This window comes from Polyodon spathula, chromosome 7, assembly GCF_017654505.1.
Source record: "Polyodon spathula isolate WHYD16114869_AA chromosome 7, ASM1765450v1, whole genome shotgun sequence".
NCBI lineage: Eukaryota > Metazoa > Chordata > Actinopteri > Acipenseriformes > Polyodontidae > Polyodon > Polyodon spathula.
This window is the reverse complement of record NC_054540.1, coordinates 55,367,537-55,511,715: the sequence shown is the minus strand read 5'-3', so window position 1 is coordinate 55,511,715 and position 144,179 is coordinate 55,367,537. Positions and strand designations below refer to the sequence as shown.

The window sequence follows — 144,179 nt, the reverse complement described above, 5'->3', positions numbered from 1 at the left end:
TCAACTAGACTTAACTTCACCTCCCTATGCACTTCATTATTATGGTCTACCACTGCAGCCTTTTATGAGGGAAAGCTCACAGTTAGAATGACTAAGTACCTGTTTTTGGGTACAGGGACTAACTTGCAGAAGTCCTATGCATGTGAACATATGGTTGTGTTTATGTATATCACAGACAGGTGTTAAATGGTTATTAGCCAAACAGAAATATTTTCTGCTACTTTACTCTACTTTGCCCCCCACACCTGTTATTCTGCTATCAGCTTTAAGTTAATGCTCGCACTGTTTTCTATGATTAATGATGGACGTGCTTTGGAAAGTAGCAGTAAATAGACAGCCACTGTCTGCCTGTACCACCCTGCTGATGCGGAGCTTCTCCTGGGCAGCAGGGAAGAGAGGTCACTGGGGATCCGTAATAAGAAACAGAAAAAGGAAAACGAAATATTAAAAGGGCGGGGGAAAAAAAAGCGACATGGTACCTTTTGATGATGTCTGCTGAAAAGATGTAAGAGAGAAGTACTTGTGTACATGAAAGTGAATAAGGGTGCTTAATGCATTTAAAAGCACACCATCTTCAAGAGAAGCTCTAATTCAGTGAGGGATGGGGCAGCAGCACTGCTAGGACGTGACGGTGCTCTTACCAATAATAAGCAGGATAGCACTATGGACAAAAAATAAAGGGCAATTCATGGTAACTTGCTTTAATTTGTTCTTATCCTATCCTTAGAGTGGTAAGTGAGGGTATTTAGAACAGAATAATGCTGAAGGAATAGTATCTAATAGTCAATAGCTTATCAATAGCTGGTTCCATAGATAGATAGAGAGACAGATAGATAGATAGATATTAAATAAATCTGCATGGAATTTTTTTCACTGGTTGTCATTTAATTTATTACGTTTCTATTAAATTTTCTAAAAATAACAGCGCACCCGGGCGTGAATTAGGAAGAGTCACTGTCATTTGGAAATGATGACAGCACAGTGTGAGGAGCTCAGGAGAGCCTGTTCTTCTGTCTGTGCGAATGCAGAGAATCTGAGGCTTGAAGCACTACAGCACCTTGTAAAGGTGGGTAGGTGGAGCACCATTACTGTCCCTGGCACTCTTCCACTTTTATTTTTTTTATATAAAAGAAAATATTCCCGTTGAGAAGCAGGCCACAAAAGTGTTGGGCAAAACACATTTCTGCCGTGGAACTCTCATTAAAGAGAGATAAACCCCCACACCATTTCAAAGGCTGCGGGCTCAAATGAGTCGAGAAGTCATTTCTCTTGAAAAAAGGTTTTTATAAAAATGAAAAAAACAAGTCGCAGTACACAAACACTAAAGCAAGTAAATAACACTACAAAATAATGGCAACAATTACCGGGAATGACCGATATGACTGGACGATACTGACAAGTAATTTCACATTTATTGTACTTTTTTTCAGTAGCCCTAGCTGTAACATAATTATTATTAATAGTTATTACTGTGTAAAATTAATTGGCTCATGAATTACTCTGTTATTCCTCAGTTAATACAAAGTGTGGCCATTATACTGGTAGCACCAAAATAAATGAATAGTATAATATCATTTAAACAAATAGTGCAGCTTAAAGACCTAAGCTATTACTACCTGTGCTTTAAGAGTTTCAGCAAAAGAGGGCAGAACATGGCAGCTGCACACCTTGTGTGATCATACTGCAAACCCCAGCACTTCACAAATGCAGCTTTTACAAAAGGCTTGACTTTTATTTCTGTTGCAATAGTTAGTAAACCTAATACTGACCTAAGCAGAAACAACAATAGAGAACGACGTTGTTAGCATTGAAATATTAACAATATGCATGAATTATACACTTTAAAACAGAATATATATATATATATACACAACAAGAAACTAGTCTTTGTGAAATGCCACCCCTGTGCTCTTATTTAACTTGTCTTTCAGCCAATGGCCACGGTACAGCAGGCAATTAATGCAGACAGTCAGACAGAGGGATAATTAATAGACAAACCAACTCCTGCTGTCCTCCCTTACTGCAGTATACAGTACTTGCATTGGTCGTTAATCCTCTAAACTGTCAGGATAATTCTAGTTAAAATATTTGTTCATTTCCCCAAGCCGTGTGTATAAATTGCACCTTTTTTTTTTTACTTAAAACAAAAAATAAAAACAAACTGCCAATGATATAGATCTGCCATGCCCTGAATGTTTGAAGTGAAGTCTGTCTGAAAACATTTTTTTTTTGCCACTGTATAAACAGAGAAGGACCCTCTGAATTGTGTAAGGCCTGCAGGCTTGCTGTTCTGACAGCTGGTAAAGTATCAGGTCCCAACAAAATCAACAACCTTTTTATTAGTGTTAAAAAATAAAGCATTGTTACCAAATACAACAGCTACCACCCCCTGTTCACACCTAAACACAGCCCCTGTGTAAATTCCCATTACTCCCAGTCCCTGGTGTTTTTACTGCCTTCACTGCATCCACAACGTGCGAATACAGGCAGCAGCACCAATACCAGCTCAACCATAGGTGAACCAAGCCCAGGACATGCAATTAAACACCATCTCACCCATAGGTGAACCAAGCCCAGGACATGCAATTAAACACCATCTCACCCATAGGTGAACCAAGCCCAGGACATGCAATTAAACAACATCTCAACCATAGGTGAACCAAGCCCAGGACATGCAATTAAACAACATCTCAACCATAGGTGAACCAAGCCCAGGACATGCAATTAAACACCATCTCACCCATAGGTGAACCAAGCCCAGGACATGCAATTAAACACCATCTCACCCATAGGTGAACCAAGCCCAGGACATGCAATTCAACACCATCTCAACCATAGGTGAACCAAGCCCAGGACATGCAATTAAACACCATCTCACCCATAGGTGAACCAAGCCCAGGACATGCAATTAAACACCATCTCACCCATAGGTGAACCAAGCCCAGGACATGCAATTCAACACCATCTCAACCATAGGTGAACCAAGCCCAGGACATGCAATTAAACACCATCTCAACCATAGGTGAACCAAGCCCAGGACATGCAATTAAACCACTGCAGCCTTTCTACTCACTGCTGTATCCTTGGTTATGTACCTGAGTAAGCACTGTGTTATCAAATGTACAGTGCTTATGAAGGACCGACTGATATATCCCTTTGACATCAGTACTGTCTCGTGAAAGTAATTCTGCAAAAAAAAGGCAGGCAGAAACCAGACAAAACTTACCGTGCATGCATATTATTATTATTATTATTATTATTATTATTATTATTATTATTATTATTATTATTATTATTAATAATAATAATAATAATAATAATAATAATAATAATAATAATAATAATAATAATAATAATTGTAAAAATGGAAACAATTCATGAAAACAGTAGAAGAGTTTATCTTCGGTTAGCGAATACAATGTGTATGACACGGCACACAAGCGTACAAAACATCAGTTATTTTCTTAAGAAAATATATAAAATCAAACAAAAACCAAAAAAGCCTCCATATAGCTTAGTAATAATAATAACGGGTTCGGAAGATCGAATCATTGATTATTATTTCTTCTTAGTTTAAAAAACTTCCCTCAAGTGTGTAGAAGTTAACACATCACTAATATCTTGTAATTTTTGTGAAACAGATTCTCTAAAACATTTTAGTTGTAAAATAGTCCGAAAATTTTTACCATGAAGACTTCTAAAATGTCATTTGTACATATATATTATATATATATATATATATCTATGATATATATATAGTAGATATATATATATATATATATAGTATATATATATATATATATATATAGCTCGAAGACGTCCAATTTGATATTTTTCTTTATTTTTGTGCGGAACTTTAAGCAGGACTTCAAAAGAGAGGAGCTTCATTAGAACGATTACACCTGAAAGCTGATTGTGCTTGTGAACGTCACCATACACATACAGTACACTTCTTCAAGGATCTAAATCTGTATGAATGTATAAACTAATACTGTATACTAGTGTTAATGTGTTACAAACAAGGCTTCTGTAATATCAAGATTTTTTCCCTCTTTCATTTTTTAATTTTTTTAATGTGGGCCAATATTTTGTGCTTAATTAAGGCTCTAATTTTTTTCTGAAAAGTGAACCGACTGTTTCTCTCTGCTACTGCCCAAAAACACCGTTCTGGAGTTCTGATGCACTGAAGCATAGAGACCCGCTCAAATCAAATAACAGCACAGATGGGATTCCCAGTGTGCTGCAACTCCATCGTTATAAAATACAACAAACTGCACCATGAAAGTGCAAAGTGAAAATCACTTCTGGTGTTTTGTCACGGTTTATCAGATAAACGCTGGTTTTTATTTTAATTGTGTTTGTAAACTCATTTGTATAATAATATTAGTTTAATATATGAACAAAATAGAACTATTGACACACATGCTAAATCCTCTGGACAACTTATATCTAAAAAATTAAAATTAAAACAAAAAACATGGGAAACTTTCTGTAACAGTGCTTAGGAATAAATATTTTATTTTCCTTAAATTTGAATAGCTTTCCATCTAAAAAAAAAAAAAAAAAAATCTCCTGAACCTTTAACTATCGCACCCATCCCTTTCAGCAGCATGAAAAATAAACTTGAGAAAATGAGTCGCGTTACAAGCTGCACCTTGGCTTCAAGCTGGCCTTCACTGTTCAAAATATAAAAGTGTATTTTTTGTTTGTATCAGTATTTGTATTATTATTTTGTAACCTGTAAGCAGCTTGTGAAATAAATCTTGCAAAAAGGGGTATTAACAGACCACGATTTCCAGAAATTAATACTTACAAGAGTTAAACAAATCTAGTACATATCAGAATTACAGCCACCTGAAACACTAATCAGTAAACCTGTATATTATATTAGATATGTCCACACAAGTGAATGAAAGAGGCATATCCATCGATCAGTTGCAAATATCGCAGACTCTATGATGAGTACTGCATTCGGTTTTTTACAGACAGAAAAACACAGGCAGACACCCAAACAGGTACAACTATTTTCAAAAGCTGACAACGTCAATAAGTGTAGTATTAAAAATAATAATTATAAAACAATAATCCATTCCTATTCTCACAAGAACACACAAATGGAAAAGAAAAAAAAAAAGCCTACTGCTTATTATGTTTATGATTCCTCCAAGGCTTTCCGCGGAGATCTTTCATTTAATGAGATCTCGGAAAGTAAGACACAATAACTGAAGCAGTAGAGCACACTAACTCAGTTTATGAATTGTGCGGCATTGCAGCTCTGCATTTACAAATGCTTAGGGGAATCGAGAGTAAGGATTTAGAAATGCTGTTCTTGCTCCTATGCACAAGCAAGGATCCAAAAGATTAGCACATGTTATTCGTGAGAAGTACAGTATGTGTGAGCATTACACTTGAAGGTAAAGACAGAGAGCTGCTTTTTTTCCTCGCTGCAATGTAAAGGGCATCAAGTCCGATAGGTTTTCAAGGTACATTTCTGGAAGAGCAGAACATTGTCTTATTCAAAATTTGCAATGCTCGAAAATCTGAAGTTACATGCTTTTTGTTAGAAAGCTGTTCTTAGTACCATTTTTGAAAGCATTATCTTTTAAGTGTTAAGTGTTTTTGCAATATTTCATAATGTTATTTCTTGTCATCTTCTCTTAGGAGGACCCCCGTGTAAATTAAATGTCTATCTCAAGGTTTCTATCCTGGTTGAATGAATGCATCTGAAATGTGATTTTTTTTAAATAAAGTTTTTCTGGATCTAAATTAGTACAGTAAAAAAAAACAAAAAAAAAAAAAAAACAGGTAGTGCAAAAACAAGTGTTTCTGTTGTTGTGTGTATGATGTGCTTTACAGCATATAATTCTGTTTCTAGTGATTTCCAAATATGGAGAGAAGCCACTGAGTGTTACCTCTTAAAATAACAACAACAAACCAAAGCTTTTGAAAATAAGCAGGCCTTGTAGTCTTTTACAGCAGTGTGTATTTTGAAGTCCTTTTTCCTAGATTCTTCTGTTTCTTTTTCTGAAAGTTACACACTAGTCTGTGATATATTTTCACCCCATGTGTTTGCACACAGGAAGCTGCCTTTGTTTACAAGAAGCAGCTAAATTACAGCTTTGCCAGTGACACAACCGCCTGAGTCAAAGACTGCTTATTTTACAAAAACACGCAGCGTTTCAAAAACCTCTTTTCAAAACTGCCTGCGCTCTCCCTGCTTGTTGATTTTATATTATTTTTTTAAGCAAGACTCAACATTAGCAAAGCCTTTAGTTTGCAGTGAAGTCTTGTCATATGAAATGTTCATTACAAATACTGTTCATAAAATATTCACACCGAAATCTGCGTAAAATGTAATTATTATTGAAATGATGAATGTATGCTTTTGCATTGCACTGATTAGCAGTCATTCAACGCTTACATGTTCATTTTCAATAGCGGGACTGACTGTGGCGGTGTGATACAGGTACATCAGCACACCTATTTGTTTGATAAAACCTTGCTTTACTATAGATGCAGTAAGCAGAGGAATGGCTGAACGCTTAGAGGATGTTAAGGATGAAATATTCCTCTCTAATCTGCAGTTTGTGATTAATCTTTTATATGAGGTTGACCTCATTTCTAGCAGTGCTTCTTCATATATACAGACCATCGAATCTCAATAGCTCTTCAAAGGATGGGATGATATTGGCATTGCATACATGTGCACGAAACAGGTACCTACTGCAGCAGGTAATGTACAATAAGCCCCCACTAGTTTCACATTCATTTTATTTTGGGCATTTTTTGGACATACAACTACAGTACGCAAAGGCAACTAAAACAAAGAAAAAAGTTATAGTTATTTATAAAGACCTTAGAAGACACAAAGAGACATATAGGCAAGCATTGCATGTGTAGATGTTTGGCTTATTGTAGTTAGTAATATCAAACATTGGAGCATATTAACGCCAGTCTTTTTTAAGTCCTGTTTTTTGAATGGAGAAAAATCCATATTAATGTAATATGTGAGAAACATATAACTGCTTTAGCATTGCATTTTATGACTTGGTGGCTTGGCTAGTGTGGCAGGTTATATATATATATATATATATATATATATATATATATATATATATATATATATATATATATATATATATATATATATAAATAAAGAAATAGGAGTTAAAGACTGGAGGAAATGCTTTGAAAATAATATATCTCATTCTGTTCATTCTTCTATTTATTATTATTATCTGCTAGTTATTAGCCATGCATTTGCTGCCCTAAAACAATGGGAAGCATTGCATTAAGCTTGTATTTTGTTTTGTTTTAGGTTAACACTGTTATAATTGGTATAACCCCCATATGCCTGTACTAGATCAGTAGCATTAGCTGATCGACGGAGAATCTGAGCAGCCCAGCAATTCTTTTCTACTCTATTGCAGTCCCACATTGGAACCCAGCGGTGGTGACAGAGTTTGACACACAGATTATTACTCACCTTGCCTAGTCCGCAGCGTGGCTCTGTTCTCTTGCGCTTGTCGCTGTTGTTGTTTTCATCGAACCCAGACTGTGCCAAGAGAAAATGGCTGGCTGAGTGGGGATGGTGGTGGCAGGCTGGCAAGCTAGTGTACAGTACAGGACCCGACTGGTGCATCTCAAAGGAGAAACCCAGCTAGTGCTGCTGCTGCGGCAGCCACACTCAGCGCTCCTGCTCAAATCCTGCAGACTTTGTGTAAGAAGTGGACTTCTATTGTAAATCTTAATACTCCTGGTCTTTCTGAGACATTATATCACATGGGAGTGGCAGGGTTTGTTCATTTTCAGGGTAGGATTAGCAATCTGGGGATAAAATAACCCTCTTTATTAACAGAGAGAGGTTGTGTTACCAGTCGCTTTTTAAAATCTCTTCTGCTTGTATGTCCACCAATTACCTTTTTAAAAAAAATAAATAAAAAAAATAACACACACTGCATTTGGAGAGGAAAGGGGAACAGATGAGAGAATGGAAACTCAATCCACTGTTTGAGCGGATTGAGTTTTTTTACACCTTTAACAGAGAGAACCAAGTGCCCCCTTCTGGATCAACCCACCAGGTTTATATCCAACTCACTGCTTCATTTAAATCCGCCTGCACCCCAGGACTTTCGAAACTCGATTTCTAAAGGACATGTGCAATGCAGTCCAGGGGCCCCTACTTTGAAGCAGGTGCAAAAAACAAGAGCAAAAACAAAATCTCTGAGAGGACAATTTGAATGGGATGAAACTAGCAGGAAGCCTCTTCAGTCACAGGATGGAGCAGTTCATTTATTGCCCCGCTAGTTGTGTTTTGCTGGTTTCGTACAATCTCATTCACAACTTCCCTATTTAAAGTATGGCCCCCTACATCTTAAAGCGTATCTGCTGGCCTCTTGGCATGCTACGTACAGTACCCCCTTGGGATGCCCTTGTATCAAAAGCACATGCATAGGGCACTGTTACTATGGTTAATATTATTATTCTATTGCCGCCTGGGAGAGTTGCCAATTGCCTCCACAACTTTGGAGTACGGTCTATTAGTTCTAGTGCCAGAGGCGGTGTAGGAAAGCTGGTTAATGTTATCCTTTGGCGACCTTTCGACCTCCCTCTTGCCTATAAAAAACTAAATGTTAACAGTCACCCGAGTGCTATTACAGGGCTGTTACACGCTTTACCCAAACAAGTCGCTGGTAAAACATGCTCTGTCACGTGTTAGGAGCAGTTGACTTGCAAAATAAACAATTAAATAAACTTATTCAAAAAAGAAAAGTATTGCTTTTTTGATCTTGATGCGTGTTGTCTTCCTTAAGCAAACGCAGGCATTGTAGCTTCAGAAACATACAGACCGGCCACTTTAAAGGAGACAAAACTGTCAGAACTGGTATTTTTCAAGAGGTAAGAACCGAGTCAGCCTCAGTGTGCCCCCAGCTCGGAGCTGTTAATTATGCCAGGGGAACGCGATTACCCCCTCGATCAGCCGCGCTCTGAGAGGACAGGCTCAGGCTCAGCAGGGAGGGCGAGTCTTGCCATCTGAGCGACCAATCAAGTGTGAAGTGCAGAGCAGTCCCAAGACCAAGTTCAGTGGGAAAAGCTTGGCTGCCGGTTCAGAGCGCTGCAACTTTCACGGATTAGTTGAGACGCTATTCTGCAGCCTGAAAGGGGAACACAGCACGAAGGCAGCTTCAATGCACACAATAACTCCCAACAGCTGGGAGGGAGGCCAGAGCCTTCTCGCTGTTACCATGGCAACAGCATAGCTCACATTTTAGGCAAAATTAAGATACGCTGGCTGGAATTCAGATCTTTATTTTCCCACCTTTAATGTACCAGTGGTTAATAGTTGTTTTATTGGATTTTATTAAACAGAATGTCCACTGCGGATCAGGAAAATGGTCAGTTCTTTGCTTGCTTCATTCTCTTGTTTAAACACTGGTCCTTTTCCAACACAGATTTCTAATACCAAACTGGAAAAAAATAACTAAATAAACCAATGAATACATAAGTAAACTTTTTTTTTTTTTGGTTTGATTTAGTTTAAGGTCTACAAACCTACCAATAAGACACATCAAGCCAACAGACATCTGTGAATCTCTGGGCTGCTTGTTATGAAAAGTGCATCCAGTTAAGTCTATAGATGGAGTAGATTTGCTAAAAAAAATGATTTGGTGTAGCATTTGCTGTTCACCACACATTGCCTGGAGCCAGAAGTGATCTGTTTGTTTAACTGTGTGTGTGCGTGCATGTCTATGTGTGCATTTGTCTGTGCGTGCATGTCTGTGTGTATTTGAATGTGCGTGCATGTCTGTGTGTGTATTTGTGTGTATTTGCGTGTGCGTGCATGTCTTTGTGTGTATTTGTGTGTGCGTGCATGTCTGTGTGTGTATTTGTGTGCGCATGCATGTGTGTGTGTCTGTGTATTTGTGTGTGCATGCATGTCTGTGCATGTATGGATCTTTTGTCAGCAGTTTTTCTGAGGATTGATAAAAGCTGCCCTTCACTTGATTGCTGTTTAATTCTCACATTTTTTTTGATTACATATTTCAGTTTCCTTTTTAAATGCTCTGCAACTCTGAGCTACCATTCTAAAACATAATAAAAGGTATTTTTACATTTCAATTTCCCTTTAAAACCACTTCTCTAACACCTGTCAACTGTTGTTCTGTGTCCAACGGTTACCCACTGGTTTCATTATACTGTTAAACAATGTTAAATTGGGACAGCGTGCAGCAGTGTACAACCACAACAGACAGGATTTATTTCTGCAAAGTCACAGAAAAGCAATTCCACTGCTGTACGTTTAGCGATGGTATTTGTATAAAATAAAATACAGATTTCAAAAAGCCTCAATGCGCTGCACTCCTTCCATCACACTTTCAGTAGAGCAGGCCTCTGTTATATTGTCTTCTTTCTGCCGGATCATTTCAGCTGCCCCTTTCATTATTTTTGTGCTTGGCAATATTGTCAATCGTGTAGTAGAGAGCAATTTGCACCCACTGAAGACTTTGAAGTCATAATAACTTGTAACGTTTTCCTACTGCTTTGAAGGGTTTACATTCTAGGGACAGCAGCTTCAATGCTTTGTACCTTGTGTGTGTGTGTGTGTGTGTGTGTGTATATATATCTATATACACAGCGTATAAAAGGGTGCTTTTGAACTTCCCTTCCAAAAAAGTTGTCAAGTGTCATTTCGCTTGTTTGTGTGGATGTCTCCTACTGAGCAGCCATCGACTGCGGGCACAGAACAGGATCCTGCAATTACCCGTGCCCCAACACAGCTGACAAGCAGAGAGAGAGAGCTGGGGAAACTGCCAGAAAAAAAGAAACTGCGCTCCAGAAAGACAACAGCCTCACCTCAGTTAATGCATACAATGCACATTTATCTCTCACGCGGGGTCAAATACACCAATCTTTTATGCAAGCATGAAGTTGGCACAACTTCCAGCCCAACACGAAGCATAACAAACAAACAAAAATGCCCATGCCTGAAACAGATGAACAGCCAGCACAAAGAAGCGCTGGACGAAACGTTTTGTTCTGGATAATGCTGACCCCTGTGGGTGGGAGGAGGCAATGCTGTTTAATCGTTCACCGTGGAAATGGAGCTGACACTACAGCTGAGACGCTAGCTTGAATGCCAGTTTACGCCAAGCTTTCAGAGTTTACATGGGTGTCATTACTTTGATGCGCATTGACGCTTTTTTTTTTTTAATTAAGCCCCCAAATTATTGATACTGGTGCTGTGCTTTGCAATCAAGCTCACAAGTGAAGTCTTGCAACCATCACCAAAAGGCAAGCTGGGGTGCAAATCGTCTTGAAAATTAGTGCTAAACTGTTTTGAAGTTTAGCACCAGAGAGCCTACCAGGCCCTCCCTGGGAGGAGAGTGGAGGCTGGTGGGGTGTTGCTACCTGACAGAGAAGAGATAAACAGCACTTCTCTAAAAGAGATTCTTATGGTGTCAGTTTAATAATCTATTTTTGATTGCACACAATATTTTAAAGGCTTGTTGAGAAAGGTATTGTTTGTCTCCATCCTCTTCTGTCTGGGCAGACCCCCCTTCATCTTCTTTGAAAAGATGAAGGAATCAACAGGATGTGAACCCAGTCCCCCAAAAAGCTCAGCACCACACACTAGCAAATGAGCCCACTGTGCCATCTCACTTCCATGCAAAAAAAAACATGTTTTTCATTGACCATAAGGTAAATAAAACAGTTCTTTGAAAAAAATGAATCCACTAGATTCAAACCCTGTCCCCCAAGAAGGAGGAGCACTGCATGCTAGTGAATGATTACACTGCACTACTTGGCTTCCTATGAGTCTAGCATTGCATATATACTCTTATATCAAACTCTTTATATTATTACATTTATGCTTAGACCACTGACACCTTGTCCCATTTTGTAAAACAGTAGAAAAAAAAGAGAGTCTTTGAAAATGAAAGGGAAACATATGCCCTTAACATGGGGTCTGCTAACCTGGGATGCAGAGTTCTGTGTTCTACCCACTGAGCTAGCTAGCTAGCCAGCCATTACTATATTTTGTGATGTGAACCTGGACATAAGCTGTGATTCTCAACTTGGTTTAATTTGTGACAAACCGGATTCAAAGTCAAACCTTATAGGTCTGTAAGGCAAATTAACACTTGTGTCTCATGTGGGACTTGAACCAACTACCCTGCAAGTCAGAGTCCAACAGAGCCAGTCAGAGACACAAAAATAATTTCAACACACAAGACAAGGTCAGAAGCACAACTCTGGTGTTTATCAATTTCTTTTTTTCTGTATCTCAAGCAGAGAACACCTTGCTGTGCCTTTGTATTCTGGTTGTCATGGCATTTCTTTTGGCATCATGGCAACCACACTTAGGCAGGGTCCTGTGGGAGGGGCATCTTTTTTGGAGAATAATTATCTTCTGCCTCCAAAAAAACGTGTTCTTCCAATGCAATGAGTTTTAGAAGGGAGCCCTTGCCTGAGGGCGACACCCTTATAGAGAGGTACATAATGAGTCCAGTGGAAGATACAAGGTTTTTTTTTGGGGGTGGAAGGGCTGAATTTTAGTTTTTAAACTGGGCTCAGGGCACCCTTGGCACGGCACTGGCTCTGTGTGGCCCAAACGACATGGACGCGCACCAATGCCACGCAAGTCAAAATGCTGGGATATGTGCTTAATTTAACTGTTTTAAATCTCTGGTACCATTGTTGACTGTATCCCACAGAACACTCACAATGAGGATGAGAGAATAGAGGATATAAAGTGTACCTTTAAGGGATGTAGTAATATTGGTGACACATCAGTTTACCGAAAATAGATCAGAGGTGCGTTTGAAAGATCACATTTACTTAGTGTAGAAAGTATGAGTACAAGCGACTCATCTGTATTTCAAACATGCTTGTGTACTGCTTGACATTCCTGCTGCTTTGTACCACTTCAGATACGCTTGTTCATAATCCTCAAAATGAGGCATTAGCAAAGCTGTGCCACAGCCTGTTACAACAATGCCAGGGGCACATTCTCTGGGAGTTACACTTTTAATGAATCAGATGGAGAGCTAGCAGTGTAAAGGCAGAAATGCTGTAAAATGTGTTCCCCCCCATAAAATATGGATACCAAAGGGAGTCACCTCTGAAACGTTTAAGATCATTCATTGAAACCAACCATGCAACTCAAAAGCATGCATAATAAAGTTATGTTTTTTTTTTCCTCGACATAATGAAACACATAACACAGTAACACAATTGTAAATGGCTTTAATTTCCTTACATTTCATCACCTTTAGACTCAAATTCACACGCCTCCTCGTGTATTTTATAAGATTCTTCCCTGTTATTTTATCTCTGATTTACCTGCATTTAGAACTGCTGTATAACCCTATGCATTACTGTATGTAATTGTGGAGTCCTGCTTCTTTCATTCAGCAGATGTATGACAAAAAGGTCATGTGACCTGTCTTTGCAGAGCAGCCACACCAGGATTACCCCACTCCTGATCTGCAGCTCTGTTGCTACAGACTCTCCAGCTGTGTTTCTGCAGCCCTGCACTCTCCTGCTCTCCCCTGTTCAGATGCATGCTGTGTTGAGCACCATTGTATTTGAGCCAGCAGTTATAAAGTAATAATGCCCATCTCCAAAGTAGTGTAACTGCTTGCGTTGCAAACTCCATCACAACAAAGGGAAAGTACACAAGTACAGGTGCTGTATAGGTGACCCTCTGCTCTAAAGAGCCATGTGCACCCTGTCCGCATCAAGAACGTTCTACAAACCTGCACCTGAGAGAGCCATCATTGGAGCAGCACAATACCTTGAAATAGATTTCCTTCCATACCTTGAAAACGCTCAATCAGCAGACTTGAAGAAGACTCCAGCGCAAACTTTTCTCTAATTGACTGCATGTGCTTTAGTTCTACCTTTCAAACAGACTTACTGAATGGGATATTTGAGCAGAGGGGTAGCAGGTGCATTTTAATGTGTTTATTTAGGGATTGATTGATTTGAAACTCAGATATAATTACCAGTGTTTTGTTCTCCCATGAGAGACAGCAAGTGACTAGGAGCGCTGGTTCAGGAAGGGGGTTAGGGTAAGGCAATGCTCAACTACATGTGTTGTATTGACTGCACGTGTGGATTACATTGCCGAAACCCTTTAAGGATACCAGCACTACAAATGACTAGCAGCTTAATATTTGGAAGATCAAGCAAATCACATTTCTAAAGTCTAGAGGAGTCCAAATAATAACCACCTTCACCTCCCAGCTATTTACGATCATTGTATGGCTAAAACTAAACGCTCGGTCGTTTGGCTAATTAGTGGCTCTAAATAAAGCTACCTCAAAGAGAATTATACACTTCAAATTTTGTGGAAGCTCGTGGGTTCAGGGGTTATTTCATTCAGCACAAAGATACAGGGCCTTCAATGCTGTTGGGACGTCCCAAATTTGGACCTTAGGTTTCAACCCTTAACCCTTTTTAAATAACAAAAAAAACTATTTTTTTTTTTTTAAATCAGTAAGACAGGAGTTTTAAAATGAACTGAGAGATGCAGGAGAGTTTATAGTGCTGCAGTAGGAAATTCCCTTTATTCCCAGTGTTCTGGTTTGTATTTTGGTTTTTGTTGGGATAAATATCATTTATCTTTCCAAGGTGTCACGTGTCTAAAGACCTCCTGCTGTGCAGCAGCCTCCCCCTGGCACTCGAAGAGAATTATGTGATTAAACAGAGACCTGAAAAGGTTTCAACGAGCCTGGGAGAAGAAAAGAATCTCCCCTTAATGAAGTTCCATCATTCCTCCTCCGACATCAGCCGGCCTTGTGTAGTTTGTTTTCAGTCTGGTTATTCACTGACCGAGGCTGCCGAGCGGACCAGCGGTTTCCAATGAACTATAAAAGGCAGATCACAAGCCATTGTTCTCTTGTGTGGGGCTTAGCAGACAACAGCTGAATAAACCTGCTGGAAGTCAGAGCAGCCAGAAGCACAGGCGATGTGCTGCTGCCTTGACCAACACCACCAGCAGCCCTCCAAGACCCAAACCTATTATGACATCATTATACAAGACGTATGTATTAAACGGGAGCTGGCATCTCCAGGAAATGAGCATACAGGGCATTATCAAACACTCCTGAGGGCAGAACTAGCGGTCATAATATATGAAGGGAGGTTTCTGTTAATACACAGTGTCATGGGCATGTTTGTGTGTGTGTGTGTGTGTGTGTGTGTGTGTGTGTGTGTGTGAATCTACTGATTTATATTGATGCATAACAACTGTTTCACTTGATACAAAGTTCTGTCGTATTATTACTTTGAAACATAATGTTTGATAGTCCAGATAGAGGGTATTAGTTTAGGTAATCTTTGATTTATACACTTCTATTGTTTCCAGATCTACAGAGATCAGCTCTGTATGTATCCTGCACTTACATGCCAATGCATTCTCATTTTTTCTAAACTAAACAGCATGGGCAGAGATGTCAAGGTCAGAACATCCATACAAATTCAATGTGTAAATACTCCATTGCAATGCATTGCCATGTCCTTTGTTTTAAGAGCGAGCGTACTGTAGGTTTCCTGGCAAGCGGTAAAACTCTCACCTGCACATTTCCCCGAAGTGAAAGTAAAGAATCTGATTACTTTAATCCTAATGTTTGCAGTGGGAGCCATTCACGAAACTTTCTGGCTGTGTGATTGAAGCCCCAGCCTGGCTCTTTCCTCGTTTTGTTCTCACAAGAAAATCAATTGGCTTGAAGAGCCTCTTAATCCCATCTTTGCAATCAACAATTGCCGCTTGTGTAGCTCTCCAATAGATTGAGAAGCAGGATGATGCGCCTGTCTGGTCTAATTCGCTGCTATTAAGGTAACTGCGACTGGGGGCACTTTGTAGAGCCAAGTGCAAAACTCTACAGGAAGACATTTGCTATCATCATTTCCTGTGGAGCAGTGCGCTGCCCCCACAAAGCCCCCTGGATTACTTTTAATTAGGCCCGACAACCACAGAGAGCAGAAATACAGGCAGCAACAATAACCAGCCCTTTGAACCGGCCATGCACAGGACATGTTTCCCCTCTTTATGCACTCCAAAGACACAGAGAGAGAGAGAGGAGAAAGAAGGAGTGAGAGAGGGGGAATTGTAATAAAAAAAGATATTTCAATGATAGCAAGTTGCCATAAATCACGACTGAAAAAGGCAAAAGGTGGGGAACTGGTTTAAGTGGAGGAGAAGAGACTCTAGTGCTGAAAATGTAGAGGTTCTCCATGAATTATTATTTATAGAAATATTATTATTATTATTATTATTACATATTATTATCATCATCATTAATTACCAAAAGTATAATTACCCATGGTCACGCATAATAGTATGTTTTTTTTTTCACAAACAGGAGAGAGAGAGAGAGAGAGAGAGAGAGAGAGAGAGAGAGAGAGAGAGAGAGAGAGAGAGAGAGAGAGAGAGAGAAGAGGGGACTTCAAAGGAAAGACATTCAAAACATGTCAGCCATATATAATTTCCATGGCAACAAAGATCAGGCAAATGTTAAAGGAGAGCCTCACGTCAATGATCTGATGAACTGAGAAAGAAAGAATGTAAAAAACACTACTTGCTTCCCATTGCACAGACTTGCAGTGAAACTCTGTATAGATTTCCAAATAAGAGCTTCCTGCCATTTATCTTGCCCCCCCCCCCTATGTCCATCACCCCTTATGCTCTTGCACAGCTGGGCTATTGATAGCTCCTAATGTCCATCTAAAATCTCTCAGTGCCAGGACCTTCTGCTGCACTCTGCATACTGCATTGAGAACACAGAGTCCATTTAATGCTTCTATAGGTCACAGTTGAAAAGCCACCTGTTTCAGGAAGGCTTTTCCCAGTAGCATCTATTGAAGTTTCACCTGGTCTGCCAAGTGCTCTGAGTTGTACAGTGGCTCACTGAGGACAGGACAACAAAAATACAATAATAATAATGAATGACAATATGAGAGCACCTTATGATCAGAGTCCCCACAGGATGCGAATGCCTGGCTATAAAGGGCTGCTCTAGAATAGCAAATCCCTTGACTGACTGATTGATTAATTGATTGCTTGATTGATTGGAATGAGGCAGTCAAGTTATTGTAAGTTGTAAATTGTGGCATTTCTGTATTTCAAATGATTTGCCAGCGTAAGAACTTCTTTGAGATCAAAGCCTCTTGTTTCAAAAGTGTCCCAGAAGGTAATGGAGGAGCGGGAAAGATTCAAAGCATTACTGTCACGCTCGCATCCCAACATCTAGGACACAGAGCACCAAAAAATGACAATAAACAAACAAAACAATGAAAGCAATGTTTTTTTTAGCCCTCTGTTACATATTCATGATGTTTGTAATCATGCTGAAGGGTTGCTGGTATCGCTTGTTTTTCTTTTGCCCATTTGAACTGGCTAACTTGTTGAGGTACTCGCTGCCTCCACCTGTTTCTGTGCGGTGCCATGAAGCAAGTACTGTCAACACACTTGAAAGGTCACAATGGCACATGATGGCTCTTTACTAGGAACAAGGCATGGAAGAGTTGCTACAACTGAACATGCACGCCAGAGACAGCTGAAAGCAGTGTACATGAACAACTGAATACAATCAGAGAAATTAGAATCTGTGCAAGTGTTGGGAGTTTGGCGGTGTTGTGGTTTGAATTCATTTTTAATCGATTAAAGGTTAATTTAGCTTGACTTTTTTTTAACTAACAAAGATGTATACCATAGGGCTTAAAAAATCACTTGACTGGGACAGTTTATGGAATTGCCTGAGGAAAAAGCAAGCATTGCAGAGTACCGATACTTGGCAGGACTCTAACAGGATGGGGGATGATGCTGGTATAGAGAATCACTGCATCACACATTTGTATTAGAGTTCTTTATTTTGATATTGTTGCATTGCCTTGACCTGTTGTTTTTCCTCTTTAAGGCTTCCCAGATGATTATGCAAACTCTGTCAAATACAGCATTGAACTGTTCGCTGGTTTTTCATTATGTTTGATTTAATCCCGACAAAACTTTGGAAAAACAAAATGAGAGTGTTTGTTGGTCTACAGGTTGAAATAAAAATCAATGTTAGATAAGAAAGAAGAAGATGCATATTATATATATTTCATGCTTAAACTTCGCACTGCCCACATGTTCTGTGCCTGTTAACCCAAAATGTGCTTTGATGCAATATTCCTACAGCTTTCCTGTCTACACCGAGGCACAGAAACATCACAACCGCAATCCGCTTTAATTACAGTCACTGGTATCACAAGAAAAATAAATGATCAATAATACAAAAGGTCCTGTCTCCAGATGAGTTTCCATCAGCATTGCCTCTCCTTACCTTTCTGTGTTTGGCTAAGAACAGGAACAAAGGGGGAACCCTACCGATTGAAAACTATCACAACAGAGACACAACAGGGCACAACTGTTCTCTCATGCATGGCTGGGATTAGGATAAAAGTATAAAGAAAGAACACAACAAAAGAAACAGGGTACTGACAAACTTTTTTTTTTCTTTTGAGGTGAAAGGAATAAAAAAGGGTCTGATCATAAGAAAAGCTAGATAAAGAGAGATTAACAAACAGAAGCAACGCTTTCTACCTTCTGTACTGCTTCTGCTGGCTATTTTATCAACCAAGGGCGCAAAAACACAAAGACTAGACTACTCTGAAGCCACGGCTCACTCAAACCTAGATCCTAAAAACTCTTTTATTTTTTTAGGAATGATATTCATTTGAAGTTACTCTGGTTACAGCTGGGTTGGAATTAGCAATGGCGGAAGAAAGGAACATTGTAATTCCAGCCAGTAAGTGCCTCGAAAGTCATAAATAACACAGACTTGCTAACAGGACCCCAGCCTTTTCACATCCAGCTAGTGCACATTGGACAGAATCCAAATCTGCACACTCACAGCCTGCTGCTTTAAAAAAAAAGGGGGGGGGGGCGCAAATAAGAAGGTGCATTTAAAGTGCCTTTAGAGGATGCACTTTTGCAGTCTTGGAAGGAAATGTAGTCTATTGATGAGCGCCGAGCACCAGGAGCGAAGAGATCTGACCTCCCGTGGCATTAGGGTCAGCTCGCCGCTTTTGCTCAGCCGTGTTTCGAGATGTATGTTTTGACCTGTTCACAGACAGACACATTGAGAAGTATCTGCAGCAGCACAGGTATCAATAGAAAACCATGTGGATGTTGGGAGTGTTGTTGACCTGTTTCATCGACAGCGCAGAAGCAGATGACAGTGCTGTTTCAGCATTAGACAATAACAACGCAGGCGTGTGTAGGGACACGAGTTAACACTGAGAGATGTGGAGGTCTGGTTCAGACACTTTCAAAGTTTTTCCTTTATTTCACTTGTTTTCTTTTATTGTCTTGGAAAACAGAGCCAATTGTTTCTGTGTGTTTATTCACTAGGTTGATATTCAGTGGATCTTTCCCAAAAGTTTTTCAACACTATGTCCTCTGTGTTGGGAACTTCTGGACCAACGCAGTTTCACTACCATCCAACTGTATCTAAATAAACAAAAAGAATAAACGATTCCTGATGAGTTTAAGCTGGATGTGTCTCTAAATGTGGTTGCCATGGTTGCAGCCAGGATCACTATTATCTCCAGGCTGCACAGCTGGATGCCCAAGTCTTAAATGGTTGAAACCAATTCACTATCACAGGCAACTTGACATTCCCCTGCCTAGCTCATCGAATAACCTTGGCGCATATATATATATATATATATATATATATATATATATATATATATATATATATATATATATATATATATATATATATATATATATATATATATATATATGTATTGTAAAGGGTATGTACTGCTTTTATGTGTGTGTGTGTGTCTGTTGTATATAATTAGAGTTCTAATGTCTGATAATCATGTCTGCATCATCTAAACAGACTGTAGCAGGTTCTACGGCAGGACAGGCTATAGGGTTACATTTTAATTACAGTGATGCTGTAATAGGGAAGCTTTAAAGAATCACATACTAGCAAACACAGTAGGGATTATTACTACAACTGTATCCTGCAAAAACTGCTACAATTGTCAAACGATCTTTCCCACTGGTTTGAGTCCATTCCACAGAGCGCCCCAAGAAGCATCACTGGCTGTGTCATAGATGCTGAACAGGACACTCTGTTGAATCTGACAGCCACACCCAGCCGAGAATCTGCACCACACATCAAAATGATTGGGATTTGCTCCTCTTTGCTTAAAGACATTGCACATCTGAAACCCAGTTATGTCTGTGATGCATAATGTATGGAACACCCTGGTTTTACTGGTCCATTAAGGGTCTATTATACAGTAAATACAACTATTTTTGTAATAATAATAATAATAATAATAATAATAATAATAAGAAGAAGAAGAAGAAGAAGAAGAAGAAGAAGAAGAAGAAGAAGAAGAAGAAGAAGAAGAAGAAGAAGAAGAAGAAGAAGAAGAATGTACAGCACTCTTTTTATATATTTAATGTTTCTTTCTTTCTTAGCTCGCTGGAGCATCTTATTCACAGCAGGACTGCAATGTGTCAGGACTGACCGACCAGGCTCCTTCTGACTGCTGCATTCTAGTGTGGTGTAATGGCCTGAAGCAGCTCTCACCCACACAAAAAAACTAACAGAGAGGTTAAAAAACCAGCTCTGGGCAGATGGGTCACATGCTGTCCACGGCAGGGCTCTCTGTCTTCAGCGTCAGTCACTTACACTATAAAACTGACAGCCGGCTCAAGCATCCGGTATAAATACAAACAAGATAAATAGACATGGTGACTGATGAGCTAGATGATGCCATAGAGACTTGAGCACAGTTAATAACTGAGGGTCCATGACAAAAGAAGGCTGAACAAAAAGAAAAAATAAACTATACATGTCGCCTCCAGCCATGAATTCTTGAGCTTCTTTATGGTAGAGGGGGGTTAGGGGAGTGGAAGCGCTTGTTGGGCGTATTTGCTCTGGTCCCCCTCTTGTATACTCAGGACCCCATGTTGCCTCTTTGTTTATTTACAGAGACAGTGAGGAAAGCCAATGCGGGACGCGCAACGATCAGCAATTACACACATCTGAGTTAGAATGCGTCAAATTTAAATTTAAATATATATATATATTATTCCGTCAACAATTTGTTTTTATCCAGCTAAATCGAGGCGGTACCTACGAGGCTAGAGTACCTTTTTTAATAGAATGTGTTGCCTGTAGAAATTCAAGTCTCCCGTAGCCTCTTGAAATTTAAGAAGCAACTCATAACCTGGCTGTTTAAAAGAGCATTTGAATAAGCGATAACTAAGAGATAACTATAGCTGACTCGTGACTGGACAATCATGTGTAACAATGAGATGTATTGTATTGCTATGTTTTATTTATTTTATGGTGTTTTCTTTTTAATTGTATTACTGCTCTATAGTTTTTAAAGTCTTTATGTTTTGTACAGCGCTCCCTAGTGGCGAGTGACACTATAAGAAAATCCTAAATAAATAAATAAACACAAAACATGGCATAGCCCGTTAAACCAAGCGCAACCCGTGCAGTATTACAACGGTTATCCATATGACATATATATTATGACGGTTTTTTTTTTTTTTTTTTTTTTTTTTTTTTATATTATGAGCTGGAAATCATCGCATGTGTGGACTGGAGTTGTAGACATGCCGGTATCGTGTAAAAGTGTCAGCGTACAGAGGAGGAATACACTCCCAGGACGGGGACAATATGGGAAGAGTCGGGGGTGGGGGGACATCTGGGAAAGCGCTCGGGGCTGGTGCACAGATAATGACCCCGCTGATCGGTCTTTTCGTATGGCCTCCCCAAGGAGAGACCCGAAACGGGCAAAACAAAACATCCAACGACCACCAGCGGTTTTTATAAACCTCCATGTCAATCCATCAATGCCGGGGTCCTCCTACGCGCTATAACGGACTAACTGTACATCCGCGTGACACAGAAAAGGACCAGCCCACGCCACGGACAACAACCAACTCTGCAGACTCACTAAATCAAAGCACCATTGACAGAACGCTGATTAGTACCACCATAAAATGATATCCGCCGGCAGATCCTGTGAATTCCGCGGGCGTTACCGCTGTTAGGGGTTTCTGTTGGAATTCATTCATTATCCTAACCCCCGCTTAGTTTAAAGCTATATAACGGGCCAATTCGCGTAAGAGTTAATGGCTATATATTGCAACGTGGTCTTCAATTCGAAGACATGCACATGTATGACAGTGTGTGTGTGTGTGTGTGTGTGTGTGTGTGTGTGTGTGTGTGTGTGTGTGCGTGCGTGCGTGCGTGCGTTTTATTTGTATTGTGTGTGCTCGAAAATTCTGAGCACCAGCGGTCTTAGTGGTGATGAAAAAATAAATGGCAAAATAAAGGAAAGATCTGTATGTTTTTACTTATTATGATGAATATAATGATGATCTCAGAACAGCTAACGTGTTCGGGAAGCCATACAGTTTGAAACGGTTAGGTTAAAAAGAACAGTAAGCCGTTACTCTGCAACAGCGCATGAAAAAAATAAATATTATGCTGACAGTAGGGTAGAGTTGAAGACAACACTATTCAAAAAACGTGCCCCCCTCATCCACTCCCCGTGTGCAATGCTACTTACATAGGCTACAACAGGCCTACTCTACAGCATAGCCTCATCCGCATGGGCGGCTCCCAACACATTTTGAACCTATTTGTGAAGTCCAAGGAATCGACCCACTCAACCCTGCGCGGTTAACCCTGTCAGCCCCGGTGAGCAGGGGTGTATAGCGCAAAAGCAGTTTATTATCCTGCAGCGTTCTCTCTCTCTCTCTCTCTCTCTCTCTCTCTCTCTCTCTCTCTCTCTCTCTCTCTCTCTCTCTCTCTCTCTGTCTCACACGTCTTCATTTTGTTTGCTGTTAAAATGTTTGCAAATAAGTACATGGTGTAAAATTGTTTTCACAACACTGCCTGTCGGTTATTGTATTGTAACACTTTGTAACACTGCACCAACCTATCGATTTATTCTACATCAACGTATTCCTGCTGCACGGAGCGGCGAGGCAGCGCAATTCAATAATTGCGTCAATGATGTTACACATTGTTCTATTTCAGTGCACAAGTCGTTATTATCTAATGGCACCTGGTCATAGGGTTAGCATGCACTTCAGTTAAGTACAAGATCTCACAGTTGGGCGTAGCTGTGACGTAACACACTGTAACGTAACACAACGACGGTGCTCCTACAATGAAATGCACGAGTGACTGTAGACGGGGCTCGTTGGCTGGGCTTAATCCATTGAGAGTAACCCAGTAGTGTGTAGGCGACTTGACCTGTCTGGCGCGCTTCCAAAGTCATATACTGCATACCGACAAAATACATAAAACCACAGTCTCATAAAGTTAACCTTAAACAAGGCCTCGGGCGCCAAGGTCAGGGAATAGTAACTTTTTTTAAACCCCCTTCCAGGTTTTCCTGCGAGACCCACTTCCCGAAATATTTTACAGCTTAAACATTAAATATAATTTAAACCAGTAATTAACCCCTCCGCGTGTAAGTAACGCTCGTGTATCAATGTGACAGCCCTCTGTACACCCCGACACTACAACGGAGTGGGGTTTCACAACTTCCTGTCATGCTTTGAAAGAAATATTCCCAGTATGAGTTACACTGTAATAACAAATGTAATTGAAAAACAACGCAGGCAATATGGGGGAAACCAAACGCAACGCCAATTGAGGTTTGGCTTGTGGTGTGTACCAATGTGTGGAACACAAATAATGTATCGTTTTTATTGTTGTTTTAAATTGTACAGCCGCAGTATTTTAAGCCTGTTGCAGCCAATTTGGACCTAGAATGCAAAACACGCCCGTCCTCAGGAACGCTGCATTGGTGCTTGTGTATCGCGCTCGCTGTTTCTCTGCAGTGGAACAATGCATTGGTCCTCGACACACAGTCCAATTTATACACAAACAAAATGTGCCTAGAAAGTGAACATGAAACACTCTTGCAGGCTTGCGACGCCCCTCGATTGTTTAAACCTACGTGGATCTCCTGAGAGATGCAGGTGTAATGAATGGGCTGTTTGTTATGATTGTGTTATCGTTTATTCATTCATGTATTTATTTTTAAGGTATATGTCAACATTTTTAAAAAAATATGACAAAGGTAAATCAGGTAAACGGTTTTATTTCTGTAAACAAATGACGACAGCAATCTGTACGGCGTCGCAGCTTCTCTCGTCCCATTCAGTCGCAGACAAAGTCGTACAGTAGCTTATATGTTTAATTAGGCCTACTACTGTACTGTGTTCATTATGTGTTCAAATGAACGCATGATTTGCACTTGTTAATATTAAGTCCAGCGGCTGGCTTGTGTTTAAACTCCCTACTGAAAGTAACCCTGTCTCGCCAGCTCTTTTCCCCTCACATCTTGCGTTGCAACATTCGAGTCAGCAAACCGTTCCCTTACCCATGGGCAGCGCGTTCCAGATGAACCCGATTAGATTGGGATCTGGTGTTATGCCGCCCTCTATTGGTTATCAATGACTCCAGCTCTGTATCTGATTTTCCCTGAATTGGGAACTGCATTGGAACAACACATATCCAGTCTCCACATAAAAAAATAGGCAATACACAGATCCCGTGTATAAATAATAATACTAATAATACACTGCTACTAATAAGCATACACTAAAACAGTATCACGTTCCCACGTAGCACACTCCACGTCCCTTTGCTAACAAGACAGTTAAATAAATCCAATAAACCAGGTTGTGCTGGAGCGGTGACGTTGTGAAAATGTGTTACAATCCCTATGAAAATGTGTGACACATGCTAAAACTCTCTCATGCATGCAGGGAAACACTTGAATGGTTTATTATACTCAGGCTTGGTAATCACGCTTTCGCTGGAGCAGCTAGGGGCTCAGTAAAACGCCACAGCTGTAGCTGCCCCACACACACACTGTTATGCATGCAGATGGATATTGTCATATTTATTTTCATTTTGACACAGCAAGAGTTTAAATTATACGTTCCCCAGCATTTTGACAGTGACCTCTTTGTATTATTGTGCGAGGCTGGGTTGAGAGTATTCCTGGGAATTGTATATAGAACCCGGGTAACGCTTTATTTTAAGGGGCATACTTTAGAAGGTAATGCATCTGCAATGGCCCATTTGCACACGTTGATACACAGTCAATATCTCAATCTGTATTTCTAACACACACGTGTTTTAGTTGTATTTGAAATACTGCGGCGATGCTTCTATATTTATTTAGCGGCTTGCTTTCAGCACTACAGTGTTCCCAACCCATGTGTTATAATGAAAGAAAAAACATTTAAACGCTCAGGGTCTCGACGTCACAAAAACAAACATTCTTAGAACGGCAAAATGTTCGAAAACGGGATGGTAGTTTTATAGACCAATTCACTGGCTCCCTCGTGTGGTTCCGGATAGCAATTACACATTGACCAATTCTAGACCGCCTTTTTGTCCAAAGTGTTTCTCAGAGTGCTTCCTCCTGGTGTAATGTGTTCATGGTGGAGTGATTTTCACAGGCTCTCTTGGTGAGTCTGTAATGTATTACTGACTGCAGAGCACACAGCTCATACCTACTACTGTTTATTATGGGTTCAAAACAGCGTGGCATTCATACAATAGCCTTGTACAGTATAATAACATAGGGGTCCTGTTACAAAATGACAGGCACAGAACCTCACATTTTGTGCATAAACTGTTTGGTTAACCTCCAGCCCTTGTCCCAAAACATTAGACCACTCCAACATTGTAAAAGCTCTTGTCAGATAAACACCTATTTCAAGAGAATGAAAACTCTTGACATAAGCATCTAGAACAGCATTTGATTCTTATTAACTGACTACTATGTACTGCTGGTACTTGGCTTGAAGGGGGTCAGATTAGGGAGGCCTGCCATGACCAACCCCCACCCCACCCCGAAAATATAGCCTACCCTCCCTCAATAGCAGAATGCCTCACTGACAGGCCATGGAGACCCTGGTGCTAGCCTGGTTTAGTAGGAGGTAAAGTAACTGGTTCCCTCTGCCTGTGGTCTGCAATGGCAGCTCGAGTCTCATAACCTGCCTCCCTGGGCACTGATGCAGCTGTTCTTTATGAAGAAATATTCCCCGTAGCACACAGAGGGATTAATCATCTCTGAAAAGGGGAAGTGGAGAAACCTGCACTCCACTCTCCTTGTTTACTGCCTGTAGTGGGGCAGAACCCCAGCACAGAGTGCAGATTGGAATGCAATTACAATTAATTCAGACAGAATGGCTCTGTCGAGAGGCCACGCCCCTTTGTTTTGATTCCTGGTCTCTTCATCTGTTGCAGATGGTCGAGGTTTTGCGGATGTTTATTGTGTATACCTCTTTGCGTTTTGATCATTGTTGACAAAGATTACTAAAGACGGTCAGGTAACACTTTACTCTAAGTGTCTCTAATATCTATGCATTTCCACAGTGGTTCCTTAGTAAATACATGTGCACTTCCACATAATCCCAGTGTTATTTAACCCTAACCCTTTTCTGATACAAAAGCCTGCAAGCTGAGGTCCTCCGACTCTGGCCTATTTGTTATTCCCAAGCAAAAGTGCACCACACTCGGAGAACGCTCATTCAGCTTTATGGCTCCGACTCTTTGAAACTCTCTCCCAGCTTTGGTGCATGATGCTCCCACCGTCGCTCACTTTAAATCAACTCTCAAGACCCACCTGTTCTCTCTTGCTCTCCATGCTCTTTAAGCCTGATATCTGCTGTTAGCAGCTGTGCTGCTGCTACTATTTCATGTATTATGCATGTTCCACTGTATTATGCTTTTTTTTTTTTTTTTTTTTTTTTTTTTACTGTATAGCATGTATTATGCATTTATCTGCATTTAAAGTATTATGGATTTTCTTGTTGTTACTGCATCTTGTAAAGCACTTTGTGATGGTGCTCCACTATAAATGTGCTGTATAAAATAAAGATTGATTGATTGATTGTGTACTTGCATATATCATGCAAAAAGGTTTACATATTAAGTACATTGTAACTATGCATAATAACATTGTAATGATGTGTAAGCACACATGTATTTACTGAGTAACGTCTATGTAAGTACACGGTAATAAGGGTCACTTCATGTGACGTGTGACCGGATGTCATTTGTTTCGTCACTGGGTGATCCTGAAATGAATTCCAAATGCTGAATTTCTGAGGGAGTGACACTGTAATGTTTCAGCCTCTTCTGCCTGGATCCTTTCTCTCTCTGCTAAAACACAGTTACAAAGGGGACAGAATGACACCCTTTTTAAAATACCCCACTCTATAAATTCAGTCTAGAAGCACTTAGACATGTTTAGAGGTTTTGTTGGATTAGTTAGTAAGACTGGTAAAGAATGACAGAATGAAACAGATCATACAATGGAACAGATAAAAAATGAGAGATTCTAAAAAAATATTAATGATACAAAGTATTTCCAGAGAGGAATAAAACAAAAGCAACGATATAAAACCGAATCAAACAACTTCGCTGATAATGATAGTACTGAGCAGTTTCTAACTATTTTGATACTGTCTTAAATATGTATTTGTGATTTATAATTTAGGAACATAAAACTGAGTTAAATTAAAACTAGGGTTATCATATGATTCCATGTTCACGAGACAGTTCAGGCTTTTGAACTGAAACCCCAGTGCATTCTGGTAAGTGTAGCCCTGAGACAGGTAAAATGTACTGGAATACATTGTGATGTGTGAGTTTCAAAGCCTGGACTGTCCCAAACTGTTCCAGTGAGCTTGGCTTCGTATGGCAACCCTAATTAAAATCCTTCATTACATTAAAACAAACCCTTTCATTTATTTTTTTATAGTGCTATCTGATCTTTATTATTTCACAAAACAGACACAGAACTGCCAACAACACAACACTTATCTGTGCATCTGGGTTGAATCCAGGCTCAGTGAGTGGAGCGCTCCCTATTGAGCTAACAGCATCCCTTCATACACATGTGCTGTTGGGAGTCTCCTGTCCTGTTCCTGACCAGTATCCCTGTTTAGCGTCTGAAATCCAACTCAATCACAGTCTCTCGAGTAAAGGAAACGCTGAGGCGGTCAGGCAGAGCATGTCAAAATTAATCTGCATTGCTATTCAAATCATTTAATGTTTCAAAGCTTGATAGCAGCAGCTGGTAAATCATCTCTAAAGTGAATGTGTAACAGTCCAGTATTGAGCCCTGCTGATTGGCTCTCAGTAATGTCTTCTTGTCTGCAGTTAAGCATCAGAGCATTGATGCCAGAACCGCCTCTGCCAAACCCTGTGTGTTGACTGGCTAAAACCCAGCCCAGCAGCTGCCAGTCTTAAAGAACATGCTGTTGTATGTAGTCTAGTAAATCTTAAGCAGTCCATAACGCCACTGCTTTCTTTTAGAGCAGATGGCGCTGTTACACAAGTTAACTGTGATTTACAGCAGAGAGCAACGGTCTGTGCTAGCGATGCTGACGAGAGAGCAGTAAAAAGCCATTAGAAAACAAACGGTGCCTGTAACCTCCATCTTACTGCTGTATCCCTGTGTCACTCCAGGAAGCATCGGATTCTCTCTTTGTTTTAATGTGTTAGTGTCTGATTCTCTCTTTGTTTTATTGTGTTAATGTCTGATTCTCTCTTTGTTTTAATGTGCTAATGTCTGCTTCCCTTTCTTTAATGGACTTTTTTGGTAACTCGGTTAGGGTTTGCATTAAAATTCATGGCACAGTTTCCCATTTGCAGCTCATTTGTTGAAGTTTGTGACCCCTTCCATCTGCACAGAAACCTGCTCCACTGTTTTACCCCTGATGGACTTAATCCTGACTTTAAAGCTACTATCAGATTGAAAAGCTGCTATTCAGTCCCCCAGCAGGTGAAATATCAGGGCCCTAGTGAGACAAGTTCAAGGAGTTTTAAAAACTCATTTTGTTTCAGTTTGTAGTCCAACCTTTTTCTACTGTTTCACACAGAGTTATGAGTTAAACCAGTGGTGGACAAAGCTGAACCTTCCAGTCCAGTTTTTGTTCCAACCCTGTTCGAAATTATTTAACTGAACCAATGTAACCCTCATCCAGACCATCAATTAATGAATGATTTCAGTTGACCTGCTCAACATGGAGCGGACCGTTGTTTTAACCTGGAGCTAATCAGTAACTAAAGTCTAAAGAAGGTTTATGAAGATGGATTCAATCCACTGTTTATTGCTGAGTGTCTGGTCGCAGTCCGGAATGACCATTCCACTCCAGGTTTGACTGGTAAAATGAACAACCCTGGTTTCTTGCAATAACTTTTTTTGACGTCATTTATTAAAATTTTTTTTTTTTTTTAAAAATGAACTGAATTGAATTCTAAAGAACTTTTCACATCTGATGTATTTAATAAATGCATAATAAAAGAAACAAAGCAATGCATAAATAAATCAACTGTCATCCTGATTTGACAAAAAGCGATTGTTTTTCTGCTGAACCAAACTCTGCCAGTTGTCTCAAAAAAGACATGCAGATCCCCAGAGGCTTTGCTTTCAATACTGAGTGTTTGTTCCAGTAGCACACAGGCTCATATAAACCCTGCATTGTAAAGAAAGCACAGCCCCCTGAGAGATCTGCCTGCTGCCACTCCTCTCAACATTAACAAGCAAATCACTTCCCTTTCTATTGAAGCTGGTCTACTTACAGTATGTAACTGATCTATTTACTTCTGTTTGCAGAATACAGATTGCTCCAATGCATTCTCAATCACATACACAATCACTAAAGGTGCTTGATAACAAATAACAACATATAAAACAGTATAAACATGCCTGTGCAAATGGTTACAGCCACACATAAATCTCAGTATCTCCCCCTTTAATAAACGCAATAATTCAGACTGAGCCACCTATTGTGTATAGTCCTGTTTTTTTTTAAATCAGTTTCACTACCTGTTGACAACACCAGATAGCACTGTGGTACATATTTTACTCCAGTGCCCTGCACAGGCAATCCTCTGACTCATATATATATATATATAGTTCGGATTGCATCTTTCTCACAGTTAGGCAGCCTCTAGTCAAAGAATGCAGCATTTCTTCTGCAACTCTTAGCATTTCAAATCAGTTATGTCATGTGTAATTCCACCTTGAATTAGGAATTGCCTTGGCTATCTTTAGACAGCAGGTGTAAATAATGCATGCTGAAATAACTGAGTCAATGTGTTGGAACCACAAATGAATTTCACAATTGATTTTGAATGTGCACTCTGGCGCTGCTCCGGCATTCCTTATTAATTAGCATCTAAGCACTGAAGGTCTATGCTTAGGATGGGTATGCTGCTCTGCACTAGCATGTGATCAGTGTAATAGCTGGGATAACAGCATTAAGGCCATACAGCTTCTTTACTCTAACAGCCTGTCTCTACACAATGCCAGCAAATAAAACCATTGACGGATCTGTATTATCTTTGAGAGACCTCTTCAGGGAAGCCAGGTGGTGCTGTGGGTTTCATATCAAGTTCAAATCCTCTTGGGGTCACAAGTGAAATGGCGTAAAATGGAAAACTTCACCCAGTTTGAACGCAAGCTCGAGAGACCAGCTGGATGTTCCTAGCGGACATACAGGAGCGCTGTATTAGAGTAATTAATAAAATGACAATCTGTAAATCTTCCCAACCCATTTACAGGCCATTAATCACCATTCTGGGCCATTCTGGGTTATCATTTCTGGGCCAGCTCACTGGATAGGTGCTCAGTCTGGGCTGAAAGAAGGGCTGCTGCTGTATTTTCAGCTCTGTGCTTGTGTGCTGGTGTTACAGAACATGGGCTCCCCCCCGAATACTTGTTCTCCCAGGAACAAATATTTATTCACTCTTATTTTTTTTTGTAACAAAGTAATCTTTCTTTGCATATAAGTCTAAATCCATGCACTTGCAACTAAAATTTTCATTTTAAGACCACTTTCCCTAACCCAAACCCTAACCCTAACCCTAACCCTGTACCACCCCAGTCCTCTCTGACAGGCTCAGAGTATCTGGTATCTAACCTACAATAATACAGGATAACCTGCAGATATTCCTCACATTTACTAGTGCTGCACATGCATCATTTATATAAAAATAGAATAATTGGATTTAGCGCCTGTTTGGCAGGTGCTAAATCCAAACCCCACCCCATTCTCTCCTTAATAAAAAATAGTTAGTATTCCACAGGGAGCAAAGTGAGCCTGCTTTATTACGCTGCAATTCTTGTCTGAATACAAGTTGGATGGGAAAGCAAGCTGATGTCACTGATTGCTATTCTTGAGAGCGTTCTCCCTCTCAGTAGTCGTGACTACAACACCTGCCCTGCATTCGAATGCTGGTCGCCTCTGTGCAGTTCAGCTTGGGTCACTCACTGTCAAGATCCTTCTCCATGGGTTTGTCCCAGATATAGAGGTAGACAGTAATAGAAGACATTGACCTGGGCTGTCTCTAATGATACAGGTGGCGGTTCTAGTTTCGACCGTGGCAAGAGACCAGTAAATCGGGGATCTGAGGATGACACTGTAGGTGATTGACTCTTAAAAGAGAAGGGTTTATTTCCCATACACTGACCTTGAGTCCCACCCCCTCCAAGCTTGAGAGTCCTAATGAAGATGAAGAGCTATTGTATTTACCAAATGAAGCTTAATAACAGATTAGAAAGTGAAAACTCATTTCCTCTCCCATCAGCAGTGCAACCCCAGACAGAAGTGCCACTGATGAATGGCCAACGCTGTCACAGACTCCACAGGGATTTATGGGCGCTCCCATTAATCGCCGTCTTCTCAGCCTGCTTTGTGAAACCACAAGGAGAATGAGAGCTGGCAGTACCTTGACGCTGTGCCAGGCCGCGAGCTACAACAATCCAGTATTTTAGTGGACGCTCTATGAGTGGGCAAGTTGCCTTGATTTTGAGGACAATTTATAACCACAAGTCAATCTGTGAACATCGATCTGCCCCCCCCCTTCTCTCTCTCTCTCTCTCTCTCTCTCTCTCTCTCTCTCTCTCTCTCTCTCTCTCTCTCTCTCTCTCTCTCTCAATCCTCCAACCCTTAGAGTCACTATTAGACTGTCAAAATTTCTATTCAGTTACAACAAGCATATTATTGTACAACAGATGCTATTCAAAGTGTGAATGTTCCAGGAGCAGTTAATATCTGAATCTGTAGTTGATCCATAACTAGTGCTTTTGAAAAAAAAAATGTAGTTATTGAACTAGACAAACACTTCAACATCTTTCTTCTTTAGTAACTAAGTTTGTTTTTAGTATGACTAAGAACTAGAAGCTACTGCACGTCAAGCAGACTTTTGAGTAATGCCTTCGACAACTTTATTTTTTGGTCATGTTTTTTACTCTGCTTTCATGCGTCTCTGTCTTGGGTCAAGCCCACTAGAGGAAGTCTACAGTTTCACCATAGAGTTTGCAGGCTATGTTTTGTGTACACTGGGGCTCCCCCGAGTGGCTCATCTGGTAAATGCAGGGCTGTGTGGTGTGCAGGGTGAGTCATACAGTTAGAGGAGAGCAGGTTCGCATCCTGGCTGTGCAAAGTCTCTGGTATTCACTGGGGATTCCCGAGGGATCGTGTCATTGGCTCTGGCACTCTTGCAGGTTAGGGAAGCAAAACCAGCAGGGACTGTTTCTCCTCATCGCTCCAGACGCCTAGTGAGCTTGGGCGGACAGCTGCAGGGCTGGCCTTTGTCCTCCAGAGGTTGGTAACTTGCTGACATCCGCTCTCAATTTCCTGAGTGTAGAGGGGATCAGAGGACACCCACTGAACCTTCAGTTCCCCTAAGCTGTTTAGGGAATTGATGCGTTGTTAGGGAGAATATCAGGGGTAAAACAATTGGGCACGACTAGTAAATGGTACTTTGAAATTGCAGACATCTTAAAGTGGGTGTCAATTTGAAATAGGGCTTTACTTTCCTGTGTCAGTTGAAAGGCTACCCTAAAACCTGCTGACACAAGGGAGCTGTTGTTTCTGTTTAATGGAGCAAACCATATACAACTCTTTCTTTATTAGTATTTTGTTTTGATAGTTCTTTGTTAAAATTTGAACCAATAAAAGATCAATATGTATCTATTGACATATTCCAAAACGCAATACAAAATGAATACATCGTCTATTGGATTCGCCCACTCAAGCTATCCATGATTGCAAATTTAATAAACAGTACGCTGGTTTAAATGTCACGCGATCCACTGGAGTTTTAAGAGACAATCCGTCATTATTACTGAGTGAGCGGGTACTGATTGGGATGGGCTGGATAGCAAACACTCCCTTGAGACAGAGTACAGCACACAGAACCTTCTTCTCATTTATTGTACAAGCAAACTACCTGCAGCCTTCCATGCCCTAATAAAAGTTTACCACGGTGTTGTTGCACAGTACTGTTGCAGCTTTCCCCTGGTGCATTTCCCATAGTTCACCCTGGTTTGCCATGTGTAATAATATGCTTACATATGCTTTACCATGGCTTCATTATCCTTTGTTACACTTTGATTTTACTATGGGAAACACTGATAAGAGGGTGCTGCTGAAAAGTAACTGACGTGGCCCTGTGCAGGTGGAGGGACCTGTAATGACCTAAGGGGATCGATTTCTCTTTTCTTGACAATACAGATCGTGATTTAACTCTTGTTAATGCAAGCAGCTCCTGTTAGATTCATTCTGTAATGTAATCCTATACTGTACTGCATACAAATCAAGCTCAGCGTGTGCTGCATCAGCAAACCACAGAGCCCCAGTTAGAAGGGCTGGGAGAGGCAACACCACACTGGGTAGCAGGCTTTTCTCTCTTGACTGGCTCAGGTCATGGATTACGACTTTGCACTGGGAAAATTCTTTTTTATATAGTGGTGCTTTGCAAAGGCACGCCAGTTTAACCGTGCCAGTCAGCCAGGGTATTTAATCTCGGGGCAGACCGGCTTCTCGGAATGAGACTAACAAAACCAGCCATGCTGTTGAAATGTCATTCTTCACTTTCAATGCAATCAATATTCACCACTGGGGTGCACTCCGGCTTTCCGAGTAGGAAATATTGTTTCGCTCTGGTAAGATAGATAATGCAATGGAGTAATACAATAAGGAAAAGGATTGGTGTGGAGGGGTTATGGATTTTTCCATCAGTGAAGAGAATTATATTTTAGGCAGTGGTCTGCTACACCAGGGGCAAGAGACTGGAGTCTAGTAAGATCCTCACAGCTGCAGTGATGAGGAGAAAATCAACCCTGCAGAACAAATACAATAATAATACTACAAATACATATGTGACTAGAAGTATAGGTTGAGTAGTCAGTATGGTAAATAAGGGTTGCACAATGGATCAAGATGGTCTAATGCCAGTCTACTGGTTCTGTATATGTAGCAGGCTGGTCACAGTGGAGTCTATTGACCTTTGTCATGACTGAGCTCAATATCCCATGGGTTTCGGTCACTACAATAAAACTCTATGTGTACCATGGCACTGCATCTGTGTAAAAACTCATAGAGGGCATTATTCTAGTTAATTAAAGGCAAACAGCATTGAATAAGCCCCTGCAACTTTTGAATACAAAGCTACTGCAAAGGTAGTGCGTTCAGATACCTCAATATTAGTATTAGTCAGCTGCTAATCCCTTGTAGCTGCCCCTGTGGTGACTCCCCTATTGCTTTAATACAGAATGCACCACTTCAAGCAGATCTGCACCAGACTAAATCTTCAAGCTCTACCTCACATCCAGTATTATTTCCTTCAGCACCATAGTAACCACAGCTCTGATGTAAAACCACAGCACAGGAGCTAAGCAGAATCAGATTCACTATTCTGCAGTGACCAGCAGAAGGACTGCACCAGTTCTAGTCGTTTGTAGAGTGTACAGGCATTATTTTTCTTGTTGGTTTGTACAGGTGAAGTTGGTGAAGAATCGTCTTATTTTACAGCTGTCATGCAACAACTCTAACTAATAAGACAGTAAACTCCTGCAGCTTATACAGATATAAACAGTTACTACTAGTTATAGTGTCATTAGTAAAGTGTGATTAATGCCTCACAATTTAGCGTGTTACTCTTTCAATGTCACTCTGTAGAAAAAGGAAATACCAGCACTCATGGCTACTGAAGAGGTTTGTCTGTTTATCCACAACAGCTATTTAAAGTGTGTGTGACTTGCTGTTACCATAGAAACCTGCACACTGGAAAGGCCTTTCCAGTGCCGGGATGCACACATAGGCCGCAGACTTCACTCTGCAGTACGAGATCAGTCATCAGGCTTAGTAATATGAAATGTTATTTTCGAAAACTAACCCTAGTGAATCTTAGGATGTTTCTCTTCAATTTTTAGGGAGTTTGTGGCTCAGAACCAAGCCTCCACAAACCATCGCTTCACTCGCATTCTCAGGTTTTGTGCTTGCCAGTTTTGGAAAAATGGAAAGTTGGCAACCCTAAGTCTAACTCCACAGTTTTGACCACTATGTGGCAACTCTTTGCCAAATGTGCTGAATGTCCTCGATGGCACCAGTACGCAAACATTACTATTGGCTATCAAGTGTCTCATTCATGATTGCCTTTGAGAAGAATTTATCAGCAGGTATTAAATAAATCCATTAATTAATGTGATGATTTAAAAACAAGACAAGCTGTCCTTCCCTAGCAATGGAGTACCAGTCAATCAGAACTTCTGGATTGAGTCTTTTTATAGCCAGTTTGAAGCGGCAATATTCATTCTCAGTTTAGGGTCTCGGTACGGCAATATGGCAGTAAAAATGTCAACGGCCCGGATGAGAGGAAAATGTGTTTAATTACCATTGATTTGTACTCAGTTGTAAAGGTGAGGGAAGGTCAGATTTTCTTATTTTGAAATCAACACATGAATGAATGGATTTATTTAATACCTGCTGATAAATACTTCCTAAAGACAATTAAAGAGTGTAAGTACGTGTGTCAGCACACAACCCTACTGGTTATCAATTAACTGATGTATTCTTTATTAATACAGGGATGAGCCATTGGTACTCAATGAATTGTTTCGGGATGTCTTTGGTTCTGTGTATTTCAATGTCTGGGCGCAGTGAGAATGCTTGGACATAGATAACAATTAGCTGCAGCTTGTCTGCTCTCATTTATAATGCAGAGAAGATCCACAGCATTTGTAATATTTGTTCATTTACTTTACATCACTGCGCAGCTGCCAGGCTCTGAACTGTTTTCACGCTTCACAAAGGCCCTTCACTGAATTAGAAATCTCATACATCTCCTGCAAATCGAGGAGGAGAAACATCAGAAAATGAAGAGCTGCACATTAAAATAATTCATTTTACACAGCGGTGGTGGCGAGCTGAATCGATGGGCTTATTAATAATCTACAAACTCATCACCTTCGGGCAGGGCTGGCTCCAGAAACAGCACTCACCTGACAGAGATGGAAGAGGCTGAAAGTTTTCAAATCAGCCAGAGAATAAAGAGCTGAGCCCATCGCTGCAAAAACATTTACATCACGAGCGTGTGTGCTGTATCTACAGCGGGTATTCGGGTCTATCTGTGGAGTGGCAATAAGCATCCATTTCATTACCGATTAGACCCTGTGAAAGACACTGGGGAGGCCTTTCTGAAATAGAGAAACAGCAAACCTTCAAATAAACCAATGAGGTACTGAACTCAGCAGCTCTCAGGTATTCTCCTAGATTTGTAACTATACTTTCTCCACCAAAATGACTTTCTAAATATCTACAGATCAGTAGTGGGTATAGGAGTGTGCATGGGAAGCTGTATATCGTGGGACTCCACTGTAATACAGCTCCAGAGCAGTAACGCATTTGAAATGTAAACCATCCAATACCTGGTTGACATTGTGAAGGATTAAGACAGGAAGAGACACAATGATTTCTTTAGTTCTTGATTGAATTCAATGAGGTTAGATGTTCAGTTTAGAGGTTAAAAACCTGCTGGCTGCTCACAGCACATAAAGCCCCCAGAACTGCATAAATAGCCATCGGTATTGATCAAAGTGAGCAATGTAAGAGGTATTGACCTCCTGTACTTAATTCCATTATGTTTCAATGAAGCCTGCTTTCTCGGTACAAGGCTACGAGTAGAAATAGCCGTGCATTGATATTTGTGGCTTCACACTGACAGATGATCATGTCAATACAATGTAAATGGCCGCAGTGATGTATTTCCAAGCTGTATTGGGAAGACATGCAAAGTGCAACACCGAAGGTAAGATTCATATTATTGCTATATTTAACTGATATAACTACCGTACACATTGCTCTTTGTAAATCAGGTTGTATCTCTAAGTAAGCCCATGCTGAAAATACAAGCTTGCATGAGTTATTTTATAATCTCCTCCTGCAGCAGGTGTCTGATTGCCTCAAACAGTGAAGTACTAAAGCACCTCTGGGTATATTGAATGGAATGGTATAAAATAAATCATATTGAACAATACACCGGCCTGTAGAACTGCAGCCTATTGATGGCTAACAGGCCTGTCACCATCTTAATCCTCCATGGACTCCCTCACTCACCTACTCATAGTTACCTCAATGCTAAGTGAGCTTAGCATTGTAAAGCCCTCAAGTCTCCTTTAAATCTCTATAAAAACCTCTCTGAAGCTTCTTATCCCATCCCTGCTGCTTTTCAGTGGCTTCTTTAACAAACACTTTGCTGTCCGTTCCAAACACAAAGGACTCTACCTTGCTTTGCAACCCATTTGAATTACATACCAGGTATTGTCAATCCACAATCCAGCCCCTTACCTGCCCGGGAAGCTGGATGAGTTCTGTGTGGAAGCTGGAAATTATTTTCCTTAGAGCTTTTTTTTCCCCTCATCTGTAACATGGCACAGTGAATATTGCAATGAAGCTACACTGCTTGGACAGGCGTGTTGGTTAGCCTGCTACAAGACATCAGCAATGACAAAACGAAGGGAAAGTGGTCACCCAGAGAGACAGCAGTGTCCACAAACAGCTCGAGACAGACACAGAGTAAAGACGACTACAGAGCCTTATCAGGTTTGAAATATTAAAGACTGATGGATTAGCATCCCTTGAGATGACTGGCAGCACCTTGTGGAGTCAATGCCAAGTCCTTGCAAGGCTGTAATTAAGTCAACTCGATAGCACCACCCACTATTAGTACAGTTCCTAATAAAGAGGCCAGAGAGTATATATCCCTTCATTCACTGTGTGCACAACTGTATCATGTTAAGTTTCCTCTCTATGTATTTATTTTAAAACGCACATGTTTTTTTTTTTTTTTTTCAAACTTCTCAAACTCCATAGAGTTCATACAAACTCTTAAAATGTCTAAAAATGTAATACAGAAAAGGTGTGACTGAAGGGGACAAGAAACTGGAGACAAATATTTCTGCAAATGCCTTCCTGTTTCATCCAACTCACGCCTCTGAAATTGCATGGCAGATTTGACTCTTGCCATTTGCTTACTTTTGAACTGTAAACCATAAGTAAGACCTGCATGAATGTTGCAGTCAGGCTGAAGATCTCCCTGAAGATAATCTACATGGGCAACAGTGCCTACATTGCAATCTGTCTTCTGACTACACAGTTCATGCAGACTAAAAGAGATCTCATCAGCACGGGCTAATTTATTAACCACAACTAATAGACTGTAAAAATGCAGCACGATTTGAGACTAACAGGTTTTTCCCCCATATGGTAAGTGCAGAGCAGACATGTCTGCCTTTGTCTCTTGACTTGATTACTGCAATGCCTTGCTTGCTGGTGCTTCAAAACATGCTCTGAATAGGATGCAGTATGTTCAGAACTCAACTGCTCGAGTCCTAACTACATCTAAATCATTTGAAGATATAACATCTGTTTTGGCATCCCTGCATTGGTTACTGGTTAAGTTCAGGATTGATTTTAAAATATTACTCTTTATATATAAGGCCTTGAATGGTTTGACACCAAGTTACATCTCCTATATGTTAATTGAATACACTCCTGTCGAAATCTGCCATCTGCTAATGCTGGGCTCATAAGAGTCCCAAAAACCATGCTCCGGTCTATGGGAGATAGGGCTTTCTGTTGCTATGCACCTAAGCTATGGAATGCTCTTCCACAGATAATTAAGGATTCAAAGAACGTGGATATTTTTAAACGACACCTAAAGACATGATTTTATAAATTGGCATTTCAGCCTGTGTAAGGAACTGGCTTTTATGAGTTTGCACAGTGCTTGTATTTTGATGTACAAACATTGATCATTTTTCCTCTATATGACATAACACCCAAATCAATATGTTTTCCAAAAACAACAGTAAACGATATCATTAGGAATGTCAATACGCATCACAAATGTTTTTTCTTTGTTTTTTTTTTGATGCTCTTATTAAACAGCTTTTAAAACGGTCAGCTTTGAAAAAACACCTTTAATTCACAGTGAGTCTATGTTAAACACACACTGCATTGCAGAGGTTTGAGATGCAAACAAAATGAAGACAAATAAAGTGACCCAACCCTGTAATCTTTTACTTATTATTTATTTAAACTCCTTCGAAGAGAGCAGGGTTTTAACCAAGAACAAGCTGACTGACAGCAAAAGGGTCACGATTTACTTACTTAGAAAAAAAAATAAAAATAAAGGACTCTTACTGCTAAACACTTTTCAGTACAGTTTGCATAAATATATATTGAATTGCAAAGGCACTGTACTTGTTATATGTGTAACTACAAAACTAGCTGGAGAATAAATAAGCCTGAGGTATTATTGTTTTAAAGTCCAATTACATGACCCAATTAGCGTTTTAAAGAAGGACTTTAAAACAATGACGCAATCTCAGCCCTGAGTGGTTTACCACATTCATTTACTGTGAACAGTGTGATCAAATGCTTTGCCAGCTTGCAGTACACTCTAGTGCTGTCCCTCTGCGAGGCGTGTGCTGTATATTTCTTCTTTTTCCTGCAGACATTACTATACGTGTTTTATCTTCTGCCTCTGCTCTAACAGCGGCGGCTCCCATACACTTTGGAAATCAGCTCAGGTTGCAGAAGGCAGCAGAAATCAAATGAGACCTTCACTTTGTTCCAAGTTAATGGGAGCGCTTATGCAATAGAGCTGAGGTTAATCTGTGTCTAAGCTTCGAAATAAATTGCAAAACTTCCTCTTTGTTTAGCAGGCTTTTAGTGCAATGCTGTAATGGGTGATCATTATTTTATTAAAAAAAAAGCAATAGCAATAGGTAACTTTTTCCACTAAGTGTCTACAATTCCACTGTTTTTTAGTATAGTCCATTTCTTAGTAACACAGTAATTACACACATAGTTGTGTAGTTACAATGCAACAGCATGTTCCAAAATAAAATAAATGTGTTAGCTGCTAGCTTCATTGTTAATGGCATTGTATTTATACGTGCTTTTGCATTTACAATGGTACCATAGATGCAATTACAGTGGAATTGCAGAGAAGTTTGAGACACCTTATGTAAAATGCTACCCCAGCGCAACAAGGAATAAATACATTTATCCAGGACAAGTAGCCAGATGGCTGGACTGAATATTCGTTATTGCATAGGTACCCATTAAGCTTGATTAAAAAACATACAAGATTTATCGTACTCAGTGTATTATAGTTATTGTGGACCGAAATGAGCAGTACAGCAATGCAGTGGTTTGTCATGAATATTAATTTGGCACGGGCTGCCCACACACCAGGCTGCAGGGAAAACTGTGTGACAGCAGCCACAGAGCCAGCTGGGTAATCTCCTGCAGGAAACGAGGGCTGGTATTGCTGCCTGTTGACTGGGAACTGTGGGAAGCCTGGTACTCCACCCACGACCAGCGTTGACCATGCCAGCACCTCAACCCAGAGCTTAGTTAGGATTGAAAGCTGGCTCTATCTTAATTGGAACAGCAATTCATTTAAACGTGTAGCTCTCCTGCTACCGTGAAAAAAAGGAGCTTTCAGCTTAGAGAAAGCACACCATAGTCTCCACTCTGCAAATGTGACCGAACATGGCTCCCACTGCTGTTGGCACGTGCCTTACCTGACGCTCAATAAAGAGCGGATGAGAGTTTTAACCCTGAGCATGCTGTTAATCTGTGAAAGAAGACAGTTAATTCCTCCGAGGATTGCACAACTCCAAATGCCAAACTGTTGCTTAGTGCAGTAGACTGCAAAAATGCCAGTCAGCAGAGCCCAGAATACAAATTCCCTCAGACACCATAGCAACCAACACCTATACACTGTGCCTTATACAGTATGCCGCCCACCTCCAGCCTGCCTATGCTGTCTACATTCTGATTATGGTGCATTTATATAGACAGTATATATCATAGAGAGCTGATACAGGCATGCTTAGTTGAGCTACAGCCCCCGCCTATATCCCCCCCCCCCCTCCACTACAGGAAAACCTATCGATCTTACCCCACAGAGCTCAGCACTCAGCTCGGCTCAGCACTCTTCCACATGCGGGGGAATTGGGATTATTAAACCATTTGAGGAGCCTGTCTCCTATCCGGCAGCAGGGGCTGAGACTCGCAGGCTGCTCTGTTTCCCCACACTGGGACTATTCCCTCTAGCCCTAAAGACCCAAACTATAAGCAAAGTCCTCGAGGGCTAGTTCCAGTCCAGATCCTGCATGGTTTTAAGTACAGTGTGCACTGCTTGTCTGTCCGCAGTAGAGCCTGTAAATGCACTGCACCACTGGTCAGTATTACAGGAAGGTCCTTCTCCATTATTCAGGGAGTCTTTTTTATAATGCTGGCTGAACAGAAAACATCTGAAGCAGGCTTTTATACTCCACGCACTGCAGAGGAAACAGATGAGCTCAAAGCAGAGCTAGCCTTTTATACTTCAACCACAACACGTAATATGAAGACGATTTTATACTTTAGCTGAAAAAAAAGCATTAACCATCATATTAACAGCATTTGTACAAGTAGCTGTTAAAGCAACCCCCCCTCCCCCCCTCCCCTCCCCTACTCTCCTCTGCAATGATCCAGCCGTGAAGCTATCAGGAGTTAATCAAGGGGGGACACAGAGGTGACAAGCGAAGAGGTTTGCTAGATACCACTTTGCAACAAAAACCCCCCTGAAAGACAGTTCCAATTCATTACCTGGCCTGTAATGAACTGAAAGCACTTTCCCTGAACAGTTTCATGATGATGAAATTGAAAATCACAGTGAGCTGTAGATCCAATGGTTCAGGCATGGGCTGCAGGCTGAGAGGCTTCCAGCTTTTGCGCGAGTTCGAGTGTGTGGGCGACTTTGGGGGGTCTCATTATAACCAGCATTATAACCAGCATAACCCGCATCTTGTTCTGGATTTCAGGACATAGTTTCGCACAGAGCAATGCAGTTTCAAGAGGCTTTGAGGCTGTTTCACAAACTATACGCTTGGTTACAGCCCACTCACTCAGCTTAGCCAGTGGCAAAACAAGCTGATGCAGATATATTACTGTAGATGTGCCGGCTTAGAAAGGATTTCACAATTCTTCTGCTGGTTACCTCTGACATAGGGTTAAGAGTAAGTGGATTATAATGTCATTTGAATTATTTAAGGCAGAACATGATAAGAACTCAATAATGGAGCGACAGAATACATATCCATTTAGAATGACTGCAAACACCCTAAAATAAAAGTAGGGGGAATTCAACAACATAACAAAAATGCAGGTATGCATGCATTATTATTAATGATCTTCACAGTGTCGGATGTGATCTATCGTTTTAGGGCTGTGGTATTAAGATCTGCCATGGTTTAGATTATTAAAATAGGCCCCGGAGTGTGATGGATAACTTAGTAGTCCAAAATCCTTTTGGCTCCCCATAGGTTTCAAACTTCAGGAGAGGTGAGACGGGGACTGGAGCACATTTGGCACTCTGATTGTACCTGACTCGACTCGACAAGAGAAACAGAGAAACAGAGAAACTGATTGATCGTGTGCCAGTCCTCTGCCCACCTTCTGCTTATTGGCTATGAGCCGCCACTCAAATTAGGATGGAAAGAACAATCACTCTGGACAGTAAAGATCAGAATACAAACTGAATAATAATAATAATAATAATAATAATAATAATAATAATAATAATAATAATAATAATACATTTGGAATAACAAGACACCAAACTAAAATACGCACAGTGAAGCAGGCTGTCTGGAAGAGAGAACACTCTGTAGCAGCTTTGTTAGCGGGATCTGCATTATGAAAGGTGTTGCCACCTGATTCAAGCTACATAATTAGAAGCCTTAAAAACAGAAGATGGGATTCCCTCTTGTGTACTAAACACTGCCTGGGCATGAGAACGGCTCTTGTAATTAAGCTGTGCTGTACGGCAGATACATTTATTGCTCACCTACTTTGCAGTTCTGCCTTTTAGTACAAATAGTGGTTGTGTAACAGCAATTCATGATTCAGGAAAACTATCAGCGCGCCAGCAAGCCTGGGAAGGTTTTCTGTCATCGTCACCCACAGCCTCAATGAGCTGTTTACTCACAAGGAGGTATTTACAGGAATTAATGGAGCTGGACTTTTCATACTCTGAGAAAGCCTGTCCAGGACTCCACAGGACAGATCTAATCCAGTGGGTTGTTCCATTTCTGATTGCTCTCTTCCAGTTTGGGCTCTTTGGAGGCTGGAAAAGGTGGGAACAGGACTGTCATCTCCTAATTAGCAAAGGGTTAGCTGCTGGTTGAAGGCAGTTGCCCCCTTTGGCTGGAGTATATTGAAAGAAAAAAATTGAAAAGAATCTTGTGTAATGAAGAGCCTTGAGTCTTCTGTCCCCTGCTAGCTTTTAAATTGGATGAGTAAATGTATGCACTGCCAGATTTAATGATGCAGAGAGACTGACAATGCTTGTTCTGAGGTCACCTTTAAATGGTCTGTTTGGACTCAGACATGTTCCTTTGTACCGCCTCTTGAGTTTTTAGTGTGGGTGCATTTGTTTGTGTTACTGTTGTTTGACTGTTTTAATTATTCCTACCTACACCCTGCTTGTGGTTGTCCCTAACCTTCAAAAACGTGGCAGGATGAAAAACCGAACCAAGACTGGCAACTTGGTGCAAAAAGGGCAATCAATACTGAATGACTGAACCCAGTCTCCGAACAGCAGGGCATTTACAAGGTGAACCACGGGGCAGCTCGTAGGCTTTGGCAGAAGAATATGGAATAACAGCACCTCCCTCTAGCGTATGAGAAAAAAATCGAAGAGTCTTTGTCACCTTGTCAATACCTGGCATCAGCATGCATCCACTACGCTAATCACTTGGATGGTGCTGTTGTAACACTTTATTTGTTTTATTATATTTAATTTTCTCTGTGGTCTGGATTTGAACTGCCAACCCTGCACTAAAGGCAGACACGTTATAGTTTTGCTAAAGGGGAATCCAAGTGGGGTTTGTAGTCATGTCTTTTATGCACAAATGTGCCTATTTGGCCAGTAGGGGCCATTCATTCCACAGTCATTCCTTGACAGTAAATTATTGAGGCAGCTATAAATGCTCTCCAGGGACCTAATGCAGGGACTCCTCTGCTCCAGAGTGCAAACAGCGATAATCAGCACTGCATGTGCTCTGAGATTGTCAAGATGAATGTTCTCACAAGGAACTGCTTCATCATTTTACCTTTTTGGAAAATTCTTAAAGCTGCAGAGCAGTTCTGATGTAAATAATGTTACAGCGCATTTTAATAAGCCTCCTGGGAGAGGATTTCTGCAGATGAGGACGAAACTGCACTCAACTGCTGTTTTAAGTACAGCTGTGTGTGCATCCACTGTGGGACATAGCATAGCTATTACTTAACTTTCAAGTGGGTAGCTGGAAAACCGGCAGACAAAAAAATAAGTCTGAAATAGGTTTACCTAAGCTGTCAGTTTGAAAAAAAATAGGGTATGAACATGGTTAATGTGGGCAGTCCACTAAGGGGCGCAGCTAAAATATTGCCTTCCTCACCAAAGCGGATAACAGGAACTCCAAATTCCATTACACAGTTTTCTGCACCTGCCACACAAGTGATAAAGTACAGTAAAGATAAGTGAGGGTGGAAGAGACTGAGGCAGAAGATAAGTGAGGGTGGAAGAGACTGAGGCAGACAGAGAGAGGTGCAGAGAGAGAAAGAGAGAGAGAGAGAGAGAGAGAGAGAGAGAGAGAGAGAGAGAGAGAGAGAGAGAGAGAGAGAGAGAGAGAGAGAGAAAGAGAGATCTGGGTACATCACAGGGACTGGATCGCTAATAAAACACTTAAGAAGTGTCACCAGTTAAAAAGCTCAAACAAGATGTATTCCACTCTGAGAGCCACACCATGAGATAGTAATGCGTTTCAGTGGAATACACTGCGAGCCACACGTTGCTACGCATCGCTAGCCTACTGCTCCAAGCTAATTGGCATCTACTATAGGAAGCTAGGCTCATAGAACACTGAGAGCAACAATGTAGTGTGGGCTGCTGTAAAGAACCGAACTTCAGCTGCAGTGCGATTCCTGCCACCTGAACAAATCTCCTTTGTTTCCTGTCTCGGGGGTTGCCAGGCAGCAGTTAGCCCAATAAGAAGTCTTGTTAGGTTGCCATGGTGGAGTGCAGCCCCATCCGCTTAATGGAACTGTGATGTTATGAATTGCTAAATGATATGGAACTGCGATTTTTGGTTTGTGAGAACTAACTAGATGGGAATGGAAGGGAGATATATTTTATTTCATAGTGTGAGGTGATGAAATGTGTTCTGAGTCCTGTAGATTTACTCACCGCAGATCGCCTGGTGTTTTGGGGGATTGTCGAAAACACACAGAACTTCAGATATCAAAAAGCAGGGTTTTAGGAAGATTTTCATTCGCAGAAATGATATTTCGCTTCTGGCAAGACTCTTTTAAAAGAATAATCACCTCAGAGTAGTGCCAGTGTCAGTGCTGTAGGGCTGACCTGTGTTTCTCTAATGAACTTATTAGACCAGCACAGTAAAAGCACACTTTGCACTGACACAAACTCAACGAGCACATTGCATTTGACCCCAAAAGCTACAGCTCACTTAGAATCAGGTATTCTGGCCTGCCGATCTGCAAGTACTGGATTGTGAACATAAAGAAATAGCAAAACGAAACAGGAAGCGACACATCTGAGGGAAAAAGAGTGCTTTAATATGCAACCATCCAATCACTGACTGGGGCTGCCACCTCCGAGGTACAAAATAAAAACAAGCTAGCACCTCCGAACAGATGGGAGGTTATATAGTTTAAACTCTCTTTGGAAATCATATCATTATCCAATGGGAAATATTGGTAATACTGCTACTATAGTATTGACAACCAATTCATATTGTGAGTCTATTGCAGGACTACTGTATCCTGATGCATCTAACTTGTGCACAATTTAGTGTCCCGAGAAGGCATATTGAATTCCCGGGATGGCTTCCTCAAAACCGGGAAATATATATTAATTATTAATTATAAAATACATATTAATATCGGTTGTCTATTTGTTTGAATGCACCAGTATGCTGCCGACAGGCAGCCAACTTTGAAAATGGCTTGTTCCGTCTCAGTGCGCTCCCCAGTGTGGCCAAGATGAAATAAATGAAAAACTCGATCCTTCTGGAAAGAAAACTCCAGGAGGAAAGTTCACAGTGAGCTGTGCTCACACTGGCTGGAAAGTGCTGAGTCACTGCTTCTGCTGCAAAGGCTCCAGTTGTTCTGTAGCTTAGCAACCGCGGAACTTTGTTTGTTTTTACATTTCTCAGTTAGGTGATTGCCCTTATTTTCTCCACAATGTGAAATAACCAATTTCAATTTCACCTCACAAATGTAACCAAAGTGCCAGCCCAGAAAAACTGGAACTTCATTCATCCGGCAAACCTAAAGCTGAGGGAACACGAAGAGTGGCTTAAGACCTAGTTCCAGGAGGCAACTTTGCTGTATCAAACCCCAGTAGCCTGAAACCTAGCCTCCTGAAAGCAAGTTCCAAGACATACAGTGGCTTGGTGTTCCCTCAGCTTAAAGCAGTTGGAGACACAGATAAGTATTTAATTTGGTTCTTTCAATCCCCTAGTCCCGGCTCAGGCATGTCAAGGCAAGTTCAAGTCTAAGCCCATGAACTTCAGTGTTGCACAATGAAAACAGCACCTGCTCGTCCCCATTTCATTATTAGCCAATCAATGTGCACAGTTGCTGACTGACCCAAATGAGAACACTGCTTGCTTAAAATGTTCAGGCTTAAAGCAGAAGATCAATCCTGTTTAATGAATTGGAATGTCTAGTTTCTAATTAAGTAAATTTTGTAGGCAGGCAGAGAGAAAGAAAATGCACGCTTGCCCACATACTATTAATCATGCTTTTAAAGAGGGGATGTTAGCACCACTGCACATCAAGCACAAAGACCAGTGACGTGACAGTATCCTGAAAGCGACCGGATTTGTTTACGTAAATCCAAGGTGCGTCTTTATTAGAGGTGCAACCTACCAATTTCCTAATCAAATATCAGCCAGGCTATAATCACCAAAAATAAAGCAAGAGCAAACAGATGTGTAGACTTCACAAATCACAACCGAAAACATGCTTATGCATATTAATAGTCATAGTTATCTAATATATGCATTGCATTTCGTAGGGTGGCTGGCATGACAGCATTCACCTTGAGACACAAACTCTTATATTGATTCATTATATAAACTGGTTACTCCGAGCAGTATAGGCTATCAAACAGGACATTAGAGAGAGAAGCACTGCAGTGTGGTGCTCAGTCACCTCATGGAGAGGTCTTGTGCTGCGTTCTTCAAGCAGGTCAATACTCACTGACACCATCAAATATCGAACAGCCTCACACAGCCCCCTGCTAGAATAATACAGCGACTCACAGAAACAAGCCTGGGAGTTAAAATGCTAGAACAAAAAAAAAATACCTGACACACTTTAGTTTAAGGATCCCTTAATCTGAAAACATCTGTGTATTATTCAATGCAAAAGAATAAATAATAACTATGATAGTTTGAGTTTGTTATAAAGACTGAGAGAATTCGCTCGATTTTTGGCAATGTTCTAAACTTCATTGTTAAACATACTGAATAAATCAAGCAACTATAAATTGAGGGAACGCTAGTGATTCATGTTGACTGGTGACAGGGACGGTACTCTGGTCTGTGCAGAACCACGAGAGAGCTCAAAGTGAGAGCACTGATCATTCGATTGGAAAATCTGAAACCATCTAAAAGGACAGAAAGGATCAGAAGCACTGCTAACGAGATGTTTGGTTCCTCTTTCTTCCTGTACGCAACAGATTTGCACATACAGCAATACTGGGGGGGAAGGATGGATTTGTTTGATTGAATTGGGTATTACAAAAGCATTTCTGTGGAAGAGAGCAGACAGAAAGAAAAGCCTGGCGTCACAATAAAAGAAGATGATTTACGATAATTGGGATTATCATGACCATTTTGAGACACTCGTCAATAATTTAAGATGTCATTGCTGTCCAGCCCTGCACTAAAGCACTGATTGAAGCTCTCTTTTGTTGTTACTGCAAAATCAGGTCAGAAGGAAAGGAAACAAAATCAATAGGAGAGCTCTTGTTTCTGTCTCATAAAATAACCATTCAGTTCAACAGGGAATAAAGTGGGTTCCAGCCTGACCATCGGACTGTCAGGCTGCAGTATAACGGTTCTACCGAGAATAAGCCTAGAACCCAACTAGCTGAGTAAACCCTGTATGGATTTTATTTTTATTTTCCAGAATATATTATTATTATGAGCATATTTACGATTTGGTAATTGCAGAATACAGCATATGCATTAGTTGTGATTAAATAAATTCCAATCAAATATAGCACATTTAAGTTCTAAGTATACGCTTACTCTTATAAGTACAGTAAATCTAAATACAGTCATTTGATTACTTAAGACTAGTGGTACTCACTTGTGGCTCTTTCCATCAATTCCAGTCCAGGATCTTATTCCAACCATGTCCTTAAATGATTCAACTGAGCAACTCAGAGCCTTACTCCAGCCATGTCTTTAAATGATTTCATTGAACCTGGTTGATGAGGAGTTGGAAGAAAGTCCTGGTTTGGAATGAACTGGAGGAGCCACACATGAGCAGCACTGAGTTAGACAATGAAAAATCAGGACAGGGAAGAGCTTAGTTTTGAGATGCACAGAACTTGCTTTGTATGAACTAGGTGATAATTAACAGGAACTACGCAGTGGTAAGCTAGGCTAATACAACGTGTTTAATATCTTACCAAAATAAGGGATTCATTTGTAAACAAAATTGTACCGGCTCATAATTAGGGAACAGAGACAGCATTTTTGTTTCTAGACCTAATGCACTGACCTTAATTTACAGCAGCTTCCACATTTGCTTCCAGTTCTCATCTGCTTGTTGGTTTCACGCCTTATCGTTTGGTGTCAGTAGCTGCATGCCAACCTTTGCTTAGCCATGCTTTAATATAATCTTCAGGTCTGAACAATACCGGTGGCTGGCCGACTAATCTGATGAACAGGAATGACAGGTTTTTTGGGTTGTGAAAAAAAAACTAGCCTTAGGTCATAGAATCGCATCCTAAAACATACCGATCCGGCACAAATTAACCCCTGCTGGCAATTTGTGGCAATGCTGGCAATGCCACAAAAAAACAACACAGACATAGTAAAAGATGACTCGTAAGAATGTAGGAAGCAACACACTTTTTAAAAGTATATCTTAATATAAATATTTTATTCAGTGCATTTTTTTTTTGTGAGTGAATACAACAAATAATAAACAACTGGATGGTACCCGACAGAAAAGCCTGCCTGGACATAGTGTTTTATCCTTGGACAGATTGAATACATGACCCAACATGGTTTTAAGACACATATCCTATATCATGCAACCCTATTCCATTAGCTCCAGCTTTCTCCCATGCAACAGACATGTTCACCTAAAAAAAATTCTAAATTAGAGTTCACTTTTACAAATGGTATGTTCCTTTTTTGTTTTACTAGAAAATTCAGTCACCACAATTAATTATTTCTACACAAAAAAAAGACAGTGACCTGGACAGGGGATCTCATCATACATACAATAATGGTGACCAATGATCAGCCAATGAGAACACTACAGATCGGGGCTGACGACCACTGGATCGCTTACAGACTAGAGACTGGCCCACTAGAGTAAAACAACATAATGGGAATAATTAGAATTGAGACCTGGCTTGTTTTGATCTTTTTTTTTATTTTCCTTCAAATCACACACACAAACACTTGTTTAACCCGACCCCCCCTCCCCAGCCCGAATGTGAAATGAATTGTAGGAGACCTTCAATACCTGCGCCTCGCTGTTTGCACAACCCACAGCTGTGCGTAAATTCATTCTGTTAGTAGAACAGCGGGGATGAACAGAAAACAAACCTCTCAGCTGCAAATCAACAAGCAGAGGAGAGCCACATGTCTGACCCCTTTTTCAAATCAGCTGAATGTTTCCTTTTCCCCCAATTTTTAGAGACAATGCCCTTGTTTTCCTTTTTGGCTGGACAGTAACTCTTGCCAGCAGGACCTGGACTTTAACACTGGTTAGTTTCGCTTGGCTCCCATAAAAAAAAGCACAGACGACAGACACTATAGCCGGGCACTTCTCCTCTATAACCAGATGGTGCATAGAAGCTTTCTCTGGCTGCCTAGATGTCTTGAGAGAGATGTATATTCTAGATACATCGGGACCTAATAGTCCAAGGGAAATGAAACCCCAGAACAGCTAAATGGTTGGTAATGAGAGTGTGACTTATGCTCTTAAGTTCAGTTTCTAGTTTTGTTTAATTTTCTTTTGATTAGTATTTTGTCCTGAACCGCAGATGATTAGGAGAGAGAGAGAAGGAGAGAGAGAAAGAGAGAGAGAAGTCTATGTAAAGTCAACAGCATCCAGAGGTAAGATTACCAGACATACAAGGCTCTGCCCCAGTGGGGGGGTGGGGGGGGTCCTGGCTACGTCGACTCATTCTGGCTCACTGCTTTGCCCCCGTTCAACACTGCCGACGCGCTTCTGCTCTTGGTGGGAGTGCCGCTGCCTGAGCGAGAGAACTCTGTGAGATCGTGGAGCGAAGGCTCTCTGTACATGGCGACTGCAAGACAGAAGAGGAACAAGGAGGCCGTCAGCCAACACAGGAATAAACCAGCGGAGATACTGAAACCAAGCGGATCACATTGAAACCAAGCGGATCACATTGACTTCAGTTAAGTTAAATATCTGGAAAACAAAACTGGAAAGAGGTTTACATACAATGTAATGTATGTTTTGACTAAATGCACTGAAAGCCATTACAGTGCAGATGAAAATAAATCCCAATAATCCAAGATAATTTAAAAGGCACTTTACATGAACTATTTAGAAACTATGCGTGTACTTACACAATTACAATATTATTGTGCATTGTTACAATATACTTAATGTGTCATTTTTTTTTGCATGATATAAACCCTAACCCTTTTCTAATACAATTGTGTACTCATATAATAACATTGTAATTATGTGGATGCGCACATGTATTTAAGTAACCACTATGTAAATACACAGTAATTAGAGACACTTAATGTAATTACTCTAATTACTCCATATCAGCAAGAACTATTTTTTTTCGCTCCAGACCAATGCTTTTTAATTGCCAAAGCAAAGAGTCTGCTGGAAATCCTTTGCTTATTTCACATGCTGCACTTTTCCACTGCTGCTCTCGCCGCCGCCCTGCCTCTTTGAATGCTAATTCTCTCGCGAGGGGCCCACAAACCGTGCATATAGGACACGGCTGGCTGGATCGTTCTCCTTTTCACTTTCACTGAAGTGCAATTTCAACTGCTTGACTGAAACAAGTGTCTCCTACAGGAACATAGAACTAAACCCAGCATTGTTAATTCACAAACAGAAAGCAATCGCCCGCGTGTATCACAGCAGGCTCTGCTGCTACAGTGTAGCTGGTTTACTGTGACAATAAATAGGCTGATGGGGGACACACTGTAACGATCAGAAGTGTACCAGCCACTGGTTTTACACAGAGATCTTAGAATCTTGCTTGGCAGCCGTACATTTTTTTATGATTTATTGCTTTTGCAAAGCCGAAGAGGCCAGCGGATGCCAGAATAAACAGCAAATAAGAATTCTCCCAGTACTGTATCGATCTGAAAGGTTCTAAACTTTGACATCCCTTCTTGGGAAATCATTAATCACCACATGTTTGGTCAAAAGGATGCTAATGAATCCCTTATTGGATTGAAATATTATTTGTGTAGCCCACTGACTGAGTTCCCTTCCTTTGCACTGGAGCTCTGGAGTCCAGTGAAGATCATTAGCACGTCCGAGCGGCCATGTGACGCAGAGTCAGGCAGAGCCCTGCAGTACATGACTGCAGTATAACATGACTGTTACAGCTCATGACGCTGGGAAAGCTGGGAAAACTAGTCTCAAAATGAAATGACCAAGATTGTTGGCTTCGCACAGACAAGACATGTAGCATTTTACATTATAGGGCATTAATAACAGTGTGATTCCATTGCAATAACTGGGTAACAGACAACCACTATTGCAACTACTGTGTAATTCATAGAAATTGTGACCAGCATTGTGTTACCTGATGTAATTACATGGTAACACCAAGGCACAGTTCCAGGTAATTACACCCTCATCCACATGCAGCTACCAAGCAAGAACACTGGTCATTACCCAGTTATTACAATGGAATGATATGGCTGTGCCCCGTAATGTGAGGGTGCTGCCAGATTGTTTATTTCTGTTTAATAGAAAGTATGAAATTATAACTCTCACCTTTTGCAGTGTGACAGTGTGCCTATCAGCCTGCATCTTCCAGCTCTCACTGGGTGCTATTGTCAATGGATTGGCTTGTGCCAGCATTTCAGTAACAATACCAAACGCAACAGATTAATAAACGAACCAAAGCAAAATTGACCTCTCCCTGGAATGAGTGCATCAGTGACTCTCAGCTCTGCAATACATCTTGATGCTATTTGAACAGCAATATCCTGAACCCGGTTGCAATGCTTTCCTGTTGCAATGAGAATCTCATTCCGAGTGGTAGACACACAAGCATACCTTTCAAGGGTTTGGGAAGGAAGTGGGCGGCTGGCTTGTTTTTCTTCACGTGATTCCCCTTCATGATCTCACCCTCCTTGTTAAGACCCAGGTACCAGCCCCTGCCTGACTGCTGCTGCCTGTATATCATCGAGGAATATGTCACGTAGTAGTTCTCAAACACAGACTCTTTAAACTTGCATTCTGGCGTGAAGTGTTCCTGAAAGAGACAGAGAGGCAGACAGTGAGAGACGCAGAGAGGCAGACTGGCTGCTCCTCCTCGGAGCTCACACAAAGACGTGTCTGTCACAGCCTGGCACCTCACAGCAGCAGCACAGCAAGCGAGAAGACTGAGGAGTGTTTTGTGTTTGTAGGGGTGTCTGAAAACATAAAAATATCACGGTTGAAAAGCTTATCAAAGGCGCATGTACGCAGTGAATGCATTTTTAAACTAGCGATTTACTCCACAGCCATGTTTGTGATTTCCCGTGGTGACAGGGCAGAGGCTGCTTGCCTGAAATATAACATGCTTTCTCTATGCTTTGCTACTCCTAGCTATGCACATATCATGGTACACAACAGGAATCAGAGAAACCTCTTCCTCTTTCACATTTTTATTTTTGCTTATCAAGTTCAAAGTGTCCACTCACATAGGACTCTATTCAGCTGATCTAAATGGAGAGGAATCTGCATACCATTAAATATTAAAAGTGAGCTCCACTGCTATTTTAGATACTTCAATATAAATATACACCAAAGAGTGTGTTCTAAATGTTCTGCTTTTCTTAGCACAAAAGGACCTATTTTGATAAAGGCTGTCTCTTGTGGGTTATTCTTTGCACAGCCCTATTAAAATACTAAATCAGTGCTGTCTTGCATTGTTATGAAGATAGGCCTTACAGAAGTGTATCACACTACAATAGAAACAAGCACAAACTTCTGCAGAACTTTTGCAGGGCGCGCGCTGAAAGCTCTCTCCACTCTTGCAAGAGGTCCCTGGAGACAACAGTGCGAGCTCTGAGCTGACAGCTGGAATCTGATGAAGCCACTACATGAGTGGAACACATGGTTTCCCGTGCTGACTGGTTCACATTCTGATAAGACCTCTTCCCGCTTTCTCCCTAATGATTCTGCACGGATGTAGCACCCACTGATGTTCTTGTCTTTTTAAAGAAATGAACCCTGCACATTAACATAACCTTCCTTTCTTTGACTTTTACTTGGGAAACCTATATTTATCTAATAAGCGTTGATTAAATCTTTATTTGTACAGAACCAGCGATTCCTCAGGCAACACAAGAGAATTGCTCAGTGATTCATTCTGGCGCTCGGTTTCATTATAGGATTTCATCTGAGCACTTACTTTTCCTATTTTCTTAAGCCTGTTTTTCTCCTTCAATTAGCTCCACGGGTCCACGATGCAGATACTGATTTATTAAAAAGGCTAACAACGTGCTTGTGGGGTAATCTTGTGAAATAATACGAGCAGCTGTACGCTCCCTCCATTGTCTCGAGCACAGATGCATTTGAAACAGCTCGATGACTTTTAACCACATCTGCCTGCATGGGAAAGATCAATACAGTCATACCTTGGATTAATGCTCTTAGATGCTGGCCCCAGCTGCAGTTAGGCACATCTTCATTATTCTGGTTTTATAATTCGTTTAACTGTGAAGCAGGACATGTATTTCTTACAAATCGAAGCATGCTTTCACAAAGAAGAAGGATTAGGCAGGGCAGCGCTTTCTGAAGCACAATATGAGACCAAATTTATGACTCCAAATCGAAGAGAAATCACCTCTTGCCAATAAAAACATGCCTGTGTCACTCAACCACTACAGCCATATGAAAGTACACACTGTACACAAAATATTCATTACAAATATATTTACCCTGTCTCATGAACAAATACATTGCCCGCCTTTATGAAAAGGACTAGTAGGTCCTAAAAACACATTGATATTCCAATTATTTTGCTAGGTAAACACATCGCTCTGTCACTGGGACCTATTCACAATGCGTTCAGGATCCTTCATGAATAAAATACAGTTTGATATTCAAACCGTTCTAGACCGCTGCTGGATAAAAGAAGGCTTGATTTGTACTATCTATAATAAAATATCTATGAGCCTAGTATTCATAAAAAAGACTTCAGAGCAGGATGCTTGGGGACTAGTCTTAAATCTATACAGCACCGTATATGACTTTACATATACATTCCCCAGCAGTGCATTTTCTGCGAGACACAGATTACAATGTCAAAACCCAACAAACAAACAAACAAACAAAAAAGCAAGAGAAAGAAAAATGAGTTTACACTACTGCTGTTTCCACTCTCTCACTGTGTCTGGACACAGCAAATGGGCTTCCCCGAGCGAATCACCAGCTCCTATCAATCTCTTTGAAAGCAGAGAGACTTTGCCTCAGGGGAGGGGCGAGGGTATGGATGTGAAGATACCAGAGGCTTTAAACCTGCTATTGCCAGGTTCCAATAACTTCTCTAGTATTCCCATCATCATCACTGATAACATTCATCTGAAATGCTCTGATTATCTATTACATGACCTTCAGCACTGTCAGTTCTGTCCCTCAGGGTGAAGGATTCAGGTATAATGCTTCTTTGTGTGCATTGCCTTTGCTCTGCAGCGCTACTCAGTCAAACTTCCAGCTATGGCAGGATGCCATTTTAAAATTCTAACTGATTGAATGTCACCAAGTTAAAGGGTAAAAATAGGGGGCAGTATTTGAGTCTAACCCTATAAATGGGATCATTGTTTAATGACGTAGACGATTTAAATAGCTTCCTTATCATCCTTCAGAAAGTGTTCCCTTCCTGTTTCTGATACAGAAAAGCAACCTGTCTAAAAATGTACATTTTTAATAAAAAAAAGGAAAAGGTATAGCTGACTCATAAATACTGCAGTACTTTAGAACCAACTGAGGACCAGTGACACTGTCAGGATGAAAGCGATATACTGTACAGCATTCGAGTCCGAGATTCTGAATGGAATTTCTCTGAGATTACATAAACACCCTCCAGCTGCACCAAAAATCCTTACACCAAATGGTCAATAAAAGTCAGGAGGGCAGGAAAAACATGGCCCCGTTTTTTTTTACTGAAACATAAAGAAAATGAGTAAGCAAAAAATAAAACTGTCACTGCAGGCTACAACAAATGTGGCTGCTAAATTTAACTTTTTCAAGCCAATTGTGAATGACAGAACCATAGAATCATAGCGTGCAGTTGCATGCCTCAAACCCTATCATCTCTTTTATTGATGTAGTCAGAGGTTTAAAACAACGTGGCAGTTTATTTTTAGTGGAGAACCTCCAGGAAAGAAACTCCACACACACACAGTCTCCTGCTTGATGCCTTGTGTATAAAGCCCTCTTGTCTGTTCTGTAATGAAAAAAACTGTATTAAGGCTCTAAACTAAAATAATGGGCAATTGAAAGCACACATTAAATTCTAGCGTAGGCTTACAGTACACAGGAGTACTTAATAAAGTATAAATATATGATAAAAAAAATGGCCACTAATGCACAAAGGAAGGATTCTTGCAGTTGCATGATGGGTAACTACAGTATTGCTACTAAATATTGAAATAATTAATTGGCTTGATGACAGGTCTTTAAAATCCAGCAACTTTTGCACTGAGACCAAGTTCCTTGCAGAGGTCGAAAACCAAGAGGAGCTCTTTAATTGAGTTCTTTTCAGAGCAGAGCAGCAGAATAGCTAAAGAGACTGCCATCAACAATATTATTAAAAGCACTATAGGGTACAATTCAACACAAGAAAGACTGCAGTCAAGTCTTCATAAGCCAGTAATGGGAGTTTCCTTGCTATTTTATACATACTGCACACTGCCAGTGTAAATTACAAAGGCTTACTCACCTGTCATCTTCCAGATAGTGAACATTAAAAAAAAAATAGTTTTACCTACCAATTCCCCGTTACATACCAAAATAGTCAATTATATATATATATATATATATATATATATACATATATACACACACACACCATAAAATTGCTACTGATCTGCATTGAAAAAAAAATATTAATAATATCTGCTACAAATCAAGAATTACTGTAGGTACTGGGTTGCGGTGGCCCTGAGACAGCCCTAGGCCAGCACAATTTGAATGGGTGTCGTTGGGAAACAGAGGACCTGACACAGCTACAGGGTCCAGCACCTGGAGGCATGTTAAGGGTTTATTCAAGATATATATTGGCTGCAGTATTTTAGTTTCCGGCCTCATTTGCTACCATGTTACATTGAGCTCAGCTGTATACTATAGATGCATTACTTCATATCTCTTGCTAAAGCAATCTTAATTCAGTTTTTTTTTCATACTTTGGAGTAAGTAACATTGCCCTGCTCTCGAGTTGCATGTGAAGCATATCATTTTATTACAGGGTGGAACAAAACTCAAACATCACTGTTAATATTGCTTGCCTCTATTTTATTGTGTGAAATGCCACAAAGAGGATTGAATCCAGACCATTTCGATGTGTGGTGCAGATAGTCAGCAAGGTGTGGACATCCCATTGAACAGAGACAACCTAAATCTGCATAAGATATGATCTGGCCTCTGATGCAGGAGTTACAGGGCGCCCTGTATTTAAAATAACTGCATTATAATTTACTGCAATGCAGTCAATGCTAGCCCCATAAAAAGGACTGAATAGAACGGAGTAATTAGCAGGCTGGTTTCAATGAGAGCGACATCTTCACTTGGTGAGCTGGTCTTAGCATCAAGCTGGTAACAGAGTGGGAGAGGACTGTTCTTTACAGCTTGTGTTAAGTAGTCATAATATTTCAAGTGGCCTGGTTATATTCAGGGTTCACAGCTCAAATACAGATGAAGACTGAGACCAGCTTTGCAGCACTGGTTCCTCTGTAGACACCTGCATGACTAATCTTGACTCAAACTCACTAGCTTGGTATTTTTCTGCTCATTAGTTTCTTCAAGGGCCTCGGCTCCCCTGATGTCTTTCTCCAGGTTTAGTGCAGTTACCTGGCTATTCATCTCTGACTTGAGCTGCACAAAGTTCACCGTTCCCTCATTGTTATTTCTGGAGAGCTAATGTGCCTTTAGCCACGTTGTGTGTTCTGAGTGTGCGTGGAGCGAGGTTAATAAGATTCACTGTGACAGCGCAGTCCATCAGCAAGCTCCTTCGAGGGATCCTGTTTCTCCAGATTCGTCACTAGAGCCGCACACCTTGGCTCCGAAGAGAGGCCGCCCCCGCACCCCAGAGGAGAGGCACCAGCTCGCTTTACTCTGATCAGGAGGCTAGTTACCTTGCACTGCTGTCACTCGCTGCCTTGAATTACAAATGAGCTCGGATCTGTCTCTGCTGCACGCTGACTCTTACTGCTGCTCTCATCCTCTCTCTCTCTCTCTCTCTCTCTCTCTCTCTCTCTCTCTCTCTCTCTCTCTCTCTCTATATATATATATATATATATATATATATATATATATATATATATATATATATATATATTAAGCTTGACAATAACACCGAGCCGCAAGGCTTTCTGCTACTGTACGAAACTGAAAAAAAGCAAACAACTAGGGAGCTGCTTTGTATCTGCATGTTATCAACAAGGATACATGAGACAGTTCAGAACAACCAACGCCATTGGCTTCTCAACCATGGCTGGAGATTTCACACAGAAGCAAGAAATGTGTTCCCTCGTATCCAGAACATGGGAGACTAGGACTAAACATCAGGGGATTTCTAGAATGCAGCAATGGGTCAAAGTGTCCATTTTAGGAACGTTGAAAAACACGCAACGACTCCCTGTAAAATGAGGACCGGGCTGAGCTGCAATGCAGTGCCACAGAGACGCTGACCCACGTCCTGGCCGGACCCTGCTTCAGAGAGAGCAGAGGCAATTCTGCTTCAAATACAGGTCCAGAAAAACAGGACACATGCAAGGAAATCCAGACCACGGCTAGTCAGGGAACAAACATTGCTGCACACTTTAACAATCAAGAAACACATCTCACAATCCAGCCGGAAAGTGGAACAGACTACCTACTGTAGCTGACAAAACCCCAGTTTATTCAGCTCAACACATTTCAGACTGTGGGGCTTTCTCTTTATTATCTTTTAGTACTGTCACTGCTTAGCCTGGGGTTCTGCCAGAAAAGGTCAAACAGTGAATCGCTCAGCTGCACTTTTAATGAGATCTGTTGCCACAGAGAGAGCTACGGAACACTTTACCAAAACCTGCTGTTCAGCTGCTGCTGTTATTATTATTATTATTATTATTATTATTATTATTATTATTATTATTATTATTACCCTTTCATTCATGACATATTTTTTTAAATAGCTAAACAATTAAATTAAAGTAAAAAATAACAACAACAACACAAGCTTGATCTAGTGACTATTTTCTTTTTTTTATTAAATCATTTTTTTATGATTATTTTTTAAACCCGTTGTGGAATGGGAATCACAGGGAGTAAGTCTTTCCCCTTTTCAAAAACAAGTGCTCAACCCCCTTGCTTTATTGCTTTGTGAAACAAATAAAAACTATCAGCCTTGAACAACAATTTTATGGGCACAACAGGAAAAATAAAGACTTAATTTAACATCATAAAGGGGAAAGTACACACTGACCCTAAAACAAACAAGCTAACATTCTGGACACTGAACACTGCTATCCACAGGCATGTGTGTGTGCGTGTGTGTGTGTGTGCGTGTGTGCGTGTGTGTGTGTGTGCGTGTGTGTGTGTGTGTGTGTATATATATATATATTTTTTTCTTTAGCATAGCACCCTTCATCTTTATTTAGCTGTAAACAGACATTAAGCATTTAGAGTCAGACACAATCTGTTATTAACTCAGGTATGATTATATTTCAGCTAAATAAACACAGCCAAAAACAAATATAGCAATGTCTCTTATTACCTCATTTGCACACGTTTCCTACATCTTCTTGGAAAAACAGGAGCGCTCAGAAGCAATACCAAAGTGGGTGGGAAATTTGCTTTTATTTGTCTCCATAAATAAACATTATTCTCTCAGAAAGCAAGGTGTTTATGTGGCGGAGCTGATGTATAAAACTAATACATATTCACGGGCTGTGAGCTACTCCCCCAGGACTGAGAGGAAAGAAAACACACAGTAAACAGCTTGCACTGATCTCAAGCTGCATTGGATACAATTATCCTGTACCATAGGATCCACTTTTTCAGTTAAACCTGCCAGTTACGCATCCTGTAAATAGAACAACATGTTCTATATGTCAGCAGAATAGAAGCCCAATCAAACCCACTATATACAGCATGATATACATTATTTATAATGCTGATGCATTACAATTCTGAAATATTTATTTAGCCTGTGTGTGAATAAATAAATTCACGGCAATGGCAGCCACAACTTTCAATCGCAACATATGCTTAGAAAGATATGCCCCCTTTTGCATTCTGAACAGGCCGCCGCTATCCTTAAAACAGCTTAAAGAAAGATAAAAAAATGATAAAAAAAATATTGTTTGCAATTCTAAAATGCCAACACTGTATCATATCTACAAGCCTTCAGCTATCAAAGTTGCTGTTTGTTTTGTTACTTGGTAATTGAAGTCTTTCCTTATAACATAAAACGACAATGACAAAAGACTTCTCACAGAAACGAATGTGCCTAACTGCTGACGAGTTTCCATTCAGTACCATAGTATTGCAAGGCATCACATTCCCAGACACATTCATTTTGTTCCGTCTAAAATCAGATGAAAGTCGCGGAAATTAACTGGGGTGCGTTTAAAGCCGTGCCACAGTTACTTAACCTTTTAAATGCAAGGAGAACTGTGGATACAGTAGGTGGACAGGAGGCCGCTACACTTACGAGCAGAATACTAAATGAGTTACAGCATTGAAGCTCACTGGTGTGGGCAGGTCCTCTCGCTCGTTCCCAGGACGACGAGCACCCTTCTGTAAAACCAGCTCCTGACACGTAGCGCCAGCTTCTCTCAGTTACAGAACTGCTTCTTTAGACCAGCACTTGGATTATACGTGAAGCCTCATTAGCCCTGCTTTCTTTCTCAGTACCACGCACAGGTGTGTCTAATTAGGCTCATGATAAAGCTCTGCGGCTCAGAGTGCTACGCAATGGGAGTGTTCATTTTAATCCGCAGTGTACTCCGCTTGCAGTTAGATAGACTCTTGAGCATGCAATCTGAAAACAATGAGTGCTTTCCAATAGCCGTAGGTCTCTGGAGCTGACACTCGTCAACAGGACTGAAAAGCAGGGCACCTGCAAAGATACTGCAGCTAAAAACAGCCTGTGGATTTAATCCTTAGACTGTCTGCATGACAACGGTGTGGTTTCTACCCATACTCCAGTATTTATACATATTCAAGACATGTATAACAAAGCCTTGCTTGAGATACATTGAAATACGTTTATGTCACTGTGTCCAACTGTAGTTCTTCTACTAAGTAATGTTTGCTGCAAACAAACACTCCTCCCAAACTATAATGCACCTATAAATGTTTTATAAAGGATATGTAAACTATATCAAGTTATTATTATTATTATTATTATTATTATTATTATTATTATTATTATTATTAGTAGTAGTAGTAGTAGTAGTAGTAGCATTGAGTGTTATAATATGTATCAAATACAGTTCTACAAAACATTTATAACATATTTATAACATGATATTTACACCAGTGTTGTGTCATTGAAATGGAATACACTTGTATTTATTACACAGTGTTTCAAATGGTTGTTTGATTCCTAGGTGCTTTGTAACTGCATTTTTAAATAAAAGTGCAAGTGATGTTTTCACCTCCAAAGACTTGAGTATGTTTTCTTTTGTTTAATGAATAATAAACAATTGAATAAACAGACTGCTGTCAAGCAGATTGTGGGGTCGGGGGGCTCGTTTCATTAATCAGTTTGTGTTTCACAGCGCTGCAGTGATGAATACATTTCTCCATCACTGCTCCTATCTCTATGGAAACATCCATCTGTTGGAAATACACTTTCTCCCTCTCTCTTTAGCTCTTACTCAGATGCTGCTGCACCCTAACAATGCCTCCAATCCAATTCCAGAGAGCAGATAAAAACAAGAAGATACAGGAGAAAAAATGATTACAATCAAATAGGAAGGAGTCAAAAAGCCACCCCTATGACATTTTGTTGTTTTACAGTAAATCATACACTTCTATTGCAGTGTTTTGGCATTTAAGAGGAGGCAGCATGCATTCCAGATCCCTGCTCCTCTACCCTCTTCCAAAGGCTTTGGCTACTGAAGCAATGTAATAGTGACCCCAGCCCCTGGGCAGCAGCTTCACTTACCGATGTGTACAGGTAGCCTTCACTGTTCATGGCCAGGTAGAGCTTTGTCTGCACACCCTGGATTGCCACCACTCGTAGACCCACGGGGATGAGGTTAAACAGGGCTGGGGAGGCAAACGAAATGACACTGCTCAGTACAGATTGAAATTCAGCGTTCTACTGACTTGACCAGATGCAGAATCTAAAGCCAAGTTTGGAGCTCTCTGCAAAACACATTGATACATAACTCTTAACTGCAAGCTGTGCTACTAGACAGAGCTACAATCTGAAGGGTCTTCTTTGCTATGCTAACTGGTATAAGCCAATGATAGCTGATTTCCATATACAGGGGGTCCATATGTCGGGCATCACAGGCATAACTCTGTAGAACATGAGCATAGTTGAGACCAAAAATAGTCCATCTGTTACAAGCCCTTTAAAAATACCCTTCACTGCATCCACACCTTTAAGTGACTTCTATTTCAGAGCAATCTACCCCTCTTTATAATTCTACAGCTCTGTGCTTCTGTTTTACATGAATTATTTTTTGTCACGCAACTGCGTCAAGCTGCTGACAGGATGTTTCATCTCCACACACGCAGTTCAGACCTCTTGTTCAGGGGCGCTCCAGAGAGGCTGGCGCACAGCAGAGGTCTGTTCTGAACTGATTACATTCTGCGCTTTACAGATCAGAGCGTACCTGAGCCATCAACTTAAACAGCATCTGTAATTAAATGTAACATTATATAGCAAAAGGAGTGCAATTAATGTCCATTTTAAATTCACAATTAAAAACATGACAGTTGTACGCGTGTCCTTAGTGCTTCTCATAAACAGTCTGCATGTGGGAACCAGCAAACTCCATCGTTAGACTTGCATTCCCTTTCCAAAGCCATGTGAAAATCAATCAAAATCAGCATTGTTATTTGACTGCAGTTTGGGTCTTTTGTTTGTAATTAAAAAAGATTTGACCTGTAAGTTTTCCCCTCTGTGTTTCTCTGGGCTTCCTCATATGCGAGGCACACAATTACAATTACCTACTATGTGCAAAGCAGCTCACACTTCTTAGCCATTGCCTTTTCGTTGGGTAACAAGAGGGACAGTGAGAATAACCTGAATCTACACTGCGACACATATAACTGAAACACTGGTGTATGTTAATCTACTGAACTCTAATTAGAAAAACGTCTGTTTAATTGCGAAGGTTACCTGAGCACTCTTCATTGTACAACTTAAGATCCATTCGTTTTATGAAACTGCTTATTCTCATGCAGGGTATAAACAGTTTTTGGTCATCACTCATTTCAGTTTGCAGCAGCTAATGACTGGAATGCGTTTCAACACAAGTTCAAATTAGAACCATTCATATCTGAGGTTGCCTTTAGCTGTAGGGTTGCCTGTAGCTGTTGCTGACTGACATCTGTGCCTGCTAAGTTGCTGCTGAGTTTTATGATTGATTATATATTATATATGTTTTTTTTTTACTTCTTATTTATTGTGTTTCATGTTGTTTGCTGTGGTTGTGTGAGCCTCTTGCCAGGTCGCCACTGGAAATTTGTTCTCAATTGACTCATCTGGATAAAGGTTTTGATTGATCACTTGACTGACAAAGGCAGCGCGGTGCGAAGACATCACACCGTCTTGTTTGTTTCACGCTCCCTCTTTCAACCCTTTCATTGCCGCCCACCCTCCCGCCCCCACAAGCTGTCATTGCATTTTGCTGCCTGCTCCTCTCCGTTACCATGCGCACTTGTGTCCCTCTGATAATGAGCACCAGCATGGAATTCAAGAGACACCGCGACTCAGACACACTCCAGCAGTGGGGCTGGGAGCTCCACTAGAGAGAGAGAGAGAGAGAGAGACAAGCAGCTTGTCTGGGTCGTTTCCAGGTAGCATTGTGTAGAACACTACTTTCATCTTCAGACCACGCTTCACACATTTGGAAAAAGGGCTAAAAAAAAAAAAAAAAAAAAAAAAAAAAAAGCCCATGAGTTGTAAAGTGAGTGCTCGGGTCACATTGACCAAGGCACTGTAGGATTAACGATAAGGGCTGTTTTCTGTTTCAAAAAGCTGGCTGGTAAATCTGCTGCTGTTATTTGTCAGCTATGGCTGAGCTAAGAGGGGTTGTCCTGGCTTGTACTTGCATGAACACCAGCTGTTGCACTTGGTTCAGCAGCAGCAGCAGCGCTTTGGCACAATGCTGTATTTTAAATCGAAGTCTACTTTGCAGACCTCATTAAAGCTCTTATTGTGTGGCTTGCTTTTAGTGCCCCCATATGACTGGGTGTTCAACAGCTTGGCTGATTTTCAGTACATTGCACTGTTTCATTTGAATTTTTTTTTTATATTACCATATTTTAATAATATGGAAATTGCACTAGAAGTTGTGCAAACTAGATATTCTAGTTCTAATTCAATCCCATCCCATAAAGTAAAATAAAAACTGAAATGAACAGCATCAGCTAAGTGCAACTAATAACCTGCAATACCATTATTCTACATGCATAAAGCCAATGCTAGATCTATAATACCAGGATTCATATTTATAAAGTATAACGAGCCCCTCAGCTAATGTTATCCAAACACCTCCATCAAATGGAACTGACCACAAATTTGAGATTAAAGAGCTTCTGAGCATGAAGGACTGCCCTCTCTGTTTTCACAAAGTAGGCAATTAACTGCTCCTTACCTAGACCCACTGGGCTTAAACCCACACTGTGGAGATTGCTCCCCGGAGGATTATTGTGCGGAAAACAGGGCTGTCACGTGATCAGCTCAGCCAGCTAAGATGCAGTCTGACTCAAGCCTACTGTTGTTTGGACAACTTACTGCACTTTTTAAAATTACAATTCTAAAAAAACTATTTTATACATCTATTTTTTTTTTTTTTTTTGTGGAAGTGGCTTGAAACCGAACTTAAACACTGACGTGGCTACAAAGCAAGTAGTTTCTATTTTTTAGCAGTGCCTTCACTGTCAGGGCTGTTATTGAATGCAAATATTTATGGAGCTTGAATATTTAATCACAGCTTTGCTAACGAGAGCAATGGTGATTGCCTTCCATCACTCCCTAACCTGCTGAAATAAAAACTATAAGAGTATTGATGTTGATATTTCCCATTCCCCTAAACATCCCATTCACAGGATAAGCCTGAAAATACATCAGAATGTCTATAAATACTGTATCCACTGTATAAGCCATTATTTCTCAGTGTGTTTATGCTTTTTGGGGTCATCAAAGTAAGAATTCATATTCCTATGGATTCAGCAGGAAACGGTCGCTCTAGTTCATGCACACAGTATCACATTTGGAAATGACTGCAGTGAATATGGTGTAGAGGGAAAGCTTCCCGACTCAGAGTTGGCTCAGTCCCAGGCTCCTCTGAGTCTCTCTGGCTGAGTGGAAAGCGAGTGTTTTTCTTAAGGCACAGCACTGTGTTGGTGTGGACCCTCTCACACGCGCTCACTGAGCACTGAGATGAGCGGGCTGCCTGCCTGTCTGCGTCACCATGGAGACGCAGTAAGGGCTCCACACTATTTTTATGATGCTTCACAGCTTTGAAACTTTTAAAGCCATTTATTGTTAAAAATAAATAAATAAACCAAATGCTGTTTTGCAAGGTAAAAAACTGCAGGAAACCTCTGCCTCCTTTTCTTTATACCTTCATTGAGAAACGCATTTATCTTTATCCTCTTCTAATGTGTGGTATTTGTGAAGGCAGTAGGCAATACTGAGACATGTGAGAACAGCTCAGGAAAGGCAACCAAGGTACCTCTCTTGTATTGAACCCTACCGTGTGCATAGTTCACTGTACATAGTAAAAATGTATACATGCTCAAGAGTGATTGTATCTACAGATAACAGGGCTGCGTTTCTCCAGGGAAGCTCTTAGAAAGGGGGTTCAGGAGGAGGCTTATGAACCTGACAAAAGTACTGTGTTCAGGATCTGACCTGCAGAGCAATGCTTTTACAACAGGATATGGCTTTCTATTTCCATAGTCACTCTGTGCATATCTGTTCACCACACATCTCTGCAGTGAAAAGGTACAGACTCAACACTTTTACCCCTGTAAGTGAATCCTCAATCCACCAGACTGTATGATAGCGTGCCAGTGTGCCAGCATGCCAGCGGGTGGTCAAATGGGAATGGCACCATAACAATGTGAGAAGTTCAGGACTTTCATGTTTCTACTAAATGTTTGTTCACTAATAATAATAATAATAAAAAAACAGACTTGGACCTAGCTGTAGAGATCAAAGGAACCGCTCTGCGAGTCTGTTTGATAATGTTTATAGACAGCTCAGAAGCTTCAGATGTAGAAAAGGTTATTATTAGAACCCAGCTTCTCCTCACTCCTTTAACCAAGGGTAGTTCAATTCTAAAGATTAATGATTAAAGCAGGCACTACACCGAGTGAAAGCAAAGGCAATACACCCAGTGCCAATGCATGCACACTCACACACTTTCTAGAGCAGTGTGATCCTGTTCTGAGCTTCACAGGGAGAAGAAACTAGAGTACTTACTGTATCCATTGTCCTCTTCTTTAGTTCCGTCGATCGTTCCATCTGCTTGTAACTGCAAATGGAACCCTTGCCGGCTGAACAGCTTTGTCACTATGCCTTTCAGCTGGGGCTCTGTGGAGATATGGAAAACAGAATAGGGTCATTTTGTTCTGTTGAAAACCCATTGTCCGTCCATAGGGATTGTCAATGAGCAACCACTTCAGTGAAGACCAGGATTATGTGTCTGGCATTGTCCATGGACTAGTCCTGTTTGACTGCAGTGTGCTTTAGGGTAGGCATTGATCATATTGATCCTGTTAAAGGAGAATCTTCCTAGATTTCATCAGCCATTTATTTTTAGGAGTAACCACAAGATACCCACGGGATAATCCAATGTGATTGAGCAGGACGTGAAGGAAACATTTACTCCCAGAGCCACCGAGGCAAGACATTATCTTTCAAGACTCTGCAGCAGGCTAATATACATTTTATTTTTAACTGGCTTAACTGAATTATTAAAAAATACATATCTATAAATATTAATAACATGCAACGGTGAGTCCTGCAGTGGTCACATTTTTTAATATTTTTTCTGGTCAAATAATTAATAATAACACTGTGTAACAAAAAAAAAAAAAAATTGTTCCTGGGTAGTAAGTGTTATTTCCTTTAGAAGTGAGTAGTTTTTTGAGATTTACAATTATACTGTAAATACAGTATAATTGTAAATCTAGAAAAACTACTCACTTCTAAATCTTTTGTAGTCATCTTTGTATTACTTTATTATAAATACATGTTAATTTGGATTCATATGTTGTTTTTTTCTGACTTTATGTGAACTAAAAGACACACATTTTCCCATTTTCCCATTGGAAATAGTGATATTTTTAAATATCACTGTCCTGGTCACAAAAGCAAAGTTTGTGGGGAATAATAGCCATTTTCTATACTTTTGAGGCATAAGTAATTAGGAAATAACACTTACTACCCAAGAACAAAAAATGTGTTACATAGTGTAATCTGTGAATACGGATAATATATTACACACATAAATAAATAACAAACTATTTGAATATTATAAGAATAAAAAATAAAATCAAATTAAGACGCAAGAATGAATCTATTGAATTCCCGCGGTGTAGTCGAGCTGGAATCATTGTGCAAATACTTGTAGAAATGAGATAAATGTACTGCCTATTATATGTGTAACTAGAAGTTCAGTATAGAAATAAAATGTGAGCCTGTATAGTAATTATTGTTTAAGAAAGTTTTAGTGGCATTGCCTATTTAGAGCTTCACAGCGCACGTTTATATTAAATAACTAAATGCAAGTCTCGGTTGGCTAGTCTTTCTTGTTTTTAATAAGAAAGTTGCCTGTAATATGTGATTATGTGTAATGATATCCACGGCATGTTTTCAGTTTTATTTGAACAGAAAATATCGATTATTATCGATAATTAACTCAATTAGGAAATCGGTTACTGAGCGCACCTCTAAAAATGCCATCAATACAGTGCATATATACGTGTATCTTTAAAAAAAAAAAAAAAAAAAAACATAATATATGAATTTCTTATCTAAATAGTTATACACACACAGAGACACATGACTTAGAATAATCTGGGAAGCAGGGTGCTCAGGTCTCCATAGTGTTTAATATTGTATCTGGGACTAGGGCATAAATAAAAAAGACCAATAAAACAGGACACAATTAACTATGAAATGATATATATATATATATATATATATATATATATATATATATATATATATATATATATATATATATATATATATCTATATATATATATATATACATAGATATATAAGAATATATATTTATCATTTATATATATATAAAGTATGTCTTTTACTATGAAAAAGTAAATATTTATGTATTTATTTTTAAAAGATGTATTTACTGAGCTGACTTTCAAAGCTATAGTTTGTTATCGACACGAGTAAAATCAAACACACCGATTAAAATAAAAGCGTTGTGTTCAAGTGAGAAATTAACCGCATTTTCCAATCTACATCACAGTATGGTCATTCATTATTACAGGCAAACAGATACAGAAACGAATGGCCGTGTTGATGTATTATACCATTAGAAACCTTTACAATTGGTTTGAGAGAGAGAGAGAGAGAGAGAGAGAGAGAGAGAGAGAGAGAGAGAGAGAGAGAGAGAGAGAGAGAGAGAGAGAGAGAGAGAGAGAGAGAGAGAGAGATGTGCAAAACAAGAGTCAGCCTGTCTGGCGCCTCACCATTGCAATAGCGAGAATGGTGAAATGGTTGGTGATGATGGTGATGAAATGAACCGAACACATTGAGATCAGACCTGGTCGCCTCCTCTTGCGCTTCTTGGAGCCGAACAATTTAACCCTGGAAAACACGCTGAGCTTGCTGGTCTTCTCGCACGTCCCCTTGCTTTTAGTGGGACTGCTGACACATTTACAAGCATTGGATTTCTCCCGTTCCCTCGCCTGTCTCTTCTGCCGGATCAAGGCGCTGGCTATAGCCGCAGCCATTTCAACGCACACTGAAACACCCCAAGAACTTAATGCTCTACCCTCCACAGAACAGAAACAAAACAAACGAAACAATAATAATAAAAAAACAAGAATACTAATTTAAATCCGAAACACGAGTCACCATTATTGCGCTGCCAAAGACGTTAGCAAAAACAGAGCAGGTCACCTATTAAGGTTGTTATAAAACACTAAATTAATTATTAGGGCGTATGTAGCCAGCTGTGCATGTCTTGTGCTTTGAAGGCGATTGTACAAACGGAGTTCTGTATCGATGTACCCTGTGGAGCTCCGCGATTAGAAAGCGCTAGAACGAGTGTGAAAATGACAAGCGTCAGTCTGCAAAGTATCATTCACTGTCTGTGCAGCGCAACCGGCAGCCTCCATGTTTCCTACAGATATACGAGACTTTTAAAAAGACCTTCAAAATCCCAACCAGAAAAGAGCGAATCCCGTCGATTCTGATGCAGAGCCAGAAAAACACCTGTTAGGCAGAGAGAGAGAGAGAGAGAGAGAGAGAGAGAGAGAGAGAGAGAGAGAGAGAGAGAGAGAGAGAGAGAGATCTGATGCTACCCTCTGTATTGCTTTTAAAAAAAATTAAACAGTTCTTGCAGCGTGGGTCTTCTCGTGGTTTCTTTCAATCTTTTTTTTAAATTTTTTTTATTTCAAGTCAAGGTGGCAAAATCAAAAAACCTCTAAGTGCGATGCTGCTGTTGAGAATAAAAACGCGTTGCTGTCTGGATAGCAACAATTCAGCTGAGCACAACCCCCTGCGGAATTGACTTCAGCGTCAAAGAGACTCCCCTGGCTGCAGCAACAGGGAGTCTATAGCGATGAGATCTACCTGTCAGTAGGCTGCAGTCGTGGTGGTACTACTTATAATAATGAAACTACAGATACAAATAAAACGAAGCCAGAAAGAATCGGGTGATTGGGCTACAAAGCCCACATATTCTGCAATTGCTGTCAAATACAAATCCCAAAGAGTTGTCAAGTCGCTGGTGTTCTCTCACGGCGGTACAGGTATGAGTCTATTCGTGTTCACATTAATACGTGATGAGTCCCTTTGAAAGGCTCTGGAGGACACAGCTGTGCGCGGGGCTGTCCTGGTGTTGATGCCCGCTGGCTCTCGTTCTCGGGCTCTCTGGCACAGATCAGCTCTAGAATTAAGCCCACGCCTGCTCCCTAGGCTACCCTTGTCTGATTGAGACAGACACCCAAACAAACGTGATTGTGGTCACCAAATACCACTAACTGGGTCACAACCTTGGATCTCTAACAATGGTAAACTCTCAAATCCTTCGGGCAGAGTCGGCTAACAAGAGCACAAATGCAACAGCTGAGCAATAGCAGTGACGCTTAATATTTAGTACAAAGAGTACTGACCCCCCTAAACCAGCAGGTACGGGTTGGAGAATTTAAAGATGAATCGCCCAGCCCAGCTTGTTACACAGCACAGAGGGCTGCTGCATTTGTGTTGCACTGGGAGCTTGTTAAACTGGAATGGAAACGATCATGCCACTGTGTGATGTACTTCACACAGGGTCCTGTGCTTTACGGGTATTCATGTTTACTATATAAGTCTACTGCCTGCTGTTTCTTTCCTAACAAAAGGGTGATGTTAATTAAATTAAACTGTTCTTTTATTCATATGCAGGCCACTCAGCACCTGCTTTAACCAATACGGTTACCAACTTTATCCAAAACACATTTCTAACACATATACAGAACTAACACGCATAGTCATCGTATTCAAACAATGGGTAATCCTTAAACCTCTTTAAATATTTTTTTTTTCTTTATAGAATAAACCTCAATGAGTATTTTAGCTGTATGGAGGAAGGTTTATGTTATTTTGCAGGTTTACTGGCCATATTTACAGCGCTATTGGTATTTTGATCAACCTAAAGAAAAAAGCTGCACAAAGGCGCCATCTAGAGCTCTAAACAAAACATGCACCCCAATTTTAAAAAACAAACAAAACACAATGCTGATGTAATGCCAAATCAAATTGTACTCTGGTCTTTAATTAAATGAATGCCTCATACTCTTTTAGCTTCAGGGCACTCTGAGTGCGCCTGAACAGGTGGTATTTCAGGGAATAATAATAATAATAATAACAATAACAACAATAAACAATAATAATAATAATAATAATAATAATAATAATAATAATAATAATAATAATAATAATAATAATAATAACTACCACGGGTAATTCTTTCTTCCACGAGACAGCGAGTTTGTTAAATATTTGCAAAGGACACTGTTTCAGGGGGAAGGAATTACAGGAACACCCCTGGCGCAACCCGAGTGCTCATGTTTATAGTGGCCTCATTACAGAAATTCCACCGCGCTGACTAAAATATACAGGTGCCTTAATGAAGCAATTGGTGATATCGGCATGAAACACCTACCATAGGGTGATAAACAGATACAAAATAAATATGTAAAGTCATTGTGTGTAAAGTATTAATTTGACTTGCATTTTACACGTTAAATACAATAATGTAAGCTGGACTATTAGTGGATACCTTTCCTTACATATAAAGATATAGACTGAGCAGATGGCTGTCTGATATACGTCAAATATTATTTGTTCATAAACTTTAAATACAGCCACATACCACCCTCCCTCTCCCTTTCAACTCATCTGTCTATGCAGAGAAAGGGGTATATCTGAATACACAATATAGCAAAAGAGTGGCAGGAGCAAGCTAAAATCTCATTGTAACGCCATGAATGTCCAGCTCAAACTCTCAGCCCCAAACCAACAACGACCACCGCACTGTCGGGATTTTCTGGGCGTTGCCCCTATATGTTGGCGAGAACAGCGCTCAAAAAATAGATTGGGTATCTTTTAATAACTCACTCATAATCGGATATTAAAGAAAAAAGCTACAATTGCAATTACGTTTTATTTAAACTGAATTTTTAAAATTATTATTATTATTATTATTATTATATTATTATTATTATTATTATTATATTATTATTATTATTATTATTATTATTGATTCACAAGGGAGCTCTACACGAAAAAAAGGTATTTTAAAACAAGATCGATTAACCTTAAAATAGACATTGAGGGACTTATCACAGTTTGAGACACGCTCTTTTTTTGCGGTAGCCTCCATTAAGTCGACGGGTTAAAACAAGTATGCCAAACTCGATCCAGAATTGAAAGGAATCAAACCAATTAGATTCCTGAAAGAGACACGCGGATTTAACAAAAACAATGTCTCTTTCTGTAGCTGTGAAGTGTTTGTGTCGAACAGCTGCGCTGTGGAAAAAACCTGCTATTTCAGGACCCTGGACAGCTCACACGTAGGGCGTTGCTCTTGCGGTGTTTACAATAGCAAGGCAGCCTTGCAGTAACTTCACATTCGAAGAGTTTACAGACAAAAAAACAAAAACAAAAAAACATACCCACTTTCTAAAAACGACAGAGCAAAACAAACCACACGATTTGCAACAAACAAACGGGTACAAAAGAGTTTACTTTACTGCTTCTACCAGACTCAACAATTTCGATCAAACTAATACAACAAAGAGAGAAAGGAAGAACACAAAGTTATTCTTAAATAAAACAGCACGGTTCAGAAACAGCGCCCGATCCCACCGCATCTTACCTGATGTCGACCTCTTTAAAGGGAAAGCCATGTTCTCTGAGAGCACTGCTAAACCAAGGCGATCGCAGACTGCATTTAGAACAGACAGAGGCGAAGAAAAGAGCTGGTAGAAAGTTTTAAGTCATATTTAAAGTATTCTCCAAGGAACGGGAGCGAACCATCAAGCCCATGCCAGAGCTACAGAGAGATCATTAATGGACCTTAGTGACATGTCATTAGCGGTTCTAAAAGGCTCATCAATGATTCATTACGGAGCATTGTTGATCTGACAACCTCTGTCCCGGAACGCATCTGACAAACTGTCAATACTCGCAAAACAGAATTCGCATTTTCAACCCATTGAAGCCGTCTCGCCGTTTTCTCGGATTACAAAAAAATTACAGTAAAACGATACCCTAATGCACTGTGTAAACTAGTTACACCAAGGGTCGTTTATCCGGGTTAGCATCAATGCAGATGACACCGTAAATTTACAGCACTTAGTACCACGAGCTTAGCTGCTGTATACTTACACGTCCTGCATTATTTATTATACACGCAATGGTTCAGCAGTTAGGAATCTGGATAATGCCAAGCTAACAAAAGTATTGTGCCGTGGTAGAGCAGTTTATCCGATCAAAAACAATTATGCACACAGGAAAAGCACCTAAACTAATGCATATCTTATAATGTAACCGTTTCAGGCATAATGTTATATGACACTTATAAGATGTGCATCGATTACATTCTATAGCTCTGTGCAACTTTCTACTGGCAAACATCAATGCAGGGTGCATGACGTCAAAGTGCCAAAGACGATAAAACGTTTTTAAAAAACTGCGATCTTACCACCAATGTGTGTCTCCTGCAGATTGTAAACACTGTTACTTCACTAAGCTTTTGCTGTAGTACGTTTTTGCTTGTGATAATAAGTAAACAGCTTTTGCAACATCCTTATTATCAGTAGTATTGTTATGACGCAATGTAATCTAAAGTCTATCTGTATTGATGTTTTTTCCCCAGTATCTACAGCATGTAACACTTGTTCTACGCAAACTATAAAAATAACACACGTGTTATGTTACATATTTAATCGGTTGCGTTTATATAATTGGTTTCAAGATGTATGACAGTTCATTAATTTAGTCAAAAACGTGGGTCTGGAATATGAATTCTCGTATTGACGGGATTCAAATATATCAGGTGTCTATCAAAAAGTGAGACCTGCCACCATCTTAAATCATCAATCTATGGTAACATGTGCCTCAGTTATATATTCTTCATTTATCATTTCATACATTTAATTGGTAAACACTTATTAGAAATCACCACAGTAGCCTCTTTCTGTTTAAATAGAATTAAAATCCATCTTAAATGCAAAGCCATTGCTCGTATTCCTCTAAATACAAATTGAAACCGCAAGAGGGCGCCAGTACCCCGCAGAAGAAAGATCCATCCAAGCTGTTTATTTACTTATTTATTTATTTTTACTGTAGCGTTCAATTGGCTTTAATGTGTGTGTGTGTGTGTGTATATATATATATATATATATATATATATATATATATATATATTATAATATATATATAGATATATAGATAGATATATATATCTATATATTAATCCACAGTAGGAAAAAGCCTCCCCCCCCCAGGGGGGGGGTTTTGTGGCCTGGTATTAGCGGATCTAAATCTAATAATTTGTTTCAATTAGCCTTAGTTTTAATTATAACTTTAGTGATTGATGCTGAGCGGACGCTAAGAATGAATACAGCTAGCCCTGGGTTCAGCTGTTACTCTTTGTACTGTGAGTGAGAGTGGTTTTGGTGAGGGTGCCTGCATTCCATTCCTCTCTCAGCTCCACTGTATAAGACCTGACTTATTGCTGACTGTCTGTGTTTTACCAGTGGTGGTACACCTTTGAGACTCTTTGAATGGTCTTACAACCCTTGTGTCGTCCACTGCTCTGTGGTTTAACAACACCTTGTCTGTTTTTGTGAGCTCTATTTACAAAAACAGTTTACATATTGTTTATATTTAGCACCTGAAACGCTGTTTAAAACAAGCAATTATCCCAGCGTTAGTGAGACCTCCCAGGAAGATTTCCATGCATTTCTGTGGCTCTGAAGGAGGAGGAAGGAGCCTGCAGCAGGACTGGCAGCTGTCTAGGGGAGCCTAGCAGTGGGAGTGGACACTTGCCCTGAGCCCAGTCAGTGACCTCCACCTCTTCCAGGTGAGGTGCCCTTGATCGCCAGTAGGGGTGCTACTCCTAAAGGAATAACTGCTCTGGACACTCTCAGTGCTGCTGAACTACATGCATGAAAACATCACTCTGACCATGCAGGGTTTTGTTTTTTTTTTCTGACAGAAGTGCGCTGGGTGGGAGTCCTGGTAGATGCAGCTGTGGTTCCAGGGAACCACATATGGCTCCCCGCCCTCCCTTCACGAAAGAGCAATACAGAATGAATCAAATAAACAAAGGGAGTGGATTACACCCAACCTATCCCTACTAATGGTCTATCAAACACCATGAGCATCAATACAAGCTACATTCTAACACTATACAGTAATGCATTGCATTTCGAGATCCACCCTCATCTACAGGACAGCACCTGCCCTCTCCAGCCACGCATAAAAACATTGGGACTGGGTGCCACGTGGAGTGCGATGTTACTGCACAAAGCGCACACTAGAGGGCAGTGCTGCTGAGCAAGCACAACTGTACAGACACAGCGATGGTATGGTATTTCAATGGGTTGTCAAGGATATATAATATCTTACCGTTTGACGATCATACTGGATTTTATATATATATATATATATATATATATATATATATATATATATATATATATATATATATATATATATAAATAAAATACTTATTTGCATGTGTTACAAACCAGCAAAATATATATCGCCACTGGGAGAGGGACTGAATCTGTAGTTTTCTTTTTCATTTATTTTACTAAGATTTTACAGTGAAAAAAGTAAATGTGTTTTTCAGATACAGAAAAGACACTTTGACGTCTTTTTTTCCTATTGAAACAGCACTGAATCGAAATATACAGCCCTCAAGAAATCAGTTAAACGGGACTGTTCTATATATTCTTTCAACCAGAAACACACCAACTATCATAAGACCCACCCCCACCCCCACCCCCACCCTCTCCCTCTCCCTCCCTCTCCCTCTCCCTCTCTCTCTCTCTCTCTCTCTCTCTCTCTCTCTCTCAGACACAGAACAGTAGTTGAACGACTCTGTATTTTTAACAGACGCTTGCATATCCTCGGGGAATTCTCATCATTGCGTTTTTCCTAAGAAAGGCTGTGCTAAAAAGAAAAAAAAAAAAAACCCAAGGTGACTGAATTTTTGAGAACGAGGCCCCTCAACACACATGAGTGAAACAGCAGGCAACGTCCAGCACCCAAAGGAAGGGAGCTTTAATCCTTTCCAGACTCGAACCTCAGTGATCTACAAGAAATCCCAGCATTTTAAATAAACCCTCTCCAGATCACTTTGAGTAATCACTATTGTAGTTTAGATTGATGCAACAGAGTTTGTTTTCTGGATTATGACTCGCATAGTAAATGTATACTGAAATGAGGACCGGTTTGTTTCCATTAGCGGCAGACTGAGATGAAAAGGGTCTGAACTGGGCCTCTGTGAGCCCCGATCCGGCCTGTGGTCACGAGGGAGTTCCAGCCAGAAGCAGCAGAGCTTTGACAGAAGGGGCAATGGAAGAAAACACTTTCAAAATGAAACCTTTAAAAAATGGAATGAGGTGGCATGATTTAACCCTGAAGCCTAATGGAGGACTACTGTGATAAAGCAGTCGGGCTGCAGGGTAGAGGGTAGAAGGTATGTTCTCGTGATGGGGTCTGGGGTCAAGATTATCATTCATGTACACTGCAGTGCTGGAGCACAGGTACCATGGCAATCGCAGAGGTTGCCATGGTGACCGCTGCCTGCACCAATGACGAGTGGGTTGTGTGTGGGGGGAGGGAACTGTGGCTAAGGTAACCCTTGCGGCCCTTTCCAGAGCTTTCTGTTAAAGCTTGTTATTAAAAACCACATGAGCATGTCTGTGCTGGCATTACATTAACAGCCCTGTCATCTCCAGTCCCTCTGGCTCACTGATTAAAACCGGGGTCCGTGACATCACGATCACCAAGCAGCAGCTTGCTGGCAGTGACAGGTGTGTGTGTGTGTCTGTGATAGCATTAGGCTGGGAAGGGACCTTTCCTACTGGGGCAGCTGTGGGGCCTTAGACTTCCAGAATCCAAGCACATCCTGGGACCAATGTCTGGGCGCCATAGCAACCACATAACTGCACTGCTGTCCCATAAGTACCATGTCAAGGGTATTTTTGTCTAGGAAGTGGCAGTTGGGAAAAGGCCTCCGAATTTATAAATAATAATAATTAAATGAGTCACAAATCCTCCACAATATTGATTTGGGTCAGAGCCATGCTGTGCTTTTAATATCTCGTGTGCAGTCCTTTGAATGGGAGGAGTAGGAGGTAAAGAATTGACTAGACTTATGTGGAGGAGAAGGCCTTGGTAATATGTCAGGATGAGGCTGAGGGTTTTTTAATGAAACAGACAGGAGGTTTATCATGTGCATTCACCAACAACATGAAGCTGGGCAAAGTTTATTTACTGCACTGTCATTAGAAACTCATTCAGCTTGTTAAATGGGGTTTAGAACAAGTGGGTCAAAGGAAGTGAAGTGAAATGGCGGTTTTCATTTCTGAAACAACATCAATATCAAAAAACTAGACAGAAACAACTCAGCTGTTTAACCTTTTCTCCCACTGTGAAACCGGGGCCTCTGCTTTTGTGCTTGCTTTGAATAGCTCCTGATGCTTCATGATTTGAGGGGGTTTCATGAAAAATGAATAAACCGACATGTTTCCCTTTTCTAAACCAACCCAACCCAAGTAATTTCCATGTTCTGAAACCTAACCCCCAATCCTTCAAAGCTGAATTATCAAGGCACTTCCTCACATTAGCGTGACAGCTATTGTTTGCCTCCTGTTCTTTGTTTGGTTCAGGTAAAGCCCATTGCCCCTGTGTCACCAGTAATGGGACTCACCTGAGCTCACATAGCTCCATACGGGCTGTGGCTGGACAGAGGAATGTGTTAGGATGCTGCGACTCTAGCGGGAAGCGAGTAAAAGTGTTTTAAAGCCTTGCTGATTACTCTCTTTATTTACCATTACCTAACAAATGGTCCATAATCTTTGTCAATTCTCTGTGGCAGGTGTTTAAAGACAACAATAAACACAGCCCTCCTGCCTCTCCTGTTCTGACACAGACCATCTCGAGCTGTGACACCTCCAATAGAAAGCTCTCCTCGCTCATCCGGCTTGCTGTTAAAGTACCTGCTGTTTGTCTTCCTCTGCGCTACACTGCGAGAGCTGCCCCCCCCCTGCTCACTGGCTGGCTGACTGCACAGGTTTGAAATAGCTACAGGATACTTTGCATTGGTTACTGCACTGTGTAATCTGGCAAGCTGACTGCATGCTAGGTTACTGCGGGCAGGTGGATCTGCCATTCACTTCATGCAATGGATTGCACAAGCTGTTGTTTCTGCATTAGCTGTAGCAGCAAAACACACACACACACATCTGTGAACACGAGACTGTACATACACACACAGAGTGCCTGAACACTCACATACAGACATGTTTACACACGCCCCATATACTGATCCGTGATTTCAAAACCATGCATGCTGAACTCCTATGAACAGCCACTGTATTGAAAGTGTCATTAACTGCTTTAAATACCGCTATGCATTATACTACAGTACAGCTATATTGTAGCTGTAATCTTGATAATGCTCATTGACAGTTTACCATGTCTTTTAGAGTACAAGACTGCAAAACCAATGGTCTTATACCAAAACTAGGTTCTCTGTGTGTATACATATAGATATATACACACACACACACACACACACACATTGTATATAGGTATCAACTAAGTCGTATTGGTATGGGCATTGTTGAACCATCTCTCATCTCTCCCTTTAAAATGTAACTACCTGTCCACGGAGTTAATAATCAGTACAGCTGAACTGCACTCCTTAAAGTTAAACCTCAGCTCTCTGCGACTGTTTGCAGTTTAATTTTATTCCTCCCAGAGGCTGTCTGCAGGTAACCTGTCCTTTTTGTACATGCAGAATGAAGGTCACCCTACATTCCAGAACACCCGTGATGACGCAAACCTTCCACTGAGCCACATGACATTCTGCTTCTCATCCATTTTTTGCAGGTATAATGAGAATGTGCAGCGGGACTGTGTGTGACTCACGGCTCCCTGGGCAGCCCAGGTGAAGTGGGTTGGGTCACAGTTCCAAGGAGAGAGGGAATTTGACAGGTTCTGCTAATTTAAGCACCCCCAAGATGACATCCTTATCTGTCTAAATATTTCTAAGGCTTCTCTTAATGATTTCCCTTTAATGTCACAAACATCTGTTCAGATTGAGTCATGCAACTGAAACAAGAACTATTTAAAGAGTTCAGATTAGTTATTACAGGCTCAACAAATTAAGGCTGTAAGCAATATAATCGACTCAGTAAGGTTTCACATTATTCTTGCAACACACACACATTTATTGGTGTAATTTATGGAGATTTCCTAAAGGAAGCATTACATGTAATTAGTTACTCAACACTGTACACAACACACATTTCTGCAGACAGTGCATTCAAATGGAATTAACACTCCCATTGCACAGCACTTTGACTTTAATGAGCCACATTTTATCTTAGGATAACCGTGAGCTCAGTTAAGCTCACAGAAAAAAAACGAGACTGGCTCCATCTGCTATGCAATGCCTTTTTGCATTTTCCCACTTCCAAATTTCCATCCCTGTATAAAATAGACACACAAACTCTAATCTGATAAGCTTGGTAAAACATGATCCCACTGAAAATGTGAAATGCACCACCTGGGCAGCTTTAGAAAACAATGAAATAAATCTATACTCTATCCATCAAGTCAAACTGGTCCACTGACAGGAGAGACTGCACGCTGTGTTTACCTCTAAAGCAATCTGATTACCTAGCCAGTTTCAAAGGAAGCAGAGAGGCACACGAATCAGACTGATAGAATGAGAAAGAAATACAGATTTAATAATAATAATAATAATAATAATAATATTAATAATTGAGATTTCTGAACGCCTAAGGGAATTACAGATGATTGCAGTTTAAAGTACAGATTGCTGCACCGGACTAAGTGCACATCAGCCAGCCAGCCAGCCTCCCTCTGTCCCCTCTGTTCAGTGCACTGCCGGGTCCTCGAGGGAGTGTTTCTTCAGCACCCAGTACTCTTACACAACAAGCCTGCACACCAGCTCTGTGCTTCTGCTTCAGAGAGTCTAACAGCTTCTAATCTCGTACTGCAAAGAACAGAGCAACTCTTCAAGAGAGCATGCCCACTTTCCCTTGCCGATGTTTTACTTTTTTCTGTTTTAACCGACATGTAAATTAATTAGAAATTATTTATTATTAATAATAATAATAATAATAATAATAATAATAATAATAATAATAATAATAATAGCATAGAAAGAGCTATTTGGAATACAAAAGGTCAGCTAAGCAGGGAGGGCATGCTCAAATATGAAAAGTTCTTATTCTAATAGATTCTGTCATGGGTTCGAGGTCATTGCTATGGTGAGATAATAAGACAGTCAAGGCTGGTTCAGATCCTACCTGGAGAACATGTTTATAAAAGACATATAAAGCAAACCCAGTAGCAACAATTAGCAACTAGATTCATTTTATCAGTAGGCTTTACTGCAGAGTCATTTCACCATAGATTTGTATTGTGAAAATATGTATGATTCAACACTGACAGCATTCGAACCAGCATGGGAGAGCCAGCGCAGCTACCAGCTCTGACTAGGATAAACCAATGCTGGCCACTGCTGGTAATACAGACAGCGCTGAAGTGGCACGGCCAATCGGATACTCTCAAGCCTTGACCACAGCAGTGCTGGATTGCAACCCCAGAGTTATCCCCTCACCTCCACTGCTAGCCTGCTGGAGCTCCGACAGGCAGGTGCTAGAGCCTGTTGAAAGGAGCTCAGCCCCAGAGCAAGAACGGTTTCTGAGGTCCTACAGTAAACATGGGGGTTTAAGCTCAGCAGACTGAATTCACTGAATAGCGTTGCAACTGGAGCCCTCATTCCAGAAACCCCATTACAGATGCTCTGCCCCTAATGATAGGGCAGTTAGATACACATGGCACAGCATATAGCAAGGTTAGGCTAATCTCATTATTTATGTTGCTAAAAACACATTTCCTACAAGAAGCCTCAAAACTCAAATGACGGAGCTATTGAAATCCATTGCCTTACACTTATTTATCTCCACTACCCACTTCACCGACCCCCTCGTTGTTCAGGTTACCTTTGCTTTTTGAAGCACTTCTGAAAGCACAACACAAGTGAGCGGCCCACTCCAGCAAAGGCTGCTGGGAAACAGGGTTCTTGAAGACTTCCTCTCCTGGGAGCTGTTGCAAGCAACTGACAATAGCCATGTCTCCTTTGAGTCACATTTTTACGTGGATCTCTCCTGATTCTAGCAACCAGCTATTCACCTAGACTTATCTTGGGACAAGATAAAGGTTCTGAAATGAAAGTCTAGGTTTTAAGACTCTCCAACTACTAAAGAAACAATTTCTAATTCCATTTCATGGATTAGAAACGAGCCGCTAAAGATTGACCAGACACCCAGTCCCTCTAATCCTGCGTACAGATGTCATCCCCTGCAGAGAACACAGAACTCTGTTCTAAAGTTTAACAAACGTTCCTTTGTTTAGTTTTTTTGTAATCTGCACACAGCGTACTAACTATTAAAAAGGATTAAGCAATGTGATGGGATTTCATGACATTAATAGTAATCATGGTCTATTCCTATACTGGAATGCTGTGACTGTTTCTATCACACAGTGAGGAACACAAACCCAAGCAGAGCTTTACTGTGCTGGAAAGGGAAAGCAGGGATCTGCGCTTTACAGGTAACTAGTCTTTACAGGACCTTATCCGCCATGCTCTTGGCTGCAGTGAGCATCTCGCATCTAATAAATTAATAAACAACTACAAAAATAACAGCATTGTTTGTCAAAATAAACTTGTTATGTCCTGGCAGCCCGGTGTGCTGTCTACTCGGGTCACTGCCTTGTATTGATCTAATTTGATTCAATTAAGCAGCTAGCAGATGCACAGACAAAGCTTAGCAAACTAATAAAAAATGAAATGCTATACTCAAGAGAGATACTCATTAACATTTTTTGTAATATATTTATAGAACTCAATTATATTCAAATGCATAGTCTACTGCAGCATGTGTCCGGCACATCATCTGTTTGTTTTTCAGAATTAGTCTTGATTATAAGTTGACTTCTCCACCTGCATGCTATGCCGTATATAGGAAGTTGCAGTCTGTGGGGTTCTAATTGCTTAATACATGAAGATGAGACCACCAAACTTATAGTGTTGTGTGAGGTGAAAACAAAGCCTGGAAAACATGGGATTGTTTTATAAAACCTTGGCTTTTACATCAATGTCAACATAGCTTTCTTACACTTTAAAATAATGGCTGCAAATTCCTAACGAATTCAGAATTACCAAGGGATGGTGAGAAGTGTTAATTCAGTCAGAATTCATTAGAAACTTGCGGCCCTTATTTTAAAGTGTTACCTTTGAATTATTACAATGTGTTGTATGTGTACAGTGTAATACTGCACTGCATTTTAAGAAACACTGCTGGAATCAATGCAATAACAAGCACTAAATGTGCCATATTATGTTAATAACGCTTATTAAAAAAAATGGTTTTAATGTTTTTGACTATGCATCATGTTGAGGTCAGCAAGAGGTTCTTTTTTCACCACAGAATTGATTAGCTGTATATCGATAATGAATTTCCCAAGCAGAGAAATAAATAAGCAGATAGATGAGCGGGCGCCTTGCTGCACAGTTAACAAGAAGAGACAGAAAAAGATCTAATTTGTAGCTTCCAAAGAACAGAATGAAGAAACATTGCTCCATGAATAGTAATGTCTCAAGCATAACAGCACAACAAGGGATGACACACAGGGATGACACACATCTACATTTTCCCATAGGGCAATAAAGCTTTCCTGCAGGAAATCAGTATGATTTAAAGACACCTTAATATCATTTTGAAGACTGATATTGTAATAAGGACAGGAAGAACTGCTAAATAAAATTACAGGGCCAATAGGGAAAGAGGACAATTGAATTAGGCTTGTGGTTCGTCTTTTGGTAGTCTGTGCTTTCAGGGAACAGTGAGATTGGAAGCCAGCTTGGCAAGGTTACTGCAGCTTAGTTATAGCCCCTGCAGCCGCAACACCTGGGCTTGTTATCACATCTCAGAAGCTAAGCAAGATTGGGTCTGGTTTGTATTTCAATGCCAGTTGTTCCCTACAGGTGCCTCCAATGCTTCGGAGTAGTGGAGATGGCTTTGCATTGAGTTCACTGGAGATACATATCTGCACTGAACAGCATTCCGAATTCCATTCAAATTCAAAGGGCTTTCAAGTCTGCCAGTCCCACCTAGTCTATGTCTATATAGCCGGAGAAGGAGAGTGGCTGGGGCTGGCAGTTATAAAGTTGTATTGTCATGAAGAATGCAGTTCAATGCAAGTTCTTAGGACCTTCAGCCGAGCTCAAAGCATTTCCAAGCCAGGTAAAGAGAGACTCGGAAAACAATTCTAATAATTCAGCATGGTTGCAACAGAACCCAGAACCATTCAGAACAGATTCAAACACAATGCGATCAAACACAATATTTTACACACAGTAACCTTTTAATTCATCAGCACTGCACAGCATACACACAATAAAGTCCTGTGCCCAGGATAATGAAATATCAGTACTACTGTACTGCAGAAGTTATGAAATTTCCAGATAAAGACTTTAAAAATACAGCAGCTATGGTGCATTGCAGTTTTCCATTGTTATTCTAGACAGCTAGGATTGGGTTGAAATCTTTCTTTAGCACGCTTTCCTTTATACCTGTCTTCAGGACCTTTAAAGAGTGCTATTGACGGCTTTAAAATACTTCCCTTCAGCAACATGATCTCTAGCTTCCTTTTGTTTCTTCAGCACAAGAAAAGTAGAACCAGTAATAATTATGGTTTGCTAATAAGAGGTAAGGAAAGATAGATCTTCAAACACCTAGTCACACACACACACACTTAAAGGTACAACTAAGAAAGTAGACTAATGTTTCAGCTTGTGCCAAAGCTGCTCTCGCTAACCTTCCCACTCTAATTAATGGACTAAAACCCACCACAACAAGCTACTAAACCAATTAGTGGAAATGTTTTTGGGCAGTGATTGTTTGCTGTGATTAAATCAATGTAAAGGTGCTAATTGATTTTAAGTTAATGCAGTTTATTAGAAATGTTTGAAAACCTGCAAATGACTAAATGACCTTTTATGAAAGCTTTAACGATGTGGACCCTGTGAAACTTCTTCTGTCAATCACTCGCACTAGATAGCATCTTGAACCTGCAGATATTGGATGTCCCTTTGGACCGGATAAGACTAGCTGATCCCTCAAATAACCTGCCAACACAAACAGCTGGGGAGGAAGATAGTGAGGGGATAGCAGAATTAAGCACAGCTCAAATATCATCAATAAAGTACATCGCCACGTACCAATATTACCATTGTGAACCTCTCTCATGTTAACCTCGGGGACAGGGGGTGCATTCATCACTGTACTGCACGTGGAGCACAGTGATGAGAGGATTTTAAAAAGTATACATCAGCTAGTGTGATATGTGATATTGTGTGAACCGGAGATCAGTGAGATGAAAGTGAAAGCACAGCGTATATCCAGACAATAGATCTGTTTTCAACAGCTTGATTAATAATTAAAAGAAAGAAACAGAAAGCAGAGCAGAGAATAATATTAAAGTGTGGAAGGGTATCCGGTTAATATCGGGTACCATGAGAATTATTATTATTATTATTATTATTATTATTATTATTATTATTATTATTATTATTTATTAGCTTTTACTGCACTGTGCAAGAGTACAGGAACTCAAAGCTATTTTAAACTGTTCTTTCTCTCTGCAGCGAGATACATTTTAAACAACCACAGGTAAGACCAACCTTGCAAACCGAGAGAAAGCATAACAGTTCATACTCAGGTAGAAATACCCAACGTGAAGAGAATCTCTGGGAAAACCATCAATGAAACCACCAGACACCCAGTTCTGCGTCTAATTGTTTAAATCTGCATATCAGATAGATTCGAACGACGGGGGACTCTCTGGGTTGGTACCAGATGTTTCAATGCCTTCTGAACGACTGAGAAATACAATTACATACCATTTCCCGTCCTTGGCTTACAACTTTACAGGCAGCAATGCAAAAGAAACTTGTGCGGATGCTTTTACAAGCGTTCAGTGAACAATCTGTATTGCAGGCTGTGCTGCAATTTCCATTTTACGCAGAATCAATTGATATGTACTGAATCTAATTACATTCTAGGGGGCTATATTTTATTTAATCAATAGTTTGTCGACTGATTGTGGTATTAATATCCTTCACTGTTATGCTTATACGATATATGCACAGGCTTCCAGATTATAATGCACAATATGTATCTCATAATATATATAAAATGAACATAATTTAGATATTTTATTTAACATCATGTAGTCAAAGAAACTACCTCCTAATGAGATTGCAAAAGTCTACCAGAAACCATAACAGTCATACAGCATTTTGTGTTAGACTTCGAAATATCACATTTTTCAGTTTTTTTCAGTTTTTCATTAAGTACATGGAAAACTACGAAGCAATCTGTAATTATATTAATGTTATATTATTCAGCAGGCTTCATTCAACTTTATGAAGCAAAATGAGTCAACTACAGGGTGATGCAAAACTTTTGTCCACAGCTGTAGTCAGATTCACTTGTGAAGGGTTAACCCCATAAGGGTAGCCAGGCATGCTGACAGTGGAAGCCCTCCGCTGACAATGGCCTTCCCCATCAGGAAGGATTATCTGTGTACAGACCATCAGAGGAAACCTCAGAACGGCAGGAGGCTGGCGTGGTCAATGCCAGTGCAAACACTATGAATATTTCATTAGCGACAGCGTGGAGCGCCCGCTGATGTGAAGACCCTGGTTTTGCTCCAGTATCATCGGGTGGTGATCAATATCTCCGAGCGAAGATCACATCCTACTGCTAAATCACAAAGGACATATTCAATTCAGCAGCAAAGAAAAAAAGCACAATGTTTGGTTTTAGCGAGGCTTTCTCATTATTTTGTATAAAAACATCCAAAACATCTCCACTGCAGTAAAAGTAACTTGGGAGGACAGCAGTGGTGTGGTTATTTGAGTGTGACGGCTCCTCACTGTGCAGTTATCGATTCCTCCACTGGGAAAGGCTCCAGGAGGATCTACAGCACACACAGACTGGGCACTTCTACAGGGATTCTGTGCATTAGCTGAACACTCGTTCCTTAGGATTCTCCTGCATTATCTCCTGTTTAAATATTTCCTTACCCTAATCTTATATGAATTGTTAATATACCTGCCCGTTTTCACTTTCTCCAAGGCTGGTAAAATATAACTCTTTCAATCTGGGCAAACCTTTTCACCCACTGTAGTTTGCAGTAGGTCAACAATCAGGCATGAACAATCCAGCCTACAGTACATTGCACCTCTGTGTTCTGCAGTACAGCAAGTGTTAAACGTATTCAGAAAAACCCCAGCCCCAGTGTTTTCCACCAACAAGCACTGCCTTGCTTTTGTTTGCCTGACCTAGTTTGTCCCAGACCTTGTCTGCATTAACTGTCTGAAATGTTTTGGGTTTAAGACAATGCGTCTGCAGGACGTTGCATCTTCTTAAGTGTATCATAATGATCTTTCACTTTCTGCATTGTCATTTTCACTCAGCCAGCCTCCTCTGCAGATCAAGGACCTTTTTTTCCCCCTCTTTCAGCCAATAATCTAGAAATCCAATTGTTGGTTATATAACACAGGCCCATACAACTTCATTATTTGTCAAATGATCTGCTGGTGCCCTGCATTCGACAGTTAACACTGCTTGCTATTCTGCACACACACACACTGCGCTCACACACAGCTACAACAAGCTGCTAGCTAAAGACAGCAGCCAACTTTCACAGCATCACATTTCGGACTATAAACTGCTTGCAACACTGGTTTGCTTTGCAAGGATGTTGTGTTTTTGAAATCAATAATGAGGAAACAATCCGAGTTTAAATATTTAGAAATGTTATAGTTGATTGCTTGCAGGAAGCAAGTCTCTGGGGTCCACTGGTGTGGTTTTAACAATTCAACCAATGGCTTCAACCTTGATGACACAATAACTAGTTAGTCTGGTTTGCTAAAGGGGATCATGGGGCTTCTACTACCCCACAAACATGAATTCATGAGTACTGACCTCCAATACCATATTAGGGGAAATTTGAAATGAGGCAAAGCAATAATCAAGCCGAGGCAAAACAAAACCTTTTATCCAATGCAGTGCAAATTCAACATCTCCAGAAGACGAAAGCTTTTTGTCCAAATGGTGACATTTAAATATTTCTCTTGATTCTGCAAACTACATAAAATCCAAAAGTATTTTGATGCAAAGATATGCAATTTATGCATTGAGAATGCACTTTTTATTAGACTTTGCTATATACTGTAGAAGACATGCGAGTCCTAGGAGTGAACATAAAGCATGACCACATTTTATTATATTAAAAATAAATGTTCTGCTTTGCTGCAACATCTGACAAAACCTCCAAGTGAACAACGTTCCCTGGGTGTTTTGTGCAGTGCTTTGTTTTCACCATCACTGAAATGAACAGGGTTGCAATAATCCAGTCTCTTATCGGGCACAACCTCCTGACACTGGAGCTACCAGAGCTGTCAAACTACACGAAGGGAGAAATTGAGTGTCACCACGAATCAGAATGAACACGACAGAGAGGTTAGCGCCAGGGAGCCAGCCAGCAGCTCTGCTCCTTACATGACATCAGGATTGTCTCTGCTTATCACTGCACCTGCCTAACTCCTTCCAGACTACTGCAGCTCTTTGGAAAACTGCAGCTCTAGTCTGGGAATATATAGCGCCTCTATAAAGTCGCATTGAAAAAAACTGTCTCTCTAGAAAATATCATGGCAATAGCACTTGTTATCAAGCTCCTAAAGGCACTCCATTATTTTCGCCACAAGGTCAGTGATTTATTCAGATTTTAATATGTAAGATATTTCATATTAAAGTTGAATGAGTTTTAAAGAGGTAAACCAAGTTATTTAAAACCTAGCTGATCACAAGTCCCTGTTTTTTGTCATTTGGTTTTCAGCTTAGTATTTTATCCTTGAATGCAGGATTTTCCGACAGTACAGACTGAAAAGAAATCAAACTTTTCTTTCCTATAATCCGATCATTTCATTTTCAGTGGCTCACATGGCCTGACTTCATTGCTCATAATTTCAGGACAGTGGGTTGCCCTTGGTGTCATATGTTACAGCCCCCAGAATGTAGTCCGACAAAACCACGAATGGATCTTCACTCTCACCACCTCACCAGGCGCTGGTCCAATCCCAGCAGGCTCGGCAGCAGGCAGGAAAGCAGAGGGGTCCAAAATTTCGTTGGCACTGTCGCTCTCTTTCAATCCCCAAACGCCTCACAAACATCTGACTCTCCAACACAGTTTATTAAGCTAAAAAAGGCTTGTGTTTAGCATTTCCATGCCAACAAATCAACCAATTCCTTCGCACATTATGCGTGCTAATGAAAGCTACAGTTTCTAATCAAATACCAAGTGCCACACTACTTCAGAACATTTCAGAACATAAATACTCATAGATGGCCATTGAGGGAAAACATGAAAGCTGAACTTGATAGAACTACTGAACAAGATGCCCCAAACCAATAGTGTTTGCAGATTGCCTTGATTAGGGATTTCAGATGGTGTGTTGCTTTGGCTCACCAGTTTCTGCTTGGGGATGACATGCAGGAATTGAAGGATATTCTCCTAGTGAACCAGGACCAACCTGCATCCAGACCTCATTGATTCCATGCCCAGTGTCACCAGGCACTAAAGGGCAGTGACAGAGAGTCAGCTCCACACTAACCATCTTTATTCTTCATACTGCAGTTGAAATGATTGCATGCATCTGCATGAAGTGTTGTAGAGGGATATTTCTACCTGTGGTCTAGATTTGGGACAAAAATCAAACCAGTTACTGTACAGTCCAACATTTTTAATGCCGGTATACTACTGTCAGGGTATCCTTGGAATTTCTCCCAGGATTTATTATCTTGACCCTGGAGTTTGCAGAGGGCTAAACTGATGGTATCTTCCTCCTTATTTGGTCTACAGTCCTTCCAAAGAACTGAATTGCTTTGTGAAAACTTTAGTCCTCAGCAACTCCCCAATGAAAACAAAGGAATGAGTATAAACCTGTGTGGACATATTTTAAAACGAGAACTGAATTTAATAAAAGTTTATGGCTTAAGGTTAATATGTATTTAAATTAAGAAGAAGTAGTCAGTTGGCTAAGCACTCTGTGAATCAGGTGATCGCAAACCAGTTTCAGTCCAATGCAACAGGCCCTCACATGCAGGTTCATCACGTCCAATCACGTCGCGAGGGGGGAGGAGAGAGAGAGACAGAGTGAGAGAGAGAGAGATGAGAGTACACTGTTAATTAAACGCTAAATGATACAAGCTAATGGATCTGGCAGCGCCGTCCTCCCTCATTTCACAGGCCTCGTAACGATTAGCAGCTTAGTTATTGCTGTACACGTTTTGACATATCGCTTGTCCGTGGAGATGTGAGACCCAAAGAACTGGAATGAAATCACAGCCTCTGTGCTTTATGTTGACACTGGCGAGGACAGAGATGAGAAAAACAACTAAAAACAGAAAAACAGCAAGAGGGACAACATGCAATTAAACTTCACAGGGAGTGAGATGGCTGGCTAAGCAGTACTGAACTAGCTTGCAATATTTAATGCTGCTTTTGGTATTGTGTGCCTGTACAGCATATGAGGCAATGCATTCATTTTGTTGTCAATTAGCTGCTAAACGTTGATACAAGTGGGCTACGGTGAAGTGAAGAACTCGTTCTTGGTACTGGAGTCAGGCTTTGTATTGGAAAATTATCACCTCATTCAAACTGAGATAAACACTACCTTCCTTACGCATTATCAAGGTTTAGGGGTTATCTATAAACCAAGGGCCCTCATTGGATAGCTGACCCAACATCTTTTCAAATAATGCATGCAGTTCTGAACAGTGTATATCGAGGAACCCATTAAATAATCACCTCAGTTCTATCCTATTGGTTTCTTGCAAACAAATCTCCCAGGAGGAATAGATCAGGACGGCATGTTGTTCTATCAGACCCTCACACTGTAAGCAGACTAGATACTTCCCAAGTACCTATGGAGAGGGTGGCAGGCAACAGCACTGGTGATGGCGATAGGGAGTAACCACGGCAACGGCATCGTCATTGTCATTCAGTATAGGGTCTGGATAGTACACCACACTGTCCTTGAGATGAAATACTCTTCCAGCCGTTTCAGAAGACAAAAGAAAACAGGAAGCCCTGTCAATATTTGTATTCGCATGTTAAAATAATTCTCTAAATGTTAATGTTCTCTGAGTAAATAAGTTGAATAAATGTCCTTTTTTTGTCCTTTATAAATTCAGTCACGTTGATGTGAAGCTGCAGTAAAGCTAAATAATAGATATGTAGTCTATCGGTCTCTCTCTCTCTCTCTCTCTCTCTCTCTCTCTCTCTCTCTCTCTCTCTCTCTCTCTCTCTCTCTCTCTCTCTCTCTCTCTCTCCGTGTAGAACAAAGTTAATCAGTGTTGCTGCCTCCTAGCAAAATCCAAAAATATTACACAGCTGGAAGAGAAAACAGGGGTGGCAGTTTACAGAGGGGCACATTTTTTAAGCTTTTGCTCTGGCACATAAACAGAGTTACATCCGACCCCAGGGGTAATAACAGGCCAGTCCAGGGCACATACAACAAGACCGATTTGTTAAAGTGCTACTTGCATCTAAACTAACTTCCCCTGCAAGGTGTTATTGTTTTCCCTTTATTAATCGCATTTGGCGCCCCCTAGGGAAATTAAATCATGGCTCCTATCTAGAACACTCTTGCAGCAGTGAGGTCTGTAATGCCAAGTAGCATGAGCTCCAGTGGTTTCCACGGAAAGCTTCCCGTTACAGCGGTAGGGGCGGTGCGTGATACTGCAGCGCACTGCGGGTTACCCGTCAGTTGCCGTGGACACTTCATTTAAAATCATGAGTCAACTGCATTTCTGAAATATCCTCCAAAGAAATAGAAGGTGCAACGTTTTTCTTTAGAACTTAAAAAACACCCTGGCTGTTCACAACATGGTGTCGTTTTAAATTACCGGAAAAAAAAAACTGAAGAAAAAAGATAGTGATGGGAGAAAGAAATGCTGACAATTACATACAATCTAAATACAACACAAAAGCAACATCAGATGTCATCTGACTTTGGCTAGAAATCACAATCTATATTATCCTGGCCATTGTCTGTTGGAATCATTCAATCAAGTTAAAGTCGTTTCTTTCAATGGGGATACCTGGGCATCTGTGCAGGGCAGCTGGGTGACTTGTTTGTTTTTACTTGAACTGCAATTTAACAGATATATTTGTATGTGCTTACATATTTGATATTAAAATGGCTTTGTTGTCAGGCTCAGAATGAAACAATGCATTGTAAGTAGTGCTGTGTTATATTGTACTTGAAACACTGGGGATATAACTGGGAGGACATTCCTTTAAGACAAGCACTGGTCCTCTGATTCACTTCCCTTTTAAAAAAAATATTAAATCTCTTATCCCCTCTAGAAAGGTCAACATTAATGTCATAAAAGGGTAGGGGATTTTTTTTTTTTCAAGTAAAAATAAACAGATCGTCAGTACCCAGAAGCTGTAGCCTACATTCCCTAAATGCAGAGAAGCACAATCAAGCCTGTATGTGCAGGGATGTTCTCTGGTGTTTAGTGTGCCGCTTCTCCTTGGTTAAATTGCATTTCCACAACTGTCAGGTACGTCTAAAAACAGATTCAAACTTGTCCTGTAATTTTGTGAACCCAGGCGACCTGAGATGAGAAATCCAGCACAAACAAGTCTTTTTTTGTTTTACAAACCTGTCTGGCAATCTGAAAAGGAATTTAACAATGATAAACTTAGCACTATGGATAGCAATCTTATCAAGAAGTGTCATTCTCCAGCATGCATGATTTGCATTATCTGCTGCACATACTCAAGTCAAGGCAACCCGTCGTGCATGGCAAACAAGATTCTCTTGCCGGGCTTCGATGAGCTACAAGCTGCAGCGAGCGCAGACTGACGAGGAGCAAAAGCTGGGAAGGGTAGGAGGAGGGGGGAGGGGAGCAAACCCACATGGGGAGGACATGCTGGTGTCACAGCAAAGAGATGCATCATCACCATCTTCATCATAACCATCACCATCGTCCTATTCATCATCATCATCATCATCATCATCATCACCACCATCTTTATCATCATCACCATCATAATCATCATCTTCATCACCACCATCACCATCTTCATCACCACCATCTTCATCATCATCATCATCATCTTCATCACCATCATCTTCATCATCATCACCATCATCATCATCACCTTCATAATCATCATCACCATCACCACCATCTTCACCAACCTCACCATCTTCATCATCATCATCATCACCTTCATAATCATCATCTTCATCACCACCATCTTCATCATCATCATCATCATCACCATCTTCAATCATCACCATCTTCACCACCACCATCTTCATCATCATCACCATCTTCATCATCATCTTCATCATCATAATCTTCATCTTCATCACCACCATCACCATCATCACCATCTTCATCATCATCACCATCTTCATCATCACCTTCATCACCATCATCATCTTCATCACCACCATCTTCATCATCACCATCATAATCATCATCTTTATCATCTTTATCATCACCATCACCATCTTCATCATCTTCATCATCATCACCATCTTCATCATCACCTTCATCACCATCATCATCTTCATCACCACCATCTTCATCATCATCTTCATAATCTTCATCTTTATCATCTTTATCATCACCATCACCATCTTCATCATCACCACCATCTTCATCATCATCACCACCATCACTACAACACAGAGTCATGGAGCAGCAGGGAAGGAGAGGGGGGAAGGAGAGGGGAGAGGGGGTTAAGCTACCAGGATGGATGTCAGTTAAGAGTAGCAAGCATTTCCAAACAGGCCAATAAACCAAACGGGGCAGTGTAATGATGTGAATTGCAAATTATTAAAAAAAATAATAAAAAAAAATTAAGAATTTACCTTAAAATGAACTAAGAATCAAGAAATCAAACTAAAAGATAAAGTCCTCTTTAGCTGCAGCCGCATCATTGTAAGGCCCCTCTTGGCTGGTACACGTACATGCGTTTCAATATGCTAAGTATACCATCTTCAAGATCAGGGTTTTTTCTTTTCTTTTGGAGAAAGACAAGCAAGGTGGAACGCGTGCCGGCGTCCGATGCATTTGCCAGGTAACGAACAAACAAAGCACATCTCAGATGAGGAAAACATTGAAAATAATCAAATAAATAAAGCAAAATTAAACAGAAACATGGATCGTTAGCACACAAACCTTCGGGCTCTGTGTTTTCTTTGAGGTTCACTTGCTTCAGGGGGCAGCAGAAGATTTCGTGACACTTAGCCCGAAAGGGGGACTCTTTATTCCTTATATCCGCTGAATGGATGGAATCCTGCCGCAGCATAATGTACTCCTGGGTACCTGCCTGGGCTGCGTCATCCTGAACTGTGGTCATACCACAACAAAATGAACGGAGTTAGAGAGCTCTCGCCAAACAACACAACACAAGCACTGCTTACTGTAACTCACTGAAAGAAAAAAAAAAACAAGAAGCTAACCAAAGCATAAAACAGTGACTAACAGTGAATGAATACCAGGGAAGCAGGTCTATGAGAGAGAGAGAGAGAGAGAGAGAGAGAGAGAGAGAGAGAGAGAGAGAGAGAGAGAGAGAGAGAGAGAGAGAGAGAGAGATGCACCAACAGTTAGTGAGAAACAGAAAAAAACCCCGATATATTAGAAATCCTTTAATACCATTGTCAAACAGACTAACATGAAAGATGTTAGTCTGTACTCTTTATTATAGTCCAGTAAGTACCTGATACAGTACATGCAACAAGGTAGATGTTTCTGCAACTTCAAACTACTGTAACGTTGTTTATTTAATGTATATACTGTATATAAATACATATACATATAAATATGCATATAAATATATGCATATTTACCACCATATATGCATATTTACCATCATCAGGAACCTAATAAAGAAAAAGGGGTTAATATCTGAGCAACAATCAAGCTACATGATTCTGTCTGTCTATCTGTCTTTGATAGATAAACCACGGGCAGCCACTGTGACAGCCGCTGAATTCCTAGCACTTTACAATCCTTGTTTTGCATGTTTTATCAATTCTATTAATAGTGCCCAGTGTTGTATCTATTTTTGCTATTATTATTTCTGTCTTTCTTTATTTTGTGATAGATACTTCAAAGCCAGCTTGTATTCCTGCCAAGCGGTCGAGCCAAGCTTGTTATAAAAATAACCTCAAATACAAGGACTTCACTGATAATAAAATAAAGTTAGTCAAAAACATCTGCAGCATGTATAGGGGTCTCAATCAAGCAGCTTGCAAATACTGTTTCACTGACATCCCTGAAGAAAAATATTTAAGACAGGTACTTCAGAGGGTGAGTGAGAAAAACTAACTGAACCCTCTCCAGACGACAGACCTTCGCCGTATATGAGCTCTCTCCCAGAACATTAGGTCACCCGATCATGATCCAATTTCTTTTTATAAACTAGGTGCTACGTTTGTTGTGTCCAGCGATAAATGTTTAAGTTGCATATGTGGACCATTTGAATAGAGGAATCAATAAACAGAACCAGCGTAGCAACTGGTATTGTGCGCGCTCGTTTGCAGACATCAAATACGTTTCCTTACAACTGGTCGAGCGACTCAGAGCCTGTCATTAGAAACGAGAGTCTTGTCCGGTGTTGAAGGTTCCTGCGTGTTTGTTGGTCAATAGAGATACTGCGTTGAGGGATGATCGAGTTGCAACATCGACCCTTATGAAGTCACTGAGATGCTGCTGCTTCACATATTTGTTGCTGAACTGTCACACTGGATCACCTGCCACATCACATGACCACATGCATATTTGTCTTTATGACTTTATGATGAGGGTGTATGATATGAAACACAGGAATGGAAACCAGACACATAATCTTACAACAGTTTTACCCAATGCAAGCTTGATCCGCCCCAGAGTATAGGTAACAATGTTCAGATGTGTGTGATTAAACCAGGAATGGATCACACTGCTGCTGTATACAATGGGGGTCTTATTTCCATCCCCTGAAATTTGTAGGTGATTTTCCTTTTTCCACAGAGCCTTCCAATGAACTACTGTTAGAACATCTTAGAAACGTAAACAGGGAGGAGGAGCGGCACATATGTAACACGTACATGCATCTACATGCTACCCTCCCTGTTTGTGAGCAATCTATAAATACAACCCAACTGCCTGCCTTTCCTTGTTCATTCTCCCCTCTTTCCACCCGTGCAGCTGCCCCTTGGTCTAAGTTGTTGGCCAGGCTAATGGCTCCTCTGCAAAACTGGGTTTTCATGCAACATGCTCCATCATTCCTAATGGAATCATGTCCTGAAATCTGGTCTAGGTTGTATTTCTTGAAGCTCAGCCCAAGGGAGCAAAACACCTGCTTTTCCATTGCTCCTTCCAAGATGCAGTGTGAAGCACGGAGCCACTACAGATTAGGAAGCAACGCTGTACAGCGTGTCTCTGGAGCTTAAACACCCAAACCACTGTCTGTTACAGAGAGGAGGACAGTCCTACTTGGTTAAGAAGAGATCGCAAGGAGTCCTCGCAGCTCTCACCCTCAGCCCTTTCTGTGGACAAGATACAAGGGTAACACTTTAAAATAATGGCCACAAATTCATGATGAATTCCGACTGAATACTGCAGGAATAACACCAGAATATCTGCTGCACTTCCTCTGAGTTCTGAAGCAATTCATTTGGAATTCAGCCCTGTTAATTCATGTGGATTTAGTTACCTGTATTCATTCCATGTTTCTTTGTAACAAAAGATGTTGATCACCTACATGTTTTTAAAATCATCATGAATTCGTCCCCTCTTTCTCCACCACCAGGGGATTGTGAGAAGCGTTCATTTTTGCATGAATGCCTGCCTTAAACATGTGACCAATATTATCTCTTACAAAGAAACATGGCATGTTTAACCCTAAGAATATTAATGCACATTCTTCAGAAAACATTCCCAAAAACAGCTCAAATTTAGCAAACAGTACCCAAGTTGGCTTACTGGCTAATGAGAAGTGATCTGTGTCACTCCTGGTTCAGTACCTTTTAAAGTTTCTTTAAACTCAATTTAACCCTCTTTGCATGCTTTGTTCACCTTAAAATCCCTCAAAATATATGTGAGCTGAAAATACATCACGTAACCAAGCCGTGCCAATTCTACAATAAAAGCGGTTCCACTCCACTCTCCAGTAAATATCCCACAGGGCCATCTCAGCACCTGGACTGCCGGGGCCGGGAGAGATAAATGCCTGCCACTTCAGAGAGATACTGCCGCTATGGCAGGATACAGATTACACCGCACTGTGCTTACAGTGTGGGAGGCGAGCAACATGTCACATGAACTTCCCTGAAACGAGCGGAGAATTGAGAACAAAACAAAACCGCTCCCTTTCAGGTCAACAATTTATCTGAAGCAATTTTGACTTTGGTGAGATGGAGGATGACCTAGCTCTCCATAGAAACTGAGAACATGTATTTATAACTGAAATAAGAGATTCACTTAGACCCTGGATACACTGGACATCAGGGGTTAATTTGTAAACAAAAGATAGCAGATCTTATAATTAAGGAAGAAAGATAGAGTTGAAGCACACCCAATGTACTGGCCTTGATTTATAGTAGCGCCCATGCTTCAAGTTCTCATCTGCTTGTGTATCGGGGTTTTGTGTCTTATTATCGGTGTTGGCAGCTCCATGCTGACCTTTGCCTCACCATGTTTTAGTCTACAGTTTAGAACAATACCCATGGCAGGCCGACTAATCTGATGAACAGGAGCGACGACACTGTGGTTAAAAACAATAGTTTTTTTTTGTGTGTTTTGGAAAAAGAAACAAAACAGTAATCTTCTTACTCCTAGATGCCGCATCCTAAAATATATCATTCCAGTCCACATTACACTGTACAAATACACAAAGCAGTGTTACTTTATATACGACAGTACATTTCAATACTGTACAGCAGCTTACTGGCGGGGAAACTGTGCTGTTATGCTTTTATATCACAGTGATATGAGGTGGGGTGGAAATCAGTTGTGTTCATAGAAGTGATAATAACTGGAAGGACTGCATCAGGAGTTTCATCTAGCCTGCCTTGTGTGGGTACTATGGTGGATTTACACGTTACAACAAGCCGAAAACAGACCACATTCCAGACTGTTCAATGTTCATAAATCGTGTTTGTTCAACATGAGCAAATGATTCAATACTGGGAATCTCTTCTTAGAAAGATTGTATTTATTAAGCATGCAATAAAATAAGTTTGAAAATCACACAAAACAGTTACACAACTAAATGTCACATTAAAAGCATTACAATGAGAACTAAGGTTTAAAACAACAATTCACCAAAGAAATACTAGTACACACTGACACAAGGGGTCACACAATACCTGAATAGATATTTTAAGAGTATTGTTACCTAGCCTGAAAAGTAGTCACTTTCAGTGTTCCGTTACCTTGCATTTCTCCGAGTGTCAGGGCTCCCAACCTTGATGGATAAATACTTAGAGCTGAGGGCTCCAGGTGCAGTCTTTAGTTTCTTGGAGTCTTCTTAGGTCTGAGGCAGCTTCAAAGGTTTGGGGGAGCCATCAAAGGTCCGGGGCAGCTAGCAAAGGTTTGGGGCAGCCAAAAAAGGTCTGGGGCAGCCATCAAAGGTCTGGGGCAGCAAGGAGCTGGGCTAAATCAGGGGTTTTATAGTTTTCAAACAAAGAGATTATTTGAATTTCCCGCTGCATGCTCCGAATGGCTATTTTGTAACGAATGGGTTTGTAATCTTGATTTATTGCCCCCCCCCCTCCCCTTCCTCTGTCTGATTGTCATAATCTGGAAAGGGGAAACTTTAAAACATGTATAACGTTTGTTAAATAATTCAGATTTTATTCTGAATTCCCGTTATTTTTACCATAAGAAATTACATTTCTTTAGACACCAAACATGTCTGGTTGTGACTTTGGTTAGACACTGCAAACAGTTTAATTCTCTTAGGGATTTATTACCTGGGTTATTCTATACTTGATAGGAAATTTAAGAATAAAAACGCTTGCATCTTGTACTCATAGTGGTATTAAATCAATATGATGTGAAATTTGTCTTAAATCTTTTAAGCTATTTTTCTCTCTTTTTCAGACTCCTATGCTGAACCACCTCTCTCTCCCTAGACGGGTTAATTAAATCACGGAGCCGGGTTTGATTAGCCTTTTGTTTCCTGAGTGGCTGGTGCATTCAAGGTGTGCGGTTGATCGTTCTCTCTAGGCAAAGCTAGACAAATTAGATTAAGGTTCATTCAATGTAGATTCCTGATAATATAACATCATAAGAACACAACATAGGAAAGTCCATGACATTTACAATATATTTGTGATGACAATGTCTTTAGAACCTACACTTGAAAAGAGAGTTAGCCAAGACATTAAAACTCTGAAACAGTGAAGTGAGAAATGAATCAAAATGAATAAGAATGTATATCTTATGAAAAATGAAAACGACTTCCTTTCATTTCAGGATAAATGTGTTTCGAAATATAAACCTTATTTAAGAAAATCAACAGGGTTTCAATTGCAAGTTCCAATTCCCTTTGCTTTCTATTTTCAAAAGTTTCATGGCATAGTTCCTTGCGTAATTGAAAACCACACATTTTGAGGATAATTTTACAGAGCAACTGAGATATCCTAAGGGATAATAAAACTGTATTTAATTGCTGGTAAATTGCAACATTTCGCATTGAAAAGATAGAAGGGTGTTAATGCTTCTGGGCACCACTGTATGCTCTTGGTTCGTCATACTGAGAAACACCAGTTACTCATTCTAGCTAGCACGGTCTTGCTCTGTTCTAAGGACGCACTGTTTCAGGACAAGCTACTCCTGTCAGATAAACACCACTGTATATGCATACATAAGACCCATTTGTACCAGCCCAGTACAACAAAAAAAGTTAAAATGTAATATCTTTCTATTGCATCCCATACATTACCCATGATGACAAGACAAAGAACCTGCTGCATCCAAGCAAACAAGCTTTAGCAAATACTTTTGTGTAACTTCTGTTGTAAAAGAGGCCACTCTATCTAGACCGGCTCGCACTGTTCTTGGCCCCCTCCCAAGAGCTAATTCTGCAGCGCGAGTCACATTGCAGGTGGTGCGGATGCTGCCGGGAGCTGATCTTGAGCTTCTGGTGTTCAGGTTTGCATTTTCTAAAGACTGTTTTGCATCTTGATTAGATTTGCTGTAGTGCTGCTCCTCCTCCGATCATTGTAGTAGAGTAGAGTAGAGTAGAGTAGAGTAGAGTAGAGTAGAGTACATCTACAGACTCTAATACTCTCAACAACTTTTCCTAAATAATGCTAACCCCAGTCTGCATCAAACTTGGACAAATGGTTTTACATACACACTATATTGAAAAATGAGAAAGTACATTTCTAGACAGTGCTAGCTAGAATGAGTAAGTGGTGTACAACTGCCTCCACTATATCCCCATCAACAAAGTCACTTTCCAAACCCCAGCAGGGAATTACCACCCAGGCAGGTGCCCTTTAAAACCACAGTAGACACATTCACAGTCAGGACCTGGGATCCATGCAGAGATAGCCAGACAGATCCATTACTGCCAGTCCACATTAACGGAGGCTGCGACTCGATTGATCTGTCTTCCCGACCACTTGCCAAATACCTGTCCTCTACACTGAGGCATCAGGATCTCAGAGTAAAAGATTGCCCAATAAAATATATGATTTAAAGATTAAATAAAACATAAATCTGTGTGCAGACAGATAAATGCCCGCTCAACCCTAGCTTGTCAATTTTACTGAGACATCTTTCGGTGCTAAACTTCAATGAGGAATATTAAATTCATATTAAGTTTCTTAGATTTTTTCGGCAGTTGCGAAAAATGAGTTTTCCTCCCTATAAGTAATGATTATTTCTCAAGTAATGTTGGTTTTGAGTGAATTTGTCTTCTAGCTCTGACAATATGTTGGATATCTGCTGCAATCTGACTGCAGGAAGGACGAGGGAGAGATTCAAATTGTTCGTTACTGGGTTATCCAACCAAGGAGAAAGAAACTTAACGAGCACACGTTATAGCTCCAGCCCAGCTCTGCGTTTTCTGTCTAAGCACTTGGGTTCTGCTTGATCTCTTATTAGCCCATTTATCAAGGACAATATCTTTGGGTTCCCTCCCATGTGAGTGAGATTTATAAGCTGCTGTGAAGGAAGCGATGCCAGGAAGCAGCACTTATATTTTTAATCTTTACGGTTGTACGTGAAACAAATCTTAATATCCCAACAAAGAAAGAGACCAAAAACAAGCAAAGGACCAGAAAGATCTTAAGCACGGATAACGTTTACAAAATGAGAGACAATGGATTTTAAAAGATTGTTTAACAAGAGTCAGCTAACCTGTGTATAACTATCCATTCAGTTACTTTACATTAAAAGTGCTGGCAACCATTTCAAATTGCAATACAGCAGAGATGCAAACAGGACTCATCTTCCATAGCGATGTGAGCCACTACAGCTTACTTAGTCTCTGCTGAGCTGAATCACATCATAACCTTTTTTTAAAGCTTGTCCTAGTGGTAATGACAACTATATTATTGCTTATGACCCAAATTAATTACAGTACAGCACCTCTTCCTCACCACTGAAACCAGACAGCATTGCAAAAATGAGGATATCTTTTTTTTTTTCCCTCAAGGAACAGTTAGCTACATTTTTATAAGCTTTCCGTCTGCTTGTATTAGAGTTAGAACTCCCATTTGATTGTTTTTTACTGAGATGAGTTATTGATCTGACCGAAGAGACAAAACCTGTGAGATTGTCCTGCATGAGCCAATAACATTTCTACAGCACTGTCCAGAACAGAAGGGTCCTACACTTTCCAAACACCTTTACAATCCACAGCCTACAATGATCGTGACATCACTGCTCTCTCCCTCAATAGAGGAATTGCCCAATTAAATAAAGTTAAACACCCCCCAGACACACACCCATTTTACATTTATGTAGCTGCCAGAAACACAATTATCGCCAATAATATGAATATCAATCATTGTCTCGGATAAATGCCTTTCAACACAAACAGTGAACACTGTTACACATACTGCCTGTCCACACACACACATTTCAAAATACATCTCTAATAGGGTGTCTTTATGAACTGTACTACCCCTAAATCAATGTCTCTGAGGATGAGACTGAGCATCAGCCTGATTCAGTATTGATTAAAGTGTGAATAAAAATATCATTATTCGAGAGCCTGTCAGCATGGGTGTTAAACCCACACCTGCACAACGTTTCAGAACTGAAAACAATGACACCACTGACCTCCTCCGAGACCTCACACAAAGAGGAACCATTCTCTCTCTCTCTTTCTCTCTCTCTCTCTCTCTCTCGTTGAAGATGTAATTACAGATTGCACAGCAGTGAAGAGTCTCAGTCTATCTCTGGGAGAGGGATCGCTCAGGGTTCAGCACACTGTGCTGCCTTGCAGAGGTAATCATGTACAGATAGCACAGCAGTGAAGAGTCTCCGTCTATCACTGGGAGAGGGATCGCTCAGGGTTCAGCATGCTGTGCTGACAGTGCAGAGGTAATCTTGTACAGATAGCACAGCAGTGAAGAGTATCAGTCTATCACTGGGAGAGGGATCACTCAGGGTTCAGCATGCTGTGCTGACAGTGCAGAGGTAATCTTGTACAGATAGCACAGCAGTGAAGAGTCTTAGTCTATCACTGGGAGAGGGATCACTCAGGGTTCAGCATGCTGTGCTGACAGTGCAGAGGTAATCATGTACCGATAGCACATCAGTGAAGAGTCTCAGTCTATCACTGGGAGAGGGATCACTCAGGGTTCAGCATGCTGTGCTGACAGTGCAGAGGTAATCTTGTACAGATAGCACAGCAGTGAAGAGTCTCAGTCTATCACTGGGAGAGGGATCACTCAGGGTTCACCAGGCTGTGCTGACAGTGCAGAGGTAATCATGTACAGACAGCACAGCAGTGAAGAGTCTCAGTCTATCACTAGGAGAGGGATCGCTCAGGGTTCAGCACACTGTGCTGCCAGTGTAGAGGTAATCATGTACAGACAGCACAGCAGTGAAGAGTCTCAGTCTATCACTGGGAAAGGGATCGCTCAGGGTTCAGCACACTGTGCTGCCTTGCAGAGGTAATCATGTACAGTGTGGAAGTTTACATGCATTGGGGCTTCAAGGAAAAAGAATCACATCTATTCACTCCTGTGTAAACCACTAAAATAAAAATAATGAAAAAAACTAATGATGATGGGGATTCATAATAATAATGCACATATTATTATTATTATTATTATTATTATTATTATTATTATTAATCATTTACATATGTATAAACTACAGTTGCACAGTAACTGTAGAATAATAAGACACTGAACATTATTATTATTATTATTAGTGAATAATCACAGCCTCTGAATCACTTTTGTATACTTGTCTACCCTGTATATTATTACAAGCTCTCGGCAGTTGTTTTTTCACACAGGTTTACAATGAATAAGTTAACAGGCTTCACCCAGCAGCAGTCTGCTGGCTACACCAGAGGCTGGGGCTACACAAGAGGCTGGGGCTACACCAGAGGCTGGGGCTACACAAGAGGCTGGGGCTACACCAGAGGCTGGGGCTACACAAGAGGCTGGGGCTACACAAGAGGCTGGGGCTACACAAGAGGCTGGGGCTACACCAGAGGCTGGGGCTACACAAGAGGCCGGGGCTACACAAGAGGCTGGGGCTACACAAGAGGCTGGGGCTACAAGAGGCCGGGGCTACACAAGAGGCCGGGGCTACACAAGAGGCCGGGGCTACACAAGAGGCCGGGGCTACACCAGAGGCTGGGGCTACACAAGAGGCCGGGGCTACACCAGAGGCTGGGGCTACACAAGAGGCTGGGGCTACACCAGAGGCTGGGGCTACACAAGAGGCTGCCTCCTCAGCTTGTCTTAAGCTGACCTGCCCAATGTTTCCTTCCTGGCTGCTGCTTGTTCCAGACCAGACTCCTGCTCTGGGATCACTCATTTCAAGCACTGCTAATTGGAACAACTTATAGGCGGATAGCTTTCCAAATACCGATCAAGGCCTTTTATTCTTATTTATTTCCATAATTATTACAGACTCTCTGAAACTGCAGTCCTAGCCTACAGTCTGGGTTCATATGCTTCAGAATTTTTACTGCCAACTCTGTGAATAGCTCACAACATGACAGAGATACATTTTCATCCAAATTTCCTCTTTGTAATTCACAGTCCAGATGAGAAGGCAGCACACAGTAGTTTGCAAGCTCGAGGCATAGCAAAAGCAACTGTAACACAAGCACAGTATTCACAAAACAGACACCTTTAGACATCAACTAAAGGGAGTTAAAATCCAAAGTTACATTCAGGCCTGCATGCACCTACAGTACACTTCAGAACAATCATGTTCCTCCCTTAATATTTCTAATGTTTAGTTTCAACACGTGGCACCCATTAAATATTTTAACTTGCAAGTGTGAAACCGAAGCTGAATTGGAGCCCTGAGATAATAGCTGGAGTGCTTGACTACTAAATCCAGATTTATAATTGAATCTGTCTCAATGCAAGATAAAGCTTGCACGCTTTAAAACTCTTACTCACAGTTGCTATTCTCTTTAACACAGCAAATGCTGAACAAGTGTGCCAGATGCGAGGGCTTTTACCAGTACGTGCATCTGAAATATACTTTAACTACTATATACTAATCTAGAGTAAATAAACATTGATAAGTTACATCTCTGTATATATATATATATATATATATATATATATATATATATATATATATATATATATATATATATATATATATATATATAGATATAGATATAGATATAGATATATAACACATAGTATGCATTTTAATAGCAATGGGGAATAGAACACCACTGTATACAACATGACAAGTTACCAGAGGGCTGTTTGACTACAAGCAGTCCAGTTGATTTTCATAGTAAATGCAAAGCACAGCAAAGTGTAATAAAGCATAGTGAAAGTGTAGTAAAGCATAGACAAGCATTGTAAAGAATAGCAAGGCATATTAAAGCATTTTAAAAAGCATGGCAAACCAGGGTAAACTACGATAAATGCAAACTATAGTCATGGGAAAACTGTGCAAAAAATACAGCGGTAAACTTTTATAAGGGGTACTATAAAACCCTGGAGTCCTGTTGCAAACGCATTAAGTGATAACTTCACAGCATTGCTTTGCAGACGAGGCGCTACACAGCGAGACACTGATTTGTACTGTCATGTAAACTGGGACAGGTCAGCCGCTGCACTTGCCTGTGTGTCGCCTCCTGTCGGACCGGGCTGCTGAATTGTTGAAAGTGCTCAGCGCTCTGCATAGCAAAACTGTCAGCAAGCCCAAGCTTGGTTAGTTTAATGAACATGCATCCCAGGCTCCAGATCAAATTGTGCATGAATACACAGCAGCTCTGGACAGGGAGGGTGGTTAGTTATACAGCAGTGTGCAGCACAGTGGTGTGCAACACAGCTTCAGTTAGAAATGCTGTAGTTGCTGCTATAATGTTTTATTTTAAGTGCAGTTGCAGTGTGACTCGAAATAGCAACTGTAACACGTTTTAATCATTCACAGGATGGATCTCTGTGGACTGTATGAATCATAAATCATATGTGCTGAAGATGGTGAACAAGTTGGTTTCAAAATAGTTTTTTTTTTTTTTTACATATAAGGTTATATCTTATAAGCCCAGCTAGTCTATAGGTGTAATGCATTATAATTATAATTACTTGAAAAGTTTAATCCACAGATTCCCAAATAAGAAAAAGCAGATATTCAAATGATCTGATGGTGGCTTGTGTGTAGTTTTGCCATAAGAGAAAATGCATACACAGTTATTTAAAACAGGCAGGAATTATTATTATTATTATTATTATTATTATTATTATTATTATTATTATTATTATTATTATTATTATTAAAAGCTGCTTGAGTTGATCTTTTGATCTTGAGGAGTCATGCAAAAAGACTTGCCAAATATGTGTCTATAATAAATCACTTGGGGAGGTAATCACTGTGAAGAGTTCCTCAAGATTCCGGTCTATCTTATATTGTGTACAGGTGTGATCTCAGCACAGAACATACGGCAAAATTCAATTTGTTTTCAGTTCAACAGCAGCAATAACAGTAAGTACATTTTATTTTTTGTGATTTATGATAATTCATGTTCTGTGTAGGATGAGGTGACTGTACACCATACACTTTTTATACAGTTATTATTATGATAACATATTTTTACAAAGACTGAATTGGAGAATAAAGTGCAAACCACCAACTGTGAGATTTTACCAGACTGTGACAGATAGTTCTGTTTACCTTACAGTTCTAATACTGGCTAATTCAGTGCCTGTAAATCCCTTCTGAATGAACTGATGATTAGCACTTTGTATCAGGATGACTAGAAACAAAAATGCATGCCAAACAGACAAATTGTATTAAATGCTATCCATACTACAGCGAAGGCAATACAGTGTACAGTACAGTTAACCTGAGGGGTTCAGCCCTTTAGATTCACTGAGTACTCCCCAGTGAATCTGAAAGCAATCCCATGAAACTGCACTTCACAGAACTTCAGGAAACACAAACTAGTCTCCAGAGAAAGAAGGACTGCAGAACGGAGAGAAGGAAGGCATGAAATAAATCCAGAAAGGATGCTGGCAGATGGAGTTGTTCTAATGAAATGAAAGAGCTGGCGCTTTACTTACTTGACATGTCTGCTGGCCCAGGCCCCAGAGCTCCAGCTCCCTCCTCCCTGCCGTGCGGCTCTGATCAGTGCTACCTGACAGGGGCTCGCACTGCAGCTCCAGCAGGAAGAAAGAGCGCAGCGGCACAGCACCACACTGCCTGAGACAGAGCTGACCTACTTTCAACAGCACCAAATACTGTACAGGAGAGTCAGATCTACAAAGAGCTGTGGGGACCGAGGTCCTGACAGAACCTTAACTCCTTCACTGCCATCACTAAGGCAGCATAGCAATGATGGGCACCACTCCCCATTAACTCAGGCTTTTGCAGGTTTCAGATCATTATCTTTCAAATTTGTTCTGATATTTTAAACCCCCTTTTGTTCAACAAACAGTGATTTAAAGCAATGAAAACAGACAAAAACCAGTGATCAAATTAAACAACCCTAATGTACATAACATCACACCAACATGGGACAGGACAGAATCTGTATCACACAACACTGCCCATTCCATCAGCACCAGCTTCATTTTACACAGTGTGTATCATAACACCCTAAACTGTTCTTTCTTTAACTTTTTTTCTGTGACGAACCTTTCATAGGGACACCATTAAACCATATTAAGCGTTTTCATCGATATTGTCTTGAACATGATGAGTTTAATCAGGGTCCAGCAACAAAGTTGTTTACCATCAACTCGCTGACTGTTTGGTCGTTGCATAAACTTGAGCACAGACAACAAGACACTCGCTTTGTTACCAACAGTGGAACTGCGTTACAACTAAAACATTCCCTCCAGGAAACACTATCTCACAGGCTGATTCCATTCCAGCACGTTCTAAAGAACACATTTAGCAACTCTTGTTTCTGTGGCTCCAGTGCATGTTCCACAGTGCAGAGAAGCTGGCAAATGCATCACTGTAATACTCTGGGTAGAAGGGGCTCCAGTGATCGATGGAGTGTGGACGGACGGACAGATGGACGCTGAGGGTACAGGAAGTGAGGGGGAGGGAGAGGTACAGCAAGACGGGAATGGGTGACACCTTTTAGAGAAATGCAAAGATCAAAAACCAATATGGATAACCAAGTTAGGAAGTTTGGACTTCTTTGGTGAAAACTGGTACGAATTGGCTGAGACTCGAACATGGCATACCATCCAATATCTTATTTATCCATCCCTCTAACATTAAAGGCACTGTACCATCACTATGCCTAACTGTAACCCCAAACATGCACCTAAAAACCTTTTATTCAGCCACCACTGGGGTAGATGAGATGCAAAGAGCTCACAGATTGGTTAATAAAAAATGTGTTTCAGTGGAATAGCTCCCCCTTGTGGACAGATAGGCTAACAGACACAAGCCCCCCCCCCCCCCCCCCCCCAATCACACATGAATAAAGCTTGTTAAATTTGGCATGCTTGTGAGGAACAACATAAATAAGCAGGAGCTATTAAAATTCTTCCTCTGGGAAGGTGCGTAATCAAAATCTTCAGAGAGAGATGACGCACATTCTTCACAATGTCACCACAAGGTCCCGCAAAACAAACAACTTTTCAGAACTGCCGAGCAGTACGACAGGATTAGCAGGAGACAGAGAGAGGAGCGGGTCTGAACATTGCTTTCATTCTAAAAATGTTTAAGCTCTGAGGTACTGCAATTGCAGACAGCAGCATCTGTGTGAGAGACTTCTCAGAGCTCACCCTGTACAATAAGAACATAAGAAAGTTTACAAACGAGAGGAAGCCATTCGGCCCATCTTGCTCGTTTGGTTGTTAGTAACTTATTGATCCCAGAATCTCATCAAGCAGCTTCTTGAAGGATCCCAGGGTGTCAGCTTCAACAACATTACTGGGGAGTTGATTCCAGACCCTCACAATTCTTTGTGTAAAAAAGTGCCTCCTATTTTCTGTTCTGAATGCCCCTTTGTCTAATCTCCATTTGTGACCCCTGGTCCTTGTTTCTTTTTTCAGGTCAAAAAAGTCCCTTGGGTCGACATTGTCAATACCTTTTAGAATTTTAGAATTGAATGCTTGAATTAGGTTGCTGTGTAGTCTTCTTTGTTCAAGACTGAACAGATTCAATTCTTTTAGCCTGTCTGCATATGACATGCCTTTTAAGCGCTGAATAATTCTGGTCGCTCTTCTTTACACTCTTTCTAGAGCAGCAATATCTTTTTTATAGCGAGGTGACCAGAACTGAACACAATATTCAAGATGAGGTCTTACTAGTGCATTATAAAGTTTTAACATTACTTCCCTTGATTTAAATTCAACACTTTTCACAATGTATACAACAATGTTGAGCATCTCAAGTACCTTAGTAACAATGTAAGTACATAGTTATAACTAATGACTAACATGCAAGGGCATGCACTACTGAGAGCAAATAGTGTAGCAAACACACACACACATAAACATCCCCCACAGCCAGAGCTGGACACACACTCAGTGAATCAGAAAAGCTTTCACTGGGAGTGGTTTAGCAGAACACGTACAGTAACATTTGCCAGTTCTGTGATATAAGTTAATATGTTGTCTTTAGGGTGTCTTTATTGCTCCAAGAGATGTCATCTCATGCAGTTTGGACGAGGACTGTGAAGCAAATATAATAAGAGACCCCTACACACAACACACTAGTCTATTATAAATCACAAATATGAAGAGTGTGCTCAAGAACTGATGATGATGATGATGATGATGATGATGATGATGATGATGATGATGATGATGATGATGATGATGATTTATCTATATTGTGCAATATAGACAGTTTGCATGACCTGGGTGTTTTCATACTTTCTTATAAAAGTGACACTGTTAAGGAACTTAGTATGCTTGGCAGATAAGCCAACAGCCATACACAGAACAAACACATTTCCACACACCTTCCCTGTCTCTCTTTCTCATAGCCACGCACTCGCAGCCACTCAGCCTCTCGCTCCGAGTGCAGCAGTCACTGCCAGTCAGGCTGCAGCTGCTGCTCTATGGCTCTCCCATGACGAGTGACACAGGCGGGGATCGCTGCACAATCGCCATGGCACCCTGCCAGCACGCACTGTGGAAATGATCACATCGTCAGCACAGGTTTTCAAGGATTACTTTAGAGGTGGGGGGAGGGGGGGGGTCTGATAACAATCCAGTTTAAGTGCATCATAAGAAGCAGGGAGCGTTGGCCATACACAAGCGAAGCACACTGGCTTTTAGTTTGTTTACCTTCCAGCTTAGGACAGTGCAGGGGAAAGACAAAGGCTAGCATGAGTTGTTAAACCTCTGCAATGATGCTGCTGTTAAACTGAGCCACTAAATAGCACTTCAAAAGATAACAGAAGGAGGGTTTCTAAGTGTGCAAGGGGACAGATTTACTACAACACACATGTGCTCCAAAGCTTACACCAGTTTCTAAAGACACATCTTAAGAGAGCTGGACAATCTCAGAAGCATTTCTGCTGGAATAGTTTGGAAGCACGGCAAATTATGATCTAAGCTAAAACAACATAAATAATAATAATAATAATAATAATAATAATAATAATAATAATAATAATAAATAATAATATATTTAATAGGTAAGAAATAAGTATTAGAGAATCTTTAACGATTCCACTGTTTGACAGTACTGCTCTGGCTTGGTGGGGTCTGAACACATTTCTCATTTGCTCGTTCACCAGCATTACAGTATCTGCTCTGCTAGTGGAGCAATCTTTGCCTCTTCCCTGCAACAGCCAGCCTGGAAGAAAAGGTCCATAACTGGGAGAGATTCTTCCAGCAATCACTGACTCCATCCCACTCTTGGGTACCGCAGTTTATTAACAGAACTGAAATACGAGTCAATCTGTCTCTCAAAAATGACTATAAACAAAAGACAAACTAATTTCATACATAGAAGTTTGGCTGATATTTTTTCAGAGTCAGCGGCAAGTCTGTTTAACAGGTCACAATCTTAGAGAAATACCAAAGAATGCACCTGTGTAATAATAATAATAATAATAATAATAATAATAATAATAATAATAATAATAATAGTAAATAAATAACCAATGACATAATGCCAAATAACCTTTAGTTCCCTCTCTCGCCCTGACAGCAAGGCCCTCTTCTGCCCAGCGTTTCCATTGGCAACACACAACTGTTCAAGAGCTTAATGTGTTTACATAACTGAGAATAAACAAGGCTTTGTCAGGCTGGGAACCCATCTGTTCACGATCTGCAGGGCATTTGGAAATCTGTCCACTTCACAAACTCTTACTTGTGCCTGGTTTGTAATCTATTAATAAGTTGAGATGAACAATAATTTCTCCTTTTGTGTGCGATTGTGAGATGCACAGAGATAATGGGGAGTGGGGCAGAGATCATTTTCAGGCAAGATGATCTGTGTAGAAGTTTACTGACAAACTGGGACTCTAAGAGGACATCACTGCAGTGTGATCTCAAAGTGCATTTATATGCAGTTAACAGGGATAAGAGTAAAGGATTATAAAACAGGCAAACAGGTTTCCAGCATCTTTGTTGTTTGAAACAGTTACCATATGACTCCATGTGCAGTAGGACAGTTCGGGACAGTTCAGGCTTTTCAACTCACACCCCAGTGCATTCTGGTTCCTGCTGTGAGACAGGTAAAATGTCTCAGAATGCATTGGGGTGTGAGTTGAAAAGCCTGAACTGTCCCAAACTGTCCTAGTGTACATGGAGTCATATGGTAACCCAACTACTGTAGAACTGGACGATTAATCAAACACACCACTTAAGAGAAACGTCAAGAGGAATTTTCTTTTGAGAAGTGTTTTCCATACAGAAAATATCTCAAATCAAAAGAAGCTTTCTGCAACTAAAAATGGAATCAAATCCTATGCGCTTACTTATTAAATACAGAAACACGTGTTAAGAAATATATGTATAGAGACACAGATAAATGGTCTAATGTAAGTAAAACAGCATGACAGCAGTTGGCAAATTCCCAATGCTAACCATTCGTCTTCAGATTTTAAGATTTCAAGAAAACACTTGTATTAATTCATAATAATAGAAAATCCAAAGGCTGAAATGGAACAGGCAATATACATGTCACCCTACCCTTCATCTCCAGTGACTATCAGCCACCATTAGGAGAAACATCAGTCACCGTGGAGACGTAGTCATAACTCTCAGTAAAAAATGATAAGGTACTGGCAGGACTCTGTTACAGAACCCAAACCCTGGCAGCAGAAACTGATTTAGGTAGAACACCTGGCCTGATCCCAACAGACATTCATTATTCACACCAATATATAGAAGTGTATGCTGCAACCATCTACTGGTGTATTCACAAACAGCAAAATAATACAATTAAAACAATGGTGTTCTCAGTTTATGTAAAAATGTATGTGTGACATACATACAGATGATGCACAGACAAAAAGACGCTCCCATATATCCTCACAATCTGAAACTTCCAACAATTTATGCTAAATTATGTTCATACCAAGTTTCAACCCAATTTAACAAGCGGTTTTCACGAATGGGTCATTACTTTTATCTACCTGCACCAGATTAGCCATTGAAAAAACTAGCGAGCTGCTCAGGTTGAGTGGCTTGGCTTCTAATCCCAGCACAGACATCCGAGATCTGGTTTGGTCACTTCATTAGGAACCTCCCCTACTGCTGGTGCATCAGGGTTTTGGTCCAGACAGAGAGCGTGTCCAGGTGTAATCTTGTCTGGTGCTGTAGAACATATATAGATATTTGAGGCTGTTTGTATCGGCTGAGCACTGGTGTTTGTTACTTCAGCTAGAGGAAAGAATCTTCACAAAGACTAAAACTCCAAAACTATTGATCTATGGACAGTACACTGTGCATTTTGATTTCCACTAGATAGTTTTTTGGGGTTGTGAAAAAGGGGGAGGGACCTTTACACTAGTGCACATTCTTCTTCTTCTTGATTTATACTTCAAGGCATGGTGCAGTACATTTATGTAAAATGCAGAAAGTTTCACAATTTTGATTTTATTTTTTAATAAACTTAAAATGTCCTTGCTGGAATTAAATTGACTGTATGCACAACCCAGCCTGCTGGAAGAATTAGCTGGACACTTGGCTATGCAGTTCTATAGAGCTGCTGTTTTACGATGAAGTGTCTTTCTTTAAGAACAGTACAACCTGGTGAATATGATGTGTTACTCACTGGGACACTTCCACTCTCTGCTGCAGTTTCAAGCATGGCGCTGAAGTTCCAAGCGTGGCGCTGCAGTTCCAAACATGGTGCCATGTATTGGTAAGCAAGTATTCGTAAAACGTAGAAGTACTGTACGTGTTTTCTAATACTGTAGCATATGGTAATTGGAAAGTCCATAGTTGTAGCTGTAATATTGAAAGTACTCATGAAAGGTACAATCTGGTGTTGTCGGTACGTTCTGTCAAAATAGTGTACTCCTTTACAATATGTTGCTCTCAAGCACTTTACTGACATTTGCCCCTTCTGAAACACACTGTTACCCCGTGTATTATTGCCCCCTGTATTAACAGATCTCAAAGCCAGCCCAAAGAGAAGTGAACCAGAGTGGGTCCCACAGAGAAACTGCTCCCAGTGAAACATAGGCAGTGTCTCTTCTCAGACAGACAGAATCCATTTACAATGGTCCTTTTGCAGTTTTACCATTTTCATCCCTCATGGATAACTAAGTTTTTTACATCATGGTTTATCTTTCTTTAACTACATTTTACATTTCTTTATACGAGACTTGCTGAAGAAGATAGATCCTTTCCTTGTTTAAATGCCAGACTGCAACTAAACAAGAAAGAGCAGATTTGTTAACTTCCCATGCAGATCAGTGCTAGCAGCCTCGCATCCCATAAGACTCCCCAGTGATGCCCTCTGCTTACTGCCAGTAACCAGTCAATACTGTTTCATTAGTAATAATGAAATCAATTAAAGATTAATTGGTACAGCCTATTACTCTGCAAGCATCTCTCTGTTCTTAAGCCACACAGTTAGAATTTCTTCCGGGCTGGCTAATGAAAGCGGACGGGGTGATTGTGGTGCTCTGTTGGCTGTGCCAGGGTCACCAGCCCCTGTTTGTGCTTCATCGTTATTCAGCTTATTTAATAAGATCCAGACAGTCTAGAACTGCTGAAATTATCCAGGCAATAATCAAGAAGAAATAATATCCGCTCACATCAAATAGATTAAGTGCCTAGACTAATTAATGCTGAATAATTTGTAGCAAAGAAAATGCCTCTGTGTGTGATGCATATATTTATTAACCTGTAATCATAACGTGCATTCATTAGGATATCATTAGCTAGTTCATATGTAAGAAGAAGAAGAAAGGAGGCAATATTGAAGAATATAATACACTAGAGAGGCATCAATGGGAGGCAGTTTAGAGACTTGGTGATGAATACCAGCAGAGAAAACGTCTTCTTTTCCTGGTTATAAGAACTGAATTCTACCACAGGGCTGGAAACAAATCCTTTCTACAGAAGCTGCTTGCCACAGGCTGCATTTCAAGAGCCAGCCAAGGCCTTCAGCCTGGGGATGGATTGCTTGGTTGGCCCTTAATAATCCCCTACTGGGCACCTCACCCTGCCTTACCTCTAGTCTCCTGGCTCTACTCTATAAATAGACTTTCTTAGCCACAGCATTCGCTTAAGGCACTCAATTAGCATATTATGATTGTATTTACTTTGCTGTTTCTGTATTCCCCTCGGGAGCCCAGCGTCTCCTTTGCAAAGAGGTTCTGTCGATTCTCTCTTGTTTTACAGCTCTGAAGGGGCCGAGGCTGTGAGCCTGTTTGTGCAGTAAACCCCAAGGGGCCGTTTTTATCTCTCTGCTAGGGCCTTGGGTACCCTACTTTGAGTAGCAAGGCAAAGAAGCCAACATCTCTAACTGCAGATTTGATCAGTAAGACGTTCCCTAAATAGCTGCTTATAAACATTGTTAACACCTTTCAGTTTGCTGATCAAGGTGCTTCAAAGCACAAACCAAGTCCTGCAGTAGTACATTCCACCACACTTAATGTATATCATTAAAGACTATATGCAACCTAGGAGTATTAAATACCACAACCTCAAACCATTTCTAATGCTGCTTCATTCAAGTTACCCTGATTAAGTGTCATATTGGAAGTGTCTGCTCCCATTTTACCACAGAGCGTTTATACTTTTTAAAAAGTTAACTGAGCACATGCGTTGTGAACCTAAACAGGCAGCGGTCTGATGTCAGGAACAGCAACTCTTTCAATACATTCCCACACTGCCCTGCAAAAAAGGAAACCGAAAGGCTTTTCATTAGGAGATGGTGTAAAGGACGATCATGTGCTAAAACGAACACAGCGTTTGTTAAAGGTACGTCGATAATGACTTCTGTTTGACTTTCGAGTCGGCTAAAACGACATGCAGATGTGTGAAGAGACGATGAACTAATAGTTTTGAGAATGAATGTGACAAATTGTCTTCCACTTGCATACAGCACAGCATTTAAGTAACAATCATTTCCATTTAATAACTGAAAGTAAAAAGGGGTATTTTGTGACTTTGAATCACTGTGCATGTTTAAACACTTACTGTACAGTTATATAAAACACATTACACACTGACGGCACCGCGTTTACTTATTCAAGTAAAATAATTTATTGCTGGCCTGAATTAAATGAAGCCTCAAATGAAATGATAAATACTGCCGCATAATGCATTCTGTTACAGTACAGTAATATTTTATCATAAAAATATGCACCAGAGCTCACCAACGCGCTTGTGTTTACACTCTGTTTAAGTGTATAAATATTCATGATAAACAGTGAAACACTTGCAGGCAAGCGTATTAGACTATTAGTAAAATCAGAACAGCTTTATACAAAACAAATGCACTTTGAAAAGCAACCAGTTTCACAAGTCAATCATACCAGAGTGCATTAACCCAGTCAGTAGTCTTAAAACACAGCACTTAGCCAGGCAAGTGTAAAATGTTTAGTTTTGTGGACATGATTTTAAAATAAGAGGATTTTAGCCAGCTTTCAGTTTCCGGTAATATTTTCATTTATACATTTTTTTTTTTTATTGATCTGTGTCTGTGATCTGAGTCGGCTCCCATATACACTTTTGCCCTCATGGCAAATTATTCTTCTTTCTCTCTTTTTTCTTTTTTTTTTTTACAGTATTTTGTCCAACCTCATGTCAGGTATGCATGAAAGAGACAAAGTAGAAGTTTAGTTAGTTGATGTTCCAGCTAAAACTGACCTCAGAACAGTGACCTTTCCTGCATGCATGTTCTGCAGTGACGCAAACCAACTCAGCCTGTGACAGCAACTGCTGCTGACATCCCACAGGCAAGCTCTGAGAAAATGAACGAAGGGAGAGAGGGAGCGAGGGAATGTTATAGGGGCAGAAAGAGGAATTATCATTCAGAAAATGGAAAAATACAAGACAAGCCTTCGTTATGGGTTCGAAACTCAGACTCAGGCACGCTGGCCGAGTCTGAACGCCTGTTTGAATTTACACGCAACATGCTTGGAGCACGCTTTTCAAAAAGCTCAGGATTAACAAAGCTGAAACAGACCAGGGCTATAAATATTGTTTTCTATTTAACCCTTTCCTTTCTTTAACCCCTGTTTCCTCTCTGCTACTGTGGAACTGGGTTGGCCATGTACTTTGGAAGGAAAGCAGCAGCATCACCAGAACTGTATTACGATGGACACCAGAAGGCCAAAGGAAACGTGGGCGACCAAAAACAACCTGGTGTAGAACTGTGGAGGCAGAGCTGAAACAGATGGGTCAATCCTGGGGCTCTGTGGAGAGAATTAGGACCTTTGGAGAAGCTTTGTTGCTGCCCTGTGTGCCAGTAGGCGCGATGGGTATGAATGAGTGACTGTACAATCAGACTGGGACCACTGATAAATATTCAAGAACAGTCGTTTGAAATATGCCTTTTTTTTATACTCCCCTCACTTTTATATCCCCTACAGTCATGTTTTTTTAATTTAATTTTTAGATATTTTAACATGGTACATGTGTGCACACAGTAACAGAAGGGGTATGAGATCTGACATCGTTCCAAGTAGTTCTGAATGCCCTTGCTCAAATATTGAGTCTTATAGATTTTCATTTGTTGTATGTTTTGAACTGTTTTGATAACAGACCGGGAGGTCTCAATATCTGAGCAACGGAAAATGACATTTGATTGAAGCTGTTTAAAAATGTTTCTGAGCCATTGCTTATTGAGACCAAGGAGTGTCAAATCACAAACATACTTTCACAAAAAAACCTGTGCTATTTCATCAGAACTGTACAGGTGTTCCTCAGAGGAGAAACATTCACGAGAACAGCCAAAAAAACAGCATCCATTCCCAGTAACCTATTGTGGTAGCCTTTGGTAGCCAAACCTATCAAAGGCTGAACACGTGTAAAAGCAGTTCTACGTATTCCCTCAGTAACTGAAGTTTCATTTCAATTGCGTTTTTTAGGACAAAGTGTAACTGATATACATCGATAACATGAAACGTTTTCAGTATCTCAGACTGACAAATGTATTTATAAAGCTCATACTTGTATAGGGGCATACCATGTTGAGTGGAGTTCTCTGAAAGGGTTAATATGCATGAATTAGAATGTGAAATTATGTGAGGTCATATAGGATAATATTGACTGGAACAGTTCAGCTCTGACAACCTTCTCTTTAGCAGCACCATAACATAGCCTCAAGTATGTAGCACAGTCCACAAAAGTACAGTGCATTCCTGCAGCTCACTCCTGAGGACCAGCATGCAGAGAGCCCAGTCATGCAGTAAAGCTCCTGTGAGCTTGCAAGTGGATGGAAACTCTGTGCATTCCACGTTCTCTCATCATTCCTCGGTTATCAAACAATAAAACCTCAGAAACAGAAAGAGCCTGAGAGAACAACTTTTATTGCAGTCAACAACCTCGTTACAGCTCTCTTACTGCAGAAGTTCACAAAAGACTCCCCAGCCAGCAGATTAAATACAGAGAATCCTCACTGTTTTACCTCCCACAGAACATTACACACACACACACACACACACACACACGAAGAGCTCAAGGCCAGGGTGATAATGTGGGTTTATCTCCCTATCTTTTATATGTCATCTGTCCTAAATCACTTTTCCCCTACAGTCCTCAACCTTGGAAAGGCAACAGTGGAATAGCAGTGATGTGAGGTAAGATGGAGCTTAGATATGCATACTTTATTTTATACAGTATTTGTTACTGTATTTACAGATTGACTGTTTTTGGCTTCCCTTTATTCACCTTTGAGCCTAGCATCTCCTTTACAAAGGTGTCCAATGCAGTTCTCAAATCACTCATAATGACAAAAACAACATAAGGGGAACAAAACTGATATATTTGATTGTGCAAAAAAAAAACAACAAAAAAAAAAACATGCAGGTTTAAAGAGTGGAGGTCTAATCTGAACTCCCCTCCTACATCTCTGATAATTCAGCCTTGTTAGTTGTCCGGTTTGAGTTTTTAGTTGAGAGGTTTGCTTTGAAGCTATGCACATCCCACAAGCCAAAGAATAAATCACAGGTATGCTCAGGCGATACACCCCCACCACAGTACGCAGTTTGAGCTATCAGGGTAACAGTCTACATTATGAATAGGCACGCAAGCACAGGACAGGTTCATTCATACTGCATATCAGGAGATTTGGATTCTGTTGTAAAGAGTGCTGCACCAGGTTTTATCACAATTGGATAAGTGCTTGTCTAGAGAAATGCAGACACGATGTAGGAATGGACCACTGTAGCCAACAGGGGAGAACAATAAAACATCAAACAATGACTTCTGATTTTTTTCTCATAGCTTAAACATTGTTAAAAATTCCCCCGGGTCTGGCATTTAGGTTAGGCGCTTCAGCTGAAAAATATTTTGGTTATTGTTAAGAGAAATGGAAAAAAATTTCCCCCTGTTGTTCTTGGAAAGGCGACAGGATTCGGAATGTTCAATGCTTTGCGAGCTTATTCAATAAACCCATTTCAATGTATTGACTCACCACAGAGGCTCAACAATCATGCTCATGAAGTGCATTTTCAGCAACATGAGCTGATGATTTGGCAAACGGCTTGACCTACTTGGTAATTCCCAATCGGTGGGCAGTCAAGCTGTGGCTCCCTGCCTTCGATGCAGCTTCATGCTTCCTCGTTTCCCGCAGGGGAGAACGCGGAGCAGAGCTCTTAATAAAACTGCTGTTCTTTATTTGGTAACACTTTACATTAAAGTGTCTCTAATTACTGTGTATTTACATAATGGTTACTTAGTAAATACATGTGTACTTATACATAATTACAATGTTAGTATGCATAGTTACAATGTATTTAATGTGTACATCTTTTTGCACGATATAACCCTAACCATGTTCCTAGCCTTAAAACTAACCCTAACCCTTTTCTGATACAATTGCATATATTGTGCAAAAAGACTGGATTTTGTGATGCCCATTTCAGTGAGGTTGCACAACTGGTTGCATAGAGTAGAGTAGGGGTTGGGTTCTTGTCTACTGTTTCAACTGCCCCCAATAAGCAAGCAGGTGCACTACCAGATGTGGGTAGTGTGGTTGCAAGAAACCGGGGTGGGCAACTTTCCATGCAACTTGTAGATCAACAGAGTTGCTAATCGATTGCCCCATTTTGGGTGAGCATTAAGACTACAAGGGAGACGTATTACTGGTTCAATGACTCCATTATTAGTAAATGAACTGAATTATAGTTCTTAACCAAGCTGGGAATTTCCAGATTTCCAGACTGGTTTTGTACTACAGGCCATCAGCAAAGCGCTCCACAATCCCCAGTGCATTCCCCTTCGTGTCAGACTGGGTCCATACATGTCAAAACAAATGCAGAACAAACAAGAGGACAAGCCGAGCAACGTGCCGGGAGGATGACAGTCAGAAAAGAGGAGTTCAAATTAGAAATCAGTGTGCCGAGGTGTAGAGAGAGGAGGAAGACTCAAATAAAAAGACAAAGAAAATCCACACTGGCTACGCTGCACTCACAAACTGAGGAGAGGAAATACCACAGACACAAGGCCATGGCTCTTGCTGGCTTTCGCTATACTTCCTTTAAATAATTGACTTACTCTTGGCCAATGGTGTTTGACCTCTCTCTCTCTTCAGTAATTTTTAAGCAGTTACCTTATTTTATATCTCTCTGTTCTCCAGTTTATCTGAATAATCCTGTGATGATAAGATAAAAAAAATTATTTTGAACAGCATTTGTCAGGACGTTCACCGATCGCGAGTGAGTCAGTGTTTGATTTAAGGAGCACTCAGCAAAGATGAAGGGCCTCGGAGCACAACAACACAGTGCATGCACGCAGCAGACAGCTACACTCCGCCTCAACTGAAGACCTCCTTTACACAAGAGTGAGTAACAGGTATTGGAAGAGAATACCAAGAAACACCTTGTCATTCTTTTTTTGTGTATAAGCACAGTTCTTCTAAGCCCTTCTACTGTGTTCACACAAACCCAGACTCTGTGAAAACGCACGGCTCTGCTTTAACTGTATTAGCTGGTTCAGGTTTAATCCCTTAGTCTTGGCGTACTATAATAATATCTAGCACGATGCAGTCATCTCCTTATTTAAATCCCCTGAGGTATTGTGAGCCGCGCTCATCACATTGTTCGACTGCTGAAGAAGGAGAGAGGCAATCACAGCCTTCCTTCTTCAAGCTAGGCAGCATGCTTCAGTACTTCACGGAGGGCTAAAAATAACTTGTTGCCCTTGCAATATCCTTACCCATGCAAACCAGCGTTATGATTACAGACAGAACATGGATGAGAGAGAAAAGGGCTGTCTTTACCCCACGAGCGAGACACTGGACCTAACTGGCGATGTAATAATTGCATTGTGTGCACAATGTGCAGGGGAAGATGATGGAAAACAAGCTTCACTTCAGACCACGAATGTGCAGCAGGAAATCCTTTCGATGATACTTGCCCACCAGCTGCCCATTCATTCAGCTGCATTACCACTGCACCCTAACTCTTACCCCTCAGTCATAAACGGTGTGATCATGTGTGTGTGTGTGTGTATATATGTGTGTAGTGTAAATAAATAAGGAATACCAAACTTAACAGGACTCAAAAGGTGTTTGAGTTTTCTTTTCATCTACACTTTAAATGGTGTCAGTTGCACTTTGGCATAAAGTTAGCCTTGTTTTAGCAGCTCGATAAACTTTAAATTAAAAAGAAGAAATAAATTAACAAGAAGAATAGAAGGAATGTTTAATTATATAGATACACACATGATATAAACCCCCAGCACAGCTCTAGAGAAAAGAGATTTGTTTAAGCAGTACCTTTCACTGCAGTATATGACAGCCAATTTCAAATACTGATCAACAACCACAGGAAACAGGAAGGAGCTGCATGCAGGTTACCTGTATTATAGGCTTGCTGCAGTTACAACGTGTGGTCAGTGAGTGGCAAAGTGTGCTCTGTAAAAATCCTGTTTAAAATAAAAAGCAATTGCAAAAGTTGTCCAACAGGAGGCAGTGCGTCAAAGACCTTCGGTTTGCAGATGGGAATCGACACTCTGCAAGACCTGCCAGTCAAAGGCGTCTGTGCATTGCCTTTCTTGTGATGCGGGTCACAAAGGGATGTTCCAATGTACTGCCTGTCTGAAAATCGATCCTCAGCAGGTTGCCAGTCGCACTTTGTGTTTATATAAAACACCGAGCTTGGATGGCCCTGTTTGGACATAATATCTTATTACCAGGCAGTGAGAATGCTTTCGCAGACAAACAGCATAATTAGTTCCAACACAGGCCAAATGAAAACAGCTTGAAACTGCTCAGAACGCCTGCATTGAACAACAAGACTGCAAATCGTGTAATTATGCCTTGTGCCTTTCTTACAGAACTAAATGCTATACATTCAGTTGTGCTATGCAAGAGAAGTGCAGTCCTTCTGCGAGTTTGAATTACACCAAAAATTAACTTTACAAAAATGATCTGACAAATGTTTCAAATAGGATTCGCTACCAATGTCTTTAATAATGCCACTGAGATTTCTACTAGTGTTTTATAGTTACGGACGAGTTTCAAATAAAGACAATAAAGGTGCATTGCAACGCACAGTAACTGTATTGTGGGAAACCACTGTGCTAATTTACCATAGCAAACCTTGAATTATTTATTTATTTATATTGATTAACCTTTCATATCAGCTGTGAAATGATGTAGTTGTCACAGCAGCAGTGTTAAATTAGATTTGAGCAACAACAACTCTTATGATATTTTTTAATACGCTTGACATTTAGAAGACTGAGCTTTTATGAACATTTTTTTGCAGAGTCGTCAGCAAAATACATCATTAAAGCAATTATTCTTTTGCGGTTCACTGCTATTATGAAAGAAATAACAAAACAGTGAATTATGAGGGTTGGAAACAAGAAAGAGGTCTTATACAACTACCCCAGCCTAAACACGAGCAGCTTGTGTAATAGCGCTTTCTTTCAATCGAGAATAAATAAATTAGTTCAGTGAGTGCCCAAAGTGTTTGGAAGCCGATTGAAAGCTAATTTCCCTGTTATCTGGGGCTTATGCCCTTTGGTTAAACCTTACTCTGGGATTTGTATTTCTTTGTCGTGTTTAATCAGAGGTAACACCTTGCTCAGGACTACAATCCCACAATGCACAGTAGAGATGGCGTTTCTGAGGAAACTAGAGAAAGCGAGAAACAAAATCGTAACATAAGGGTAAAAGAAAGGCGAGACAAATAATGGCTTATAAAATTATAAAATAGTTTGATCACGAGAGGGTGTATATTAAATAACACTGTCAGGTTATTGATTGATATTCAACAAGTATGTGAACAAGGGAAGCCGAGGAGCAATTAACACATTTTCTTCCATTTAAGTAATAGCTAACAAATTCAAATGATAGAGTTTTGGCCCACCTCTGGTCTATACACCCCAGGGAGGCAGGCTCATGCAATACCAGCAGGACATTGAGAGAGTGTGGGAGCATCGCATTGCCACCGGCAGTGCAGGGAGCCTGTGCAGGATACAGAAGGGAGATGCCATGCCTGGCACTCTCTCAATCAGCCCTGAGGTGAAGGCACACAGCTGATCTTAGTATTTGCATATTTGTTCAGTGTGCAAGTGTCTTTCAATGAAGGACATAATCTATCAATTAATCTATATGTGTCAATGGGAAATTAAGTGTAGGTGAAGAGAGAATTCAAGTAGCGTAATAAAATAGGTTACCTAGCAAAGAGAAATGAAGATACCAAACATCTTCTATGACAGACGAAGGTCTTGACAAAGTATCTTCAAAAGCAGCACTGATTTTGAAGGCCAATGAAGACGATAGTATAAATGGGCACAAGAGAGATATACAGCAGAGATGTTTCTACAGAATGAGATAATATAGTTGCACGCAGGACCCAAAGACAATCTTCTGTTCCTAAAACGGACATCGTCCTCAGCCTAATCCACTATTCCGGGAGAACATTTTGAATAATAATAATAATAATAATAATCTTTCTGTTTTCCGTTGAGCCGTCTGTACAGTTTTCAATAGGATTGTGTCCCTCACCCCAAGGCGTGGGGGGGGGTACGAGGAATGAGAGAGGACGTGGAGGGGGTAAGAAGAATGAGAGAGGGCAGGGAGGGGGGAGAAGGATAGTGAGAGGAAGAAAACAGGATGATAGGGATAGAAAAGTACAAAGAGAGGGTGTGATGGAGTCAAAACCTCTCACATGTTCAGTGTTTATTTGTGTGAATAACTGGTAGCTGTACCTGTTTTTTTTAATCCACTTTCAGATTCCACAGTCTACAGTAAATGCACATCATTTATTTCACCAACTACACTAGTAACAGTATAGTTTGTTTTTGGTTGTAATGTGTGTCTTATCTGAACCCAAGTAATCATTTTGAGCCTTGGTGAGCTTTTCATTTCCACAAGAGAATGTGGCTGGAATGAAGAAAACTGAGGCCTCTGGTGGCTAGTGAAATGAATCAACCTGCCTGCAGAATGGTTATAAAAGGCTGCAGCCAGACTAGAAGTGGAACGAAGGAGTGCACTCAGATACTAGGGTGCCTGCAAGACTTTTGCTGTAAAAGGCATGTTTGTGAAGAGCCTGCTATTCTGCGACTGTTCTTTCTGTGCTTTTGTTTAACCTCTGTTGATTTAGTGGCTCTTTAATATAAGCGCGTGCCCTGAGCTTAAATTGTTTGTTTGTGTGCTGCCTGCCTGCCTGGGCCCCGCCCCCTCACTGGGGGAGGGGAGGGGTGCTAATGTTGGTGTTCTGGAAAACACTGGGGGAGGTCTGGGGTTTCAAAGTGGGTGTAGTTGATTCCTAAAATAACATTTCAAAATGACAACCAGAACTCTCTGTGCACTCACACACAGACAGACAGTAAGAAAAAGCATCCCTTCAATTTTATGTAACTGCCAATGTAAACTAATAACAGAAGCTAGTGTTTCATCTTCTTCTAAAACTACCAAGATAATTACAGATTTATAAATAGATTGTTGCTGAGGGAAATATATGAATTCTCAAGTGTTTCTTAAAATCCTTGAAATGGACAAAGATCTGTAAGATTGAAACATGTTTTACTGAGATATTTTCTGTAGTGCTGGATCTAATCAGTTTAGGGTTTAAATAAAGTCCATTAAACATTCTAAGCATTAACACAAAACACTGTATCTGTAATGTAGCTCTAAGGGCCAAGGTGTCTTTGTATATCAGACATCTCATCTTGGGAATTTATTGCATTCGAACACAAAAACAAACACGAACACCTTTTTAAATCACACGTAAATATTTATTTAAAATCTGACCAGACTTGCAAATCCTGTAAATACTGACTATGCCCAGGGTTCTGTGCTGGTTATATGAATACATTTGACACTTGAAACAAGAGAAAACGAGCTTTGATCAGCGATCCTGGTACGACTGAGCGCTCCCAAGCAGTAGAGTTTAACCACTTTTGCGTTTGAAACAAAAAGAGCAAAAAAAAAAAAAAACAACTGGAAACAACCAGCATCCCTCCTCCTCCCCCTCTCCTTTAGTCTGCCAGTGCCAGCAGTTTAATGTATTGTTTTGTGCATCGGGCTGGAGCAGGAGTCATCAATTCTTGAAGAAGCAGAGTAATTTAACCTTATTCAAAAGGGGGGAGGGGATAAGTTACAAGTCAGAATGGATGATTCTAGGATTCAAGGTTTTGTGTGGATATTGCCGGGAAGGTGGCTGCTGGTGCTGTAAAAAAAGTAATTCAGGTCAGGTCATTTACAGCCGTGCTGCAGCAAGCGTGCAATACAGTTACTACTGATTAATCCAAGCATGTCATTTTCTAATCTCTGCCAAGGAAGAGTGAAAACCCAATGCAAAAAACTAAAAGCTCGAATTTAAAAACCATCAGGAAACAAAAGACTGAAACCACCCGTCTGCACAAACGCCGACAGAATTTCAATGCGTTTTTCATGAATCACCTCCGAGTTGTGTTAGCTCATAAAAATACAATGTCGCTTTCTTCTTTATTGCTTATTTAAAGGCTGAAATCAAGGCCAGTCCCCCTAGTGGTTAAAACAAGGAGCCTCATGTTGGTTTTTCAATTGACTGAGCCTCTAGTTCCTGCACCCTGTGGATTTACAGCGATGGGAGTTACAGAGCTGTATGCGGTAGAGAACGTTTGCTGCCGTTGTTTTAACAATTTAAACTGATGGAAGATATTGAATGTTCGACACGTGGGCATCATGTTCTTCCATTCCGCAGTGCTGTATCAAGACACCAGTACACCTCTACGCTAGAAATACAAGAAAACAATGACCTTTGTCTAACGCCTATGTGTGTATAGGACTGATACTGCTACAGAAGGGAACCCGGTTATGTAGAACTCATGAGATATAATCACAGTCTCAAGTTGAATTCCCTCAGTGCTTGTTTGTGGCCTCTCATCAAACCCACTGATGGACGATCACCAAGGACCCAGAGCGACGATTCATCACTCTTAACAAACATCATGAACTGGAGTTGTGCAGTCAGCTTCCAAGCGCACTAATTGTGGGTTTTTTTCTACTCTTCTTTTTTTCTACTTAATGAAGGTAAAACTTTACTAGGAAATCATCATGTTTGTAATCAAACGAAGTAGTTCTGAGCTCTTTTACTTCCATACGGAGTTTTAAAAAAAAAATATGATCACATGTTTTTATTGGGAATAATAGAAAAATACAACAAAACCTCCAATTTTCCTTTTTTTCCCCCTCTCTCACCCTCCCCTCCCACCCTCCCCTCCCTCTCCCCCGGCCACTACCCCTCTCCCTCCCACAACCCCCCACAAGGACCTAAATTAATCTGGATTTAACAAAGGCTTATTAAGATCTGCTTTACTTTTCTAGGCTTGGATCGTCTTCCCCTGGCACCAATGATCCAAGCGGTAGAAAGGTCTAAGTAAATAATATCAAGGAATGTAAAGATCCATTGGCACCAGGGAAGCGTGCGTGGCAGCTGCCAACTGAAAGAGTTTAATATTTTTGTAATGCTCTACTTGGCAGGAATTGTGAGCCTTCTACTGTTTCTGTATTGGTATATTGTTTTGGAGTGAGGTCAAAGTCTCCATATTCCTTTTTTTTAGAGGAATACCCTTACATTTCCTGTAGCCCCCCTCCCACACACACTGCCCGGGTTCATGCGTGTTTCTGCTATGGAGAAGAATAACTCTCTCTACCTGCCTACTGCAGCCTTCAGAGCACACCTGACACAGCAGGCCTCTTGCTAACACCCACTGCACCTGAATAATATATCCTCCTCACTGCTTATTCAGCACAACCGAACCAGAGAAACAGACAGAGGTCAGTCAGTCGGGAGGTATTCGTAGCACTCTCCCCATGCAAAACTACAAAGCTCTGGAAAAACAATACCATCACAATAAAAGCCCCAATGCCCTAACTCCCTCTCTGGAGAGCCACATTCTACAGCACAACTTGCTGCCCTGGACTGCCAGAGACACCCTGCGATTTTACAAGGGCTACGTTGATGCTGGAAGTGCTAATGAACAGCAGACACACTTCGTCCCTCTAGAGGCGCAGTTTGTTCCTCTTCAAGGAGCATGGCATTTATTTTGAAAAGCTTTGGCTTGCTTTCATGTTTATATATACACACACTGTAATATATATATGGCTCAACATAAACAGCTCTGAAAGCCTGTTGGCACTCTGCATGTGTGTCCAGGTGTCCCTGCTTCTGCTCCCCCCTGTGGAACCTGCCAATAACACAACAGCCTCACGGGGAGCCCCCCCACACTGCTGTGTGACTTATTTAATATCATTACTCGAACTACATTGAAACGTGGAAAAATATCCCAGTCGATCTTGATCAGTCGATCAGTCGGACGCCGTTAAGTTGGCTATATTTACTGCACAGGTCTTGATCTCTCACATCTTAACAGGGCTAGATATTTTACAAAATACTATTGTAGCCGACTGCTTCGCTCAGCCGATTACCTTTTCAAAATAGAACTGCGATTGTTTTGATGCACAAGCTTCCAAACCCAAAGGGTGTGGACTTCAATGCTTAATTCAGTTTGGTCTAATAAATCAAAATGTCTATTTATTTATTTTTAGATTGAGGCAAAAAAAAAAAAAAAGTTCCTTTTCATGTTTCTCCGAGTCTATGGCCATCTTGTGGATTTTGTGACAGCTTCTTCAGTAAATATCCAGTACAACAGTCACAGCTGCTTGAACTCAGACAGCGAGGCAGTTCTCCAGTCACAAACGAATATCTTTGAAGTCAACACTTGTTCATTGTTTGCATTACTGTTGATAACACTGACTGATCCATAGAAAAGAAACGCCAAACGCGAGGCTTTTGGACACATCACAGGCTATTAAAATGTCTGGAACAGCATTGGAACAGCAAATGAAATCTTATGTGGGTTGCATTTTATAACACATTAGAACATTGCGTCACACTGAGTGTTTTTTTTAGTACTGTTATATTCTATAGTAGATTCAATAACTTCATATAACAACTGTACAAAGTGTGATCAATAGTCAGAGCCAGGCAACAGATGGCAGTGCAGCGTACCAATTACCTCACGTAATTACCTGAAGAAGAGTTGTGTCCTAGCAAGGTCACCAAGAGGTCAGACCAAGTTTCCTTTCCCTGGCTAATTAGTTTACGAGCCACAATGTTTCTTTTTTCGCCCTTCATCAAATCATTTAGCCAAAGTAGACAGCACAGCATGTTGCTTAGCATAACATGGCTGAGCGATTCTAAAAATAACACACAGCGGTTTTCAAGAGCCTCTATTGCTGTGGATACATCTCATTATGCAAATGATTTTCTCAGCCTGGGAAACACAGCAGAACGAGAGATGCTCACCACTCCAGACTGTGTTAAATTAGCTTGCAGGGTCAGAGAAGAGAACCTGCTATATTTAGAATAATCCTCTTTCATAAAACAGGGTCTAAGGGCTCCCTAGGGATACATAAAGTAGGCTGATTGTTATACTGAAGAAGAAATATGTTGAAAACGTACTATTCTTGTTGAAAACTCTTGGGCGAAATGCAACTTTGAATACACTTTGTGCAGAGCTGGCACGTCACAGGCGGTAAGCATTCCCACAATGCATTGCACGTTACACCTTTTATGAACAATAACCTGGCGGCGGCAATCACTTTGCTTGGGAAAGAATATGAATATTACAAAATAATACAAGCAATAGCAATCAAGTTAGAGTGCATGGTTGTTTGTGCTGGTTTACAGTGCCATGCCCTCCTCAGTAAAATCCAGCAAACTGTAGCAAGTCCCTCCACTCCCCAGGTTTCCAAACTGCTCATGCTTTAATCACATTCAGATTTAAATCAGCTTGCAATCGCAACTCCCAGTGGAATGCGTATATAGTATATCTATGCACTAAATGCATGTCAATGTTTAATTAGCCTTGTCTGGCAGTCTTGTTTGAAGGAATGCCAAGTGTCGACGGTACACATTAAAGTTCGCTTTTCTTTCGCTGGAAATAGTATCGCCTGACATGCAGGTTAGGAGTCAGCGCAATTCTAAAAATGAAATGCAATAGCTTCTTACAGCCCTCAACCGGCTCAGACTGAAACAAGCCCAGCTTGCTAATACAATGTCCTGGTGGCAAAGTGGGAACAGGTTAGTAAACCGACTTCGTCAGCGCAACAACATCATCTGAAGTTTCCAAAGAAGTCAAGTTGCTCACAGGTCAGGAAAGGAACTGAAATGTCACATGTCAAGCTAGCAACCCCCCTCCAGTAATATTCTTCACAGTGGAGACAGCTTCGTTTCAATTGAATCCACTGAGTTATTCACACTCTCTGTGCCCTGTAGTGACCGCTCATTTTGCTTTGCTCATGTAGTTAAGCAATGACCACAGCAGCATACGAATGACCACTGAGAAGGACATTACAAATAAACGAAAAAATCTGAGATTTACGCGTATTCGAACTTATAAAAGATTGCCCTGTGTTTGGTGATGAAAGTCTGTTGCAGATTTTACTGACCTCTTCAGGTCAGATGTGGTACTGGGATATCATCCCTATAAACAATTCTGTTTTGTAGAGCTCTTAAAAAGACAGCCACTGGCAATTACAGTCAAATTCCTCAGCGAGTGGAAAATCCTAACCCTAGCCGATCAGAGGCCAGGACCTCGGAACTCAACACATTCTGTTACACCACTCCTCAGCGCCAAAAGCCAGCGACGCAGCAGAATGGGTAGAGCTGTCAGTGTCGACCAGCGAGAGACTATTTATAACTACACAGCCTTCGGAGGGGTCGCTTCCAAAATGAAATCCCATCACATGTCAAAACAGTCATCCTACGGGACGTGTAATTACCAAAAGTACATATTCCACTGTCGATTGTCACATGTAAACAGCACTGCCTGTCAGTAACTTTAAGACCACAAGGACAAAATCCATCAAAGAGGCAGCAGAAAGCAAACCTGTTTTCACGGCTGTATCTTTGGCATTCACAGCCATGGATTTCTTTTATCTTTAAGAGTATGTTATTAAATTATGAATTACTCAGAACCTATTTCCCTGTCTTCTTGCAATCTCTCGTTACCTTTCACTGACTCGGCACATAAGACTTGATAATGCTGTGTGCACGAATCAGGGCAATTTACACTACCCTACCAGTCAAGAGCACTGCTGGAATACACAGCAAATTACACATGGGAGTCATGCAACAAACGAAAATGCACAAACAAATGGATTATCAACTCCACGAATGAAGCCTGAAAACTACGTGAGAGGCTGCGATTGTCATTAGAGTTTTCAGTGTCATTTTTAGAAGGATGGCTCTTTGAGAAATGCTTCGTGTTATCCTCATGTCTTCCCACCAGACTGACAGGTAGAGTATTTTTTTCATTCCAATCATGACAGCTTTGTTTTGCAGTCTCGCCTCTTTCAGGGATTAAAACACAACAAGGGAAGCAGAGCCCAGTCTAACAGCATCTAAACAATGAAGCACACATGCACTCAGAAGAACTCTAAACCTCATGAAAATATAGGGCTGTAACAATCGAAATGAAACAGCAGCAAGTGTGAGATCAGGGATGCAGATCACATCATTCAGCTTGTATTTATTGACTCACTAAATAATACCTTGAAATGGGAAGGAAGTGATGAGATCTGCTACTGCTTATGCCCACAGCAGCAAACACTACACTGTTATTATCAATTTGATACCGCAGTGTAAATTTACATTGATGCACAAAGGCATGTGTTAGTAATACATCTCTGACCCATTTAATGGATTGTTTTGCAGTGCCTGAAAGAGCACGTGGTCCAAGATATTCACATGTTTTGACATTTGCTTGTTCATGTGTTATTATTATTATTATTTTTTATTTTTATTTATTTTTTAATTACTTAATTTGAATACGCTACCTCAGACTCTCAGGATGCATGAGCGATTTCAAATATAATTTGATCAAATACCACACAGTGCCTTGTTTGTGGTGTGGCATGAAAAATACAATGATACACTCTGTTTTTACTTGATCCTGTGTGGACTGCTATTTAAACACATCCACAGGACTGAGCTCTATATGAAATGGATTTTCCTCTCACATGGTTTAACCAGTTACTCAGAAAACTACAGTAGGCTCTTGCCAATCCAAACAAGTAAGGAGCGTCTAGACAACTGATATATTCGGATCTATGATTGGAATCAGCACTTTAATACAAATCTATTGTATAGCCTTTGTTTTATTTATTTATTATAAATTTAGTTGTCGCCAATTTTGTACCCCGGTTTTTCTCCCCAGTTTGGTATGCACAAATATTATCTGTATCCTTGGCTCACCGCTTGCAAACCCCCCCCCCCCCCGCTGACTCGGGGAACGGAGGCTGGAGCACGCATCCTCCGAAAGGTGCTCGTGCCAATCCATCATTTTACACACTGCGGATCCACAGCGAGGCCCCCAGACCTATAGTGCTGGAGGACAACACAGATCTGGAGGCTCCACTGCAGAACCACAGGCGCCCTGTCGGCCACAGGAGTCGCTGCTGCACGGTGAGCCGTGGATTCCCCTGCCGACCTTTGCCCTACCTACCCAGGCAGCACTCGGCCAATTGTGCGCTGTCCCCTAGGAACTCCTGGTCATGGTTGGCTGTGACATAGCCTGGACTTGAACGTGCGATCCCCAGGCTATAGGGCACATCCGCGTGGAGCGCCTTTGCTGGATGGGCCACTCGGGAGCCCCCTTGTTTTATTTTTTTAATTCTTTTTTTTTTTTTTTTTTAACAAAACACAGACAGAATTTGAATTATGATGGTTCAGACCATGGGTCGGTTTGGACGACTGGGGCTAGTCTAGAGTACATTTGAAACATATTATTGCATAGAACCTTGTCTTTACAGAACAATGGTTTGCCTGCAAAACTGTTTTTTTTTTTTCAGTTCTGTACATCTGAGGTTCAGAGAGATGGGGAACAACAGCTAGAAAGGCAGACGCCCAGAGTGGCTTGTTTAGGTTTTGGCTTGATTTAGCCTTGAATGATCTCAGCTTTATACACAGGAACCTTCGTTATATACAATACACACATACATACACCCAAGCCCCAGTGTTATGTTCAGAAAGATTAAGCCTGCATTAGTCAGCTTTCTCTAAATACAGATCTGCCTAAAGTAGAAAGTGGTAGTTTGTTTTCTAGTCTGGTTTTACCAGCATAGCGTGCAAAGGACGCATGCCAGGAAGAATTTCAGACGGTTAAGAACCGAACTGCACAAAACTCTCAGTGAAGGGAAATCCTCGTTAACTTCTTGTTTTAAACAGAAGCAGGAGCTGTAACCCTCTTAAAGATTCCTGAGTAGCTCACTCCTTCCCTCCCTGCCTTGAACTGCTAAAGACCAGGCACTTCTCGATCAGACCCGCGTGATCCAACGAGCTTCCAGCGCTTCCTGCTCGAGAGGCTACAGGAAGGGTACTTCAGGGTTACCGGTGCTCCCAAACAATTACACATCCAGGTATTTAGGGTTTATCACATGCAGTGCCATCGCAGGGGAAAGCTGCCAGTGTGTTAGTGAGATGAGATAGGGGAGATCAGGCACCCCTGTTAGCCCTGATGGGAGTGTGTCTCTGTGTCGCCAGTCCATTTGTAATTTGTTGATTTCTCTTTCACGCTTTAAAATAAGTACCCGCTTATGAATGAATAAAGCTTGATTGAGGGTTTAATGGTAAATGTGGCATGTGTCATTAACAGATTATACGTGAGCCGATGGTAGAATGATGTTTTCTTATTTGGACAAACTTGTGGTTAGAAGCATTACGCAATGGTACTTCACTAGAGTGCGCATTAGAAACAATGCAGCCCTATTAGGAAAGCACAGTATTTTTTGCAAGTATGTTGCGATACCACTACAGATTTCATTAAGCAATACACTTATAATACAATACATATATATATATATATATATATATATATATATATATATATACATACGTACACACACATACATACACACACACAGCATGTACTGAATTTCCAAAAGGACACAAGTTTGCTCTTCATCTGTAAATCAATGGCCACAAACTGTATTTGCATACTGTTTGCAAATCATTTGCAGAGAATGCCTGCAGAATATTGAATTTGCATGTTTCATTGCATTTAAAAATATCCACAAAAGTAAAGTTTCCAAAGTTGCTAGTACGATATAATGTGGAAACATTTGCAAAGATCGTCTGACTCTACTTGTGAATCGCAGTCCTAGTGGATCAATTCTGTACAAAGATCAGAGAATCATTTCAAAGAAATTCCAAAGAAGTTCCTATTTAGCAGTGTGAAGGACAGAAGAATAGCCATGCACATAATGAGAGGGGGTGGGGCAAAGCCCTGCACATAGAGGGGGCGGGGCAAAACTGTGCACATACTGAGAGAGGGCGGGGCAAAGCCCTGCACATAGAGGGGGCGGGGCAAAACTGTGCACATTAGAGGGGGCGGGGCAAAGCCCTGCACATAATGAGGGGGCGGGGTAAAAGCTGTGCACATAATGAGAGGGGGCGGGGCAAAGCCCTGCATGTTGTGCTTGTTTAGCATGGGTGAATGTATTGTTATGATTTCAGATGTATTGTATTATTATTATTTAAAAGGAAATGTATTGTTTGGGAACATGTGACGTTATTATTGTATGATTTAAATGTATTTTTTGTCTATTTAAAAAAATAAGTTTTAATTTGCATGGCTGACAGTCAATTTGTCTGTATATTTCCTTTTAAATAATAATACAATACATTTGAAATCAAAGCAATACATTCACCCGTGCTAAACAAGCACAACACATTTATTTACATGCAGGGCTTTGCCCCACCTCCTCATTATGCACAGGGCTTTGCCCCGCCCCGTCTCATTATGCACAGGGCTTTGCCCCGCCCTGTCTCATTATGTGCAGGGCTTTTCTTCTGCCCTGCCACAAGCAACAACACAGCTGACCAGGTTTCTTTATTCCAGTTTACATTCACAAATTGGAAGTTGGATTCCAAGCTGCAAACTTGAACAACTGCAGGTTATGAGCAATCATTTACAGTAAAGAATCGCACAGCACTGTGTCACTGGACTGTCACCTTGTGCAATGACACTAACATAACCAAGAGAACAGATGACCCCCCTTAAAGATAACCACCCTTCAGGGAAATGAAAAGCCGATTTATGTCACTGCAAGAAACTCCAGCGATGACTGGAAAGCACTGGCTTGAAGAAGGACAGACCTGGCTGCTGGGTTTACAGCCCACTGACTCTTGCAATGAAATGCAGTGAAATCTGTAGCTGTGCTCGTTTCTTTATAAACCAGCTGGGCATTACATTAATCTGCATGAAACCAGTAAATGTGGGTTCCAGCACACGTGAAGCCACCAGGGCTAGTCCATGCTATCTCAAGCGACCAAAGTCTTTAGAGTAAACTGTGAAGGCATGTAACTGAATCATATTACAGTACTTTTAGTGCCTGTTAAGGTAATTACAATCGCTGAACTTAAAGACAAAAAAAAATCACTGAACTTTTTGTGTAAAGCGAGTATTTGGCTTCATTAGAACTCTTGGAAACATGTTTAGGTATGCCTGATGCCCCAGGGTGTATCTATTAACCTTACCTTCTGCAACACTGGGTTGATTTCAGAAATAAGAAATACAACACCAATAAAAAACAGAGCAAAATGTTATTTCTCACCTCTCACAACCTGGGCAGAGTGTTCCTACTGGGTACTTCGTGTACTCAGAGATTAGACATGTCTGAGAGCTGCACCGAGGCTATATCGAGGCTTTAAACTTCAGAGTTTTAAAGTCACCAGGCTGTGATGACTAACAGCAAGTGCTGTAGAAAATGTATTTAAACAACACGAGGAATACCTTAATTAAGACAACTTTCATATTCCATACCTTACCACACTGCACTGAAGGAGACGTCAAACCACTGGAGCCCCACTGACAGGACAGGCTCACCCCATTCTGAAATATTGAGACAGGGACCCTATTTCACTAATCTTTTTTATTCAGCATTTAAATGGCACAGTTTCAAACAGGGCTCCAGTCAATGCATTATTAGATAATGTCAAACTGTGAACAAGCTATTTATCATGCTAGATGGGGGTGTTTAACGAGGGCACTTGTTACCAAAGAACAAGTCGGTGATCCCTGGTGAATTAATTGCTTTCTAAACCAAACAGAGAACTGCAATTACTTTAACAAAGATGAACAGCTCTCTCTCTCCCTGAGCCTCGCTCTCCCAATCTGTTCCCCTTTGTCTTGAAAAACCCCATCTGCTGTCTATTTGTCGCATCACCTTTGTTAAGAGATAAGACTTGCACCTTTTGTTTTCTAAAAAAAACAACAACCAGGCTGCCGCAAACAGGGCAGGAAGACAAAAACATTTGTAACCGCTACGAATATCCAATTCTGTGTTATGAAAAACAAGGTATCCAAAAAACCACCTGTTCAAATAATAAAATCAAATAATAATTCAAATGTTCTTAAATGGCCTGTCTGCTAGGCTGACACATACAAATGTACAACTACCTTTGAACAAGCATTGTGGTTATTACAACTGTGTATACAGCTTCCATTCAACTTGTATTAGAACAACAATAGGCATATATAAATACTGGACGCAGTGGGGAAAAACACACACACACAGGTCTGAAGGAAAAACTGTTTGGATTCGGTGCCAGGGAGCACTGGCCCATTTCAACCAGTTTGTGCAGTATAATAGGAATATTGCCCTTCACTTTACTTCCCATGGAAACCATATCAACATTACAGTCTTAGTGCTTCAATCTCAACTAGCCAGCACGCTGTAACTCTGCTCAGAAGTACTCAGCATGTCATTTTGCAGGTTGGAGTGCTATTTCTGCATGTATTTATCAGGGTTAAGCATGATTCTTTTACAGTGCTGTATCATAAATTTCTGTGATTGATTCATCATGCCAGCCATGAATTAAATGAGTCTTATTTTACTGGGCTATGCTCACGAGATACTCCAGTAACATGTATAAGGAACGGAACAGAACAAAGCTGAGAGACAGACATCCTTAATAAAAGCTATAATGTGTTTTTTTTGCTGGAGATTATTAATCCCAAAGTATTTTAATGAGATATAAATTCCCATCTTTCGTGCCTTGTTCTTGTTTTTGTTGTTTAAAGAAAGGTCAGATATAATTGTCTCCCACACAGCAAGTCTGTTCTCATTATGACCGGTGTAGCAACGAAGACATTTAGAACCCTAATGTTTCTGTTAGTAGATCAGGTTTGACAATGTTAAAAAAAAAAGGGCAGCGATTATTAATTTCAGTATTAAACATGATTAAAATACAAATTCAATAATCTTTCTTTGTTGTTTGTTAATGGCAATATTTGTTGTTTTTTTTTTTTGCTCCTAGAACTTGAAGTGCTATTGGTTTAAATAATCATCCCTTCTGATTTTTGCCTTCGGCGCATTTAGATACCAGCGGTGACAACAGACCAGTGAAATTAATCTATTCATGGGCCAGCAGCAAGAGCCGTTCACTTTCAATTGGTCCTCAGCTTACTCCCAGGCTATTGTGAGCATAAAGTGGCAAGTTTCTAATGATGCATTTGAATGAGATCAACCTTTTAAAAAAAACACCTTTATAACGTTTACTCTGTATAAAAATACACATTCTGTTGTTCAGGTTGCCAGAGACAAAGAGGCAGACTTTTACTGTACATACAGGCTGCTTATTGGGGATGAAACATTGGGCAGACAGACAAACAGAAATACAAAAGTAGATAGATAGATAGATAGATAGATAGATAGATAGATAGATAGATAGATAGATAGATAGATAGATATCAATATTTAGTACACGTAGATAGAACATACAGAATACCATTAATGATGGTGGATGGATGGATGAGACAGACAGACTTGTCTACCTTTACACCAATAAGTTGATCCCGTTAAAAAACTACATGTTTTACAGCAAGTCAGTGTTCTACGCTCTGGCAGTCTGCTGTAGCCAGCACTGTACAGGTATATATGGGTGACAGTGCACACTATTTCTGTAGAGCAAGTACACCTATGAGAATCCAGGGGGCCATTTAATGAGCAGCCAGATGCATGACCTTGCTTACAGAAGAGGGCCTGTATCTGAAAAAGATGCCATTTATACTCTTTTGCCACACTATCTTTTATGGGTTTTTTCACTTCTTTTTTTTCCAGCATGTTTGTTTTATGGTGTAGCAATCTCTTTGTAGGAACCTACAGGGTGTTCAATTAACAGCTGGTGTTTAAGGACAACAACCCTCCTCATCCCTAATCTGACCTTTAATAGAAGCTGTAGGTGTCGCTGTAACAAGTTTCATAGTCTATTAATACAATATATTGTTGCGCTTAAGCAAACATGTAGTGCAGATCTGGGGAATACACACAGCGCTGAAACTGGTACCGTCCGAGTCTGCTGTACTGAACGCATGCTTGCCGTTACTTTTACAGGGTGTTGCAATGAAACTTTGTAACATTATCCAGTTCTGTATTACAACGACCAAGGTCAACGCTTTCCCCCTGTGTGTTTACAAACGAGGGTCCCAGTACCCCAGTTAGACTGGAAGACACTCGAATCACATGTTACCAGCTTCCAGATCAGCTTTCAAAAACAAGACACTGTAGAAAGCTATAACCTTAAAGGACGTACAAGATTGCCGCTGCTCTAATAGGGAACAACACTTTGTGTATTGCACCTTTGTAAACACAAACAGGTATGTTATGCGCCACACAGTAGACGGTATTGTATAGTATGTAGGCAACACACATTCAGGGGTAGATGAAAAACAACAGTTAATACAAACATATCATATTGACGTTGAGATTTGCATTACGTATGAAAATACATAATGCAAATCTACTGTAGTTGAATTGAAAGGACCCTTGTGGTTATCATTCCGGATTGCAAAATAATTCCAAGCAATGCGTTCTGATTGAGATGTGCCAACACAAAGAGGCAGAGCATGGAACTGCAGCGCTTTGAGAACTGCAAGAGGTCATGCTGTTGCTCCTATACTGCTAGCGCTCGCACATCAAATGAAACGCTCGCAGACTCCTTTAGCAGCGCTCTCTCGCCTCTTTGTCTCCATGGAAATGGGTAGCTGGTTTACACGAGCACCGTGATTCCATGCAATGCAGAAGCAAATCTAATACTGTAGCTCGAGGTCGTAGGACCCAACTAAATTTGAAACCATAACCACATATACTACCATTGGGCATAGCGCCTTGGCGTGACCGGAATATAGTGAACCGTTTACCCTCTCGACAAACCTAGCTTAGAAAAAAAAAAAAAAACAGATTGCACGGTGCACGCAACAAACCAAATCAATCAATCAATAAAAATAAAAATAAAATAAACAAATGAATATTTCGACAGGATGAAAATGACATCAAATGTTCAGCTGTCCAAGCATTAAAGAGACAGTGTTCCCGTGTCATAATCTGTGTTTCCGAGTTTTATTTTAATTCAGGAGGAAAAAAAAAAGGATGTATTTATAAGCCAAAACTTAAATAAAATCTAAGTTAAAATATATTCGAGTGGACTGTTTACCACATGTGTTTGTTTAATCCAGGTGTACAGGCTACCGTGCGCTTTCCCCTTACGGGGCGGGCGCACATATGCTACTGTATCGGTTGATGCAGTGCTGGCTATAACAGCAGGACAGTATATAGTTTATCAATTCATTGACCTGCTCCCTACACTCGCCAATTTTCTGCACGCCCGTGCGTGTTTCTGAGTCGCCTTCCTGGGCGATGTCCATTAGAGCTGCCTATTCCATTACACCACAAATAGGCTGTAACAGAGACACACGGGGGCACTGTGTCTAAGAGGAGCGTTGTGTAAATGACCAGGTTCCCTGCTTACCCTTTGGAGCATCCTTTTCTTCTTTAGGCTTGGTCACTTTTCCGCTCATAGATCCCAGTTTGGATGTATATTTCCAGAATAAAACTAAAAAAAGCAAATCCTCGATTGGCGTGGAAACGTCTGAATTCTTCTCGGAAATCCTTGACAACCCCCCCCCCGCGTCACCACGGATTCTCAAGACGTGCGCTCTGAAAATTGATTAAAAAAAGAAGAAGAATAAAAAAAGAATATCTTGAATATACGCGGGGAAATAGATGTTGTAATTCCCTTATTGTCTGTATGATTAGATTATCACTTCTGTTAAGTAATGATATTGGGAAGAATTGACATGTCTATTGACTCATTCTGAAAACAAATGACATGCACATAGACCAAGAAAGCGTAGAGAAAAAAAAGTCATGAAATCATGTTTACACAAAACACAAGATTGCGGTTTAACTAGCAACCGATGCATATACAATGTTGCACACTGTTGGCTGTTTAGACAAATAAAACGACGTACATAATGGTTTACCGTGTTGAAATGAGCTCTCACGAAGTCTTTTATAGCACACCCAATCTCAGTACATCTAATGATTATACGTTGCTTTGCACGTCTCGCGTCTTGTTTAAAAATGCTCTTTAAAAAAACCCCAAGAGAATCGCCATTGTAAACAGGAATAAAACTGTTCCATTCTCTCGTGTAAAATGAATTGGCTTACCTTATTCTTTCCAGGTCTACCGGTCTTCAATAGAATAATAAAAAAAAAAGACCTGGCTAAGCTGAATTCAGTTCTTATCCATACAAAAACACGATGCTTTCTGCTGTAGTAAAAAAATAATAAAAATAAAAAGCGCTCCCAACGTGAGCCCGTCGACGTCAGACCAGACGACAGAAATGGAAATGAAATGACTCGGGGGGAGCTCCTTTTTTAGAAGTAGAGTGACAGCACTAGAAAGAGTCCCGCATTCGGGAGCCAGGGTCGTGAAGGTTTAACCTGCATCCAACGACCGTCGCTGTGAAGGGACCCCACACGCACAGCATAAATACCAAACAAGAGCAGGAACCCCGTGTCAACGGGAGCTAAGCACGCAAGGGTACCGTTTCCTTTGTGTATTCCCCTGTAGCTCTCGATGATGCTGCAGGTGCGGAGCGCTCAAGTGCTAAATCATCAGACTCGAATACACGAGTAATAACATTTCATTACGTGATCACGACGGATCCCAGCCATTGCACTGCAGTGTAGACATAAGTGGCTGTTCGGTGTTGAATCGATGAGTCGTGTTTTATATAACATGAATACTTGTGGACTCAATTCAATATTAATTCAATAGGAAATTGTGTATTTTTCCAAGCGTAATTACTTTTAAATTGGCTGATTTTGTTCTAAAACAAAGAAAAGGCAAATGACGCCTAGACTTTATTATATGTCTAAATATTATGTCAAGTTAATTTCGGCGTCAGTCAGACGACTAAATGTACATAAGCAGATAGTTTCATGAAATCAACCACTGAATCAAAAACTGAAAGTTGTTAATGCACGGCTCTTGTATAACCCCTGCGCAGCCGTCAATACAATATCAGCACAGGCTAGAGCCTTATTAACACGTGCCAAGCCTGTACTCCATAGTATTGTGAGTTAATATGTTATCGCATTTAAACAAAGGGGGTTCAATTAACAGTGAATTGCTAATATGTTGATCAATCTAATTTCTAAATTGAGCAACGTTCTACAACAAATGTGCATGTCAATAAATACAATAACGTATCAGTTATTATTGTTATGAATAATAATAATAATAATAATAATAATAATAATAATAATAATAATAATAATAATCAGGAAATGTAATGAAAATGCTTCATTTACTTCATGCACTGCCCTTAAGCCTCAGTTTGACTAGGCTGCGGTTGGATACTCTAACTGATACATTATAAATTACGTTGAAAACAAGGCTCTGCCATCATACAGGCTTGTCTTATAGTGAAACGCCGTCCTGGGATTCAGAGTGTGTGTCCAGCTGCAGCGGGGCTCTGCAATGGAGAAGTACATAGGTATCCTAATGGTCCCAGCAGTTTCTCAACTAAGAATATTTTTCATCATGCAGCAGTGGCTTGAAGTTCTATACAGAATCGTGTTAAACGCTTTGTCTGAATGGCAGGTATTGGGTGCGTCAGCTGGGTTTCGATTTTCTGAGTTTAAATCCAGCTCAATCCACAAAGCATCACATGTTAAAAGACAATGACAACAGAGTAAACGATTCTGCAAAACTCTGAAAATCTCTGAAAGACGTCTCCTACTGTCTGAACCGGGCAGGATGAGAACTTGACGCTATTTGGATAAGTGGGGCAAGCACAGTGGAGCCCAGAAGCAAAGCTAATTAATAGCAGCCCCCTGTCTCGCTGTCCTGTCCCTCGTGGAAATCTGAACCATGACCAGCACCAAGCTTGAGCAGGAAGAATGTATTTGAAAAGTATATACTAGCCTAATGACTTTTATAACTGGGATTAAACGAGTGACACTCCGAGCTTGTATCGTCCTTGGAATCGATCCACCTGCAGCGCCAAGGATCGTAACCACAGAAATAGATTGGCTGAAAAATAAGAATCACTCCAAATTGAAACCGCTGTCAGGCAATATTACTGGTCTAGATTTATCCCCAGTTAAAATTTTAATTCACCCTGTTCGTTCTTCCTAATGTAACATGGCATAATAAGATTAATCAAGGTTTCCTCACGTCTAATTGGAACAGACACCCCAGCCCAGTCATTGTCTGAAGCGGTTTTGTATAGACTGAAAGATCAGACGACTACCGTGCAGAAATCTCCAGAGCACTCCAAACAAAGCGTCGCCGGTAGACAACTGTATACAAATAGAGGTGATCTCTTATAAACATTCCTATTGTCTATACATACCTTTTTAAATGAAGATAATCGAGAGCTTTCGTAATTTAAGGTCACTCAAAAATAATAATAAACGAAAATAAAACCAGAGCAAATAGCGAATTCTTCTTTTGAGACGTGTTTAATCCTCCCTAGTGAGCTGCGTTATACTGAACCACTTCACAACTCCCGTCTACTCGACGTGTCTTCAGGTGCAACGCGGGTTATTGCTTAAAAAAAAGCATCGCATGGGAAACTTGGCTTGTTCTTTACATTATGGAAGAAGGGAGGGACTCGGCACTGCCGCCAACTGATTCACTGCCGTTGAGGGGTCTGACTGTGAGCATGGGGTCACGGATTCTATTCGGAGGCTATTTTTAGGGGGGTATTGGATTCCTTTCAAAGTTTCTCTGCACTCCCAAGACTTCTCCGACTCGCTCTCTATGTACCGCGGGCAGCTGTGTGGATATCAGTTTTCGGATCTGGCCCCACATAAAGAAAAGCAGCGACCTGCAAAACGAGAATCGAGTGAAACTCTGCGTAGTGCCACTGTCAGAATACTGCTCCGTAAGAGAATGCCTTCGTGGCTGCTCGATTTACTGACATCACAGTGCGGGATTAGCAGGATGCAAGTCGCATCCAAATGTAACTAGAGTATTTATTTGGAAGATTGTCAGATTAAACATTTCAGTCCGGTTAGTCGTATGTGTGTATATTTAAACCGGGTATAACTGTCTATCGCTATACTATATATATATATATATATATATATATATATATATATATATATATATATATATATATATATATAGAGAGAGAGAGAGAGAGAGAGAGAGAGAGAGAGAGAGAGAGAGAGTATTCTGTTTATGATACTTTATCCAAACTGCAAATAAAAAAATTAATACATTAAAAAAAAAAAAAAAAAAGCTGCCACTGTCTTTTATAGGTCACACGACTGCTTCTAAAATCAGGATTAAACTGCCCCTTGAGGATGTAAGACATGCCACACAGAGTAATGCTGGGAGCCACGGGGGATAGTTAAACAGACACACCCTGATTTGCATGATGAACTGAGATTCTGAGAGATCTTCTGAGCTACAGGGGATAGTTAAACAGACACACTCTGATTTGCATGATGAACTGAGATTCTGAGAGATCTTCTGAGCCACGGGGATAGTTAAACAGACACACCCTGATTTGCATGATGAACTGAGATTCTGAGAGATCTTCTTCTGAGTGACATGGGTGCTTTAAACTTTAGAGGCACGAGGCCCTTACTGCTTTTAATTATTGGATATTAATAGGCTGCTATTCCCAGTACACAACATTTCATAAGGGCAATTAAAGGTCAGCTGGTATTTTCTTAATAGCTTTCCCTGTTTGCAGAAATATTGCTTGGATTAAATAAATATATAAGAAAAATAATAATTATACTGCACTGCAATGATCAAAAAAATAAAAACAAATTGCATCAACTGGTCTGAACTAATCCCAGGCGTGTGCGTTACTCTCAGTATGAATCTAGTGTTTTAATTAGAAGCGTCCACACCGTGTGCTCCACACATTGATCAACAAGTGTTACTGAAATCCTTAAATCGTGTAAGATCACATTTTATGCGGGTAAGATAACCAGTCTATAGGTTTACAGTATATCAGCAAGACAGCTGATCCTATTACAGACTAAATCAAATCACGTTTTCCTGCTCGATCAAGTCGGATAAAGGAATTGTAATAATGTATATAGCTAGACCTGTTTTCAAATACCATATGCACAATGCTTTCTGATAGCCTGATAATGCTTCACTGTAATGATGTTTCATCCAATCTACCTAACTTACCTTTAGTGATGCAGGAAACTCAGCAATGACCAGCACTGTTTTTTGAGCTGATCAAGCTGGTTAAATATGCTGTTAGAAGAATTGATCATTTTGCTGATTCAAGAAAATAAAAGAAAAACTGTTCATTAGCCCCACACCAGTAATGCAGAACTGTAAAGTTTCTGCAGCTGCTGTGGTTTTCATCTTGCTTTACTGCACTTTATGACATGCTCTTTGCTTATTCCTTGCAATATCTCAGATGCTGGAGTACGCACTTTGCAAAGACTTACCTGCTCTTAAACAAAAGTAGTGATTAAATAGGAAGTGTAGGAATGAAATGGGAGCAGGTTTACAAGTACTTGGGTTCAAGTCTTAGATGTATTGATGATCATGAAATGGACCCAAGCATGTGGAAGTTCATGTAGCATTAAGGGATTGGCAATCAATGTATATATGAGTATCACAGTGACTAGCTTACCAATACATTTCATAAAGCGTACCTGCTCTGCACCTGCACTCTTATATAGGTCACCAGTGCAGTTTTGAAACAGCCACATGTTATAGTAAAGCCATTTAAAGAAATCCATGTTTGAAAAGCATACTTTCAGATAGTGCTGCACTTCCTTGACCAGGGTGATTTAGTCCCCTCCCTTTTTGAACTCTGCTGCTGGCTATTAACCAACCAACTGCTTCCTCGGTTGACTGACATCCTATCAGCCAGGACGCTTTGACCCACACTGCTGTGGTGAGATGACCTTGGAAGTGCAAGTGTAACAGATTTCCTGAGAATACATCTTAGAAACTGAGCACTTTCTTTAACCTGATGTATCACTCTACAACATGTTTTAAAATACTTGCTTTGCTTCCGATCTGGATCGGTTCCCAAAGCAACCAGTTCGATATGGAGACGAGGGAACTAGTAAAGCCACAGGGTCCTGAACCTTATTAATTCATTGGAAGGGTGAAATGTTAAGGGAAATCTCACTCTCTCCGGCCCTTGATGTGTTCTCGAAAGCCTGGTCCCTGGAGCTAGAGCAGATGTTCTTTTGTTAGGCACACCCTCTGCAATCGAAAAATAACACAGACATTACCAACTGGACAATGTGTGACATTGCATGCCTAAGAGGCACAACAGCTAATTCATAGAAGCCTCTGCATGCTGACAAAGCAGCTACAATGGCCTGGGATACACCTTTTCACCCAGACTGATTGTGTTTCTTCATTGCTTGTACTCACAGAAGTCAAAGCCCACATGCACTTTTTTTTTTTTTTTTTTTAATCCCAAATCCCCAAAGCCTGGTCCATCCTCACTAGTGTTATGACAGCTACTGCAGTACATGCTCTCCTTGAAAGCACCAGCAAGCAGTTCAGTGCGGTTTCTTGCACAGCAAGCTGATGCTGTTTGTGTTTCTAGACTGCATTGCTCAGATCTGAACTTTGTTGACCATCACACTTAAGAAATCTGGCATTGGATCATTTCTATTT

General features: G+C 40.6%; 1 protein-coding gene across 8 annotated transcripts; it reads right to left on the bottom strand.

The window, feature by feature from the left end:
* Positions 1 to 49,598: 49,598 nt before the first annotated feature.
* Positions 49,599 to 141,102, bottom strand: LOC121318860 (fibroblast growth factor 13). 8 transcript variants are annotated; one of them, XM_041255988.1, is made up of 7 exons: positions 140,911 to 141,102; positions 138,015 to 138,202; positions 93,665 to 93,835; positions 66,786 to 66,896; positions 62,283 to 62,386; positions 52,976 to 53,174; positions 49,599 to 50,999 (listed from the first exon to the last, which is right to left on the bottom strand). In XM_041255988.1, the coding sequence occupies exons 2-7, from the start codon at positions 138,061 to 138,063 to the stop codon at positions 50,863 to 50,865; spliced, it is 771 nt and encodes a 256-aa protein (XP_041111922.1). In that variant the 5' UTR covers positions 138,064 to 138,202; positions 140,911 to 141,102; the 3' UTR covers positions 49,599 to 50,862. The 8 variants fall into 8 exon arrangements, with proteins under 8 accessions (XP_041111922.1, XP_041111921.1, XP_041111926.1 ...); XM_041255987.1 differs by lacking the exon at positions 140,911 to 141,102 and adding an exon at positions 138,716 to 139,161; XM_041255992.1 differs by lacking the exon at positions 138,015 to 138,202 and having other exon boundaries at positions 140,911 to 141,096.
* Positions 141,103 to 144,179: the final 3,077 nt, after the last annotated feature.

Bases quoted from the DNA above. Each gene is read 5' to 3' on its own strand.
- LOC121318860 (XM_041255988.1), bottom strand. From the start codon at position 138,063: ATGAGCGGAAAAGTGACCAAGCCTAAAGAAGAAAAGGATGCTCCAAAG. The intron at 93,836-138,014 runs GTAAGCAGGGAA...GTATGACCACAG, and splicing joins AGAAAAGGATGCTCCAAAGG to TTCAGGATGACGCAGCCCAG. The intron at 53,175-62,282 runs GTAAGTGAAGCT...TGTCTCTTTCAG, and splicing joins AAGGCTACCTGTACACATCG to GAACACTTCACGCCAGAATG.